General features: G+C 43.2%; 6 protein-coding genes across 8 annotated transcripts in view; 2 read left to right on the top strand and 4 right to left on the bottom strand.

The window, feature by feature from the left end:
- Nucleotides 1-12771, bottom strand: part of dpysl3 (dihydropyrimidinase like 3) — a 62382-nt gene extending 49611 nt beyond the window's left edge. Inside the window, exon 1 of the mRNA XM_080780901.1 lies at nucleotides 12557-12771. Within this exon, the coding sequence (XP_080637027.1) occupies nucleotides 12557-12604 (48 nt within the window). The 5' untranslated portion in view covers nucleotides 12605-12771. The remainder of the gene's footprint in view (nucleotides 1-12556) is intronic.
- A 21474-nt stretch (nucleotides 12772-34245) lies between these two features.
- Nucleotides 34246-35427, bottom strand: LOC308327513 (E3 ubiquitin-protein ligase rnf8-like; the record flags this gene model as incomplete). The annotated part of the gene is made up of 1 exon (XM_080781035.1): nucleotides 34246-35427. One exon carries the CDS (start codon nucleotides 35425-35427, stop codon nucleotides 34246-34248), a length of 1182 nt encoding a protein of 393 aa, XP_080637161.1.
- A 7945-nt stretch (nucleotides 35428-43372) lies between these two features.
- On the bottom strand, nucleotides 43373-91633 carry jakmip2 (janus kinase and microtubule interacting protein 2; the record flags this gene model as incomplete). Its single annotated transcript, XM_080779744.1, has 23 exons — nucleotides 91554-91633; nucleotides 72798-73049; nucleotides 71325-71579; nucleotides 70381-70623; nucleotides 69273-69488; nucleotides 67415-67513; nucleotides 66237-66383; nucleotides 62916-63056; nucleotides 62005-62061; nucleotides 61392-61514; nucleotides 60629-60757; nucleotides 59671-59754; nucleotides 59462-59524; nucleotides 58679-58777; nucleotides 48280-48381; nucleotides 47619-47672; nucleotides 47455-47520; nucleotides 47263-47331; nucleotides 46790-46867; nucleotides 46537-46587; nucleotides 44993-45145; nucleotides 44440-44505; nucleotides 43373-43423 (listed from the first exon to the last, which is right to left on the bottom strand). The coding sequence occupies exons 2-23, from the start codon at nucleotides 72924-72926 to the stop codon at nucleotides 43373-43375; spliced, it is 2475 nt and encodes an 824-aa protein (XP_080635870.1). The 5' UTR covers nucleotides 72927-73049; nucleotides 91554-91633.
- On the top strand, nucleotides 52242-54560 carry LOC308326738 (E3 ubiquitin-protein ligase TRIM21-like). Its single transcript, XM_080779745.1, has 2 exons — nucleotides 52242-52382; nucleotides 52628-54560. Exon 2 carries the CDS (start codon nucleotides 52630-52632, stop codon nucleotides 54274-54276), a length of 1647 nt encoding a protein of 548 aa, XP_080635871.1. The 5' UTR covers nucleotides 52242-52382; nucleotides 52628-52629; the 3' UTR covers nucleotides 54277-54560.
- Nucleotides 91634-93241: 1608 nt separating the features above from the next.
- LOC308326512 (prolyl 4-hydroxylase subunit alpha-2-like) lies at nucleotides 93242-129753 on the bottom strand. Of its 3 annotated transcripts, none has more exons than XM_080779418.1 (15): nucleotides 129615-129753; nucleotides 118826-118928; nucleotides 116238-116334; nucleotides 114204-114355; nucleotides 112205-112342; nucleotides 110518-110757; nucleotides 103916-104118; nucleotides 103328-103504; nucleotides 102131-102201; nucleotides 100499-100598; nucleotides 99655-99708; nucleotides 98425-98484; nucleotides 95566-95634; nucleotides 94508-94604; nucleotides 93242-93913 (listed from the first exon to the last, which is right to left on the bottom strand). In XM_080779418.1, exons 2-15 carry the CDS (start codon nucleotides 118908-118910, stop codon nucleotides 93843-93845), a joined length of 1614 nt encoding a protein of 537 aa, XP_080635544.1. In that variant the 5' UTR covers nucleotides 118911-118928; nucleotides 129615-129753; the 3' UTR covers nucleotides 93242-93842. The 3 variants fall into 3 exon arrangements, with proteins under 3 accessions (XP_080635544.1, XP_080635542.1, XP_080635543.1); XM_080779416.1 differs by lacking the exon at nucleotides 98425-98484 and adding an exon at nucleotides 98288-98353; XM_080779417.1 differs by lacking the exons at nucleotides 98425-98484; nucleotides 129615-129753 and adding exons at nucleotides 98288-98353; nucleotides 125532-125661.
- On the top strand, nucleotides 104489-106779 carry LOC308327044 (serine/threonine-protein phosphatase 2A regulatory subunit B'' subunit gamma-like; the record flags this gene model as incomplete). The annotated part of the gene is made up of 2 exons (XM_080780179.1): nucleotides 104489-104500; nucleotides 105403-106779. The coding sequence occupies 2 exons, from the start codon at nucleotides 104489-104491 to the stop codon at nucleotides 106777-106779; spliced, it is 1389 nt and encodes a 462-aa protein (XP_080636305.1).
- Nucleotides 129754-144179: the final 14426 nt, after the last annotated feature.

Genomic DNA, 144179 nt, shown 5'->3' with positions numbered 1-144179 from the left:
GTGTAGACTGAGGGTAAAAGAGTGCACCAGTATATAGAGACAACTCATGTCCGGTTTTCTAAGTAGGCCTCGATCTGCTCAGATAGATATAGTCTACTCTAAATGGATACATTTAGATTTTTTATTTATCCTTTGACAACAATACATCAAAGTGTCTCTAGTAGGCCATACACCTAAAAGAGTATGAATCACACGTAGGATACAGTAACATAATCATGTGCAGCGAGCACAGCTGCGTCTTTGGCTGCGAGCAGCTCTTCAACCATCCCTCTGATAACATGGTGTGATTGGGGCGTTGCCACGACGACACAGACACAGTCAGACGTTAGCGATGCTGCCACTGCACCGCAGACGGCCACTAGCAGGCCGTTGCTATGGGGACAGCTTAGCTGCATTGAGGGAGAGCCGGGGAGAAGGTTTGTCTGGCTGAATAGCTAGCTGGCTGGCTGGCTGGCTGGCTGGCTGGCTGGCTGACTGAGGGGCTGCTTAGTCTACTGACAGGCATGTGGCCTGCTTATACTGGCCTGCTGAGCAGAAATAAATGGTTACATGGCTAGCTGGGGTAGAGGCTTGGATGGTGAGTTGAGTGAGGTTTGGCTGAGTGGTTTAGGCAGCTGGCTGATATCCTGGCTGTAAGATCAGTTGGATGCATAAACAATCAAACCGCAGACAGTAACTGTTATAATTAAACTCCTGCTGACTGTACAGTACATCATACTGTAGCAGCTAATTATACCCAGCAAATTGCAGTAAGTGATTTTTCTTGTTAAATGATATAAAGCTCTAAGATCGGATAGTTATTTATGCTACAGCGTGTTCATTCAGTAACAAGAGTGTTTCCAGATCTTTAGTAATCAGAAGCAGGATATAAGAGTGAAAGTGATGACAAAATAGATTACTAGACATTATTGTAACTGGAACACTAAATAACACTAACTAATTGAAGCTTATCAGTTTATCAGCCATTTGTCAATACTCTCTTCTGAATTAAATGGGCAACAAAGCCATTTAGTTTGAACTATACAATATCATTTACACAACCTTTAACAGCACCATACCACAACAAGCATCTTATACTACTATTGTCTGCTTTTATATAAAGGTCTCACTTGATGCCAGAAGGAGCTGGTAATCTAATCCAGAGTTCCAGACACAGTTGTCTATCTCAAAAGCCACCGCTGCCCCAACACAAGGCCTGGGTGACTCAGTTCAACGATGAGCCAAAACCAAAATGAGTCCCATGAGCCATGGGGCCTCAAGAGGTGTTTTAGGACCATCATAATGCTAGTCTGGTCGATACACATTTATGCTTCATATAATGCTCTCACAAATGGGCAGTTTATAATTAACAAATAAGCATTTAGCAGATGCTCTTAGCCAGTACTTAAAGAAGTGCAAGGTTGAAATAAGCATCATGAACATTTTGTCAGGCTAATGTGCCCATGGGATTAGTGGCCAATGAGAACAGAGTAAACAACACTCCTGTCACACAACCCTTTGTCACGTACTAGTGTGGTGAGAGGACCCAAAAGCGGGACAGCCAGGCCGGTAGTGGTCAAAAGTTCAAAACCCATGGTTGGAAAAGGAAAGGAAAGGTACTATGTTTACCCAGGGTAACTGGACTAAGCTCAAAGAACTTGTTTACAGCCAGGCCCTGCTCATAGAACATTTCATGGTAGGGGTTCAATGCCTTGTTCAAGGGCACTTCAGCGGTGGTAATAACGTGCAGGTCCGGGGATACGAACTAGCGACCTTCCGATATCAAGACAGCTCCGCAAACCGGTCGGCCACCGTTGTCTCATTGTGAACAGAAGAGATTAACACAAACTAACATGACACCAAACAGTGATCCAACAGGGACTGAGGAATAAGACTAACATATACACATGAGGGCTAATTACACGAGATACACCTGGGGAAGACAAGAACGTAGAACCATGAAAACTAGAACATGAACATGAACAAAGAACTATAGGCAAGACTCAAGACGGGTACAGTCTGACTGACGGGTTGAGATGTTGAGGACTTGAGGTGCAGTCCGAAGAGGTCGGTTTCAGAGGTTGTCCATTACATTGGGCCACTTATTTGCATTTTCAAAGTTCAACCAAGCTTTTGTTCGTTTCAAAATAGATCCTTATCCTTATACACTGTTGATAAAGTTGTTAATTATCCAGTGTAATTCAACATTAAATCGTCGGTAAAAGTGCTTTAAACGCTTTAAGTGTACAGTATGGCAAATAATAAACGTGTCTGCCTAGGATGAAAGACAGTTAAGACACACAGACAGTGGAATCAGATGCCTATTTCAGGGCGATGGAATCTTTGAAAGAGAGCCTTCTTCTCCAAAACGAATGTCAGAATCGGTACATAGGCATTAGTAAGATCCATAACAGATGACCACGGGTTGGCTTTCACAGCAGGAATGAAATGGCAGTTTACACGTTCTACATGTTCCCATGAGCGCATCATGTGTGCAGTGATTTACTGTCCTCTGGGAGACCCCAGTCAGCGGGAGGGGTCTGCAGCCCCTCCCTTTGCACTTCACTGAGTCACTGCACTGTACTGCATGTGGTGATGTAAGACCAAGATGTGAGCTCACACACACACACACACACACACACACACACACACACACACACACGCACACCAACGCACACCAACGCACACGCACACACCAGACAACGCAACTACACAGATAACGTGTTGCGTTTGTGTTGTGTGAATGAATGAATGCACTGGTCCCTTGTATTGGTGTTATTCTGTGTTGTGTCTTGGTGCATGTCGTGTGGTGTGTGCGTGCATGGTGCATGTCGTGTGAGTGTGTAATGTGCATGTGGAAGTGAGACTGATGGAACGCTCCTTTCCAGCCTGCCACGCCCTGTAGCTCCACGGTACATTACAGCATCCAGCCCTCAGTGGTTGGACCACTGGTGGTGGTGACGGTACTGTAGGCATAGATCATCATCTTCTATGTTAAACCTCATTGGGTTACACTTCATTTCCTCCCAGACAGCTCCAAGTTACAGTATCACACACACCCTATAGTGCACTACGTACAGTGTTAAAAGACAAGCAGCTTAACCCATTTTGACCCGACGTCGATTCTACAAATGGCTTCTAAAATCACGACAGTTTTCTGAAAAAGCCCATGTTTCTACATCAGTGGTTCTCAAACATTTTCATGTCAAGGACCCCCAAAAATGTATGTACTGTAATTGGCCACCAACCCCCATCTGAAAATATGTTGTTCCAGTGACCCCCCCCAGAAGTAAAGATTTGAGTTAAAAACGTTTATATATTCAAAGGAATATATATTCAAAGATTTGCGCCACAATTTCACGATTTTTGAGTGGCGCAACCACTCCCTTACGGAGCTATGTGTGTGGGTGGGTGGCTGGCTGGGTATGAGCACGAAAACAACATGGTTGTTTTTCACCACCTGTGCGCAACCTAACGCACACACAAACACACACGCACATAACTGTATATATGATGCTTTCGGGTGTGCCAGTACAGTACAGTACAGTGACAGCACAGTACAATACAGTACAGGGACTGCCACACGGCAACTGTCATTTCTCAACCATTTCGGACGCGGGGTGGCACGCCGGAACCAGCCGGCTGGCTCCCTGGGCACGTTCCTGGGGGTCTGGAACTCCTGATAGCTAAAGTTTAACATAATGCTTAAAACACCAAAAGGGGTTCCCTTAAGACAAGCGGAATGCAACCTGATTGACCACTTCAACCTTCTCTTGATGTCCTACTACCCAAAATTTGAACCCGGGTCAACCATGCAAGTGCTGACATTTTATTTTACGACTGAGATCAACTTCTTAGACTTAAGGTCCTTGCAGACTGCTGCTGTTTTTCGGGGGGGGGGAAACAGTGGAAAAGTCATCAGGGACCGTTACTGAGGGGATTCGGGGGAAACATTGTCAGACTCTACAACTAGATATCAATTTCTCAATAGAAGACCATGGAGACCAAATAGAAATCACCAGCAATCAGTCATAGTTAGCACGTAACGTAACTATAACTTCTCAACATTGCTTACGGCCCGGGACATTAGATCTTTTTATGTATTCCATGGAAAAGAAACACCCTTGATATAGACAAAAAAAAACTGGGTGTTGTCCATGTACATGAAACAGAACAAACAGGCCAATAGAATACACAACACATGAATTATCATCTACGTGGCTAGAGGAGACGTGTGTCTCTGAGTACCTGAGGGGAGGCAAGCCCTTTCTCTTTCATTAGCCGTGAGGCTCAATAGGCTGGTCGATGGAGGGGGTCGTCTATATGGCCTGGCCCTGATGTACTGTGCTGCAGTAGAGGGTGTGCCCCTGCCCTGGTGCATGGGTCCCTTATGCTATACTGCAGTGCCATGCTAATAAGCCCTCACAGTGCACGTGCGCGTACACATCCCCCACTCCCCACCGCGCCATGAAAGAGAGCACAGTCACTGTAAAGATCAATAGCCTCCCATTACCATTGCAAATCAGTAAACCTTAGTCTGCTAAATGAAACATTACTTCCCCTTTGACTCACTGCAACTCATTACACGCATGTTTATCATTTTGCGTGGATTGGATTTGAGTCTTATTTGAATTATAAAATAATGTCATTAGGCACTGAAAAACAAATGTGTCAACTTGTCAAATAGTAGATGTATGCACTATGCAACTGTATTGATACAGTATAGAGCGTCACATTTCATTTTCATAGAAAAGTCTATGAGGAAAATGAACGGGAAATTATTTCCTGGGTGATCCTCGTAGGGGGCGGGACTGCGACGTTCTATCTCTATCATTGCTTTCAGACTTCATACCGCAATAACGTCAAATGCAATAATAAAAGTTGTCATGCAGTGTCTTTTCTAGGAATGTGTCAGAACTGCATTAAATGTTACTAATTTCCTCCACACCATGATATGTTTTATCCTTTCATAATATGCACATGACATCCTTCCATTTAGCTACTGTTAGTGGCACAGATACACACAATGTATCCAAACAACACAACAGTTTTAATTTCAAGGATTCCCAGTTTGATCAATTAGGCCATGGACCTCCATTTGATATGATTTCTATCTCTTGAGCCCCAATCTACACTGTAAAATCATCTGTGTTAATTGAACTCCAAATGAAACCATGGTTTCATGTGTACCCATGGCCATAACATATAAAGGGCCCATTTCGTTCCTAATTATCAATTAGTAGCTGGGGACCGTTGAGAACCATTATTCACTGTATCACCTTCTGTTTCATCATACCAGTTTCTATCAACATACACGTAACTCTTCATATTACTGTCGCTAGATGCATGCAAGCTACATTGCAAAGGTAATTCTTTCAACCAACACTGTGACCCCCTCATTATGATATTAAGAGTTTCACAGAGGCAGAAAAGGCTAGATGCAGTCATTATTGCAAGGCGGTTTTGGCTAAGAAAGGCATGTAAATGATGGCCAAAAGTTTAATCATAATGCTTAGTTAATTCCCGTTGGTTTCAACTGTAAACCAAACTCCCTCATTCGTGAAAGCAGTACATTCCTCTCTCTCTCTCAGTCCGTACACCATTATTACAGAGAAATTACTTTGTGGTTAGCAGCATGAAATATGCACCCTTTGTTACAACATTAATGTAACAAAGCAACACCCACAGGGTGACAATAATACATATACAGTACTGTAGTCTGACTGTACTCCGAATTTATATTATACCAGCCTAGTCACTTCGGCAGTGGCTTTGGTTTAGCGTTCTTTAAATGTTCTGCGGGCAGAACGTTTCGACGGCATTTGATGGAGGTTTGTGTGCAATGTGCATACGTCACATGATAGCAGTCCTAATCCCACAGATGTTTTTGGAAGGCACACCACTGCTCGGAGATGGCCAATTCAGACGTTATGACATCATACAGTAAATATTGCTGATGTGCAACCCATGAAAGATTTCCTCATTTGAACGTGTTCCAGCTTTTTTTTTTATGATTCTCCTTTAACCACTTGAACCTTGCAAAAACACTAGGAGATACTGCAGATAGACACTAGATAGAGACCATAGATAGAGTATGCTAAAGTACACCATAGTACTACAAAGTACACCATAGTACTACAAAGTATAAAACAGGAGATCCAGACAGCACAAACAACATTACCCATGTTGCCTCAGGCTGTCTGATGTGGGCATGGTTAAGTGCCATTACATCATCAGTGATCCTTCAGCTGGTCATTTGCTCTGACCTTCACTAGGAGTCTGGGACTAGGTCATCGACATTATAATGTCCTCGCCTGTCAATCATGGAAATGCTACACAGCACAGAAAGAGTAATAAAACCGTGAGATACAATTTAAGGCACCATTAGAGAATAAGCCACAAAGCTCAACATGCGAAGCACACAGGCTACAGTTGCCATGGATTTAAAAACTTAAAATAGAAAAAAGCTGAAGCATTAAAGCCACAATGGAGCAATAATATTGTTTTAAATGATCCAATGTCACTTGAGTGGGCCAATAGCGAAGCACTTGGCTGACGGCTATTGCTTTTGACAAGGAAAATGTATGGAAGACATTTGAAAATGTTTTCTCGTCATCTTGTCATCTCGTATATTAACACTTTATGGGAGTATCGATAACCATAGAGAGAGAAATCTGAGAGACATTGAAGAGTGGTCCAGTTTCCCTTGGGTTTGGCGACAAATGGTATTCAGTTAGCTCGTCGGCGTAGACAGGTCTTTGAAAGGCATGGCGGTTCATGGGAGAACATCTGTTAGTGCACATTTACATTCACAGTTTCAAACATATCGAGTCACAGGAGAGGAACAGGCCACACTCATTATTCCATCTCTTGAAAGAGGGATATTCAAGCATGGCAGATATCTTAAGGCTGACAAAGTTAATAGAGCATGCACATCCACTCTAGCCCAGGTGCTGGACAAATGGCAGTACAAGAGAAAGGAATAGAGTCCGCAACACTGGTAAGGAAAAACTCCACTGGTTTATTAATTCAACGTTTTCGATCACTGGGATCTCCTGAAGAAGATCCTTTGCCTTCTTCTTCGCCAGTGTTGCGGACTCTATTTCATTCTCAGATATCTTAACCCATTCTGGGCGGGAACCCATATTTGCGTTCTGTACAGTATGTACAGTATTCAAAAATGTAAACATTTTGATTCTGCTATATAAATATTTTAAGTTTTTCAGAAACCTTAGGTCAGGATTTAGAGACGTTTTTAAAATCGGCCTCCGGCCTAAATGGGTTCCCACACAAAACATGTGAAAACTGTCAGGAATATACTGCAAAACATAAACCAATGGTTTACTATGATGTACAGTATTCAGCCAGTGAAACAATGCAGAGACAGTGCTCTCCCAAAAATAACAGGATTTTAAGCAAATAAGTCAAATGCTTATGTTTGGGAGTCCTACAGTAAACATGTTTTGAGAGATGACACGCAACTTCTAAATTATGGGCATAGTCAAAGAATGTGGCCCTGAGGATTATTAAAACTCCTTGCTCTTCCGTGGTTAAATTATTTCCCCTTGTCTACTACTGATGGACAAAGTAATGCACAGTATAAGACATTCTTCCTGTCTGGACACAAGCAAATTGGCTAATGGTATTTTAGGCTGCGGTCTTGTGATAGAAGATTCAATTTAAACCAAAGGAAACGGGGAAATGGAAGGCAAAACATTGTCGACTCTAAAATAATTCTACATTGTAAGGCCTTTGTGTGTGTGTGTGTGTGTGTGTGTGTATCTGTTCACCACTGTTTAGCAAAGTGTGAGCACTGCGGCGAACATTTACTGTAACAGGCCACCACTGCCTATGATGAGAGGCATCATACCCGGAAGTTATCCGGGAACACCTACCGAGTGGCAAAAAACTACTTTCTGGCCTTGACATCTGATTGTATGACATGACATTAAACGACGTTAAACTCACTTTGCCACTAACTTTGCCACTCACTTTATGCATACGCATATGCATGCGCATACAGTGAAGAGGATCATTTCAGATGCCATGAGAACAGGATTGTCTGTAAATGCCAGCCAGTGATTCAATGAATATATCCATATCAATGTATGCATTCGATACGGATACATAACACAAAATCCCAGCACAAAGCTATTCTGCCAGAATATATAGCCCATTATTATTTGTTAGATAACCAAGTAAACAAAAAAGGTTTCAAGATAAAGACGTGTCATTTGGATTTATGGTGGTGAACTACCAAAAACCTGACCCTTCTAGAATCACAGGAATAGTATACCTTCTGTAGAACTTCTCCAATAATCATAGGCTCCTATTTCAGCCTATAGCACCAGCCTGATATCTGAAACCTATTCAGAGTTAATTGAAGACAGGATACTAAAACTATCAGTTCTGTCATGTACTTTATACAAAGGCACAGGAAACTGTCCCTGCACCACAATCAAAAAATAGACCACAGGATGTGCTGGGCTGCTGGTACAGTAGCAGGCTGATACACAGTGACATCTATCAGGATGAAGCAAGAAGCCTGATCGCAAACTGGAACACGAGCTATTCGGGGGGGGGGGGGGGGGGGGGGGGGGTCATGTCGCTCACTGGCTTAAACAAATAATGATACGAACAACCGTGTCCTGTGTTGCCTAATGTTGCAAAAACAGCAGTGCCAGAAACGAAACAAACATGCAGCCAGAAGCCAGTGACAGGATACGAGTTCTCCATTAGCTCCGAGAGAGAAAGGGAGGGAGGGAGAGTGGGGGAGAGAGAGAGAGAGAGAGAGAGAGATTTCTATGCATGGACAGTGGGCGTGAGGGCGGGGATGGCAAGGACACAGGGGAGGGAAAAGTGGAAGAGGAAAGTCATTCTGCATGCGCGCCAGTGCTTCTGCTTCAGCCCTGTTGCCTGGTGACCCCAAAATATTTACACTTTTCTCAAGAGCGCATGGGATTTTTTTTTTCCCTGGCTTTTTTTCCCCTCTCTTTTTCATTTCTTTCTTCTTTTCTTTTTTTTCTTTTTTTTTTACATGTTGGAAAAGTCAAAACAATGAGGCTTATCAATCTAAATCAGGCTCCAAATCAGATAGAATCACACAGATATAAATTGTGGTGTTTTAGGAATCTGGAGGCTCACACTGACGGGCTGAAGTGTCCTGGTCGCCTGGGCCCTGATTCGGGTCGGACTGCCGACACGTTCTCTCAAGTGGTCTGAGGAGAGAGTGTGTGTGTGTGTGTGTGTGTGTGTGTGTGTCTGAGGTTTAGGCTTTGTGTGTCTGAGTATGAGGGAATGTGTGTGTGTGTGTGTGTGTGTGTGTGTGTGTGTGTGTGTGCGTGTCTGAGGTTTAGGCTTTGTGTGTCTGAGTATGAGGGAATGTGTGTGTGTGTGTGTGTGTGTGTGTGTGCGTGTATCACATCATTTCCCCTGCAAGGAGACCTGAGACGCACGCGGGTGGTGTATTTTTTCCTGACATCAGTTCTGTATGCCGGTCACCATGGTGAGTCGCACGGCAACCTGTGGGTGGTCACACACACAGACACACACACACACACACACACACACACACACACACACACAGCGCTGTGCGTTGCGTTCTCAGTCAAGCCCCGCTTCCCCCCCCCCCACCACCACAGCCCGCGTGGGGCTGGCATGGACCCCCAGTTCTGTGGTGCGCCAACAGGGGGAGGAGGAGGAGGCGGGGGGTGGTTTGGTTTAGAGAGAGATCCACTCTCGGCCTCGCCTGCCGCTGCCCACAGATGCTCCTTCCAGCTGGAGAGGGATTATTGATGACATGCACCAGCATGCTACACACACAACACTGTGGCTACTGTTATAGCGAACGAAAGAAGGAAGGGAGGGAGGGGGGGGGGGGGGGGGGGGGTATATATACAGTATATAAAATAAATAAATAAAAAGCCAGAGAGCCACACCTTGGAGTCAGAGCCACCGTGGCAGCGAGCAGCAGACGTTGAGGAAACGGCTGGAATGGAACGGAACCGACCAGTGGCGGCGGGGCGAATACAGTATAGGAAAATTATTGAGCGCAGGCTAAGATGCTCGCCAGTCAATGTCCTCTCTCTAGTCTCTCGCCATGGCAACAGATGTGCTGCCCGGTATTCCCTATACCGCCAGGATATATACAGACAGTTCATGGTGATTTAGGTGCTGGAGGTGAATTTGTGGGGCGGGGTATACTGCAAATGGAACCAAATTCACATCCAGCGTTATATGTGTATAGCCGGTCAGTTCAATGGCTTAGGGCTATCTATCGGCTGTGTGCAGTCTTCTTTTATACACCGTGAAATCCTTGAGTAGGGTCCACTCATTTGCACACCCTCATAGTTAAATGAACACCAGGGGGGGGGGGGGTTTACAGTATATGTCACACATGTAGCACACGATCGCATGACAAGGCAGCTCAGTAATCTCTGGATATCTGCAAACCCCAGACCAGCACGACAAATCCCCCGAGGGTTTATTGTAGTCGACTTGGTGAGCGCGGAGATCGCGTTTCGGGCTCTGATCTGAATGCATCTTGTGGACGTGCATCAGCAAAAAAAAAAAAAAAAGACCCCGTTACACAGGATTATGTTTCTGCTGTGCGGCAGAAATTCTCAGAATGACAGAGAGTGGAGAGTCGTTGGGATACTGGATTGGAAAACGCAAGGACCATTTAAATCCAACGATTTAATCAGGGCAGTTGCCACGACGAGAGTAATATTTTATGATTTACTTTAATCTCCTGTTAACGGATAGGGAGCATCAGATGTAGGTCCAGAGGTATACGACAGACAAATAAAACCAGGGAGGGAACAGATATGTCAATGGACCTCAATTTCCATCCTTTCTCATTTAAAAACATTTAAAAAAAAACGTGGATGGAAAATATTGACCTGCAGTGCTTATTATAGGAACCCAGCATCTACTTTAAAACACTGTCCTGTCCTATTTTTGATCTACCACAGAAGCTTAGAGTGATGCTGCTCTAAGCTAAAACACCCCTGCAGGCCGGCTCTGTATTGGTCTCTCCCCCCAAAATCTAAAGAGCTGAGCAGAGACAAAGGGTGTCTCTCTTTCTCCTGGGGAGGAGAAACACACCCCTTTGCCTGTTTGGTTGCAGGCATGCAGCCTGTGCTGCAACAATGCACTCAATGGCCAGCATGTCTGTCTCTCTGTCTCTCTTTCTCTCTCTCCCTCTCACACACTACACTCTCTCTGACTCTCTCACACACACACACACACACACACACACACACACACACACACACACACACACACACACACACACGCGCGCACACAGTACTATAACCCCAACCTGAATGTTAACTCCCCATGTCTGTTTTAACGACCAAACAACCATTAACACCTGTCCTCACAAGTAGGCTATCGTTTACATTAGACGCGCGTGCGACACACACACACACACACACACACACACACACACACACACAGTGAGAGAGAGAGAGAGAGAGAGAGAGAGAGAGAGGGGGGGGGGGGCTGTAATGTTCTTGCGCATCGACACAAACCCACCCATCCGCGACAGACAGCTAGCGCGCTCACGCGCTGCTCTCCCTCCCTGAATCCAGCCCACAGACCCATCGCTATACTGCAACCGGCATGAATCTCAGTCAAAATGCGTTACGAATCTGCAGTGCTGCTGCTATAGTGATGATGATGCAGCGTTCCAGTCCAAGTGGCCTATCTAAAGGAGCGGCTTCATCACTCACAACTCATGACACATCATGGGCGTGGGGGAGTTTTTTTTTGCTCTGCAGCTCAGCCCCAACATGTAGCCTAGCGTGTAGTACGAGTAGATAGATCAGATTTAATAAGGCTTAGGCTAAACATGAAGGTCGGAGTGACTTTAGAACAAGAAGAGTAAGCACTATACGGTTTACTGTGGCGTGGCGTGGTGGATCAGGATCAGCATGTCATGTGACGTTAGGGTCTTGCTGTCACTTGCATGCGGGCAGACGGCAATAAGACCACACTGTGAAAAACTACGAGGCCAATTGTCATATAATGTGAGTTATTATTCTGATTAATTAATTAGGGCTACAATACAAGAGCTGGACTGCTATAACGTGAGGCACATTTTTTACAATCCATGGCCTCAGTGTCAAATCCTTATCCATTTAACCAAGTGGACCCTCTTAACTCTCATTGGCAGTCGTCACATGCGGAGTCAGTGCATGCATGGCAACGCACCTTAACAAAGGATGCCGGGTACCTTTAAGAAAACGCCTTGCCTTGTCTCCCATGCAGGCTGGCTGTCACTGTGGCAGCCAGACAGACACTATTTCACCATATTCTGCATGGTTTTTCCCCCACCGGCTGCCAAGTCCGACAATATTATGAACGAACACATTACCCCCCCCCCCCCCCCCAACTCTTTAATTTACGCTATAATCTATATCTACAGCAGCACCGTTGCACCAGGGCAGGCAGACAAGAGAACCTGTATGCAGTGGTTTTCCACAGACAGCTAGTGCAGACATCTAAGTTCTTCTGACAGACATGTAGGACACAGGAGCCAGCCAGTGAGGCATGAATACACTGTCGTACTCACTGTGATCTTCGGGATATTCTTTTTGCCTTGATAGGACATGTTCGACATGATCGCTGCCGCCTCTTAACCGACGCTTTATATGATGAAATAAAATAAAAATTAAAAGTGATATTCCCTTCTGGGTGGATGCTGCAGAGCGGGCCCTCGGCTGGATAGGAGAATCAGTGTGCTGGCTGTTGGGTGGTGGTGCGATGGAAAGTGCGTCTCGCAACGAAGCTGAAGCTAGGAGCGTCTACTGTCTGATCCACCGGCCCCTCCCTCAATAGGGTGCTCTGCTTCGATCTTTCCACGCGAGGGCGCAGTGCAGCAGCTGACCATTCTCTATGAGTCTGACTATGGGACAGCGCCCACACATCACACAGATTTATCTTTAGAGATACTTCTCACACGTTTTGCTGTACGTTCAAGTCATTGTGAAGCCAATACATTTATCTTCATACTAAACGTAGGCCTACATTCGTTTGGCCGGACCTGGTCGGTTTACATTGGATTGGTAATAATATTGTTCATGAATTGGTGGAGGACAAAGCTAGGGTCCTTCTGAGTAACAAGTTAACAACGCAGCCCAGCACAATGTTCTTAAATCAGACAACATGCATGATGATTATATATTTGTTTTTACGTCTGGATAGGTTCTTATATTCTTTATTTTGTTTTACTGAGAATGGGTTAGAAATAAGTTTAGGTTTAGGCATAGTTTTACTGAGGTTAAGGTGAGGAATAAGGTTAGGTTTAACCGTTTAAGCATAATTTACTTATAGGTTAATTTAGGAATACCAGGCTGCGCAGTTCCGCCGGCTGTGCGCCCGGGGCGAGTTGGTAAAAGGGCGAGTCGTCTGGTATTCGTCCAGGACAGGCTTCAGACGCGATAGACGCGCCTCCCCCCCAGAGACTTGGCTCAGATCTGAACCCATTTGATTTGGCGTTAGGAACCCGTTGCGACCGCATGCCCTTGCTGACGTCGACCCCAGGCACGGTTCGAACCCACAACCTACAACCACAACTAACACTATAGGAACAGTGTGTTGATACTATCACCATAATCAAATGACACTGTGTTCTGTCCCGTTAGGAATCTGTGTATGGATGGATGGATGTAACACTAATAGGCTAAATAAAATCTCATCACCCATGTGGCAGCTGCAATGTCACTTGTCTATCTTGTCAGTTATTGAATTGACCCGTAGGCCTGCCACTAGGAGGAAGGTGGTCTCCATGGCAACCGGGTTTATAGTAGGCTATAATCTAACTACTTAGAAAGGGATTCGCTCACATTGCCTCTGTTTAAACTTGCACAAGGAATAAAAAGTCAAAGTTGACCAGGCAACAAAAAATAAATAAAAGCTTTGTAATCTCTCTGAACAGATTAGTAGCTGTGGATTAAACCTGCATTTGCAAGCCATTTTACAATTTATCAAAACTATGCATAATAGTCTGTAGTATTGTAGACTATACACGGGATGCCCCCAATCTATATTAGTGTTAGTATTACATTTGACAAATTCATACCGAATCTACAAACTGAGCTACTGAAGTTACAATATGACAAACGTGTGTACGCCTGTACGGTATATGTAATCTACAGCTGGGGGGAATTTTGTGTATGGTTTGTTCTTTCATAAGTAGGCTATAATCCTAATAATCTGAAGGGAGAGTTCCTATAAATCTTTTGTGTCAGTGATCTGGCTAATTATTGTCTGGACTGCTCACTGTTGTTTTGATTAACTCAGGAGAGGTCTGGAGTAGCAGCTGTTAGCCCCTCTGTCCTCCCAGTACACACCCTACACATATAACCCTACACGCACGCACGCACCCACCCACCCACCCTCTATTGTCTGGCTCTCAGCCCCACTTCTCTACTCCCCCACACTATTCCATTAAATGCTCCCCCCCCCCCCCCACACACACACACACACGTCACTAGGTCCTGTTGAGTGTGCCGGTATAATGTACATGAGTACTCACTGATATATTTCTAAATCATACAGGCTAGACAGTCATAATATAAGATCAGATAAGATTATGGTAACTACGCTGTTAAGATAATATTATGTTTAAATAGTCAAGTTGTGTGTGTGTGTGTGTGTGTGTGTGTGTGTGTGTGTGTGTGTGTGTGTGTGTGTGTGCCCATACAACCGACAGACTTAACCACTCTCACTTTCATCATTGTTTTTAAATAGATCTTCACGTTCACAAGCTTTGTACAGTAGCTATTTTCACTACTTTAGTTTGACACGGTATAGGGCATTAATGTATACAGGAGAAAATGTTTACAGACTTTATGCCTGAGTTTCTACCCGACAGCAACGATATCTCAACCTGGTATTGATTAAACATTGATATGCGAGTGTTTCGTTGATACTTTACCCTCTTCTACTCCTGGCTACTAGCACCCAGCACCCGGCTGTCTGCTAGTGCTGACGTGTCCTTTCATGGCAGTATAAGACATTGAGACATTAGCCTTCCGAAGCATTCTCAGGCCCTAGAGAATGCATCAACAATGTGCTTGGTAATTTGGCGTACACGCTTCCTCAACACGTGAGCCACGCTAACCACCTGGACATTGACAGACGGGAGCATTCAGAGGTCTGTTAGACTATGCATGCGTAGTCTGGCACCTGTATTATTTGGCTATTATAGCCATAGTAACAGAATGATGGTGGTCTGTGTGTTTTGGTGGCCGTGGGATGTGGGTGGTCTCCGCATAAAGTGCCTGGTGTAGTACATGTACATGCTTGTTTGGGCAAACTTACAACCTGCATGTTTATGCATGGCTCTACATGTAATTGTATACTATACGCATGCACATTGCACAGTAAACATGCAGAGATAAGTTAATACTTTACTGCTTGCTTCTAGGTCAGCGTGTATGTGTGCGGGTGTGTGTGCGCGTCTGTGTGCGTGTGCGTGTGTGTAAATTCTGTAAAAGCCCCCATCCCATAAACAAACACCCTGACAGACAGAGGACAAAGAGACCGTTCCTCCCCTGGTCCTGTGGGCCTGCCTGCCATTCCTCATCAGACTCCATCATCTCATTACCAAACTCATGGTTTCTATGAGACGTGGTCCAAGTTTTAAACTAAGTAAGCTGTGCCACTTTACTCGCACAAATTATTCCATTCCATCATTAGGATACAATCCACACACAAACTACTGTGAGATATCATATGACCGACAGCTACAAAACTGACCTTCTGAACTGAATGGGCTCAAAGCATGTATTTGGAGTCCACAAACAACCCCCCACATGAGAAGATTCGTCAACAAAATGTAAACATTTTCGGAATAGATTTCCAGGGACCACCTGGAACCCCCCCCCCCCCCCCCCCCCCAAAGGATCCCTGGGGGTCCTCGTACCCCACTTTGACAACCAGTGGCTGCCTTCAAAGACCATACCAGTGGTCTGGCATGTTTAGCCCATTGCATATGACTCACAGTATATATATTTGACATTACTGCCGACCATTTTCCAAAACATGCTGCAGTTTGTTTGATTTTAGACTAAGCCATTGGATTCCGTTCATTTCAGTGCGGTAGGAATACCAACGTCGATGAGAACATAGGTATTCCCACGCACAAAATATCAAGGCATTTTAAAGTGCTGATTCATTTGTTAACAGTCACTGCATGGGGATAAGATTGATTTATGAACAAAGTTAGGACACGTTTTAATGACTTGAGGAAACAAACAAATATATCTACAAAATAAAGCCATTAAAGGGAAAACTTTTCATGATTTATGTGTGCTGTCGCTATATGACCAAAGCTGTGAACAGACAAGTGCATCTTGCTGGTATGGTCCTTTAAACATAGGGTATAGACGAAGTAATATTTTTGCGTTAAAACAAAAAGGTCTGTAACTCTTGAGTGTATATTATGGGTCCATTTATACACACTCAGTTATGGGGGTCCTTGAAATGAAAAAGTTCACCAAGAAAAACTTTGCTGATAGCACTAATGCTGACCTATGTCCATGCACGTCCAAGGGAAAGGAAACAACCATGACGTAAGTAGGCTACCCCTCGTCTGTGCTGTCAGTCTGATGTCCTCACGCCATGTTAGGTTCCTGATTCAAGCGACAAACACTCATAGCCTCACTGTCTCGCTGTCTGTTCCTGCTGAGTCAACCATCCCTTCTGGAGATGCACTTTTGCACTTTCATGCTCAGGCCACATGGGGGCTAGCTGCACGCCATGCTAGACATGTCCAAGGGACTATTATTATGTAATGGAGTTAAAGGGAAATGTTATTGAAGTTAAGGTCCCTTTGTTTGGGTTTTTTGGCACTTCCGGCACATCATGTATGTGACAAATGTTGTTTCTTACGTATTGCTTTCTTTTTCTTTTACCATATTGTTGTTATTATGTACACATGTGCAAATAAACTAAACTAAACTAAGGTAATAAAAAGGAGGCCACTTTCAGGGTAACTAAATTAGTTTATGTTTAGGACTCGTTAAGTCCATGCGACATATATAGCGTATGGATGTACCTTCACATCAAGCTGCAGCTCTACAGAAACAGTTTGTCTCCTGGTTGGCAAGGCTTACAATAACTTAGAACTATAGGCTTACTTACTTGGGTCTATAGTTAGGATCTTCACAGAAAACCACTCACAAACCGTTAACCCTGGATGACAGAGCGTTAAATGAAAATCATGGTTTCGAGTATCACCAGGGGTAAATTGTGAGGCCATTATCTTTAGCCACATGGGAAAACAGAATCGATGGGGTCAAAAAGTATGCCCCAAATATTATACCACTCAGTTTTAATTATGTATTGTGTGTTCCGTCTAGAGGCTGTGTCCTGACCCCTGAATATAATCGACTGAGTTCTCAGACAGGTACTACACTGCCATTGGCTATCACTATGTGAGAGAGAGAGAGAGAGAGAGAGAGAGAGAGAGGGAGAGAGAGAGAGAGAGAGTGAGAGAGAGAGAGCTAAAGAGAGCACATCTACAGGCGTGTTTCCTCTAGGTTTTCAGTTTGATCATTTCAGACTGAAGTTGACATGTTGTTGGAACATATCACTAAATTATGATGGTACGGGTAGGGGGGTGTTTGTGTATGTACTGTATGTTATGTTGACGACCTTGTAATCACTCTCACTTAGTCTAATAGCTTTTCTCCTCTCTGAGCAGAGAGGAGAAACTGCTTTGTGTGAGTGTGTGAGTGTGTGTGTGTGTGTGTGTGTGTGTGTGTGTGTGTGTGTGTGTGTGTGTGTGTGTGTGTGTGTGTGTGTGTGTGTGTGTGTGTGTAGTACAGTAGGGTGTGTAGGGTGTAAAACTCTTACGTCCGTAACTCTTTTCAGGATTCTAATTCAAAGGGAGCAGATCAACAAGCTCTGATCTACTTTTGATGCTTTTTCCACAAAAGCATCAACAAGTAGCAGATCCACAAACTCAAAAGGTTGTGTGTGACGCTAGGGCAGTGGTTGCGAACGCAGCGAGCACTTACTATGAGACCTAGCAGATCATGTCTGTCTGTCTGTCTGTTCCGCTATCCAAATATGGAGTGTGTTGCATCAGCAATCACTCAGCTCCATATATGGGCACAAAAGGGGCCAGGTCCACTCAGCTCCATATATGGGCACAAAAGGGGCACCATATAAGGAGTCCCCAAAGCAGCTATACGTCCAAAACCCAAATATGTACGAGCCGCGTTCGCTTCCCGCGTTTGCCCGTCTTACTCGTTTCTAAAGTGGGGTCCGGGGACCCCCAGGGGTCCTTGGGGGAGTTCCAGGGGGTCCCCAGCTAAATCATAGTTAGGAACCAAATGGACCCTTATGGGTCTGTAACTCAGAGTGTACAGAATGGAACCAAATGGACCCATACACTCTCAGAGTTAAATTAACTTTGATTTTACAATATATATTGGGGGTCTCAGAGATAGAAATACCATTAAATGGGGGTCTGTAGACTAATATGCATGTCAAACTGGGGGTCCTTGAAATTAAACGGGTTGAGAATCACTGCTTGAGCCGTCAAAATCTTCTCTTATGGGGGTCCCTGGCATATATTTTTCAAATGCGGGTCCGCAGGCTCATTAGTGTCAATTTGGGGGTCCTTGACATGAAAATGTTTGGGAACCACTGCTGTAAGTCTCAAGTATTAATCATTGAGTTTCAAGTAAATCCCAGATTACACATTTCTGCTATGTGTGGGAAAAAAATAGGGTCCTTGTACAGGCATGATGCAAGATCTGTGTTTTCCATCCGCCTGATTTTACTGTATTCTGTATTATTTTACTGTGTCTGCACATTTGTATCTATAGAGGGTATGCTTGACATCATCACCAAAGCTTTCTTTCTGGCCCTGACAGCCCATACATGCAAACAGAAAAGTCCTCTCTGATTGCATTAAACAACGTTAAAACAATATTAAACTCACTTTGCATGTTGCTTTGACACTCGATTTTCCACTCGATGTGCCATTCACTTTAAGCATGCGCATACACTATCCAGAACAAGTCTCTCTCGAGTCATCCACCTTCATCAGTCCAAATTCAACAAAATTGTGATGAGGTACACTAAAATCTAAGTCACATGACTCGTGACCCACCATAGAATTCCCATTAATTCAAAACATTTAGCACAAGATTTAATGCAATATATATTCATAGGAGATAAATAAAGAGAAGCGTGGCGGGGCAATAAGAATAAGTGAGAATGACTTGATGAGATCACCTATACAGATTCATAATATCTTGTAAGCAATGCACACGTTTGCATCCAAACAGTTTCAAAACATGTGTAGAACATGATGCAAACAATAATTAGTGAGGAACTACAGCAAGTGCCTAGTGACAGCTATAGTGTGCACAAGAAATCTGTACGGTTGTGCGGCTCGGGAGCTCTGGACTGACACACAGACGGACGGACAGACACTTATAGACAGCTTAGCCTCTTTCAGTGGAAAGAGACTTGAGTGCTCACTAGGGAATCCCAGTTGCAAAGCATTTATTAGACCTTTCTATCAGAGCTCTTCTTCATCAGCTCTAAAAAGCCTTTCGGACAACGGACATACAGACACTGAAATGTCTCAGGCTCAGAAACATCTTTGGGTACGTGTACAACTGTCCTAAGCATTCCTCCTACTGCACTCACAATGCACTGTAAGTAAAGGGCGCTAAAGCCGCTATCACTTTAACAGGGGCCTCAGATAGACAACATTTAGATCAGTATGTACATCTGATGAATGTACCAATGAACTCGCACCAAGCGTAGGATGCAGAAGGTGATTGCCGACCCCCCTCGCCCTGCCAGCTCTCTTTTTGCACCCGTAGCCTCAGGTAAAAGACTTCGGTCGCTAAAGTGCAATACCTCCTGCTTTAAGAACAGCACTTATCCCGAGGCTGTTCGCCTCCTGAATGCTGACCCTCGGCCTCTTTTCACTTGCACTTACAGCGTGAAGCTGCTTTGTAAGAACGATGAACTGTGAGGAATTGCTATTTATTTACCATGAACTGTAACGTTGCATTCTTCTCATTTATTGGTCTCTCTCTCTCTCTCTTTTAACGTTTTGCATTGTTCTTATTTATTGGTCTCTCTCATATGATGTTTGTACTCTTGTATCTTTTTCTACTGTCTGAATACGTGATGTGAATATGTGTCTATTTGTATGTCTGTTTTTAGAGCACTGAAACAAATTCCAATCAACTCTGTTGACATGCCAATAAAGTATTGAATCTTGAATAAAGCTGTCTATAACAAAGATCTCTTCGATAAGATCATTAACATTTGTTTTTGTTATTTAAATCATCACCATAGAGTGGATAGATATATACCTGCCCAATAGGTCCACAAATGACAACGCCACACAGTTTTTGACCATGTCAGCGTTTCAGTATTGAGTGAACAATTGTTTTACCTGTAGGGATTTAGAATGGGAAAAACATGAAAGGTGTGTGTAAATATATGGATCACCAAATCCAAAGTATATAGAGCTCATGACACTGTGCACGTGTCTGACTACACTTAAGTCATTTGACCCTCAGTGACTAATTCATTGAAGTCACTACATACATATCCAATATACCTCCCTTTGTAGTAAGAGGTTGTGGATCTTCCCTCTTCTAAGGGATACCTTCTCTTTTCCCACATTATTTTAATGACGCAACGGAGTGTCCCATTTTATTCAGGTGTATGGCCAGTGGGCTTGTGGGATTTGTTTTTGTCCTGATGCTGGCTCAGTGTTCACTGATACCTGTCTTTAGGGCCCAAATAATTTGTTCCCTCATAGAGGCCACACAAATGTCACATGGATGCTGCGATGGAAAAGGTCCATCACATCTCCTCGTCGCGGTGCTTAAACTCCAGTAGAAAGAATATGGAGATGGAGAAAAGAGCCTGCTTCTAGACTTACTCACCATTGGGTGAGAATTTCGCGGCCCTTACGGGCCACGAATCCTAGTTACGTTGCAGCGCACTATGGGAAGAAGGTAATTGCGGGAGTTGACTCCACATGTAGTAACGGATGGGTTATTAGTTATTTTTGCATCTGCCGCTTTAGATGACCTGAGATGACTGGGGGTCTAATACTTGGTCCCTATCCTTTTCCCCACTACACAAAATCTCTTCCCATGTTTTGGCCAAATGTTCACCTATTTTGTGGGGGAAAAACCTAAATAAAAGTTACAATGGGAAGAAGTATGATACACATAGTACATGCTGTAATGCCCTTGAGGCCATGCCTATGTGGGACAAACTAGCAGAGCCATAAACAATAAACACCCATATCAGTGAACACTGATCCAACTACAGTACAACAATAACAAATCCTGAACGCCCAGTGGCCATATACTGTATATGCTTCAATAAAATAGGCCATTCTGGTACGTCATTACTTGCGCAAGCAGAGTGTGCAAGTACTGCGATCGACTGTATGTATGTATGTATGTATGTATGCCAGCCTATAAGGGACCACCATTCTTGGTGACGTAATTAAGGTACGTTTCAAGGTTGGTATAAGGTCAATAATGGGTCTAGGACTCAGAGCAGCAGTCGTACAATGAACGGAGAATATAGGTCAAACGTCCGCTAAATCCGGTCCCCAAACGTCTCAATATTTGCCATCGACAATGAACGGAGAAATGACGTCAGAATTCCGCTAAATATGACGTAAATTAAACATCAAATACCATTGACATTGAAGGGAAAATGTACGTCATAATTATGTAAACGAGCAAATCAGCTAACCAATAACAGGCAACAGGCATTCTGATTGGCCAGTATGAGATGATACATGATGATGTATGATGATGATAAGAGCTGATAATTCACCTAAATATGAGTAAATTATACATCAAAACATTAAACGCCATTGACATTGAAGGGAAAACTTACTGTACGTCATATGTAAACCAAATCGGGCTAACCAATCACATGTTGGTGGGAGCGCTTGGCCAATAAGGGACCACCTTATGTACCTTATAATGTCCGTACGATGGCAAGAGCGCCCCTCATTTCACACTGGTGTGATTTTTTTGTATTACTTTACTTGAATTGATTGTGTCACCAACATGATGAACTCACTGCTCACTGTTTCCACAAAGACAAAGAGCAACCTGTCTGGGCAAATGTTTTATTTATTGTGGTATCAGCCTCTAAAATATAGGCTAATAAAATAAAACGTGTATAGCCAGCCAGCTATAGTCTTCTCATCTTTAAAAAAAAACGACTTTAGCTGATAAAAATTCTTATCAGAATTGAATTTAAATTAAACGCAATATCATATTTAGTAATTGATGAAGTGTCCAAAGTTAAAGACTATCGGTAGCCTATAGTCAACAGTATGTGTTCAATAATTGATATAGGCTATACTTATTATAGACATTTCACAATGTCAGACTATCAATTCAACAGCGCATCCGGATGCTCTTGGCACAATGATGCTGCACATTATAATCAGCCCAGGCTAAATATTGACATATAAAATGCATCAGCACCAACAGTTACAGAGTCTATGGCGTATTTCGTGTTGAATTCATTCCCCCTTGTGGAATTACTTTCAACAGAATTTGCGGGCGCGATGGATAATCTGAGTTCCCAGAAGTTTTCGCCAGCTCCCGCAATACAAACGGGAGGGGCGAGTCAACAGGAGTCGAGTCAGTCGACGCGACACATAACATGTGCACCAGTTAATATCTGCAGCCAATTGATGATGATGAACGATCATTTCAAACAAAGTTATATGGCTCACCTTCTCGTCTCCCAGATTCTGCAGAACCTCTTTGCCGCCAGAAGCTTTCACCTGCTCCTGGCTGTTTGCATTCGGGGAGCTCATCCTCGCCATCACCACCGGGCCACTTGACGGGCTGTCCTCTTCTTGGGCCGGGTCCCTGCGAGCGCTGCTCGGCGTGCGCGATCCCCGGCTCTGCTGCCCGACGCTCAGGGCATCGAAATCCAGGGTCTTATTGTCATAGGCTCCCTCGACGCTGGAAAACATGCCGCCGTATTTGCGCCTGGGCACCTGGTCGGCGGTGCCGGGTCGGGCGAGGTAAACCGGCAAGTCATCATGGTCCGCGGCGGCGGCGTCGCCCTGTCCCCTGTCCCAGTTCCGCGTGGTGCGTCCTGCCATTGTGGCGCTCTGGTGGTGATGGTGTGACACAGAGAAGTATAGAGTCCTGAAAGTGCTCTGCCGTGTCTGTGTGGAATAGCCTGGAGCTGCGGGAGGGGGAAGCGGAGTTGAGTTCAGAACCAGAGGTGGCACTATAGACTAGAGTCTAGACTATAGACAAGACAATAAGGCTATGCTGCGAGCACACACACATGGCCCTGTATCGGTCCTCGATGGCAGTTTGTTATCACCTTTATTACAAATTAAACTGAACTCCTTAATTGATTAAAAACAAAACAACTTTCAGTTGCACATATAGGCCGTGGAGTTGAAGCCTATGGGACTGAGCTCATGATTTGTGTTCATTTCAGACACGCGCAAACATATACGCACGTGCCGTGCGTGAGCGCGCACATTCTCACTACTGCTCTTTCACATAAGCTATAGGCCAATACGTGATCCATCTATATTTTAGTCATTTTGAAAATAGCCTTTGGTATAAAATTGGCCCATGGGAACCGCAACCGCTGGAGGCACGGCCATGCACGCCGGTCTTTGGCGCTGTCCTTTCAGCACCACTTCAAAGGCGTTCGATATCGACACCTGCGCTTTCCGTAAAGTAGGCCCTATTTATTAACAGTTTGCAGAATTACATACATTTCAAGCTGCACAACTCAATACAAAAACTGTTAACTGTGGACGACAACACCCTAAAGCATTACACTCGTTTACAATAGGGACCGGTCCACCATTTTCAATTCATCAGAACATTTAGAGACGTATACAAATATACACTTCTTTAGCCAAAAACAGGAAATAATCGTAAAAGGATCGGTAAAAAAAGGGGGGGGGGGGAACATATAAAGTGACGGGGAAAGGGGTGGGTGGGGGATTCAGATTTTACAGGGGCCTGCAGTTTCGAATTGCAGCCGTCCTTATAGGTGCCCTTTGAGAGCGGTTTTGAAGGAGTCAAGGGGCCTGTTTGCAGACAACCGCGACACCCCGAGTGATTACTTAAGCACAAATGAGACAGGATGGTGGGTGTCAGCAGCTGAGTGGAAGACAGCTTTCTGACACACCGCTTAGTGCTGAGGGCAGCACAGCAAGGGAAACCATTCACTCTGTTACAGTATATAGACATTAACAGACAGACAGTGATGATGTAATGTAACTGGGCCTACAGCCTACTATGCTGAAGTTAAGTAGGCCTATACAATTATTAGGTCCTTTGTACAGTATGCCTACTTTGGGCATACTTGAGTATTTCCATTTCAGGCTTATATCTATAAACACAATTATTAGACAGCATTACGTATTATAGGCTACAAAACATTAACCTGACTCTGCCAGACATAGCCCATGCCATAACTGATCAATTATAACTATAACTACCCAACTATACATTGAATTTGTATTCAATGTAAAACTCTTGACCCAGTGGTCTGAAAATTGAGGCCTATATTTGTTAAGAGTGTTATTTGGTTTCACCGTGAGGTGAAATACTTACTGGGAGCTTTCCTCTGCCAGTAACACCTTAGAAGTAACACCTGGCTGTTGAGACATCACAACTGTGTATGCGTGTGCAAGTGTGCGTGTGAGTGTCTGACATGAGGACAGTGACAGAGAAGGAGTCTCTCAAGGTCGCTGCGTGCACATTAGGATAAAACAATGTTCCACCGTCTCGGATGTCTCATCTTATCACTGAAATAAGGCTTGGCATGCTGTTCACGGGTAGGTCCAGCTTGTGTTGCACTGTGACCATACCAGACACTCATGCTTTATTTCCTGTTGTAACACAACTCCGGTCAGGCAACAAAGGTTCTATGTTGTTTTCAAATGACTATAGGCCTATTAAATAATTGCATTTATTTTTGAGGGGCACTATTAGAACGCATGGCTTTCCGAAATTACGTCATATGCCAGCCATGTCTATATGGACGTTTTTCAGAGCCTAATTATACATTTCCAGTCCCAGGCAAAGTCTATATGGACTTTATAAGGGCCGTGATTTTTGTACTTTTTCTGTTTTGCATGTGTCTATGGAGTTAACATTACTCTAATCTAATAGAAGTGCGGTTATAATATTCAAATAATCTTCCCCTGTGTATTTTTGGTTTCGTCCTGAAAGCTGAAAACCTTTGAGTCAAAAAGGCCCAATCTAAATAACACCATTTTAGTGACATTGTCAGGGTGCGATCAGAGGACCCAAAAGCAGTACGACCAAAAGGCAGGATTCACAGTTCAGGATGTTTATTAAACAATAAACTTAAACTTCCCATAACATGGGGCAGGCAAAACAAGTACACAGACACTGACACTCTGACATGAAATGACGATCCGACAAGGGACTGAACAAACTGGGGTATATAAATAAACAAGGACTAACTAGACACAGGTGAACTCAAAATACAATCAAACACAGGATAGGCAGGATAAACAGGATAAAGAGGACACAGGTGAAAACACTGACACATCACAAGGTAGGTGAGACAAGGTAGGGAACAGTAAAGGCAGACAGGAAACACTAGGGACCATACTACAAAATAAGAAACACAAAACCAACCGGGTAACAGAAAACCAAACAGAACAAGACATGGCAAAGTACTGAACATAAAACAACCACATAACCATTAAGGTCAAGCCACATAATATTAGTCCAGTAGTTTGGACCTAAGTTAATGCTCAAATACAAAGGCAGAGGAGCAAGGCGTGACAGACATCATAACCCTAGTAACCCCTACCATATTATCATACAACAGCTGTGGGCGAGGCTTAAGTTCAGGTGGGTGGTGCTAAGTATGTGGCCACATAAACATACTTTTAACACTTTCTGTACACCTTCCTCCTAGTAAAAATCACGGCACTCTATCTTTAATGTTTGTTTAGGGTAAATTGTGATGTAATTTGTAACACAAACAAGGAAGACAAGGTGAGGACGCAAATTCTGATTGGCCGTAATGAGATGATGTATGATGATAAGATTGCCCCTCACTTCACGGGTGTGATTTTTTTAAATTATACAGTAGGGAGGGTAGACAGTTCTTAACCCATTTTGACCTGGTAGGTAGCAGGTAAAGTTAACTTAAGTTGTGGCAAATCTGCAAAACAAATGCTTACCACTATAGCTTTCTTCACAGGTGTGTTCATAAAGGTGTCTACTATCACAGAAAGAAATATTCTAACCCAACTCCCTTGGGAAACTTTGTGACAGCTGCTGAAGGTTGGGGTACCATTATCAACCAATATAAGGCAAAACAAATTCATTCTTTAACTTTACAATGTGACATTCTGAATCCATTGCAAGCATTCGTTTTGCACAAAAAACACTCCTTTGCCTAAAAATGCCCATAGCCGTCATCACAAATGTGATGAGGTCAATGTGATGATTCATTAGCCTGATTATCAGACTGTAGCTGAGATGCAGTCAACTCAGAGAGTGCACGGGTGGGATCTTTGGGCTGGATCCAGGCTAATGATTCATCACATTGACCTCATCACTGATGAGGTCACATAGTTTGACATGTCACATGCTACTTAAAGTATAATGCAATTATTCGCCTTATATTGGTTGATAATGGTACCCCAACTTTCAGCAGCTATCACAAAGTTTCCCAAGGGAGTTGGGTTGGAACACATTTTTCTGTGATAGTAGCTAGACACCTTTATGAACACATCTGTTAAGAAAGCTAGAGGTAAGCATTTATTTTGCAGATTTGCCACAACTTAAGCTTTACCCAAATATGGGAACGATTCTACAAATGTCTTCTAAATCCTGACAGTTTTCTGAAAAACCCTATGTTTCTGTATCAGTGGTTCTCAAACATTTTCATGTCAAGCACCGCCAGAATTATATGTAATTGGCCACAATCTGAAAGAAAATATATTCCAAATTTGTGCCACATTTCCACGATAAAAAAAAATATAGCAGACCTACAAGCTTGTAGCATGGCACTCGGTGCCGCGCTATGAGCTTGAAGATCTGCTATCTTTCAATAGCTAAAGTATAACCCAATTCTTAGAACACCATCTTCACCCATGCAGCTGATGGCTGTGCAGATGCTTATGATGAGAACTCAGGTGGGAGTTGTTAAGTGGGTTAACTGTCTTGCTCAGAGACACTGTATCTCACAGATATATGTGCAGGCCAGGAGGCAAACCTATAATGACCTTCTGAATCAAGAAGGGATTATTAATTTACTCACAGGTCCAAGCAGCGAAATTGTTAGTGCATGTTCCGCATAGACTGATTACCAAACAGCCTCTCTACGGGTTTACGATTAAATATTCAATACTTTATTGCCAAAAACAGCTTTAGAAATTAGTTTTGGTGTGCTCAGATATAACAACAAACATAATACATACCATAAATGTCCACACATTACAGTATTGCAAGTGACAAATTAAAGTGCATGGGCTTACAGTAGCTTGCTTACAAGTTTATACAACTGGTGAAGCATTTAGAAAGTGTGCTGGAAGCAAGATGTCTTCTCATAATACTGCAGTCAATCTTTTATCCGAAGGGAGAAAACTCTTTTTGGCCCAAAGGGTGTCATACTATAATTTGAGGAACCATATCCACGATTCCACTAACAAGAAAGTCAGTTATTATTCAATCCCCCCCGACAAGCAATATTGAAATCGACCACCCTATCCTGTACTGTTTGTAACAGTGATACTGAATCCAACTCAACAAGACATACTGTACTGTACCGTACCGTACTGTCTGACCTGACACATGTGGAAAGCGAAAAAAAGGAGGACTGCCATTTAAGGTAGGGCAAGTGATATTCTAATCACAGTACCTATTTATCAGCTTAAATGTTGGTGTTCCATGCAGTTCTGTCTGCGCATTCCTTTGTGTCATCCTCACTTCCCATTTCACTTCTTGATGCTGCATGAATTCTCTTTCCTTGTTGGAGTTTGAGAGCATGCAGAGACCCATGTCACCGAGCAATCACCAGATAGAGCTCTTTAACACTTATTTTAACAAAGGGAAATTAATTACTTACATGCATCTTTTTTTTAAAGCCATTCCACAGCAGTATGGCGCTCACAACGATCCATCGACAGTCGTTCACTGATGGCAAGTCTGTCTTTTTTGTTGTTGCAGGAAATAAATTCAGTTAAATGTATACATTCAGGGGATAAAAGCTAGCTTTACTTCTCCAGTGACGGGATACAGGAACAACAAAGGTAAGCAGAGATACTCTCAGACCTCAGTACAAGAACAGATAATCAGACACAGACAAACCAGTTCACAGGGTTAAGCCCTGGGCTAACAGGCTAACAGGACACAGGTGGACACACTCAGCACAGGTTAACACATGACACAGACAAGGGGACGGCTAGAGAAAGCCAAGGGAGGGACACGTGATATGAAACAAAAGCACATGGTGGACCAAAACAATGAAGGCAGGACACAGCTGACAATCAGAATACTGCTGCTACTACTGGAAGGCAAAATAAAATCTCTAGGAAATATAACATTGCTGGAAGGGAAGGTATACTGTTCCAACCCTACATCAGGCTCTACAGCAGTGAAGGGTACTGTTCCAACCTGTAATCTATTTAGTATTGGTTAAAACCTAATGATTGGGGATCTGTATTTTCAGTCTGTTTGTTCAGTAACAGACTGTTTATTCAGTAACAGTCTCTTCGGGTCTTTAATAGGCTTAAAATACATGAATGTTTATGGATAATGCTGCTCGGGCAAAGCAAGAACTGTAAGAAATGTTGAAAGATGTACTGTATGGGTGATATTGGAAAGACAGCATTAAAAATAAAGTTGGATTTTGGTCCCCCGTGTCTAATTTCGGACTTAAAAAAAGCTGGATATTTGGTGCGTACGTCTGTCTATTTTCAGACACCACATGCTGAATATGCGACAGTGCTGAATATAGCACTGTCACAGATCTGTCACAGGTCCTTTGGATCACACGACATGTCAGGCCAGTGAGAACAAAATCCCTGTCACATGAATGTGATTAAAGCATCAAGGTTTCAAGAGATGCCCTTATCTTTTTAACATTATTGCGACTGTAGGTCGCAGATTACTAATGAAAACCTGCAAAGCCGGTCAGTGACTCCGTCACACCACCATATATGGTCGTCAGTCCGCCACGCCTCGTGATATGCTTCATACGTACGTACATACACGTTCATATGGCCGTCTCCATATATGAAGATCACGACACTTCAAACCCTGGATAGCCATACATGGATAAGACTGGATTATCGCCTAGATGTCACAGTATGTGGCTCTGTGTTGCCATACTGTGGCTGTGTGTGGGCGTCGGTTTTCCTCCCAGCTTCCAGCCTTGGCACACCTTGTCTGTGGTCACCTCATCGCACTCAATTGACACACCTTCCGGCCATCAACTCTTCAGCCCTGACAGTATTTATACCCTGGTCTTCACTCCACTCATCGTCAGATCATTGTTCAACCTTTCATGGTTATTTCCTAGTATCTGCTCCTGTGTTTCCTGCAAACTCAAGCTCTTCTCCTCTCCTCCAGAACCCAGCTCACCTATTCTACTGCCTGCTCGTCTGCCTGCTTCCTGCCTGGACTGCTTTCCTCATCCTCCATGTTTGTTTGCCATGCAACCTTCCACAATCTGCAATTCACCATATTGTGAATAAATATCAGAATTTTGCTCCTGTGTTTGGCTCTGCATTTGGGTTCAACTTTCTGCTACCGTGACACTAGATCTGCATACTGTATGGAGCCGGCCAGCAACTCTACATCTGACCTCAAACAATTAGATCGCCATGTATGGAGCTGACCTGTTCTGACATTCCATGTGTTGATCCTACCCCACCCGTCCTTCCTCTTCGAACTCATTCAAACTCGAGACGGGCCTGCCCCAAAGTTATTAGTGCAGCCGCGCCTGGCAACCGGCGAAAACTAGAGTTCTCAACAGGCCTACCTGGGCCCTCATCAAACCCTGTACACTCAAGACACTGCCCCCAAAGCCACCCTTAGATCTCCATATATGGAGCTGAGCTGTTCTGACATTCCATATGTTGATCTGACCTCATCAAGCCCTGTACACTCAAGACACGCTCCATATATGGCTAGACCTCATCAAACCCTCTACACTCAAGTCACTGCCCACACTGCCACCCTTAGATCTCCATATATGGAGCTGACCTGTTCTGACATTCCATATGTTGATCTGACCACATCAAACCCTGTACACTTAAGACACGCTCCATATATGGCCAGTACAGAATTCATTCCATATGTTGATCTGATCCCCCGTGTCAAAGCGCCAGCGCTCGCCCAGCAGTCTGCTGTCACCTAGGATGCGTGCACGCGACCACAGGTCGTCTTACTGGTTGTATAACTGTACCTCTGTACTTTTTGCAAACTGGTAATTCAATCAATCAATCAATCAATTTTAGTTTAGTAGTTAGTTATTCATGTTTTGAGTTAAGTAGTTATTCATGTTTTGAGTTTTGTAGTTATTCATGTTTTGAGTTCTGTAGTTAGTAATGAGAGGAGTTTTTGTATTTAGTAATGATATCTTTTGTAGTTTGGCATCTGGTATCAGAGCAGCTACTGTACACACACTTTGTGCACAAACCAGCATAAGCATAACACTGACTCATCTGGCAGTCAGTCAGAAACGTTATGCTATCTCACAGGATATTGCTCTCGCTTAATAAGCTTTTAGACCAACAACGACACTCAGTGCTGGAGAATGGAAGGATATTATCACCCATCCCATTATTAAAAATGGATGAAAGCGGAGGGGAGCCGGTGAAATTAATGCCCCATATAAGACAAGGGGTCTTGGCTTGAGTGCATGTTCGTTCAGGCAGGATAACATGCTGCCAGGCATTCACACATTCAGAACGGGAACCCCTTTTGGTGTGAGACTTATGTTATACTTTAGCTATTGAAAAACAGCAGATCTACAAGAAAGCTCATAGCTACGAGCTATTTTTGAAAATACACGAGTGCAATTCGTTGAATATATATTATTTCACAGCGAACGCTTTTAACTCAAATCTTTGCTTCTGGGGGAGTCCCTGGAACAACATATTTTCAGATGGGGCTCAGCAGCCAATTACATGTAATTTTTGGGGTCCTTGACATGAAATATTGAGCGCCACTGACATAGAAACATGGGTTTTTCAGAAGACATTTTTAAGATTTCGACATCAGGCCTGTAATGGGTTAACAAATTCACACCCAGCAACCTTCATGGATGTTGGCATGCAGAGCTGCAAGCCTTTAAATGCGTAAGTAGGTCGCAGCTCACTAGGCGTTTACTCAAATGCCAGGCGTCAAAAAGGCGTATGAATAATTGGCTGACAAAACAAATCACACTTGTGTGAAGTGAGGGGCGCTCTTATCATCATACATCATCACATGTAGTTAACGCCCCTCAAAAGAAGAAAAAGAAAGGAAGAAAAATACGCCCATATGAACATATACATTTGGCTTAACTAATCTGCTGTGGGGAAGAAACCTCTTAACTTTTTCAGGAAATGAAAATGATACATTTTTCAGGAAATTAAGAAAACCAAAGCAATACTGCCTCATCAAAGTTGGTGTTGTGAGTTTATATATTGTCAAGTACTTGCATGAGAGGGGAAGCGGTGGTGGAGTAAGCTGCTTTAGCAGACAGTTTGAGGGTCCAATGGAGTTAAGAGGTTTTGTCCAAAGCGTTTTTTTACTACTTTCCATTGGTTCAATATTTTTGAAACAACACACAGACGTAAAGGGTGTTCAATAGCACTGATTTATGCAAAAATCTAAAACCTCAAAAATGGAGTTAGGAGGTTTCCTCCCGACAGCAACGTTCAATACAGTCGATCATTGAAGGAGGTGAGTAAGTCACACAATGTATTGAATTAAATATTGTTTGTGTACATGACTGGACTCCAGCAAATGTGCATTTGATAATTTTGTACAAATAAAAAATAAATACGTTAGTTTAGAAAGCACATGTACTGTGGAGAACAATGAAGTGCATAGTAAACTCAGAGTGAAATAAACACTGAGGATTTGAGTGTGTGAGAGCAGGTCATTGATTAGGAGCAGACAGAGCAGCTGCATCCGTTCTGTGGACAGTTTGGCTGCTGGCCGTCTGTTGCTCAAACAAGGTTAGAGAGACGGTAATGATGTAGCATGAATGAATGATTCACAGATATGCACAATCACACAGAGGGCCACACACACACACACACACACACACACGCGTGGGCGCGTGCACACACATGCATGCTACAGTACATGCACTCTCAGATCTTTGTTGTGTTGTACACATGTGTATATGCAGCATGTATGTATACAGACGTGTGCTGAATATTCACTATGAATAAAGAGGGTTGAAAATATAATAATCTGCTTAATACCTAAAAGTTTTTTTAGCCCAAAGACGTCTGCTGGTAAAGCCCCTACTTTATACAGCATGCATGCATGAAGTGCCCCCTCCCAAAAATGGGATCATTTTGGCAATTTCCCCACCCGTGTTGTTATTTTGAAGGCGTTGCTCTGCAAGAGTCTATAACTGTGTGTGTGTGTGTGTGTGTGTGTGTGTGTGTGTGTGTGTGTGTGTGTGTGTGTGTGTGTGTGTGTGTGTCCGTCGCCGCAGCTAGTCATACAAACTGCTGGACAGATCAGCACCAAGGTTTGTGTGCACACATCGCTGCCAGTATAGGACACAGAAGTACCTAGACTATTTACCTATAGAATTAATATTTAATAACATAAATGTTGTTGTAATTGAAGTCAGGAGCCCTGAAACCTTGCCCACATTTGGTGTCATAGTTATACGTCTTAGATATGTCATAGATCAGGGGTTTTCAACTGAGTATGAACCAGGGACCACCACCCTGACTGAGAATCAACCTGGGGACCACCACCCTGACTGAGAATCAACCTGGGGACCATTTTTGTGTTGGTAGGGGGGATATGGTCATGGTGTGGGGGAAAGAAATTAACCTTCCATATTAAACTCATGTTGCTGTTCATTGTAACTTATTCTATGAGTAAGCAGACAGGCAATCCGGTACGGTTTCCCTTGAGATTCTAACTCACTTTTCTGTGGAAGTTCTTGACATCCGACTTCCCAGTAACTGACAACATCGATGCGTCATAATTTGTCACCAGATCATTTACTGCATTGTTTCTCAACTTTCTCTAACCCTAACCCAATACAATAAATTCCAATATGAATCTTCACTTTCCTACATTACTAAATGCATAGTCACTGAGGGACCACATGCAACACCTTCACGGACCACCTGTTGAAAACCCATGTCATAGATGATGACGTCATAGAAGACGTCACACTCACATGAGCCACATTGGAGCCTCATTGGTTTGTTTATTTGTTTGGCCTAACTTATCTTAACCTAATGAGACCTGAGGCCAATTCTACAATTTACCTTCTAAATCAGTAGTTCTCAAACTTTTTCGTCCCAAGGACACTCAAAATTATTATATATATTTGAATGCAGACCCCCAATTTGAAAATGTTTTGTGTCAGTGACCCTCAGGAGAAAGAAAATGTAGGCTAAATGATTAAGAAAACACTTAAAACAACCCGCAAATAGCAGATATATACAAGCTTGCAGCGTGGCACAAAGTGTTGCGCTCTGTGTGAGCTTGTACATCTGCAATTTGTGAGAACCACTGTTCTAAATCACACAGATGCTTTCCTGGTTTTAATGGTTTAATTGCCTTTTGTTCAATACGACCGAGACACGCAAACGACTGTAAAAGCAAAAAAAAAAAGAAAAGCCATTAACCTCTCACAATTTGAGCATTGGACCTCCACAGGCACGTACGTGCACACATAGACCTCAAAGGCCCTTTTACCCGTCTGTAAAACACAACTGCCCTTTCCAGACCACGGAATGCAGCATTTATACTATGGTGAAAGAAATGCAAATGCCACTCCTTGCCATGCCGTGGCAAGGAGTCTCCTGAACTTGAACGCAGCATTTTGCGTTGAACTAATTTGTTTCAAAATCTATGTCGCACACTGCATCTCCAGTAGATAAAAGAGTACTGGGTTTGCGCCCCTAAATAGCTGATCTACAAGCTCTCAACGCCTCGCAGCGCGACGCGTTGTGAGCTTGTAGATCTGGGGGGGGGATAAAACGGGACGAACGTCCACTTACTCATTCTCTTCCTCAGTATCACTACTCCTGTTGTAAATGATGCGGCGGCTCAGGACCATCCAGTAGTCATCGTCCTCATCAACCTCATGAGAATCGCTCTCATCAAATTCAAAATCCTCTTCAAAATCATAGTTCACATCATCATCATCATCAACATCGTCCGTATAACTACTGGACCCACTGGACTCGACGGAGGCGTGATTGTCCTCATCGGGGATCGCCGACACTTCCTCTGGTTTAGTGGCCTTCCTCTCCGAGACCAGGGCCTGGCGCCTGGCTCTCATGTCGATGCTGAGGTTCTCCGCCATGTGTTCAATGCAGTTGTCCAGTGCCAGGCAGCGGGTCTGAGACAGGACCGTCTGACGGCAGATGGGGCACTCGTCGCTTCGCTTGCGCCACTCCCCGATGCAGTGCGTGCAGAAGCTGTGGGCACAGTTCAGGGTGGCTGCCTCTATGAAGAGCTCTGTGCAAATGATGCACTGAAGTTCATTCTTCAGGACCTCCGTCACCTGGGTTGCTACTTCCACTTTCTGAGCTCGTGCTCTCTCCTTTGTCGTCTGCAGCTCCTTGTCTTTGGCCAGGAGAACCTCCTCGAAGCCTTGCTGAGAGAGGGCCCACTCTTCCATCATATTATTGTGCTCCTGCAAGGCGTCTTCAAGCAGTTCTTCCCGGTGTGTTTTCTCTGCCTCTATCTTTGTCCCCTGCCTCTCCAACGTCTCCACCGTGGTCCTGAGCATCTGCAGCAGCCTGAACTGCTCCTCTCTGAGCGGGTCGGCGCACGGCGGCTCTCCCTTCAGCGACGCTACCTGCCTCTGGGTGTCGTCGACCTGCTCCCGCAGCATCCGGACGTTTTGGCTGAACCTCTGCAACCTGTCCAAATCACAAGGATCGACGCAGCCTTCCGAACTGAAGTCTGCTCCGTGGAGATGTACGCTTGAGCGTGAGACGTGTGGTCGTTTTGATCCATCCGGCCTCGGTTGGTCCTCCAGCACAGGGCCCGACTGGGCAGGTGAATGGTCTGGGCTAGAACGTTGATAGTGCTTGGGCTCGGGTGAGGCGGAAGGCTCAGTTTCATCTGTAACGTAGCTGTATTTCCTTTTGCTCCTCAAACACCACACTCTTTCGTCACGGTTCTCGTCCCCTTCGGCCGCAGAAGAATCAGGCGCCTCGGCGTACATTTTACGTTACCAACTACAATACGAGAGACGGCTTATTGTTATAGAGTATATTTGCTATATTCAGTGAATTAAATACTACTAACATTACGTTGTGATGTCATGCCACGCCTTTTAAAGTTCCTAATTTATGTAGCCTATTATCATAAGATCAGACACACACACACACACAGAGAGACGGACAGATAACCGAGATTTTTGTTCCTGGACAAACCGCCTGTCCAACCTACTTTCCCCCTCTGCACAATACACCCTGGGGTCCTCGTGGACAGGGACGGCACGTTTGAAGTTGTTGGCTGGATAGTGCTCGACTTATGCTGGGGACAGACAGACAAACAGACAGACAGACAGACACACACAGAGATTCCATGCATTTAGATGGATTCTTTAATATTTGTCCTTGCAGGAATTCAATTAGCACCAAGCATATTATAGATAGGCTGATGATACCCATCGGGAATGCATTTCCCGTCAGTTAATGCAATATCCCATTACATTATACCCACCAGTGCCCTACCCGTTATCATACTCGAGGCCAGTCTATGACGTCAGTGCTATATTCTCCATATTATGGGGATTTGTCTTGCCCCTCACTTCACACGAGTGTGATTTTTAAACTTCTTACTGCACAATTACTTTCGTCCGTGGAACACTTTCCTGGATGAATGCTGATGTGCATAAATAAGCCCCAATCACTCACCACGTCAGACAGTGTGTAACTTCATAGCCTCAGAGAGGGATGGATGTGTCGGTGATACTAGCTGCTGAAAGAGGAGTGGACAGATAGTGGAGCTCGTCTTTGGCAGACATCCTTTGGCATACAGCACTGGTCCATGGGACACCTCTCCTACCTGTCCTTGTTTTTGTGTTCTGGAATTGGCAAAAACAACCAGGACTAAAGTGAAAAAGAAGACTTTATCCCGGATAAAAATGACAAATCTCCTATGATGTCCTCTGTACCTCACGCAAACAAAAAGCCCAACAGAATGAAAATCTTGGAAACCCCTCCAACATAAGTCAGGAAGAGGACAGGTAGGTCTTATGATTCTCATAATGCATCAGTCCAACTCTCTCAGACAATTATAAGGGCCTCAACGCATAAAATGTAAAATTAATGTTGTCCTTGGAGAATGTCCAGTGGACCATGTGTGCAGAGCACATCAGATGCTGTAATAACCAAATAAGAGACCTGAATGAGCTCTCACCCTGAGCAGACACAATGGGACTATGACAGCAGGAACAAACAGAGTAGGCCTGTCACAATTATTGCATACATTATTGGCTGATCGCAATTATCTCAGCTAATCACAATTGTTTCCCATAATAATCATTTCCATCCATCTGTATACACACAGCTGGATGAAATGAACAGAAATGTCATTAATCACAATTACTTGTATGACAAATTAATCAACAATGAACATAAATGTCATTAATCACAATTACTTGTATGTACAAATTAATCAACACAATTGTGTTCAACAGCAGAACAAAATGGTGGCTATATGCAGTGAATGACTTATTGAAACCCTTGTGTGAATCGTTGTGTATAGGTTGGTGTAGTCATCTTATTTTTGTGTATAGGTTGGTGTAGTCAGCTTATTTTTGTGTATAGGTTGGTGTAGTCAGCTTATTTAAGTAGACATGTCCCATGATTGTTTAGCTGAATTATTAGACTTACAAGTGAAATGTTCCTGCTCCGTCATGTGGGTGTCCTGACTCCTGGCACCAGGAGTCCCCCCATCTCTGCCCCGACCTGGACGAGGGCATCTGTGAGTTCCTGGACAGTTCGTAGTGGTACTTGCGTATGCTACTTGGTGGGATCGGATGCAACAATACATTATGGTGCTCAATTGGATTTAGGTCAGGGGGATGAGAGAGGGTAAGTCACTATAGCGACAATGTCTTCATCATCCATATAGGAACTGTCTACACATCCTGGCCAAAGGAGGCCAAGTATTGTTCTGCACCAGGAGACCCACTGCACCGGGAGACCCACTGCACCGGGAGACACACTGCACCGGGAGACCCACTGCACCGGGAGACCCACTGCACCGGGAGACCCACTGCACCAGGCGACCCACTGCACCAGGAGACCCACTGCACCGCCGTACAGTCTGTCAATACCTAACAGCACTGAGGGTACCGTTGGCTATGTCATGGAGGTCTGCATGTGCAACCCTCCACAGATATTATATGGCTCACGACGAGACCCACCACCAGAATGGTTACACTGGATGATGTTACAGGCACTCCAGGCTCTTTCATGCCTGTCACATGAGCTCAGTGTGAACCTGCTCTCACCTGTGACGAGAACGGGGCACCCATGCCAATTCTGGGTGTTCTGTGGCGAATGCCAGTCGAGCAGCACATGCTGGGCTGTGAGCACATGGACACTCACTACAGCACTGGTTCCCAAACTGAGTTTCCTATACTCAAAAAAAGAATTACATGAATTAAATACAAAATAAAAATATTTTTTTCAAAGTAATATCATGAATAAATAAAAGAAACATCTTCGATATTCCATAAATTAGAAAACGAATGTTTAAGAACTAGTGAAAATAGCCGATCTACAAGCTTGTAGAACGGCAATTCTTGTCTATTTTCACTAGTTTGGGTCACGTTTGATGCACATTTGTCCACACAAAACGTAATGTAAATTGTATTAAGCCTATAGGGCCATATGTAGGGGGTGTGTGACAATAACAATTATGGTTAAAAATCATTTTACATCGTATTTCACTCATTCTATTCAGGTGTGTAAAATATTTTTGATGACCCAAAATAATTTCGCGACCCCACCATCGGTGTCCCGAGACCCCGTGTGAGGTTCCGACCCCTACTTTGGGAACCAGTGCACTATAATAGAGGACGATGAGACCTTGGTCTGACAGTTTGGCCAGAAACATACACACCAATAGCCTGTTGGAGTTCATTTTGTCCTTGTTCCTCCTCCTCACACAGAGAGGCAGATACCGTTCCTGCTGCTGGGTTGCCAGGTTGGTGACCTCCTACACGGCATCAGTTTGCCTATATGAATGAAGTGTGGGTAAAATTAATGAAGGTAGTGAATGGAGCCCAGAGGCCTGAAATGAACTACCTTCAATTATGCAACTCTGAGATACACGCATACAAAAATACATGAAACAAACAACACTTTCGCATTCAAGATCAAAGGCCATGAACTTTTATTTTTTTTCAGCATTATTCCTTTTTTTCTTTTGTTCATTTAATAATATACACGAAAGTAGGAGGGGGTTAAATTCTTATTGGAAGACATAGGGTATAATATAACGATAAAAAAAGAAGGGGGGAAATAAACCAATCCTCTGTGAAATAAAAACGATATAGATCACATTATAATATATCAACCGCCTGAAAAAATAACCGTTAAAAACGGAACATACAAATTGACGAGGGGGAAAAAAGCGCATTTAAGGCAATTAGCTATAGATTAGCTGAGTTTGCACAAAAATAGTATCAATCATTCCCCTACATGAGATAAAGTGAGGGAGGGGCCATGTATAGCACTGTAGGTATAGACAGATGTAATGAGATGCCAGAGGCTACCCTAGCCCATTCTGGGCGGGAACCCCTTTTGGTGTTTTAAAGCATTATGTTATGCTTTAGCTGTTGAAAAATAGCAGACCTACAAGCTCATATAGCCGCGCTACGAGCTTGTAGGTCTGCTATTTTTGAAAAATCGTGAAAATGTGGCGCAAATCTTTGAATATATTCTTTCAGAGTGAACTTTTAACTCAAATCTTTGTTTCTGGGGGGGGGGGGGGGGGGTCCCTGGAACAACATATTTTCAGATGGGGGTCGGCAGCCAATTACATATACTTTTTTTGGGGTCCTTTGACATGAAATAGTTTGAGAACCACTGACATATAGAAACATAGGTTTTTCTGAAAACTGTCATGACCGAACTTGGGTGTAAATGGGCTAGACGAGTGAATGTTGCCAGGTTGGGGGATGGATGGGGTGGAGGTAATGGATACACTATAGCTCAGGTGGTGCACTGGGAACAAGCAGGGCCAGGTAGTTAATATTGCAGGAGTCGGGGCGCAGTTAGTCAGCTTGGGGAGTGAGCAGAGAAGTCAGCGCGGGTATAGTGTTACGCTATAACTTTCCTCTATTTTCATTTGGAAAAGGGGGTGCATGGAGTCCTTCGTTAAAGGGCCGTACAGGAAAGAGGGGTCAAACCAATCACCCCACCAGTGTGTGTGTGTGTGTGTGTGTGTGTGTGTGTGTGTGTGTGTGTGTGTTTGGAGAGGGGGGGTTCATAGCATTTAAAAAGTATTAGTAACAGTGAACTGTGGTTAGTAAAAAAGACGGGATGGGGAACTGGATAAGTTACATTGCACTGCTTTTAAGTTACAGCATTCTTGTCGACGGTGGGGAGGGTTTGAGAAAACTGAGGTTCCATATAAATTCCATTGTCTTCCCGTGTATTTTAGCCATCCGACAGTCAGCTCTTGAAAATAACCACTGTCTCGTAAACCATACTATTGCTGTACTGAAAGTCACCTGACTTGGATTATTGATTGCTGAAGTAGACCTAATTAGATTTGAATTTGAACAGACTTTCAACTACGTCTGACCAAGGTTGACCAAGAAGTTCAGTAGTTAGCGTGGACATATTTACAGATTTGTCAATAGATAGATTATCACATCAAATGTAAAAGGGGCAAGTGGAATATCAGTCAGAAAGAAAACCAACACCCTCTGCTGGTCAACCAGAGACACACATACTCCTTTAGCAGTAGAAAATGGAGACAAGGGACGGCACAAAAGGGGAAGGAGGACTGGCAAATATTCCATATTCAACGTTCATATTCCAAATATTCTTCCTGTCACAATCTTTAAGGAAATAAAGTTCATCTCTGCAGCCGTCACCACAATAAAACCCGAGCAATTCATATACCTTTTCGAGTTAATTTATAAACTGCCAGAAACTGTTCGAGCTGCGGGAGAGAATAGAGAGGTGTAACTATTCACAGAAAGAAGAGAAAGAGTGACTACTAACAGAGACACATGTACATATCAACAAATGTATATATATATAATATACACAGCAGTACAGATTCAGGGACCTGCGTGGAGAGTCTTGGGTATGCAGCGACTGACTGTGGGAAGGGCAGAACTGTAACGAAATAAAACAGAAACGAAGAGGGAAAAATATAAAACCAGAGATTCAAGTTTATTCGGTCTGCTGGTTCTTTGAGGGGGAAAAAAAACAAACAAACGCAAGAGGTTGTTTCACAAGCCCTGGATTCTTCTGTGTGGAAATGGAGATCACGTGGGCTTGCCTTACAGCATGGGAAATAAATCCTGCGTGGAAAATCCTTTTCTTCTCCATATTTGTTTCTTTCTCTCTCTTTCTCTGTTCCCTCTTATCAGGCGGAGACTCGCGTTACACCCACAGTCGTCCCCTATACAGTTATAAGAGAGCCAAAAAGTCTTTGCACAAAAGTCTTTGCACCGAGGGCTTGCCTGTATAGAGCGAGCTGAGGCCAGCAGAGGAGTGTCCAGTTTGATCTGACTTGAGGCCAGTCAGTCTATCCGTACTCAGAGGCCCAGAGTCTGCTTGCTGCAGGTTGCGATTGAGAGGACCGTTCTGTCAGGTTTGGAAAGAAACGAACAGGAGAAAAGGAGAGGGTGCGTGGTTCAGTGAGGTCAAGGAGTGTCTGTTTGTTGAGCTGTCTGTCTGTCTGATAGTGTATTGTTACCCTGCATGGCAGAGAAAACATCTCCTTGACTTTGCTTTGGTTTTGTCAACAGATTGTTTGCATACGTGTCGTGCATGTGGGTGTGAGTGCTGTGCGCCTGTGTGTCCTACACTACATGTGATTTGTGTGTGTGTGTGTGTGTGTGTGTGTGTGTGGGGGGTCCGTTTAGTCGACTCATCTTGACATGTTGCCAGTATCCACCTCTATGTGTATTTATTCCATTGTACTGATCTGTTCCGGTTCTTCTTCTTCCCAGCCGAGTGGGGAGAGTTTCCACGCTCCCCAGGACGGCATCCCGGAGTGTGTATAGAGAAAGACGCAGCCCCACACCCCTCACACCCAAACAAAAACGGGTCCAAATATGTTCTGGGACCGTCTGATGCCCTTTACAGACAAGAGGTGACCGTCAGGACACTTAGCAGCCACCGCTACAGTACGTATACACCATGTGCTCCACGATCTGCCAGAAAATAAATAACACTGCAGTCACAAACTATATCTCCAAGCTGCCACACCACCTGGACAAAGAGAAAGAGAGGGGCAGAGTTAAGGCTATGCGTATTTAGGTCCAAGCTGTGTGGACTGCCAAGCAAGCACTAACTGAAGCCCAGAATCATGTCAAAATGGGAATGTGCACGGCGGCACGCGCCTATGATTGTCAACAGAGATGTACAGTGTCTGCTACGAACACCTCGTTTCAAAGCCAGAGTTGAGCTATCGTGTGCTCATCCTCTCCTCTGATATTTGTCTCAGAATCCAATACAATATACGACAAAATAATAAGTATATGTTGAATTTGGCTTACAGTTAACAACTGTAAGCCATCATGTCCCCTTCTGACATTTGATCAAGCTGTTACTAATTAGCAGTAAACTCTACTACAGTATAAACTGTAAGCTTGACAGATTTTGACAACAGTATGTCTTCGACATTACAGTTACTTCACATTAACAACATACAGGTGGAGTTAAATTTGAATACTGGAGCCCTTTGGAAAGCCAAGTCTCATGTGATGGGATCTAGTATGTAGTAAGCCACAGGCTTAAATGAAAATGGCCCATGCAGGGAAAACACACTGAAGCTAACTTGACAACTACTGTCTAACATGCGTTCCAAGAGATGAGAGGGAACATAGATATGAGGAAAAATTAAAAATACAAGCTAATGGTGATAAGTTCATGTCAAAACTGGTCAACTTAAACTTTGGGCCCCGGAGAAAAACCTGTAGGGAAGAAATGAACTGTGTAGACATTGAAGATAATATGAGACAATGATGGAACGCCAAAAGACATGTGTGAAGAAAAAAGGGAAGGATGATGAGACATGTAGAATGGATAGAGAGATGACAACAGACAGACTATGGCATGGAACAGGACAAACATGAGTCAAATGCTATTTGAAAATCATCTTTTTTAGTTTGTTTAAGCTTGCAGAAAGTATCTGATCTGATGTGATCTGGGGCCTGTACAACAACGCCGGATTTGGGGGTTAGCAAGATAACTTTTCAGGTTTTAGTCCTAGATTTTACTTCTTGCACGAGTAGATTATGTTTGAGATGAGAGATCACGTAAAAAAAGCTTGTATTGTATTCAACCTGGGTTGACGTAACGACCTATTAAAAACGGGAAAGCGTCCGTTTTCTTTTAGATTTGCCATAGCACAAAATCATTTTAACTCCTTTATCCATATTTCATAAATGGCTATTGAAAAATAGCACATATGCAAGCTCACAGCATGTCACTTTGTGCTGCACTGTGAGCTTGTACATCTGCTATTTTTGAATATTATATTATATTATATTCTTCTCTTCTGGGGGTCCCTGGTACAACACGTTTTCAGATGGGGGTCTGCAGCCAAATACACATCAATTCGGGATTCCTTGGCATGAAACTGGCATTTGTAGAATGGACCTCAGGTCTTAACGGGTTAACGTGATTGTGGCTGTTGGCCTGTGAAGCCAGACAACTACAACATATCCTGGGTGTGTTAAACTTGTTTCATAGTACAGGCCTCTGATCTCATCTCATAATTATGTGATTGTCAATTCACAACCAATTTCATGTTATCGCAATGGTCTATAGAAACTCCCTATTACGCAATTGGATCAGGAGGTATTTCCAAACACTACTTGACCAAGGTCTGCTGATGAGGATGCTTTTGTTTGACTTCACGGCCCATGGGACTCACCTCGGCAACAGGACACACCACAGACTTCAAGGCCAAAGGATAAAGGCAAGAGAAAAGAACAAGAACAGAAACAAAAACTGGAGAGGGCAAGAGAAAGAGAAAGAGAGAGAGAGAGAGAGATAGAGATAGAGAATAATGAAAAGAGGGGAACAAAGAGGAAGAGATAGTGAGCCAATTAGGACGACACTCAAGACATGTTAGTAAAAAGCACAGAAAAAGACAGGTTAAAGTTATAGAGGAAGTGCCACAGCATCACAGATGGTCAAGAACAGACCGGTGCAATTTGGCAACGAATGGAAACGGCAAATCTGACATAATATAAAGGTAACTGTATCTCTGGCATTTCTTCAGGTAGCATTTGCAATTTTTGCCTCCTCCATACAGTTCCTAAGGAAGTAGCACTACCTTAACTGTCTTCGTGCTTGAATATTTTTTTTTTTGCGCATTAATAACTCTGAGCAAGCCCATAACTTTTTTATCTCATACAACATTTAAGTGTAACTTTCAAAAATAGAAAAAGAACACACCGCTCACACGGCATCAGACTTATAGCTGAGGTGCAGGAGCTGAGAATTATTAAACTGAACGAAACATTTTGAGTGTGCGGATGCTCTTTCCATTGAAGTTTAGTTTACATTAAAGTCATGGCTGTTTTCATTGAGGGTACAATGCACAGGTACAGTTGCCTCAAGGAAATTAGGGTCCCGGGTTTGAAACCGACTGATGCCATTCTCTGAGGAGTTCTCCACGTGGTACAGTCAAGGGGCCAGTGAGGCACTCCAACGTTGAAGCACTGGGCCCTAGTGGTAAGAGGAAGGACTGCAGGCGGACGGTCGCGGACCCGTGGATTAATGGTGAGGAAACCCCGTGCAGCTGGGCTTTAACATTGAGCGCTCGGTTGCACTTTTGGGCACATTTGGGCACCAAAATTTGGTGCCCAAATGCTGAATCGGCAAAAAAAGGCGGAAATAGACGGTCCTTCCGGGTGCTTCAAAACGCCACTGAGCAACTTCCACTGACATGAACAGCGGGGGGGGGGGGGTATAAGAAGTAAAGTATAAGATTAAAAAGATATATATATATTAAAAAATACCTTCTCCTCCAGGTCCTTGATCTGTCTTCGCTGGATGTCTGTCTTATCCTCCAGGTCACGGATTCTCTAAAACAGTCAGAGAGAAGCAAGGTGAGACAAGGTTCTAGCCCTGGGATTGGTCTAGGTTGCTGTGATTAATCAATTATCTTTTTTTTTGTTGCAATGTGTCTAAATAAAGTACCTAAGTCTCGGAGCTCTAGAAACTAGTGTGCGGATGTTCTTTCTCTTCCTTGAATGAACATTCCCTGAAGAAGGCCGAAAGGTCGAAACGTTGGATAATAATAAATATACAGCATCGTGGCTACGAGTGTGCGGCCTTTTTCTCATTTTTACGTCTTCCTTGATGTTTGCCTTGACGCCTGACATCCAGCACCTGGCCTATAGGCATTGAGATGTGCACAGAATCTCTTCTCTGTGCATGTGACAGAACACATTTATATACAGACACCCCCAAGACAGGCAGACACACGCACGCACACGCACACACACACACACACACACACACGCACACACACACACACACACACACACACACACACACATACACACACACCTGGTGTGCCTGGTGCAGTAGCTCCATCCTCTCTGCCAGGATCTGACAGTCATACTCTCTGCTCTTCCTCAGCATCTGTCTCCTCAGCTTCTCCACGGAGTTACGCAGCTCGTCCCTCTGCATCTCGTCCAGCGGCTCGCCGTATTTGATCACCTGACCGGCGGCGGCGTGGGGGGGAGGAGTTTAAAGGACATCTGGTGTTGCTTTGCTGTGCATATTATAATCCCCAAACTGACCCGAGATCAGATTCTAAAAAAATGTCCTCTACATCCTGACAGTTTTCTGAAAAAGCTATGTTTCCATGTCAGTCGCTCCTCGGTTTTTCAAAAATAGCAGACCTACAAGCTATGAGCTTGTAGATCTGCTATTTTTCAATAGCTAAAGCATAACGTAATGCTAACACCAAAAGGGGTTCCAGCCCAAAATGAGATAATCCCCAAACTACTCAAAAAGGGAGAGACAGCCAAGTCCATGCTCACGGTACAGGGTCAGGGTTTTCTTTCGCTTTTTTGTCTTTGTTTTTTTTCTTTCCTCCTTTTTTTTGTTTTCTATAAAAGAAATTTGTATTTCATATCATGTTTATGTAACAATTTATAATCTGTTCACATTAAAAAACCTATTTGACAAAAGGTACAGTCAGTGTTCAGACTTAACGCTAAAGGGAAAGGCAGATCGTAGATGTTTCCATCTTGGGGAAAATCGCATATTCACACTAGTCTAGTGACTATAGGGCCTACCAAAATCTCCCGGAGGGGGCGTTAACATATGTGTCACGTGGTAGCGGCCGCCATTTTCGCTGGCTTTTCTGGTTTGTTTACAGTCAGCGACCATCCGTGTGCGTTCTAATTTTTAAACACCAGAGGGAGTTCCACGAGCTCGTTCCTGGCGACAACACAGTGAGCCAACACCAGGATGGACAGAAAAAACGCCGGCCTCGACATACCTTACATACAAGGACAAGCTGAACTTTGATGAAAAGGAGCGTTAGTGGTGGTAGAAGATCGAAAGCATCCTCTGTCCAGTCAGTGTGTTCATAGGGGTCGAGACCGTCAATATCCTTGATTTTGTTGAGGTAACGCTCCTTTTCCTCAAAGTTCAGCTTGTCCTTGTATGTAAGGTATGTCGAGGCCGACGTTTTTTCTTTCCATCCTGGTGTTGGCTCACTGTGTTGTCGCCAGGAACGAGCTCGTGGAACTCCCTCTGGTGTTTAAAAATTAGAACGTACACGGATGGTCGCTGACTGTAAACAAACCAGAAAAGCCAGCGAAAATGGCGGCCGCTACCACGTGACACATATGTTAACGCCCCCTCCGGGAGATTTTGGTAGGCCCTATAGACACTATACTCCCATGGATCCTCAATCCACCTTTTACCCGCCAAGCAATGCACTTTTACCCGTGAAGTAAATCATACAAAATTGTATTTGTAGTCTTAAGTTATGACTGACATGATGATAGACATGATTCACAATTCTTTAAGCCGATTGAGCAGAATGAATATTTAAAACATTTTTTACAGGTGTAATAAAAAGGTGCTGTGATCACCTTGTCCTGCTGCAGTGCATTGTATAACGTGGCCTCTAGCTCCTGGATTTGCTGCGGAGCAAAGACAGGAACATAAGGTGTATCATTTCTGACCTCCGAAAACATATACAGTAGACACGTATGCACACAGACCCTCTCAAACATACATTACAATCATTAAAAGACACAGACACAGACAGACACACACACACACACACACACACACACACACACACACACACACACACACACGTCGTGTACACGTTTCTCTCACCATGTAGGCCTGGTCCAGGGACGATTTTCTGTAATCAAGCTCCTCTTCTAGATAGCCTTTCTGCTTACAGAACATCTCCTGTATCATCACCACATAAACACACACATTCAACTGAGCTGTCTGACATTCCACATTCCACTAGCAATGGAAAGTCTTACTCTATATGTCATATGTCATATAGACTTATATATCATTTATACAAAGCCACATTTTATAATTCAGATATTTGAAAAGAAGTCAATCTACAAGATCCTGTAGATCCCGATCCTGCTATTTCAGAGACATTTGGAAGAATCCTGAACAACTCTGAACACACACACTTACAAACGTATGCCTTTATTAAATACATGCCCCAAATCAGGACGCCAGGGTTAATATAGTTAATGGACTCTCTCACTACACTTGTCATGTCATGTATGCTTTCTAATTAAACATTTCGAGCGGTAGTCTCCACTAGATTTGTCTTAACTCACCATCTCTATCTCCAGGTCCATCATCTTCTGATGCAACGCTGCCTCTGTCCCCTCTATCTGTTGGATCCACTAGAGGGCGACGCACACAGCACATACCGTACAGAGGTCAGCCAGGGTGCTGGAGGCTTTTCAAAGTTCACCAAGTATTACCAATGGAAACAAACAGCCAGGCGGAACAGATTCAGTGCTTACCTTTTCAGCTAGCGACAGAACCGTGCTGGCCTGAATAATCGCCACTTGTTCCTCATTTCGTAAATTCTAAAGAAAGAGAGAGAATTTTTATTTTTATTTTGGCTATGTTAAACAAGGAAACACCTCTCTAGAACACTGTTTGGGTCATTATAAAGCTCGCTTACCCCGTTGTCGCCCAGGATATCTAGGAGTTTGATGAGGTCTGGTATGCACACATCCTGTGGAGGGTGATAAACTGCATTAAACCTCAGGCTCAAACATTTGCATTGTTCCTTTTAACCCATGTGGCTGATTCCACAAATGTCTAACAGTGTTCTGAAAATGGTTCCATATCAGTGGTTCTATATCAGTGGTTCTATATCAGTGGTTATCAGTGGTTCCATATCAGTGGTTCTATATCAGTGGTTCTATATCAGTGGTTCTATATCAGTGGTTCTATATCAGTGGTTCTCGGTCCTTTTCATGTCAAGGACCCCCACAGTGACACTCACTAGCCTGCGGACCCCATTAGATAATATTTATAATATAACATAAGAGAAGATTTGTACGGCTCTGGCAGTGGTTTTCATTTCAAGGACCCCCAGTTGGAGATGCATTAGAGGCTATGGACCCCCATTCAATGGCAATTCTATCTCTGGGACCCCCAATTATTATGTTAATTTAACTCTGAGAGTGGACAAATGGAATCAAATGGACCCTAACGTTTAGGGTCCAGAGTTACAGACCCATTTGGTTCCAAACTATCATTTCGCTGGGGACCCCCTGGAACTCCCTCAAGGACCCCTGGGGGTCCCCGGACCCAAAGTCCCGCTGTGTGTAGTGTACCTTGACTCCCTCCTTCATGCAGTAGATCTGTAGGGCGCTGACTCCTTCAGCGAAGGGATGCATCCTCAGGTGGTTGAAGGGAGGAGATCTCCTCTCTCGTTCCTACAGAGAGAAGAAGGATTGACGACGTGAGACGAGTGAGATTTTAGACACATCATTTATGGGGCAAAGACAAGAGGCTGTTAAGAGTTCTTCTGCGTATCAGGACCTTTCAAAATAAAGACATTGAAATGTATGCAGCATAATGTTATGCTTTATTTCATATGACTATAGAGCGTCGCAGTCCCGCCCCCTTTCAGAACGACGAGTGGCCCAGGAAATGATTCTCCGTTCATTTTCTCCATAGGCTTTTCAAAAAGTATTTATATAAAGACGGTTACGCCGCGGACAAAGCCAACTCGGATCGTGACAAATCATGACAATAATTACAATGTTTTGGGCCGATCAAATAATTAGTAAGAAGAAAAACAAAACAAATAGTGTTGTATCCTGCCTTTATTTTCTTCTTTCTAATTATTTGATCGGCACAAAATATTGTGTTTGTTGTCATGATTTTACTTCTTGAAAAGCCTATGGGGAAAATGAATGGAGAATCATAGTGTAGAGAGACAGGAAACCAAGGGCAGAGAGCGGAGGCACACGCGAGACAAGACTGGGGTCCCATTTGAACCTGGGTTCACACCACTCACCACCAGCGCAGCATTGTGCTCTGTGTGCACAAACACACTGAACCACCAGGCCAGCGCTGCCCTTCTTGAATTAATTATTGCACCACCGTGCATACTGCAGCGTTAAACTCCCTTGTGAGTGAGAGAGCGGCAGAGGGGCCTCTACTACTATTCTCCTCTGTAAACACTAGGGGGCAGGCCTATCCCTCGCCGGCTTGATTCAACATCTGCACTGCAGCAAGACAAGTGCAAAAAGTGCACTGTCAGCTGAATTCTTGCCTGGCTGACTGACTGACTGACTGACTGACAGTAGTCAGTACAGTAGCTGCCTGCCCGCCGGGCCTTTAGCGGCTGAACGCCTCACTCCGCTGTTGTTACAACAGTCACCACTGTTGTTTCAACAGTGGAGGGAGACTGCAATTATATAGTGGCCGTGATGGCCGAGCCTTTAGACTCTGAATTGTGGACCTGGACCAGTGTGTATACATAGAAACATGTTTTTGACTTGTCATTTACTTTTATGGATACAATTAAGGCGCATTATAAACCCTGTTTCTAAAAAGGCTATACACGCCTGCATGTTTTATAGTGCGTGTCTGCATGCGTTAGGCACGCGCACGCAAATGTGCGTGTCCCGCGAGTGAGGGAGAGAAAGAGAAGACAGAGATGGAGGAAACAATGGAGGGACTGAGACAGAGAGAACAAGAGAGACATACTTTGAGAGATGTGTGAGAGTGACAAGACCGAGAGAGGGAAAGTTTGATACTATGAGTTCAATGCTTAAAAGTTTTATAACCATCATTTCAATACTACAGAATATAGAAATTATTTTTGTCGTGTTTTTAATTTATTTAGATAGGAGAGTGGAGAGAGACAGGAAACAGATGGAAGACATGCGAGACATGGCGTCATTTGAACCGGGATCCTTGACTCCGTGACTCACACAACTGCTTTCTTTCTTCCAGGAAATAAAACGTCTGGGTTTCCGAGGCTACACAACTGGCTGCTTCATCAGACAAGACACCCCGCGGTTTTCATCTCATCTGTAAAGCCAATACATCCACTGAACCCTGCAAGACACCGAGGATCATCTCAGCCCATTAGACAGTAGACACGACCTAAAGCAAACACTTTTGGGAGAAGTGTGGTGCACTGGATGTCCTAGGATGGATGAGTGGGTAGAGAGAGGACGTCTGGGAATAGGACGGAATAGGACAGCCAGCCATGTGTCAGAAGTGTCCCACTTAACCCATAACTGCTCCCTGGGCACTGTTCAAAATAGTATCCCCACCACAGACTCCTAATAGTTAGGATGGGTAAAGGCAAAGGGTATGGAGTCTCCATTTCAAATGTACTCGACTAAAACACCCCTACCCACACACATCATCAACCATCTCTCTACCATCCTCCGGCCTACAAAAGGTGAAGCAAATCAGGGACTAATGAGGTGGCTCCACATACTATAGCAGGCGCCAAAGGACACTCGTTCGGCACGTGAATGGAATGTAGCATGCCACAGCGCACGACATTTAAAACAGTAGAATGTAGAATCCCAAAGAATTGCATGCTATGCTTAGTGCCGTGTTTTGGTAATTAATTCCCATGTTTGGCTACTTCAAAAAGATCAGCCATAATCCTGTTGATCCGTAATGGGAAATTGGGCCATTAAACTGGGTCATCACATCAGGTTGCCCTGAACTGTGGGTAGTTTTGGCTCGAGTAATTGTGTCCAACTCAATGTTATGCTGTTAGGCTAGCATTAGTAGCTAAGAAGTGACACCGATTTCTTGGCTGACTTACTAAATAGCCAACGCCTAGAGTAAAATGTCTTCTATAAAGATGCCTTCCTGGTCGTCTCCCCAAAGAGGTTTTCCAGGCACGTCCAGGTGTGGAGAGGCCACAGGGCAGACCGAGTGACAGGTGGAGGGATTACAGGTCTATCTCCACGCCGCCCCAGGGAACCCCAGGATGCCCCGGTCAGAGCTGGCTAATGTGGAAGGTATGAGGTCCCCTGCTCGAACTACCACCTCCACCATCCGACAAACCTCGCACACACTAGCGTCTCTTGTTATAGCTGTCTATTATGACATGACTTGACCTTTGACTCTTTTGACCCAAAAAGTTTACCACTTTCAACCTGGTGTCCAATTCTATTTTGTTGACATTTATCAAAATGTTATTTTAAATAGCAAATACAGCCAATGTACGGTACTGTACATGACAGACAGGAGGACAGATTTTGATAGTTACACTGTCACACATGCATGCAAGAACACGCACACGCACACACACACACACACACACACACACACACACACACACACACACACACACACACACACACACACACACACACACACACACACACACACACACACACACACACACACACACACACACACACACACACACACACACACACACACAGGGATGTCACCCACACCCACCCACACCAGGGCTGTCACCCACACCAGGGCTGTCAATATTGGAGTGTCAGAATTCAGGGGTAGCCACGCCCCCTTCAAGCCACACCCCCAGCACCCTCACACAACATATAAAATACAGGCAAGACTTTGAAAGTAAAATCTATTTGAAAGAAGTCTGATTTAATAATTTTTTGATTTTCTCCAGTTTATCCCTTAAAATTGTGTTTTCTTATTGTTAAATTACATTTTTGTTTGTGTTCCTGTTGCAATACTTCGATTTTTAGATTTATAATTGGCCTATAATTTGTTTTAAGACTAGGTTTAGTGTTTAAGTTTACCATAACTTTTAGGTTTTTATAGGTTAGGGTTAATTCACCCCATGGCTCCTCATGGTGAAACTAGCCAGTGGCAGGTTCATGAGTCATGACTAGCCTGTGGCTTCCTGTGAGGTTATAGGTTTAGTAGTGTAGGGTTATATTTGGTCTATTTTTTTTAAACTAGCCTATATATGTTTTGGTTATTTGAGTTTCCTCTATTTTTGTAGGAGCTCACTCAAGCATAAAGCCTCTTCTTCTAGGTTACATTTACATTTCAAGGTGTCTCTGTCATGTTGTCCTCCTTGTTTAATTTTGGAGTGTTGACAGCCCTGACACACACACGCGCACACGCACACGCACTGCACGCACACACACACACACACACACACACACACACACACACACACACACACACACACACACACACACACACACACACACACACACACACACACAAGGAAATGCAGGATGTGTTTCACCCCTCCCGAGGAGGGAGCAAGGGAAGGACAAAGAGACAAAGGACTGAGAATTGTGGCTGTGCAGGGTTAACAGCTACACGGAGGAGTTTTTCCAGTCTGTGTTTTTCAGTGATGCAGTGATGCATGAAAGTACTGTTATTGAAGGGCACAGTGGCACACGACCGCTACAAAACGTTCATTTGACAGGACTTTTGCAGAAATACTGAGAAAAAGGTGAGTACAACCGATTATTATTATTCATTATCACCAGAGAGAAGGTTTAAAGGGATATTAATCATTAATCCCATATGTACGTATCGCCAATCGAATCTGGTTAAGAATGACATGTTTCTATTAAGTTCAGTAATCTGTCAACATATTGTGCTCTATTCCAATACGATCCAAATCACCTGGATTGGATTGGATTGGATCATTAAAGAGCAACATTTGATTATTTCACTCTTATTCTCTGTGTGTAGAAATGGCTTCTGCCAGCAGCCTCCTGTCCGAAGAGCAGTTCCTGTGTTCCGTCTGTCTGGACGTGTTCACTGATCCAATCACCACTCCATGTGGACACAACTACTGCAAAGCCTGCATCACACATTACTGGGATACCAACGGTGTGTGCCAGTGTCCACTGTGTCAACGAGTCTTCCATGAGAGACCGGGTGCTTTTGTCAACACATTCATTTCTGAGATGGTTGATCAGTTCAGGAAGTCAAAGCAGGTGAAAATACCGAAAATACCGAAAATACCTAAACCTGCTAAACCGGATGAGGTGTCATGTGACGTCTGCACTGAGATCAAGCTGAAGGCTGTGAAGTCTTGCCTGGGGTGTCTGACCTCCTACTGCGAGACTCACCTGGAGCCTCATCAGAGAGCCACGGCGTTAAGGCGACACAAACTGATCGACCCCGTAGCGAACCTGGAAGACATTATGTGTAAGAAACACGACAGGCCTCTGGAGCTGTTCTGTGAGACTGACCACACGTGTGTCTGTCAGTTCTGCACCGAGTTAGGCCACAAGTCACACCAAATTGTTCCTCTGAAAGAGGCATACGAAGGAAAGAAGGCTGAGCTGGGAAAAACAGAGGCTGAAGTTCAGCAGATGATCCAGGAGAGACAATTGAAGATTCGGGAGGTCCTGTGCTCAGTAGAGCTCAGCAAGAAAGATGCAGACAGAGAGAGAGCAGACAGTGTGCAGGTGTTCACATCTCTGATTAGCTCTATTGAGAGAAGCCAGGCTGAGCTCATTGATGTGATTGAGAAGAAGCAGAAAATAGCAGAGAAACAGGCCGATGGTTTTATTAAAGAGCTGGAATGGGAAATCACCGAGTTAAAGAAGAGAAGCTCTGAGCTGAAGCAGCTCACGCACACCGAAGACCACCTCCGGTTCCTCCAGAACTTCACAATCATCAATACTCCTTCACCCAGCAAGGACTGGACAAAGGTCAATGTCCCTCAGTCATTGTATGTGGGGACCGTGAGGACGGCTGTGGCTCGGTTGGCTAAGACACTTAGCAAAGAGATGGAAACGTTGTGTGATGCAGAGCTAAAGAGGATCCAGCAATATGCAGTGGATGTCACTCTGGACCCTAATACGGCAAAGTCTAAACTCATCCTGTCTAAGGATGGAAAACAAGTGTACTGCGGAGATACAAAGCAGAACCTCCGAGACGACACGGAGAGATTCTCTCGGTCTACCTGTGTGTTAGGAAAACAAGGCTTCTCCTCAGGAAGATTTTACTATGAGGTTCAGGTTACAGGGAAGACTGTGTGGGATATCGGAGTGGCTAGAGAGTCCATCAACAGGAAACTGAAAATCCAATTGTGCCCCAAAGAAGGTTACTGGACTATATGGTTGAGGAATGGAAATGAGTACAAGGCCCTTACTAGCCCCTCCTCTGCCCTCCTCCACCTACGAGAGAGGCTTCAGACAGTGGGAGTGTTTGTGGATTACGAGGAGGGTCTGGTCTCCTTTTATGACGTGGAGACCAGGGTTCATCTCTATTCTTTCACTGGCTGCAACTTCACTGAGAAACTCTATCCATACTTTGGTCCAGGTAACAACCAAGGTGGTAAAAACTCTGCTCCTCTGATCATCTGTCCTATCAATCACACAGATTAGACTAATCCTACATGAAAAAGGGTTCATTGACAGGTCTACTTTCAGTCAACTGTCATTAAATATCCAGACATTCGGTTGTGCCTATAACAGATGCAATCTATTGAAACACAAGAACTTAATCTTAAAAACGTCAAACACTCCATTAAGGCAAGCATGTACATTAAACTTGTATTCCCTGTCTGAGACTGTTGAGAGACTTGTTTGAGTTTCTTAAAATGTTTGGCATTCGTTAATTACTCTCTTGGCTGCATATAGAAGATGAAAAATGTGACTCGTCAAAATGTGCCTGCGCATTCCTTAAATTGTTACCGGCAAAGATGAAAAGAATTTAAAGAATGACACTCATTTAACTTTTTTTCTAAGAATGTAGCCTAGTACTGTATGTACATGTATGTACATTTTGTTTCAACGTATACACACTTTTTGTTACATCTGGGCCAAATGACCTTACTGGGAAATATTTGTTCAACATTACACCATGCATGGTCTAGTTTAACCCTTTCAGCATATAGTTCTTCATAATTATGAGAAATAGCAAAAAAATAGCTAATCTATAAGATAGTTTGAGCTCAATCATTCTGAAATTCTTCTTGATATCTTTTCGTAAATATTAAAATGTTTGATCTGAAATCCATGCGTAGTATTGGTAAAGTACAGTATTATATATTGTGATGTTCCTGATGTACAGGTGTGTAGGGAAACTGTAGTGTGGAAGTTTGACTGATGTACTGCCCATGACAGTCACATCTAACCAGCAGCAAAATACTACATCCCTCTTCACCTTATTTGGAGAACGACACAGACTGGGTGGGGTACACACAGCACCAGTGGGAGAAAGTGTCACTCTTGTGAACCCATTATTTGCACAGCCGATAAACATGAAAGTTAAGCACCATCAAACTAGAGGCCTCTAGGTTAACAATACATTATATTTAGGTTATGAGTTTCGCAAATATAAACAATAGTTTAGATTTGTGAGAGTAACCAGAGTCAGTGCAGTGCTGCGGCACAAAGCACCCAAAACAAAGGTTTTAAGGTTTAATTAAGTGCTGAGCCTGTACAACAAAAGGCAGAAAAAGTCATGAATCCATGTGTAATATACTTTTGTCTTTAAATCCCTTATGTTATTCATAATTAATTCATGCATGTTATCATGCATTCCTATTTATGTGCTAGCATCTGCTCAACAATTCATGACTCTTCTTTTGCACAAAAAACGTCGTTTAATCATCACTCTGTGACTGCAAGCTGGTCACCATGCAAGATGGTGAGGCTGAAGTGGAGCTGGTCAGCTAAAAATCCAGACACACTGCCTATAAAATACTTGGCTGGACACACAGGGCCCACCATCCACGCTGGGATCTGGCCAACAACTCCTTATCTGTTGCTGTCTCACTTCCCTTCTCAACAAAACACAGTTTATATTTACAGGAGGGGACACACGTGAACCGAGAAAGAGAAAAAGGGGTGTATTCAGGAAGAGATCCAGGTGAACAACAACTACACAAGCATGAAGTGGAGAGTGCTCTTCCATTCTGACCTGAGATCAGATTCTAAAAATGTCGTCTACATCCTGACAGTTTTCTGAAAAATGTCAGTCGTTCTTCAATTTTTCAAAAATAGCAGGTCTACATATGAGCTTGTAGATCTGCTATTTTTCAATGGCTAAACCCATATGGAAAAAAAATTACTAAATTTGTATATGTTTTACATGAAACTTGTAGTTAATATATATGACAGTCAAAGCAGATATAAGATCCATAGTATTTTTTTGTAAAGTGAAACTTATATAATTTTGTCATTTATATGAACTATATAAAACAGTCAAAGCACATATAAGATCCATAGTATTTTTTTGTAAAGTGAAACTTATATAATTTTGTCATTTATAGGAACTATATAAAACAGTCAAAGCACATATAAGAGCCATAATACGTTTTTGTAAAGTGAAACTTATATAATTTTGTCATTTATAGGAACTATATAAAACAGTCAAAGCACATATAAGAGCCATAATACGTTTTTGTAAAGTGAAACTTATATAATTTTGTCATTTATAGGAACTATATATAACAGTCAAAGCACATATAAGAGCCATAGTAAGTTTTTGTAAAGTGAAACCTATATAATTTTGTAACTTATAAGACCTATATGTGACGGTAAATCCACATACAATATTATTAGTAAATTAGTATAAATTGAAATACATATGAACTTATAAATAATTACTGCAGTAAATCCACATACAAAATCCTTAGTAATTGTGTGTTGTCAAACTTGTAGAGTTGGGCAAACATCAGTGAAACCAAAATCTGATAGGATATTGTATAGAAACCATACAATACAGGCCATGTATGTCACAGAGACATCCAAATTAAACAAAACCTAATCTTACAATGAAATAACATGAGATGACAAAATAATGAGTTGTATTCCCTTTTACATTTTATGACTCCTACATTATTTAAGATCCCCCCACCCAGTGCCCCCCCCCCACCCAGTGTCCTCCCCAGCCAGTGACCCCCCAGTGTGACACCCCCCACCCAGTGCCCCCCAGCCAGTGTCCCCCCAGTGTGATGCCCCCCCCCCAGCCAGTGTCCTCCCCAGCCAGTGTCCCCCCAGTGTGACACAAGCCCCCAGTGTCCTCCCCAGCCAGTGTCCCCCCTGCAGTGTGACACAAGCCCCCAGTGCCCCCCCAACCAGTGCCCCCCCAGCCAGTGTCACCACCATTGTCCCCCCATGTACCTCCCAATGCATTTTATTTTATACTGCTATGGTAACTTATAAGAATCTTCTAAAAAAAACAAAAAACATAAAGAGAGCATATCAAACACTTCACATATGTCAGGATGTGTCTGGGTAGCTCAGTCGGTAGAGCTCTCGCCTTAAGACCACAAGTTTGTGGGTTCGATCCTGGGCACTGGCAACTCAGCGTATGAGTAGCACAGCTTGGGTGAGGCAAGTGATGCGGGAAAAATTGGGAGTTGATGGTATAGTAGGTGTGGTGCTCTATCTCAGCAACCATCTCCCAGGGGTCTATAGCGCATATGTTTTTTATACCTATCATACACTTCACATATAAAAACTTATATATAGTCATAGATAAAACATATGTTTTTTTTATAACTATAAGGTATAATGTATTGGCTGACATATAACAATGTTATAAAAATCATATAAAAGAAGCATACTTTTCTTGTAAATTAAATGGTTACAAACTATAAAATACATACTATAATGGTATTTTTTTTATATATGGAAAGGATATATCTCATATAATTTAAAACTACAAACATTGTATGGAACATGTAAGGAAAATACAGTTTGCCATGTACTTACCTCATAGATCACATACATGTTGTTTACTTGATTCATACATGATTCACTTTATTGTCTTATATGAGGATTGTATGAAAGGTGCCACTTTCAAGAGTTCACATATAAAATCTAGTATGTACTTTACATGACATACATGTAAATGACATACATAAAAAATGTAAATACTTACTATTGGAGGCAACAGGACAACATATATGTTTCTTCTACTTTTTTTTCCATATGGGAAGCACAACATAATGCTAACACCAAAAGGGGTTAGCATTATACATCACCAGTGCCACACAGAGTGGCACTGGTGATGTACTGAAGGGCATTCTCTGACCTTAACATCTTCTTTGCCTGACTGACTTGGAGCTGAAAGTAATACTGTCCTTGCTCCCCAATTGAACGAGTCCAGAGAGTCAAGAAGATAGCCTCTGCATTCTCCAGTGCAATGTCCAGAGAGTCTGCAATAACTAGTAATGCAATAACTATATTTTACTCCGATTAGTTACTAGGAAAACACAAGGTACTAACTCTCCATTTATTATGGGAACTTTCCTGGTAAATATACTTGATTTCCATCTACGTTCCTGGAAAGGGGCGGCGGTGGCTCAGGGGTAGAGTGCCTGGATGGGAACCGCAAGGTTGCCAGTTCGAACCCGGGCTCCCCCAGAGTTACTGTCGAAGTGTCCTTGAGCAAGACACTGAACCCCTAATTGCTCCCGATGTGCTAGTTGGTGCCTTGCATGGTTTCCGCTGCCATCGGTGTATGAATGGGTGAATGTAATGCACAATCTATGTAAAGCGCCTTGGATAAAGGCGCTATATAAATGCACCATTTACCATGTTAGGTGTACTACAGTATATTAAAGCAAAAAAGGCACAGGAGGCCGTGGTTTACAGTAATTTTACAGCTAAGTGATGTTCTATCTGGTGAATCATGCCATTTTGAAGCATGATTTGCAGAAACGTGCAATGACCAACGTTTCTCTTTGGCCATAATGGTTGACATCATTTTGCAGCGAGTGGAATGGATGTTTAAACTTGGGTTAGGCACCTGTTAAATATGCTTTGGTCTCACCTCTAGTTCCAGTATCCTGAACTCCAACAGTTCATTCTGGTCTTTGGAGTCCTGAAGCTCCTGTTGCAGACGATTAGACTCCCCGTCCAACTTATCCACCTGGACATAGCAGAGAGAATGGAACGAGTTATTCTCTACCAGTTACTATTTATAGAATGACTAGTTGTTATTCAGGTTTCACTTGTCACCATGTCATTCCTATGCTTTATTTATACTCCATCATATGACACTGTGTGTGAGTGTAAATCCTGCTTTATAGTAGCTAATGAATATTAAGTCATATTTGATTAACTATAGGTAGTGATTCGTTTCTGTAACAATAGCGTTTTACAGGGTGGGGTTGTTAGCCCTACGCCTAACCTAAAAGGGGCAGTGATAGATACTGTATGAGATATCAATTTGAATTTTTACTAGACATTTATTTGAGATACTGTGAATTTAAAAATACTTTAAAACAGCTGTAACTCTTACATGTTGAGGTTTTAATGGTCAATGCGAACCTGTTGATAGACTCAAAAGGTAGTGATGTCATTTGTTTCTTTTCTTTTCTTTTCACTACTAGAACTTGTGATAGCTACCATTCTCAGCTGTGTACTGTCTGTCTGGTAAGGTTTCCATAACAGCATGCATTCGTATCAGATTATTTGACTGAAATAACCCAACGGATAAACAGCGATAAATTGTGTGGGTACTTACTTAGTGCACACACACAATGACGATCATGAAAAGTAGACTCTAGTAATAATACAGTATCTCAGTGACTGTCGTAAAGTTGAGGCCAACCTTTTCTAGGAGCTCCTGATTCCTTCGCATGAAGAGCTGCTTCTCTTCCACCCACCTGGAGTCCTGAGAAAAGGCAGAAACACGAATAATATTAAAAAGGCAATGAGTAATGTAAAATATATATTTTAATTTGTGCCATTGTACGTCAAACAGCACGGCAAGTGACACCATCGTCCTGCGGTGTATGCATTAGGCTTTAAGCTCTCTACCTGTCCTTTGAAGGCCAGTTCCTTCTCCAGGTCTTCTATTTTGGCCTTGTACCTGAGAACATCAGCGTGAAGCTGCTCCTGAGCCTAAAAAAAAAAAGAGAATCACACCCGTGTGAAGTATGGGGCGCTCTTATCATTATACATCATCATACATCATCTCATGAACAACTGAGTTTATGTGATTGGTCAGCTGATTTTCTCGTCTACATATGACGTAAACTTTCCCTTCATTGTCGATTTAATGTTTGTGTTGCCACAAATTTACGTGTGGGGACAAAAGCTGTATATATAGGAGGGGCTAGCGCAAACACTGGTCAACACAGACACATACTGGATACAGAGTAGTACAACAAACCCAAGACAAACTTCTATTAGCTACCGGTATAGAGCGAAATAATTACAAAGAAGAAAAACAACAAAAAAGTGTTTTTTTCTACTTTCTAATTCTTTGTTTGGCCCGAAAAATTGTGTTTGTTGTCATTATTTGTCACGACAAGAGTTGGCTTCGTACGACGCTTAAAAGGGCTTTAAATTTAAAAAATTAAGAAATGCCTATGGGAAAAATGCATTGGGATTCATTTCCTGGGCCACTCGTTGTTCTGAAAGGGGGAGGGACTGCGACGCTCTATTCATCATAGTCAGTGCCAGCATGGCCACAGGCTATGCTAAGGATTAAGTGGCAGGAGGGGTTAGAGATCAATAGTAAAATTAATTTAAATTGTGAGCTCTTTTTGAACACCGACTTGGTTCACAGAGTTTCTACTGACTCTTATCGGCATATTCCTCAAATCAGCGGCCTCGGCTATAATTGCATTGATACGGACAACCTCAGAGACAGTGGAAGTAAACCTTAAAACCTTCCTGCCTAGGAGTAGGAACATTGATATTTCTACCACAGCGTACATGTCGGCGATGTTTTGTTTTGGTTGCCATGGTATTGTACAGTACAGTACAGTACCTTGGCTTCCATCTCGGCATCCAGTATGCCTCCTTTCTGCTCCTGCAGGAGTGCGTAGGCTCTCTGTAAGGCCTGGTACTCTCTGGTCAGCTGACGGAAACGCAGCTCCGACTCCTCATTGGCCAGGCCCTGGAGAAGATACAATAATAGGAGTCAGGGACTCAATAATCATTTGTGTGTGTGGGGGAAGAACAAACAAAAAAAAATAAAGTTTGTTCACAAACTGCGAGTCAGCGCTGTGCTTATATCTTCCCTGAAGTCTGAGGACATTTTGTGCTTCCTAAACTGGCTACAAAGTGTTTTCAATTTAGTTTTTGATGCGTTATCAAGGTTACTGTACTGTATATATCAGCATAGTACCACCCTTGGACATTCAGTGAGAGAGAGAGAGAGAGAGAGAGAGAGAGAGAGAGAGAGAGAGAGAGAGAGCTAACATCTCAAAACAAATGTTTTTGCCGTAATTCTTTCTCACTCTTCTCACTTTTGAAAACTCATTATGGCATAAAAAAATCACACCTGTGTGCACTGAGTGGTGCAATCCCCCCCCCCCTCTCTCATTAGCAGGCAGCAGGCACATCACTATCTCTCTGTGTTTCTGGCGCCCCCTACTGGTACTAATAAGTCACATACTCATGCTCATGGCGGCCACTGATACATAGGTATGCACGGACATTGCTGGTTGTAGGAGTGGTTGCACCACTCAAAAACTGGAGAAAACCTACCAACTTTTTAAAGCATAATACATCTGAAGATTGGTTCTCACCTCATCCAGGTCTTCATCAGGGGTGGCAGGTGTTCGATCCATCCTGAACGATGCTACCGAGGATGACTCCGAGTCCATGGACTCCTCATCATAGCCGAAGAAGGTGTCTACTACGATGTGCCTCTGTGGAAGAGATGGTAAATGGTCTCTACTGTCTAAGGCTAAAGTGGAGGTTTTGCAATTGGCTATATTATTTAACTGGTTTTGAGGTAGTTGCTCTGTAATATTTCCTAAACTGTTTCAGCTAGTATTTTGCTGTTCACCACTGCTTCTGAGAAACACCCATTGACATTTTACAATGGCAGCAATCCCTGTAATTATATTATAATTGAATTAAATGACAAATACAGTATACAGTACTACTATACTGTAGTGAGTCTGTTTTAAATAATTATTTATGATGCGTAATACTGTATAGATAAGTAAAGTGCAACAACAGCTGTAAAAGTGTTCTCATTGATATCTCAGGTGAAGATGAAAATTGTTTTCCTGACACCTGGATGTCAGAGAAGTTAAAATAGTATACTCTGATGTTTTATAAGTTAGGTACAAATGTCAGAGAAGTTAAAATAGTATACTCTGATGTTTTATAAGTTATAAAACGTTTTACTACCTTTATTGGCCTGGAGCTTCTTTTATGTCTCTTCTTCCTTAGAAGTTTTTCTCTATCCTGGAAGTCATGGGGGAAAAAAAACAACAAAAGTAAATCAGCTTTTGATGGCTATAGTGTTCTTTTTGTAGAGTTGCTCAGAGACAGTCCCAAGACCAAAACCCTTAATATCTCCCCCGGGAGATACAAGTGAGATTCCCCTTTAGGTTAGTGGTTACGATGTTTGTCATCAGTGTCTGTCTGACATGGTTTATCAGAAAACGTGTTAGGATTTTAGAAGACATTTTTAGAATCGGCCTCAGGTCTTATGGGTCAAGTTCCCTCCTGAAAGAATGAGGCAACTGGATTGGAGGACCCCAGAGATAGAAATGCCATTAAATGGGGGTCCGTAGACTAATGCATGTCAAGCTGGGAGGGGTCCTTGAAATTAAACGGTTTGAGAATCACCGCCGTGAAAATCTTCTCTTATGGGGGTCCCTGGCATATCTCTTCAAATGGGGGTCTGTGGGCTAATTAGTGTCAATTTGGAAAACATGAAAACGTTTGGGAACCACTGCAGTAGTGTGAAGTTGCCCGAACGGCCAAGGCTCCAAGAACAGTCAGAAATTGTAGTTAAGGGCGTTTATTTTCCCCAAACTCCTCCACCAAAATCCAGTACAGATTCAACAGTGTGAAACCAGGAAAATAACAATAATAATAATACTGAGAAATGAAATGAAATGCCACCAGCAGTGCAGGAGAGACAATTAGCAAACAATCAGTGAATACAGTTTAGTTTAAAACATTAGTCCTTGCATGTTATAGAAAGCAGTTTCATGTGTCTTTGTATATAGGGCACGGGTTGCCCCGTGACAAGTAGGTTACTAAAATGTCTTGTAACGCACACATTCATTCATGTCTAATATAGAACTTACTCTCGTCAGCTCGTCGATCATGTTCTGTTGTTCGAGGACCTGCAGCTTGAGGAAGGCTATCTCCTGGTCATCGTGGGCCTGGTCCAAGTCATTCAGAGACTTCAGCTTCTTCAGCGGTGGGTGGGAGCTGATCTTCTCCTTCTGCAGAGGACACAGTTCACACACAACTTTCAACCCGGTGTTCACATTAATAGGCCGTGTCATTCCAGATGGAAAATGTTTGGAATTTTCAAAAATGTCCAGAAAGTTTAAAAAAAGAAATGTCCCAGACATTTTCAAAACTTTCCAGAAATGTCTATGTTAAGGAAATGTTAAGGACACAACTCTCTACACCCCCCCCCCCCACACACACACACACACACCCACACACACACAATCATATTATTGACCAACCCTCCGTTGATCACCCTGACAGTCCACTGAGTGTGCATTTTGTACAGGACTGTAGCGGCAGCAACCTGTCTTCTGTGGCTAAGGCTAGGGATGGAGAGTGTTGTACTGCCATTAACGAAGGGTTCTCTCAGGACAATACAGCTGTCGCATTGATGAAAGGTTTCTCTCTGACTAAGGTGGGGAATTGCTGCAAACAGACCAACTGTGGAAACAAGGGAAGTCTCGAGTGTGAGAGGTACCTTTGTGCGTAGTGACGCAGACTGATAAATGACTGAGAAATGGACTCTGGTTGGGGTTAAATGGGTAACTGCTGTGTGGTTGAATCTTTGTTTAATACAGTGATTCTCAACATGGGGTCTGGGGACCCCCAAGGGTCATTGAGGGGGTTCCAGAAGGTCCCCATCTAAATCATTGATAGTTATGAACCAAATGGGCACAGAAGCTTTCCTCTGGTTTTAATGGATTAAGATCAAGACTATAATCAAGATTAAGATATCACTTTATGAATATCTGACTGATACATTCTCATTATATTCCATGTATATTTGATATCCGTTACTTGATATGCTGAATAAGACACTGCAGAACACTGTGACGCACTTCTATAATCTATATGTGTTATTTGTTTTGATATTTGATATGTGGATATCTAAATAGATGCAGAACACTGTATAGCCTACTGTATAGCATTCATATTCTGTGGCAAAAATAGTTTCTGATGGCCTTGGCCGTGGCTCAGCGGTCCAGGCACCTTGGCTGGTAATCCAGTCCGGCAGTCTGCCGCTGGTTCGACTCCCGATCCCGACGGCCTTTACTGCATGTCTGCCCCCCCATCTCTCTCCCCATTTCCTGTCAGCCTATACTGTCTGTCCCTCTATAAAATCTATAAAATAAAGGCGAAAGTAAAAAACAAAACAAAAACAGTAACAAAATAGTTCCTGATGTTCCTGATCCATTTGAAATATGTAGACTGACACAGGACAGCTGACCCAGATACCTTTTGTATCTGTCAGGAGTAGAAATGTGATGTAAGCCATCATTTTGTCATGTCACATTCACATTTTCCATTTTGCTATGCCACAGTAAAGAACATCTAATATTGTCTTCCGTGTTGACAACAATTTGACCCAAACAGGAGAGAAGTGCACAATCCTCTTACCTTTCACAGACGTCATTTGTTCACTAGGCTTAATTCGACTGCATGTGCGTCAAATCTACAACCAAGGGCACGACATGAGGTCTTAAAAAGCATCCTGGGGGCTGAGGCTCAACGCTCTGTAATGTGGCTTTGTCTTTGTTTGGCGTTTATGAGCTTGTGACTTTTGCCACGTGCTCTTCACCTTTAGATCCGCCCTCTTTTTGCTGATTTTAATTTTAATCCAGAGAGGATTTGGTAGGTCAGAGCATCTTTTCCACGGACGATTTATTGTGCATACTGCAATGAATGAACCAGGGGTGCCCACACTTCTTTTTTACTTGAGAGCTACTTTCAAAATGACCGGCTCAACAAGACCTCAGACCCACCAAAGAATATATTATCCCATTGTTGAAAATAGTTTAGCGGCGCTGGCGTTACATATAAGACGAACAGGAATGGGAAATAGAGGGGGGTCTACTGGTAGATCACGATCTACGTTTTTGGCACCCCGGGGTCAATGAAAAGACTCGTTCATTCATTCACTCACTCACTTATCAGTACACAATATTTTTTTTAATCATTTTGATAATGGCGGGGCTTATGAATGTATCTGTACATATGGTATACTGTATGTCAAATACAATAAAATGCTGAAACCTGTGAGCTTCTTAATAGCTATGGGATGGCTTCTTCTCACTACAGCCAGACCGATAGGGAATTACCGTAATGGCCGATTTTGTCAACATCTGTATCGGCAACTACACAGCTGATGTACACAGATTTTTGTATCCACTTTAAAACCCGATGTCATAGAATGTTAAAAGGTTTTAGTTTTTTTCTTCTCAAGAATTGCCGATCTGCAAGCTCACAATGCGTCGGGTTGTGATGCGTTGAGAGCTGCTGTATTGAATATAATACGGTACGACAAATTGTAAAAAATTGTATTTCTTACATTTAATTTTGTTACACGTAATATCTTCCATTAATATGTTGGATTCATTTAACCACTTAAACCGTCAATACTTTGACAATTCACCTTCAGCAAAGCCCCACCCTCTACCACTTAGACACTCCCACTTGGACACTTTCCAGCCGGGCTCATTCATTCAAATGTAAATATCATGGATTTTACTCATTATCCCATTCTGACCTGAGATCAGATTCATACGAGGTTTCCACTGGACACACACTGGTCTGATTAACCCATTCTGACCTGAGATCAGATTCTAAAAATGTCAGTCGTTCTTTGATTTTTCAAAAATAGCAGACCTACAAGCTCGTAGCGCGCCACTCGGTGGCGCGCTATGAGCTTGTAGATCTGCTATTTTTCAATAGCTAAAGCATAACATGATGCTAATACCAAAATGGGTTCCCGTTCAGAATGGGTTAAACACTGGTTCATTTTTTGGAACCAGACCTTCAAAATGTCTTCCAAATCCATCAACAAGGCCTGCCGTATGCACTTGGAAAAATATGTGTGTGACATTTCTTTTTTTAAAACAATGTTTTATCATATAGGAAAACTATTGGTGGAGAGGTTTGTCTAACCCATGTTATGCTTATCTGTGATTGGACCATAGCAGTTTGGGGAGGGGCTTAGCTATAGGTCAATTGGCTCTGTACTTGGCCTGGTCCTTTTTACCAAACCTCTTGACTGAAAATAGACAATGTTCCCCCCACAATAGGGATGCTATGTCACACTGTAACTCTAGAACCACGAGCCTCCACTGGACGACGGAGGGTGAGCTACAGTATTAAGGAGCAATGAGGAATGAACGTCTCCCACTAACCATCTCCAGGTTCTCCCTGGCCAGACCCTTGAGCTTCTCCTCCAGCCTCTGCATCGTCTGGGTCAAGTCGTCGTTCCTCTTACTCATCAGCTTGTTCTTGTCCAGCATCGGCTTGCACTGCTTCTCCGACTCCCGCGCCCGCTTCAGCTGGGGGGTAGAGAGAGAGAGCAGGAGAGAGAGAGAGAGAGAGAGAGAGAGAGAGAGAGAGAGAGAGAGAGAGAGAGAGAGAGAGAGAGAGAGAGAGAGAGGGAAAAGCAGGATCGATGCATTGTTGACTTTTAAAATGTCAAGGCATCCACACAGGCACACACAGAGACAAAGATAGCAGTAAAACAAAAACATAATAATAATGATGTTTCATCAAACTTGAGCACTTTTATAGGCACTCAAAGATGCTTTATGATACATGATGTGTGTAAACCACTCCCCGCTGCCGTCTTGTTTGATATGATTTAGGCTACAGACCCCCCCATTAGATATGATTTGTATTCTCTGGGACCACAATCTACCCCAATGTTAATTTACGTCTCTCTGTGTTACAAGGGTAAGGGTCCATTTGGGTCCTAACAAACTATAAATAATATGAATTGATCATTTGTAAATGTAGCTGGAATTGCATCAAGGATCCCTGGGGGGTCTCAGCACCAGTTGTTGAGAAGAGAGCTAGTGCTACAATAACTCAGAGTTCCATGACATGCTCATGATCACAAATAAGGAGGTCATAACAGTGGTAACAAGACAACTCACCCCGTTTCTGTTTTCCTCCCGGAATTTTCCCCAGTGAGGGGTGGGAGAGGCTGGAGTAGCAGACGGCTGGACTTTGAATTTCTCTAATTACAAACTTTCATGACAGCAGACAGCCTAAGTACAAATATAATTGATGAAAAGCTACTACAGTGAAGTCTGTTCACAGAAGTTGTGGGGATTATCTGACGAGGTACCATTTGAGTGGGCAAAACCTTACATATACTAAATAATACTAAATTGTTTATAGGGTCAATATAAGTAAAATAATATAGCCTTTCCACAGGAGTAACTTTTTATATTTTTCCAAAAAGAATACAAACATCCAATAGCATAATATTACAAAGTTATCACCCTCACTGGTGACAATTCCGGGAGGAAAAATGGGCAAGCACGGGGGTGAGTTGTCAATGTCCAGTATTCCATAGCAGTACCAGTTCATTTCTTTCATCCACCAGCAGTGAGTTGCGGTCCTCTAGTTTGCGTATGGTGGCGTTCAGGTCTGCTATCCGTCTCTGGTTTCTCCTCATGTCCTGAAGGCAAAGCGTGACAGGTTGAAAGAGCAAAGGGTTACGCACCGTCACAATCACAATTGGTTTAGTTTGGTTTATTTATTTAGCATGTAGTACAAAAAAACAGACAATAACATATCAAAGAACAAAAATACAATGCAAGGAAGGGAAGAAGCCACCTGGCTTATTTGGAATCCTTTCCCGAAGGAAGAGGTCATTGGTTTAAACAGATTAAAAGTTCATAAAGAACAATAAAAAAAGTCTTCAAGTTGGCTGTGCCGTAAAGAAATAAAAACACAGACTGCACAAAAAACGGAAATAAACAATACAACAACAAACACACAAAAGAAAATATAACGCATCAAAGTAAAACATCTACAGAGAGGAAGAAATAAGATATTTCTTTAGATGTTTTTTGAATATTGGCAAGGATAATGAGGATTTAAGTGAAGCATCTAATAGGGAGTTCCATAGATGAGGGCGTGCTCGGTGCGTGCTCTTTTCCAGGTCAAATAAGCCTAACTTCCTACATCCTATTAAGCCTAACTTCCTACCTCATATTAAAATACACGCAGCACTCTAAATCCATGACGACTTATCGTGTTGTTTGATGACTATACTATCACGCCATTTACATCAACTTTGCACTTTCCAAGTCGATCTGGATAAGAGCACCTTCTAAATACCAACATTTTACACTCAACTAAGATTTACATAATCCAACGTAATGGAACAGAATGTGGGGGCGTAGAGTCCATTGAAAAGCCCTTTCAGCCAGGCATCACTATTTTGGTCGTTATTAAATATAGGCTAATGCATTGCGAAGCCTTGTGAGCTTGCAGATTGGCTATAATCAACCTATAATTTTAGAAGTTCTGTCATGGACATTTTCTGTCCTCGGAATATCTCCTCATGCAGTGCCTGCAGAAATTGATCTGCTTTCGCACACGGGCATTGACCATTATCTTATGCACGGTGTCTCAAAGCCCTTTTTCACTTTACCAAATTGTACGCTGTTTATTACAGTTTTTGTGAAATGATTTGGTTTAGAAACAAGAAGGGAATAACTGAGCAGGTTTTTCCTCGTGTGTGTTTGTCAGTGTGCACATACTGTACCGACTCGTTCATATAGTGTATGAAGATGTATTCCTGACTCTCTACACAATGTGTAAAATTGTGATGTTTTAGTATTCTCCTTGCCTGTTCTGTATACATGCTGCCAACCAGGAAAATAAATCACAGATTGAGGTTTTAATTGAAATGGCTGAAACTGGTCGTGGCGACTGAGAACTTGAATCCATGTTAACCCGTTTTGGTGTTAGCATCATGTTATGCTTTAGCTATTGAAAAATAGCAGACCTACAAGCTCATAGCGCGCCACCGAGTGGCGCGCTACGAGCTTGTAGGTCTGCTATTTTTGAAAAAGAATATTTGACATAGAAACGTAGCTTTTTCAGAAAACTGTCAGGATGTAGAAGACATTTGTAGAATCTGATCTCAGGTCAGAATGGGTTAATTCCTGACTCTCTCTCCATTCCCTGATGAAGGCTTAACCGCCGAAACGTTGGATTAATGTGTCTTAACCTGCTGCGTTCTAATAAAGCATTGGCACTCTTGCTATTGCCGTGTGTGGCTCCACTTTCTTGTTTATTTCAAGATTCCCTCCCTGCAGTTCTCTCCCATGGGCCGGGCACCACCGCTATAAGAACTTTGGCGTGCGTTAGCATCTTTCTGCACAACTCCTGACTCTCTCTCTCTCTCTCTCTCTCTCTATACCTACCGGACTGCCACAGTGCTCGGCTCCGTCCCCTGCTCCGGCCCGCCCAGGGATCTCTCGCTTGGGGCTCCCCAGGCCGCACTCGGCCTCCTTCACCAGGAACAGCTGCTCGTCCAGCGCCTCCTTCTGCAGCTGCAGCTTCTGGAGGAACCCCGCCGTGTTCTCCAGCTCCTTCTCCAGAGAGAAGATGGTGCGATCTTTAGACTTGATCTCGTCCACCTTTGGAAGAAAGGGCAAGAGAGTATAAAGGGTGGAGGGTTGTGTATAACGTTGGGAGACGAGTTGCACTTTTTGTGCGGGATTGTATTCTGTACACGTCAAAGGTTATTCAGGTGTGTGTAGACAGCCTTCGGCCTCTAGATGTGGCGCTAAACTCCAAATCTAGTTGTGTTTCCCTGACTCACATGCACAAGGCAGCATGCAGTTTGCAGCGTCGTAGCAAGGCGGCTGCGTCCATGTTTCTCTGAAGAGGAAAATGAAAAACTACCTTCCCTAACAAAAACGGAAGCACCAGGGATAATGGGCAGCGTTAAATGGGCCGAATTACAAAATCCAACGGCGTTTTCAAGCGAGTAGGAAAAATCACACCCGTGTGAACTGAGTGGTGCAACTCCCCTCCCCCCTCCTCTCTCTCTCTATCTCTCTCTCTCTCTCTCGCTCTCTCTCATTAGCAGGCAACAGTGCAGCACGTGCAGCACTATCTCTCTCTCTCTGTTTCTGGCACAACAGCGCCCCCTACTGGTACTAATAGTCATACTGGTGCTCATTAACACATACAACACATAGGTGAACACGGACATTGCTGTTCCTTGGGAGTGGTTGCACCACTCAAAAAGACAGATCAACAAAATACTCAAGATATATTCAGAATCTGATCTCAGGTCAAAATGGGTCAAAAGTTCTGAGATAGTTTGTACGTGCGAAGGCAAAAATAAACACAATACAAATCAACACAAATCAAATGAAGTACAATCAATGAAGCGCCTGCTTTGCATATAGGAGCAGACAATGCCACTGTCCCGTCTCTCGTGTGATGCCCAGAGGCACGGCTACACACACACACACACACACACACACACACACACACACACACACAGTCACCGTAACGTACCAGCCTACGGATGTCCTTCTCGCAGTCCCACTTGATCTTGGAGATCTGCTCCTGGTGCTGCTGGTGCTCCACCCGCAGGTCGCCCGCCTTCATCTTGTCGGACTGGATCATGGTGCTGAGCGCCTCGTCCGTCTGCTTCTTGGTGCTCTTCATCTCCTGGATCTCCTGGAGGAGCCGCACGCGCTCCACGTCGAAGAACCGCCGCGCGTCCTCCTTGGCCTCCAGCGTCAGCGACGTGCGTATCTGTGGCGGGACGTAACGACGGCGACGGGTCACGAGATACGACGCGACCGCGTTAGCATTTAGCGTGCTTTAACACGCTATGATAGATTAAAAGGTTCGCTCGGTTTGCGTTCGACTGACGTGTCGTTGCTGTCGGGCGGAAATCTTGCGTCTCCAAACTTTTTATGTGATTTCGTCATTTAATGTCCCACTTCATCATACGAGAGTGTCGCGCAAAAGTAGTGAAAATAGCCGACCTACACGCGTGAGTTTGTAGATCATCTTATTTTCACAATTTCTGAAACATCTGGTTCCATTTCCTGAAAAGTAACAGTTTTGGACACGGACAAGGGTTCCACCCAACAGCAGCCATATGCTAAAGCGTAACTAAAATGGCATTATATGCCACAAAAAGATGTCATATCTTTGCCGTCCGACACTATAGAGACTTCCATTTACTGTTAAAAAAAAAAGTACATGAAATGTCACACGTCATCGACTTCAGTCAACTATGTAGTAGGGAGGAAGAAACCTAGGCAGCGACAAAGTTCTTCATAATAAATAATGAAGATACTGTAAGAATAGATAAGATACTGTAGAAATCGTGTCATTCATCAACCTGTGCCCTCTTCCCCCAGCGGCAGGCACACACACACACACACACACACACACACACACACACACACACACACACACACACACACACACGCGCGCGCGCGTACCTTCTCCCCGCTGCCGTCTCGCATGGCGCTCAGTGCCGCCTTGAGCCGCTGGTTCTCCTGGTCTTTGATCTTGGCGTGGCGCGCCAGCTCCAGCTCGTGCTGCCTCCCCAGGCTCTCCCTGAGGGCCTGGAGCTCCTTCTGCTTCTCCTCGTGCCACTTGGCGCGCTGCTCCGTCAGCGTCGCCGTGTGGCGGTGCTGCTCCTGCTCCCGGACGCGCTTCACCTCCTGCACCTTGTCGCGCTCCAGCTTGTTCACCTTCAGGAAGGAAGGAGAAGAAAACCTTTGGGATTTTAGTGTTTATTTACTAGTAGTCATTTTACATTCTTTGTATAATTCTTCTGGGGAAAATCACAATAAAAAAAAATCCCCCCCTTTATTTAACCCATTCTGACCTGAGATCAGATTCTAAAAATGTCTTCTACATCCTGACGGTTTTCTGAAAAAGCTATGTTTCTATGTCAGTCGTTCTGACAGTCGATCTGCTATTTTTAAATAGCTAAAGCATAACGTAATGCTAACACCAAAAGGGGTGCCCGCCCAAAATGGGTTGATAACTATTCTATTATTCCAAAACCTTATACCGGTAGTTGAATGACACGGTTGAGCAAATTAATAAAGGACCATGCCACACTAGCATGTAGCTGCTTGTACCTGTATGAGTAGTGACATAAACGCACGCACGTGCGCGCGCACACACACGCACACACACAGACTGTCTGGACAGAACGTTACATCTGCTCTCCCCCGTGTAGTGATACAGCTTCTTCAGTTTATACCACAGCATGGCAAGCAGCAGCATGGCTGTATGATTCTGTAAAGCTCTGAAATATAGACCTTTCTAATTCAAGAATCCTGCAGTCATCTGTCCCCTGCAACCTAGTCTCGCGTTGCCAGACTGTTGCCTCTCTCAAATTCTTCCGCCATACAGTCTGGAGAAGGAAAACCCTGATCAGGAGTAAGCCATAAAGCAGAAGTGAAGCCTCCTCCCCACTTCCGTTTCCGCTTTGCAGTCGCACAAATGTATCTTAATATAAATTAAAATCATCTAAGCATGGCTTGCAATAGCAGAATGAAAACGTTGAGACTCTATATAGCATTCGGAGATTTTAGAATCGTTGCCTGGGCTACGTGAGACCACCTGCAACCAAACATGTCACAACAACCAGACCATACTGGTCTGGCAAATGGGCAATGATGTGACTTTTGTGACGATATCTGCAATTTCTTTTTCAATCTGGTGTCCATATTCTTGTGCATACATGTGCATAGGTGAAAATGCATAGGTGAAAATGTGTTCAAACATATTCTAAAATAGCAGAACTACAAGCTTGTAGATGGTGAACTTATGCATTTCCGGTTATAAATTTCTTACTTTAATCAAATCAAAGTAAATGGATTTACAAAACATCTCCACAATCGGGATGAGACCCAAACATCTGCCATCGGTCGGGGCTCTCTCCCTGTCGCACATACCTTGCATTTTTCTTGGTGCAGCTCGATCTGAATGTCAGTCAGCTTAGACCTGAGATCTTCGTTGGCTGCCTGGAGGGCAGAGATAAGCGCCTCGGGCTTCTCGCCCTTCGTGCGCCCCTTCTTGGCCATTGGATCAAACACTAGAGGACCCCCTCCTCCGATGCTTTCATTGAGACTTCACAGAAACGTTCCGAGGCCCTCCTGAAGTTTCCAGTTCCTCCTCTTCCTCATTCTCCTATTGGATGTCGGGGGCTGTGGTTGGGGAGAGATAGGGACACAGACAGTGAGAAAAGGCACCAGTAGGGAGGCAGGGTTGCATACAAGCACACTGGTCCTCAAAGTGGGGTGCGACGTGACGACCACCAGGGGTCCTCGAAGGGGTTCCAGTGGATGTCCAGCAAAAATGAGGAGCAGTTTGAAAATAGCAGATCACACTGACACATTGTGAGCTGCTGGATCTGCTATTTCCGAAACATTTTGACAATAATGTTGACAATCTTATGGGTCACTCACTGGCATAATCTTTTCAAATGGGGGACGTCCACAGCCAAATGTATGCACATGAATTCGGTGGTCCTTGACATGAACATGTCTGTGTGTAGAAGGAAGAGTCAAGTAGCAGGAGACATCGATTCATTATACTGTATGTGACACAAACTGTCTGCTTTCCCCCACTGAATAAAACCCACCTCCGCAAATACCCCGGTTCAATTCCAGACTGCGGCGCCACCGCCAGTGCTTCAGGTATAGGGCTGTCGCTGTCAATTCCCCCTGTAGTGATTTATGGTGGCTCAACAGCGAAATATGACTGAAGTTAGTGTTATATGTGACATGAAACGTTTGGTAACAAATGTTTTAAATGAAAAGATCTTCTCTTAAAATTGTACTATATCTTCAACCCCTTCAAGACAATGGTTAAGGTCTAGGGGCGCTGGCGGTGGCTCAGGGGTAGAGTGGCTGGATGGTAACTGACAAGGTTGCCAGTTTGAACCCGGACTACCCGAGAGTGTCCTTGAGCACGACACTGCACCCCTAATTGCTCCTGATGTGCAGGTTTACTGCCTTGCATGGTTTCCGCCGGCATCGGCGTATGAATGTGTGTGTGTGTGAATGGGTGAATGTAATGCACAATCTACGTGAAGCGCCTTGGATAAAGGCGCTATATCAATTCACCATTCACCATTTAGTACATTCCGAGTTCATTTCAGGAAGTCTGTTTACTTAGCAGCAGAAGAAGCGCATTACTATTCGCCGCCAGCATCACAAGTGAAAGTACTTATTGACTGAGCGAAGAGCTCGATCGTTAAGTGGAGCTGAAGTGTCTTTGTTCCCAAATACTCCACTCTGGCTGATTGGAGACTTTAACATCGAGCTACAGCTACTCCCTTTCTATCTATGTGTGTGACCAGAGTTCAAATGGCTGGGGGGGGGGGGGGGGGGGGGGGGGGATCATTGGAGGATCCATGCCTCTGATTCAGGTCTGATTTTCTTTTTTTAAATCACCAGTGGATATATGGTTTATCCCCGTTTCTGGTCAGACTGTAATTAAATACATGCACTTCCTTTCGGGGAAAGTGGTTATGAAAATGCTCACCCTTCTGTTTTTGTTTTGTTCATTTGTCCCCATGACCCCAATTGTGCTAACGAACTGTCTGACTGCACCTTGTGCCGTTTACATTTCTGTCTAATAAAGTATATTCAATAAAAATAAAGGTGTGAAGCAACTGAAAGAGATCTGTGTGAATAAGCTCCCCTGGTGAATGATCCTTCCACCTCTCCTATAGCTGTGTAGCCACAAAATGCAGCTAGTATATTTAATATTATTTATGTGGTCAGTTCACTTGCTTAGCAATGGATCACAATTAGGGGTGCAACAGTTAATGGAACTGTTCAATTTAATCGATTATTAAAAAGTATCAAATGTAATAAAATCGTCATTTGCAAAAAAAATAGCACATCTACAAGCTGAACAACACCTGGCAATGTGACACGTTGTGAGCTTGTAGAATCACACATGTGTGAAGTGAGGGGTGCTCTTATCATCATACGCCATCTCATTCCGGCCAATCACAATTTGCGTCCTGACTTTTGTCTTCAATGTTTGTGTTTACGTACGCAATGTTTGTGTTAGGACAAACACTCAAAACTGGCCATTCATTGTCAATGGCCTTCAAGGTTTGTGTTTACACAAACCCTCAAAGCTAGACATTGGAGGGGCCTCAAAATAGGGCATAAGTGGATAAATTAGACTTATAATATTAGATTCATAAATAGAATAATAGCTAAGAAAATAATCAATCGCAGTGGCAGTGCTAAAAGATAATCACCAGGCCTGAAAGACTACAGACAGCTCTCTCACTGGGTTGTTATAAATGTGTGTGTCTGTGTGTGTGTGTGTGTGTGTGTGTGTGTGTGTGTGTGTGTGTGTGTGTGTGTGTGTGTGCGCGCGCGCGTGCGTGCGTGCGTATTTACATTTACACACTGAGAATTATAGGAGTCATAGCAATATTACCGTCATCGTCTTTACTGTATCAGGGGAAACACAGGCCTACACTTTGTATGTATATGAAGAACATATTTCTATGCATAGACATGCAAATACATTGATTCATTGTACACGTGTGCATGTATGTAATGTATGTACTGTAATATGGACATACATACATACTTAAAGTGCATACATATATTCATTGTATACAATTGTTGCTGTCGGGAGGAAACCTACTAACTCCATTTCAGAGGTTGTTTTTTTGTCTTTTTGCATAAATCAGTGCTATTGAACACCCTTTACATATGTGTATTGTTTAGAAATTGAACCAATGGAAAAGTACATGTAGTAAAAAACGCTTTGGACAAAACCTCTTAACTCCATTGGACCCTCAAACTGTCTGCTAAAGCAACCACCTCTTCCCCTCTCATGCAAGTAATTGACAACATATAAAGTCACAATACCAACTTTCAAAATATAATTATAATCAATTTTTATATAATATATAATTATATAATAATTTCCTGAAAAATGTACATTTAGGTGGTGAGATATTATACCAGTGGTTCCCAAAAATCTGACAAAAGCTGAGACCTTCAGATGCGCGCACACACGCACGCACACACACACACACACACACACACACACACACACACACACACACACACACACACACACACACACACACACACACACACACACCTGTGCTTTTGTTTTAAAACGTGTTAACCACTTTAAGCCCTATACACTTCTCATACAACAAAACGTTGTACTGCCTCCAAACAGACAAACAAGGCCTATCATGGGGTTCCTTTCCTTAATTCGACTCTGCCACCACCACCCGAAGCCTCCTGACGGGGGGGCCATCACTGCTAAGGGAATATTATACAGTATGCTCCCAGGATCTGTGAGTTCTATAAGAAAGATGATGCGGTCGACTGAGCGCACCACAGGGAGCTCCATGCAGGACGCACGCGAGAGCAGGTGTTTGAGCGGAGCTAAAAAAGGTTGTGAAGGACAGACCCCACCCTAGCAACCAAACCAACCAAGCCTCAAGTAAGGCTGGCCAACGTTGAAGCCACGCTGTATAAGTGTACGGATACGGACATACGTTCTGTAAATCTGATACTAAATGACCTCCTCCCGACATCATGGCATTATCACGGACAGTTTCTCTAATATCTCTATATGCACTTTTCATCCTAAAGTGCAATGGGACCTCCCTCTGTTCGTGCAGACCGAAACATGGAAAGCACGCGTGTATACTAAACGAGATCCTTGAAGAAGTTCGGGCGCTTAACGTAACGTTTGATCTCTCAAGACAAGTCCGTCGGTGGGAGGATTCCGTGAGTGGAATACAATCAGAATGCTTTAATTCACCATCACAGTCCAACACATTTTACATGGATCTTGTCTTACGGAGAAATACCAACAACATCAACGCTAACACAGAACCTATACTGTTCCTTAAGAATAACTCCTGTAGGGTGGATATAGGGCCAACCTGGTGGTGCCTGTGGCTTTGGGTGGTGTCGGGGAGGTGGTGGGTGACCTGAACGGAGAGCACGAGTGAGACAAGGAGGGCCTCTCTGCCAATCAGCACCATCGACTAATCTGATTGGAGCAGGACCAAAGAGGTCGATTGAGTTGATAGTGATATGGAATGGCGGGTTCCCACTAGGTCTCAGTAAAACCTTTGTTTCGTTTCACTGAACTAACATTCACAATCGCTTAATTTTCATAGTTTTCTCTTCTGTGGTCTCTAATCATGTCTTTGATTATCAAGTTTTGAATCATGTTGTAGATTCTTTTTTTTATATACGGCAATCATGTCTACTGGAAATCTTGTTATAAAGTCTTTATTCTATGCTTTATACTGTGCTAAAATAAAAATCTAAAAATCTAAAAAGAAAATCTAAACATTTGGGGGAAGCCGTATTGAAGAGGTGGACTTTGAGAGCGGTTTTGAGGCACAAAGCAGACTTCATTTGTCTGCAGTGCAACATTCAGTCTCTAGGTACTTTTGGACAGAATGACAGACAATCTGGCAGATGTTGTCGAGGTAGAGTATAAGTGTATCCAGCAGTTTCACAGTTGAATTATTGATGAGACAGAGGGATCCTTCACAAGCTAATAATCTCATCAACCATCTCATCTCCTTGTTCTCACTCGTTCCAGGTTGGAAGGGAAGGTCGTAGTAAAATAGAGTCTGCTTTGGAAAATATTATCTGGCATGAAACTGCATGAATTAGTGCTGTCCATAATACATTTAGTTGCATCCTGCTCGTATGCAACACACACAATGCACTGCTTCTCTGTTTTTATCATTTAAGTTTGAGCCAATAAAAAAACATGTGATTAGTATGCGATTAATCGTGCGATTAACTACACAAATCATGCAATTAATCGCAATATAAAAAATGTAATCGTTGGACAGCACTATATTTAGAATGTAAAATGTAAGATTATAATTGTCTGTTCCCTTACAACAGCTGCCACTCTACAATCATATTAGGGGATCTTGGTAAAGACTGGAAAAATGTGTATTGAACGCAACATCACAACTAATGATAATGAATTCATAATGCACCGTGAACCCATGTGCACACTGCTAGTACATTAGCCTCTCTGGCTAAACAATAGCCTAGTGATCTACAGTTAGATAAGATTATAAATGAGAATACACAGACAATCAGAGACAATTATTGATTTACTCATCCATGTTGATCTGTGCCTTACAGACTAGCAAAGTCTGGCTTATACTTATTACTAGTATAATGGAAGTTTTCTGCGTTTTTGCATTTCATAATAGAATGAACCTAATTGTACATAAACTTGTACAGTTATTTATTTTGCATTTGTTTATAGCAGTGAAACTGGACAATGCACGTGTAGAGTTACAAGCTAAGCCGATACCAGGCAGAGAGAGAATGACCATGCTGCATCCTTTCTTTCTGTATCTCTCCTCATACATACAGTACACAGACAAACGCGCACACACATGCGCGCACACACAGTCGCAGCCACACAACACACACACACACACACACACACACACACACACACACACACACACACACACACACACACACACACCCCTGAGAGTCTGTACCCCTAGCTGTTATTAATCCAAATGGAGCCACATAGCGGATGTATGGCTGTAAAAGGCTTGGGGGTCTGGGTTCTGGGCTCGTATGGCACTGCACGATAGGGAAAGCTCATTACTGAGGGAAGGGGAAAGGGACTAAATGTACGCAAAGCGTGCCGAGATCACAGGAACGAACAGAGCAGACATTTGAGCCTGTTTTCAAGCATGAACCGTCGTGCCATTTTTAGTTTCAATCCCAAGTTGCAGCAACAGTTAAGCCTATCACAAGCTAACATAAACTACATTTGTGTAACAGTATATATCGCCTATATCACGATTCACGATGTTGGAATACATTACACAGCATTGTAGTCCATTTAACCGGCCCACATGTGCGTTCCTCTGCCACGTGCATGCGCAGAGCAGACAGCATTACATTCACAGAAAACCGCACACTGATACAGTAGAACCGCAGAATTCTCAATCAATTGTTAACGGTTTTAAGGTGTGATTCATCGATTAACGCTAAAACTTTAACATCGAAAAAAGTAAACAGTATGCCATCTTGAGAGTGAGAATGTGAGCCGAAACTACTCCCAATTTTCTCCATTCATGATCACTGCATACAATAGAAGGCCTATAACTTTGATCACTCCATGTATCCATATTACACAACAGGTCGTTTCGAGGAAGCAATCCGATTGGTTGAAACAGCTTCTAGCCTTGAACCAGCGCAAAGGACGAACACCTAATCAAAACAAGGACTTCAGCTGTGTTCTTCTCCCAGAGCACAGCAGACTATAGGCTAGCTAGTTTCTTGGGACATTTGTGGTCGTAGTGACTACATCTGTCATTAAAAAAAAAAAAGGTGATTATCTTAGTTGTACAATTGCAATATTACACTCGAGGGTGTGCTTTATCGTCATTAATGCACGCCTGCGGTGCCGTGGGAACTCGTTCCGAAAGGTATCGCAGAAGTGAAAGATAAAGAATAAAGAACACCCTCTCGTGTAATATGGCTTAATTATGCCCCAGTGAGTAGATTACATGGGCTCCATCGGTTCTTCGGCCACTTATTTATCACATTACATTACACTGTGCATGGGAGTGTGCTGCTATGAGTGGGATTAAAATGAGAGAAGAGAATTTATAATTTGCAAGAACGGCAATTTTCCTTATAGCCATGATGTTCATATGGACTCCTGTACCCAAGAGAACAGGCTAATTACAGGGTATTTTACAGTACCTTTCAATATAATGCAACATAGTAGTTGGCAGAATGCCTGAAAGAGCATCAGACAGCACACGCCATGTCGGGGCACACGCACACGCACACGCACACGCACACGCGCGCACACACACACACACACACACACACACACACACACACACACCTACAGTATTTTGTGCTCAGTAAATCACCCAAACCCAACATGGTTATTCGTATTCAGCACTTCTTATTGAACACACTGTGGAGCAGTTTTTAATATTTAAACACAGTTTAGAGCACCGTTCTGCTGTTGTTCTGAAAGGAGGGTTTGCCTAGCACCCGGTCCTTAACCATTTTCAACCTACCGGTATACAAACTCAAGCTAAACAGCTAAAATAGTACATCTACAAGCTCACCGATATCCGATCCGATATCCGATCTCCGATCTATTATACAGAGGACCACAGTGGAACCAAGCCTAGGCCCTAGGCGTAGGGGCTTGGCCCAAAGCCTGTTAATAAAGTATTCAATCAATCAATAAATAGCCTATACTCTCTCGAATGAGATGAGATGAGTGATTTGGCTTTTGTTCTCTAGACTAGAGGTACTAGACACCGTGAAAACCGATTAAATAATCGGTATTATTTTTGATATATGGCATTTCTTTTTTATAATAAAACATGCTTGATGCCTATTTGATCAATCAAAAAGCCTGTTATCTATAGAATAATCACAAAGATATAATATAAGTCCACCTCCATCCTTCACCAAAAACAACCAACCCTACCATCACTGCTAATAATGCTGTAGCCTGAATAATGCTGTATAGATGAACTGAATCTGAGAGTGGAAGTGTAAATCTGACTAATGTCCTTTGTTATTGTTATTGTTATTTGGAAGGCAATGGGAAATAATCCTGTGTTAGTGTTTTCTGAGAATATAATACAGCCGCGGACACATCTCACTGGGATTATTATCTGACGCACCGGATGTATCCACAGAGGCTGCGTGACAGCGGCCGGGCAACCTAAATCCGTTTTGTTTGTTGCATATTATGGTGGCTGCACTTTCATTGTCACAATGACAATTATTTATTTCAGCAGGTTTAGGTACAAAGGTTAACCCATTTTGACCCGAGATCAGATTCTAAAAATGCCTTTTACATCCTAAAAGCTTTCTGAAAAAGCTATGTTTCTATGTCAGTCGTTCTTCGATTTTTCAAAAATAGCAGACCTACAAGAGCTTGTAGATCTGCTATTTTCCAATAGCTAAATTATAACATAATGTTTAAAACATTATGTTAAACAACACAAAATGGGTGAATCAGAACATCAGAACCAAAATGTGAACCCAGAAGTATATGCAAAGACGTCAAGTTAGTTTGAAACGGCTCTTTCAATATCACAAGAAAGATGGCAGAGGTATTCCTCCTGTCAATTCAATGAAAGCAGCACAAGGCATTATAAAATGCCAGGGGTCTCACACAGACAGAGTGCTACTTAACCTGCTTCTACTGTACAAAGGGAGTGAACATCAATCTTCAAATTACCTCTTACAAACATCAATAAAGAGAGAAATAAGGCAAAGAGCGAGCAGGAGAAGCAGCCTACTTGAAGAAATCACAGAAGAAAGCAACTGAACCCTTAGAACAGCTTCTGGCACAAGAAGAAACAGCATACAGTAGCGCTATCTGAAATGAGGATCATTCCCTAAGAAACCTTACAGGGAAAAGAGTTATGTTCCTTGTCTTGAATTTTGGGTCATGCAAAATCAGTAGCAGTTTGCTGCTCCAAGAATCAGCTAGCCGGGTTCAAGCAAAGGGCATACATTGACAATCACACGTCATTTGTTTTCGTCATCATCCCATTTTTAAGTATATAATTTTAACCCTATAATAAATATGACAACAATGACAACCGTGGCAATCAATTACTTTCGAGTGCATTCAAGTAATTCCCTGAGCTACACAGAACGCACGTTACAGGAACAATAGCAATGGACACTTCATCATTTTGGCAATAGCAGACAAAGAGACAATCTTTTTTAGCTTAAGGCCCAAACCACACCAGCTGCAACTCCTTGCAACTACTCGCAACTCCTTGCAACAGAACAGACCATACCAATGCAACTCCTTGCAACAGAACAAACCATACCAATGCAACTCCTTGCAACAGAACAAACCATACCAATGCAACTCCTTGCAACAGAACAAACCATACCAATGCAACTCCTTGCAACAGAACAAACCATACCAATGCAACTCCTTGCAACAGAACAAACCATACCAATGCAACTCCTTGCAACAGAACAAACCATACCAATGCAACTCCTTGCAACAGAACAAACCATACCAATGCAACTCCTTGCAACTGCCATTGTGTGGTGTGGTTGTGGTTAGGGCTTAAAGATTAAAGGCGTATATGTGACCAGACAGGTCATAGTTCAATTCCCAGCAAAATGGTTGCAAAATGAGGGCACCAAAGTAATACTTTCCCTCAGCTCACACAATTACTTCCAAACTGCTCTTAAACAAGGCATGTCAACATCACCTGTTCCTCAATAAGCTCTCAAGTTGGTCAAACTGTAAGCCAGTGGATTTCATCCCTTTTCAGGACCATGTTCTGCATTTGAGCCACGGACCTCCATTTGATGAGCTTCTCAGACCAAAGACTTGGAATATTTTGTTATCGTCGGATGGGATTTTGTCCACACTTCCATGCTATATGTATTGATGATGGGGAACAGCACCACCAGTCCGACTACGGTACGTGTCCGACGTGAGCATCGGAATGGCAGTGCTTCGGAATAGCTGGCTTCGGAAAACCGGTGTGTGTAACCGTATTGATGTGGTACCATAGGAGAGATAACAGGCAAACGTTGATCAAAATCACAATTCTTCCACATTCTCTAATTGTGTAGATGTCTTGTAAATTAAGTATAGTGCATGTGTCTAACAATAATTTTACTGTTGAGAGCGTAACACTCTCATGAGTTAAAGATCTATAAGGGACCATTTTGGTTACTGACTCTCCATCATTTGGGAGCCACCTCGAACACGCTCAAGGACCACTGGACGTCCCCGGATGTAAGTGGACAAGGATTGCACAAGACAGGGACAGTGGTGCAGAAACTCTTTGCATGGGTGAATAAAGAAAAAACGTAACAAACATACAATAAGCTAATTAAATTAATCATGGTTTAACGTACATACATGTTATAATATACAGTAGCTAATGTATTGGCTGACAGAGCAGCATGGACTAATAAGAGAGAACAGCTTAACAGACAGAGAGTAAGAAAGGGGATAATCTCCCTGACCACCGTCAGGGAGTTGAATGGTCCATATCCTCTGTGTGTGTGGTGTGCATGTGTATGCAGTGTGTCTCTTAGTGTGTGTGTGTGTGTGTGTGTGTGTGTGTGTGTAGCACATTAACCACCACATCACAAAGCACACTGGCACCATGACCCACTTCTCGGCTCCACTGAGACAGACAGATCCAGCCGCGTTGCAGCTGGACCGTCCAGACCGATTCCGGGAAGATGCCAGCCCACTGAGCCGAGACATGGAACTGGAATGTCAGTCAGCCGGCTTCTCTGACCAGCCAACTGGACCTAATGGAAAACTACCGATTGGCAGTGATGATGGCATTGGCAGGCACTGAGGACTAAGGAAGTGGTGCATGATGGCTTATTGATGTTTAATGGCACGGTTATTTATAAGAAGAAAATGCTATTTACTTGGTCTGCTGGTGTACTGTAAGGTTGTGTGTGTGTGTGTGTGTGTGTGTGTGTGTGTGTGTGTGTGTGTGTGTGTGTGTGTGTGTGTGTGTTTGTGTGCGTGCGTGTGTGCATGTGTGCGTAATGATAATCACATTTTGTGTACACTTGCCAGAAATGTTAAACAAGGCACAAATGTCAATGCAAATTATGTCACAGTGTGATCCTTCAACACCATACATTACTAGAAAGGACCATATAAAGATTCATAGTGAAGTGCAACTCTGACTTGATGCCCTGGCCGAAGTGGCTGTGGCTGAGGAGCACATACTGGACTGTATGTGCTTGGGCTGCAGCACTGGCACTGATATCTACTACAGTATCTATCTATCTATGCAATATTTTCAATTTCACATGTAAAGCAGGAATTTGATTTTCAGAGCTTCTGACAGACCATCATTCGAGGAATCATATACATTCCCACACTATCACCACCAGTAAAAAAATATATATACAGTATATATAACAACGAAATTAGCCCTTTGCCTAAACCCCACCCCAAAAGCGATTGTCCAATGCCAATTCAATATAGTTTAGCAACCGTTGTTGCTATGCTGGGCAAGCTTTCGTCACCTCATATATGAGCTGTCAGTGTGTCAATGTTATTTTGCATGGCTGTGTTGTTGAACACATACTAGTTGGTTTAACCTATAAAATCTAAAGAATCAAGTTTCTGGTGCTCGTAAGTAACTACAAACCCCACCCTGGACCACAGGTGAGTGGGTTTGTTTCCCGCCTTGGTAGCTCGAATACTGGAGGTCTGTAATAATAACACATCATTTCCAATATGTCTTCCCATCTCCAACCATAAACAATAGCAGTAGAACACCACAGACAACAACCAAACCCTGTCTGTCAAAGAGTTGATTTCAAAACACTACTGTTGCACTGCACTGAATTGCACTGAATTGTTTAGGGCCAAAATACATTTCTGAACTTGTGCTACATCATGAACTATCCAGGCCTCTCAGCTCATCTGAGACATGCTGCTTTCTGAACCTGGAATCAGAAATAAATGCCAAGCATTCAGTTTGTATGCACTATCAGGTACAAAGTCCCTGTGAACGGCATGTCTGCTAAAACTCTCAGTTCTTATAAATCAAAGCTGAAGTCATTTCTGTTTATCACTTCCTTTAACTGAGGTTGTTTGTATTGTCTTCTGCACTGTTCTTTTATTCTCTTATTATTAAGTGGTGCAACCACTTCATTAAGTAGCTTTGTGTGTGCCTGCCTGGCCGGCTGGCTGTGTCTGAGCACGAAAATAGCATTTGGTTGGTTTTTAAAACCAAGTGTCACTGTTGTGCAGCCTAACACACACATACATATTAACTGTATATATGATGATTTAAGGTGTATCAGTACAGTACAGTACAGTACAGTACAGTACAGTAGAGGGACCCCCACACGGTAACTCTGTCATTTCTCAACCGTTTCGGACGAGTGGAGGCTCGCCGGAACCAGGCCAGCACCCTGGGCGCGTTCCTGTGGGTCTGGAAGTTCCGGGGACCCTCCGGGGACCCCCACACGGAGTTGCACCACTTACTTCACATGGGTGTGATTATTTTTTTTCACACATCACTTATTTCTTTATTGTATTTAAATGTACTTTTATAATGTGTTTCTTACTTTCTCTACACTCGCTTTTATGTAAAGCATTTTGAATTGCACTTTGAATTGCCTTGATTAAATGTGATTTAATGTGTGCTTTGCCTTTCGTTTGTCTTGCCTCGACAAGCCAGGCAGTGATTAGATATCCAAGTGCTTCACACTGCATGCTCACCACTGTCTACTTAATACTTTTATAAGACACAACTTAAATTGCTGGACTGTTTTCAAATGACACTCTTATAGTTACATAAGATCAGTCTTACGACCTTCACTCCTAAGAGCAACTTAATTCTAATAAATCTGGTTGTGACTCTTTGTTTGATGCCATTATTATACAGACTGCTTAAGTAAAGCACCACCAAGGTCCACCACCCTCAATGTTTTCATCTGGTATCATGTCTGCTGCCTTGCTATAGGCCAAGAAAACACATCACTGATTCACTACCAATCCAGCTTGGTTTAAATTGGGATTTATTGTGCTGTAACTGGGATTATTATTATACAAATACTATACATTAATTATATTATTATTATTATTATTGGATGCCATAAGCATAAAATAACTATTTCCATAGTAGACGTCTGTAATATTAATTTGCCTATACCTTCTTTAGGCCTACATCTTTTCTAAGCAAGCAAGCTAAAACAGACTTACTTTTAAATTTTTATCCCACGATTTTGTAACCCATTTTTCCACCCGTGTCAATCATCAGATCCTGGGCTCTACACACCCTCCACCAACCTAGTCCCCATATATGGGGGACAAGGGGAGAGCAACGGACTTGAACTCATGCTTCCTTCATGCCTGAGTGTCCAAGTTGCTCCTGCTAAAACAGACTTATACAGCTTACTACTAGCTTACTTTCCATTGGACAAAGGGATGGCACCATTATTGACAGAGACAGTTGTGAGTTGAATGTTACATTTTTCAAGATTAGCAGTCTCAGATGGAGTGCATCACAGCGGTTGGTATAGGCTAGTCCAGGGGTGCCCTGAAGGTAGATCGTGATCTACCAGTAGATCACTAAAGGCTGTGCATGTGCAGGTAGATCACATGACATGGCCCTAAATAATGTTGCACAAATACAATGTATCAGCACGTTTCCTTAACACAGGCAGGTACAAACATGTTAGCCAAACAAATACAGTGTCTGTATTAAATCCTCCCCAAAACGTGTACAAATCATATCATACTATAATTCAGTCAATGTCTGTGTGTCTGTCTGTCACTGTGACTGCCGTAGCTCCTCACTGCCTGCACCAATCACTCCCACTTTTCACACAGGCATTGACCATAATAATATCGAGGGCGTAACGAAGCCAGGGCGCAGTACCCCCCGCGGCCACAAGGGGGGGGGGGGTACTGCGCCCGTCTCACAACGGGTAAGGGCTAGTGTCTCTAATTGTAAGAACATGCATAAAAGATAACATCAAAAGTCTTTTCACTCTTACCAACGATGCTATCAAAGACCTAAATGTCAAACGAAGAGAGCAGAAAAAGCATGTCCTTATCTGGGCTTGGTACTGATCAGCTCTGCACTAATTAAACTGGCCTGCTGTCACAAAGAGCACAAACTAGCCACACCTGTATAAGAGCTTTGATCCTAATGATCAGAATGTCATGGTGACATTATCAATTAAGACACTATTAAGGGGGTGCTAATTGCTAAATAACAAAATAAAATACTGACTGACTGAAGGCAGCACACAGGTAGTCTCCATACATGGGGATATTCGACTAGGACGTCAGGCTACGCTACAGTATACATATCCGACCGACTAGCACGTTGGGTTATATGACATATGACATGTCTAGTATGACAATTCCTATATTTGGTCTGGGTTGACCTAGTGCTGATATCAGATAGATATGGTAGAACCCATATATGGATTGATCTGACTGGCTGGATCACAGGGCTGGATGTATTCAATTTGACAGTGTTCGATGCTGAGAGACCATGGATGAGTCATAGGGCTAGATTTTGAAGGTGCGTTTTACCTATTACAGTAATATGAGCTGGGGGCGTGAGGTATGTCATATTGCAATTTTAAGCATGTTAAGAAGCGCTTTCGACACCCCGTGGAGTGCGCAAAACGGCCTTGAATTAGTCATGGGAGTGTTTAAGGCGTGTTTGAGAGTTACCCAATCAACATGTCCGTACTATTTTCTTTACCAGTCAGCTGATGTCACATACGGAATGCGCACTTTGGGGATCGTTATTATTACATTTCTTCAGGCTGGCACCATAGAAGACATGACATATATGACTTTGTCACATTTGGGTTAATTATTCCTATTGCACTGCATGCTGTCACCTTCATGCCTCAAAATAAGTTGTTTCTATTGAGAAACACCAGTAAAATTATATTTTAATTTAAATTATAATTATATTATATTTGAAATGAGTAATGAGTTGAATGCCTGGTGCGTATGCCCGTGATGCGGTATGGTCCCGTGATGGTATGGTCTTCGCTCGTAGCATTTTATTGAAGAAGACTTGAATCAAGTGTGATACAGCGTATGAAAGCAAACTTCCCAAGGATTATGCATATGTTTTTGTTTTTTTTTAAGGTTGAGAAATGAAAGAATTATGGCCGTTTCTAATCTCAACATTCCCAATAAAATGACGCAATAAAAAGACGCTGTTGCCATGTCTCAGAGAAACAAGTAAATAGGTCTATAAAAATAATCCCAAAATAAGCGCATATAACAGGGGTCTGTAACCTATTTTAAATGAAGTGCCATGTTTTTATTTTCTAGATATTGAGTCTGCCATATCCAGATTAATTTTAATGACACCACATTAAAATAAAAAACATATTTTGATTGTCCACAAATATAAAGTTCTTACATCTTTTTAAATATTTTCTTGCACATTGTTATAATGATCATTATATATCCGCCTGCAGTCAGAGTTCATAGTTTTAATGAATGAATGTGATGCATTGTGAGCTGGTAGATCTGCTATTTTCAAAATGTAATTACATTTTTGTATTAGCCGTCCTTAGTTGGGCAAATGCATTCATCTGGGGATGCCTGACATGGGAATGTGCTGTGTGAGGATCACTGGTTTAAACAACATTAGGAGAGAAACCTTTAGAAACAAGAAAAGCAACCACAACTACCAATATTTACAAGCAACTTTACAGAAAAAGAAGCCGCTTATAATAAACAGACTTGGCAACACTCCAGCAGCGTCCCAGAGCCGCTCAAGTGTAAAATCAAACAGTGCTTTTATCTGCTTTTGCGTTTATGAGGTGCCTAGACCCACGTCTAATCGTTATGCGCAGGTCAAGGGGCTTAATAGCAAATTGCGCAAAGCGAAAATAATTAACATATGGACACTCCCACAATGCTAAAATATTCAGCAACGTCGTATTCCATATGTGTGTGCGTTCAACACGGGACGATAAGGCTTTCATAATACGATTGTGCGCAGAGCGAGGCCAATTTATGTATTACCACATGGTAAAACGCACCTTCAAAATCCAGCCCATGATGCCTTGCTACTGTATCCAGGGGAAACTTGGATTAACTAATCCAGGATTTAGGCCAAAACCAGGCTTTTTCAATCCAGGTCTTTACAGCCTGGTTTATTCCGTTCCACTAAAGCCAAGCGAGGCTCAGAATTGGCGGATTTGGCGAGCCGGGATCAGCAAGCCTGGCTGAATAGATAGAGATAGCCTGGCTTTTTGTCTCTAGACCCCTTCTGTGGAACACATATTTAATACTGATCCTTCTTCTTCATGGGGTATTATGGCAGTTTGCATCCTTAATAGTTGCATTACTGCCCCCTTCTGTATATCTCAGTATCTTTACTAATCTATTCAAGACTTACTGATACGAGGACTTAGGCTTCATCCACACCTACATAAACGTAGCGTTTTCGTTTTTTTAAATCTCTGTCCATACGACACGTTCTTTTAAATCTCTCTGTCCAATGACCAATGGCAAGACCCATGCAAAACTCCGTTTACATTGTCCACACGGGAACACACAGGCAGAGTTTAAAAAAAATACACTGTGGCAGGAGTTTTCCAAAAGATGCGTTTATATGGACCAAAAACGCCCAAAACGCATATAAAAACCTACGTTTATCCGTTTACCCGGATACGTGTGGACAAGGCTTTAAGCTTCTAAAATAAATACTGCTGCTGTAATTAAAGAGAGAACATACTCTCAATAGTGGATAGACTGAATGATTAACTACCCCAAAAATATAGTTTACATTTTACCACTACTATTAACTTAAAACAGAATTCTTAATATTGTAAGCATGATGATATTGTCGCATTGTGATATTTGGCCATAACTGCGTCCTCTGAGGGAGCTACCTTTGGGGAAGGGGGTTGTTGTCCAGACAGGGGCCAGACTGGTGAACTGTGGGTCATGGGTTCAATAGTGGGTGAAACGTCACAATGGTAATATGTTGTAAAACAATTAGTAATGGTATCCAAAGCATTAGTTTCCATGGTAACTAATGTAGCATCACTTTCATGAAACCGAATCAAGCCTCAACATATCCAGGTTAACTGGTTAAATTAATCTGGCAAGATTAACCATCTTTCATGAAACCGGTTAATCGCTGATCCAGGATATTTAAGCCAGGATATGTGTTAAATCCCGGCTTAATCTCTAATCCAAGTTTCGTGAAACAGGCCCCAGGACCTTCCCAAAACAAGACAGTGTTAAGAATAAGATCAGCATGTTGTTGATGCATTTTCCCTAAACATATTATGGCCTATATATTATTAATAATGACCACAACACACAGACGTCTGCGCTTTCTCAAAGTGGGGTTCGGGGACCTCCAGGGGTTCCTTGAAGGGGTTCCCCAGCAACATTTGTTAAAATAGCATCACTTTGTTTTATAACAAAGTGATGGTAATTCGGTTAAACAAAAACAAAATAGACAATCTACAAGCTCACAACGCGATGCATTGTGAGCTTGCCTTGTACTGTATCTTTTTCATCTTGAAAAGATTTGACACATTTAGACATTTCGTGATTTTATTTTAACACAAATCTTGTCATATGGGGTTCCCTGGCACAACAACCTTTCAGATGGGGGTCCGTGGCCAAATGCAGGCCAAATTGGAGGTCCTCGACATAAAAAAGCAGGCTCTGTTGTGATATCTTGCCTCCATCTTGCATTACAATCAGGAGCAGGGCTGGACTGGAGCAGACGTATACTGTATTGCTCTGCTGGTGTGTGGAGGAGTGTGTGTGTGGAAACGGGAAAGGATTGCATTTGGCATTCGATCTATAAACTATTAACTCATAGAGATTATTAACCATACAGTGCAGATCGAAAAACCAATGGCATCGCAAATAATGCCCCCTGGCCTAGCAGGCATGGCGTGCGGGGAAACTGGGCCAGCGTGGAGACCCCTATATGGCAGATGTAGGCCTAAATGAGCAATGTACAGACATAATCAATGTGGGCTAGTGGGTGTTATGAGTAATATGTTGGCCTCTCTCTCTCTCTCTCACACACACACACACACACACACACACACACACACACACACACCATTAGAGCTTTATTCTACCCTATAGCCTTGGATCAAGAGTAAGACTATATCATGATAGATGTCGATGATTGAGTCTGACTAAAAGTCGATAAAATACATGATGATATAGTCTTGACTCTTGATCCAAGGCTAATTCTATCCTATAGCTCTGGTCCATAGCATGAGTCCTTATGGACCAGAGCTAATTCCATCCCTACAGTGAATCACTGCCACGGTTTAACACAGGCCTAAGAAATAAGCTAGATCAACACAGCCTACACAGGCATGAGGCATCTACTGTAGTCTGCATGTTATAGAAAGCAATGCAGCAGCCAGCAGGCTGCTATATACCCTCAGGCACAGTGCATCAACAACTGGGGAACCTGTGCACATTCTGCAATCTGCACATAAGTGCTGTGCAGAACGTGCACGCCACAAAGGGAACGGAGTTATGGGACGGTATACACGGAGACCACAGACCAGTCAATGTCAACGCATCCGTGCACATCCACGCACCGTTTAAAATGGACCCCCTGGAGGACAAGCCCAGTTATCCCACAGACAGACGGCAAGCAGCGGGCGGACGGAAGCAGCAGCATCCTTCCTCCACGGACGGACCTCGTCATCTTTGACGGTCTCTCTATAGAGTGCCCGATGCGTAGCGAACGCGCAGGCCAACATCAGCCGCTTACAGTAGTTCTGGCAGACAGACATGCTATATAGCTGATGCTACACACGCCCATGTTAAGCATGCCAATAAGTAGGCTATTTACGTTATCTTTTATGCGATGACAATGGCAATATGCAAGTTGCAACGTTGTCAACACAGGCGTAATGAAATCAGTAAAGAGGCCCCCGCTAGCCTGCTACATAATGTCGCTTCTTCTTCTTCCATCCCTTCGTGAGCTCATCAACCTGACAAAACGAAAAGGCCCACGGATCCTCCTCCTCTCCCCCCCCCCCCCCCCCCCCCCCCCCCTTCTTCTCTTTCAGAATCTCAACCGAGTCCCGACAAAACGCAATTGATACGATATTAACAAACAAGGATTATAGCGTAAACCTGGCGCTTACCGTGTAATCGATTGCAGCGTCCGGGTGTCTAATATGAGCAGAAGCGTCGTGTCCATGGCATGGTGTATTTTCTTTCCCCCCCCCTCTCACTCAGTCCGACCGGCAGGACCTCAGCATCAGCAGCCGTACAATGAAGCAGTGATGAGGGCTGATGACGCTGCCAGACCCCGCCCTCCTTCATTGGAAGAGCCTGTGTTCGTTTATGGTTTAAAGCCGCAATCCGGCATGTGTTTTAATCATAGACTGTAAAAGGTTTTAATGAAGGAAGTGTTACTTTAACCATTGGGTATGTACAGTATATGTTAATGCAATATTATATTGGGCAACAATATAATATTGATCAAACATTAATCAAACTGATCGATTCTAAAAAAAAAAAAAAAAAAAAAAGTGTGGTTCCTGCTTCCTGTAGGCAACAACACACTATTGTTCTTATATAGGTCAGAGAACTTTTGTGTCGCCTAAAAGTCAATCTGAGAACCCATCGTCAAAACATCATAAGGAAAAACAGCACCCTCTTTTCCTTTGAATTTGATGCAAAGCAACAGTCTGTCTCAAGAGAATATACCTAAACCCGTTTTTTTCCTTGACCTTTTTTGTTCATTGAGTTCAATGTTTTTTGTAACATTTTCTGTAATCCCAAAAGTCAATTTTCTGATCAAATCAGCTCAGATCTGTGAACAAATATAGGATCCAATCATCCACCGCCTGTTTTCGACCGGCGCCCGCCCCTCTAGAGCAGAGATCACGCAGGCTGGGCCTGCAGGTTAAACCACACTTAGTAGATAATCAATAGTAGGATATAGTCAATTAGTAGTTTAATAATATCGATCACTATTTTGGGCATGAATATGAACAGTTTAAACAAATTCCCCAAACTTTCAAATATGGTTGAAATAGCAGATTTACAAGCACATAGTCTCGCATATCCATACAACGAAGCATTCAAAAAAATAATTGTGACAGTCACAGACCTGAGGCGAAGCTCACATTGAGTTTGACCATCGCCATGTTCTGGAAGAGGGGCAGACCACGAAACACCTGGCACCGGGCCGTGACCTGGATGGATGCAGATGTGAAGGCCAGATCCAGATGTGGCCACACATGGGGACAGCTGGAGAAAATGGCCCAGGACCGGGATGTCCTGGAGAGCTCTTGTTCGTGGCCTATATGCCCAAAGTTGGGCTATAGGCGCAAGTGAAGCCCAACACACACCGGGTACGCAGCGACGCGGCAAATGGAACAGTGGCGTATCGGAGCGTCAGGCGAGGTGTCGGCGTGCGTCGGACGCCGCCGGTGTGGGATAGGTTCATTGAAAATAACGGAGGCGGCTGATTTGACGCGCGGCGTTTGCAGGCGGTGTGTGTTGGGCTTAAGTATGTTGGGGGGGGGGGGGTCTATTTCATTTTCATTGTTCGGATTAGATGACATTTTTGGATATGGAATTGTCCTATATTAAATATATGTAAGTGATTTGACTAAATAGGCTACACATGTACATGTACTAAACACTTCCATTATTGAGAGGATCTGATGTACATTTTCTATTAGAAGATTCAATTATGAAATAGCGGTCTGGATGTTTGACAAACCTTCAAAGATATCAAAATAATTATGAGCAGTAAGAGAATATATTCTGGATATTTACAAAAAAGACCAATAAGAAATTGTGGAGACTTAAGACAAAATTGGCAACATTAAAATACTTTTAATAATACATGTATCCTCATTTGCCATCATCATCATCAATAATTTAAACGTACTATAAATAAAATAAATTGATGAATTTGGATCAAATGTTTCAATGGTAGACTGGTAGTCAGTATAAAAACAAAAAGAGACAAACAGAACATTTTGAGCTTAAGACAAGACACAGTAATGACTCATTTATCACAATAGAAATTTCAGTACAAAGTATCTCCAATAATTCCTTGTCCTCTCTTTGGCGATGAAAAAAAATAAAAGTACAAAATGTACTACTTAAATTTCACTTGCTTCAAATAAAATGAGACAGAACCAGACATTCACCAGTGCCATAAACTAGGCAAATTCTTACTTCATCTCATGACCATAATGATACCTGAATTTACCTCTGGGGATCAGGTATAACTTTACCTTATCTTGTATTATCTTTAGCACAACTGTAAATGCTAAGGCACAGGTCATAGTTTGATCACAGTTTGCGCTCATGCTTCTCTCATGCCAGAGTGTGTGCTGTGCGAAGTAGACATGTATGAGTGTAAGGCATTACTGGTTGATAGTATGTGAGTGCGTTCCAGGAGGCCAATATCAGTCAACTTCTGTCAGCCCACAGGGTCTCAAGAACTCCTGTCCTCTCTCGTGAATCCACTTGTTTGACACTGACAGAGCAGAAGAAAAAGATTAGAATCAGAAAGAAGAAATAAAGAAATAAAGAAAAAGAAAGGAAACTTTGCTGATTTGTACCTAAATCTCATTCTTGTGAGGCTTTTTCTGTGACTCACTGTCAGGTTGTACCAGAGACTTAATGTAGTATGCGCCTTAACCAGCGCACCGCCACTATTCTGATGCAAGTAAGATTATACACAGGTAAACAGTATTACACATTTTATATATTATACTACGAGCCAGTCCTGCAAACCTTAGATGTCATTCGTATAGCCAATCAGGACGGAATATGAAAAATCACACCCGTGTGAAGTGAGGGGTGCTCTTCTCATCATGACGTCAAATAGACACCGTGCCTATTTGCTCGGACACTACGACGTAACATTCTCCATTCATTGTCAATGGGAAGTTAACACAATCCCCGCTGGGATTAATTAAAGAATTAATACTATATGCCAGGATAAAATCTGAAGGAGTAATATAAAAAAAGAAAAGTGTTTTACATAACTTAAAGTTAAATCTCGGGCCAGTGATCTAAATTGAGCTTGAAGTTCAGACTTCTTCAATGAATGTTACGTTTGACTCACCCCATTTGCTCCCGACTAGCACAGGACAGGCTGCGTGTCTGGTTCTGTAATCTCCCTCACCACTCTTGAACAGATTGTACCAGAACACTGCAGTCCCCTGTGGAGAGAACGACACAGACAAACACACTAAACACATGAGAAAAGCCCAACATGGGCCAGGTCCAATATACGATATGGATGAGAGCACCATGTGTATAGAAACTGGGATTTCACACTGTGCTCGAAATACGTGAGCATCAGAATGATATAAAAAGATGGGCTTAAGGTGGTTGCACACGTTTTTCGGAGAAACGCAGCTAAAAATCTGAAAAACGCGCCCGGTGTGCAGGGACCATTACTGATTCGCTCTTCCTCAGACCGTGGCTTGGTCGGCTCGAACATTACCGATGAGGTAACTATACATTTGGGGAGCATTCATTTGGTGTGTGAACTCTTTATTAAATTCTTATACGGTCACTCACCAGCAGCCTGCCTATAGTTGGTTTTAGATGTGAGTGTTTGTTCTCTTTTCCAGCTTGATTTCCTACTCCTTGAAACCTCAAAAAACTGCTGAAGTTAGTGGGACGGGCTGAAACTATTTTCTCCAGAAGAGATCAACTCTGCGGTCCTTATTGTGGGCATGTCATTATACAGTGGGTGAAGATTTTAAATGTCACAAATACAGAGAATACAAGCTAGGCATCAGATATGTTTTGCTATTCTTTAAACGATTAAGTACAGTACAATACAGTATAGGGCTTACGTGAGTCAAGATACGCGAGTCAAGATTATTATTATAAGAGAGAAGGATTCACACACACACACACACACACACACACACACACACACACACACACACACACACACACACACACACACACACACACACACACACACACACACACACACACACACACACACACACACACACACACACACACACACACACACACACACACACACACACACACACACACACACACACACACACACACACACACACACACACACACACACACACACACACACACACACACACACACACACACACACACACACACACACACACACACACACACCTTTCTAGGCGTGATGGAAGCTCCAAAGTCAGGAAACACTGTGGCCCCGCCTGCCTCGACGTCACTCATCTGTTATGTGAAGGACCACACATCTATTAGGTCACAGAACTTCACAAGACCTCCATGTGGTCTTAGAACATAGCCTGGTTAATAAACCACGGCTGATTCGGTCTGGTTTATTAACCAGGCTACTTAGAACATGCCATGTCTAGCCCATTTAGACCAGAGTTAAAAACATTCACTCTGAAAGAATATATATGTTCAAAGATTTGCGCCACATTTTTACGATTTCTCAAAAATAGCAGACCTACAAGCTCAGCTTGTAGATCTGCTATTTTTCAATAGCTACATTTTTACATAATGTTTAAAACACCAAAAGGGGTTCCCGCCCAAAATGGGCTAGCTTGGGACAATACACATTTGATTCCATTTGGTATATAGATATGTTCAGATTCAAATAAATCAAGGACACATTATGAACACATCACGTGTTCATAATAAATAAAGATTAAACTTTAGCATTATTATGTGAAGAGTGACGCAAATGTGTGTCATTTCCAACCGAGACATACACGACACATTAATCAGTTATAGAATTAATCAGTCAATGAAAACCAAGGGGAGAAAATGACATTCAAATGCCAACCCAATAATGTAATATTAATAACTACATTATGCAAAACAAGTTATTTTATTGGTTCAGAAATTGGCAGTTATACAATAAATAAATAAATAGAAAAAGCCATATTGCGCTCTATGTTACTGGCATCTCTAAATGGTGTTCAAACAATAGTGTTCTTCACCATTAGCAGTAAACATTTACATAAAGTGTAGATAGATAGAAATAGAAAGATTGTGTGCACAGAGACTTGTGATATTACTGAACTAAATTAAATAAACTACAATAAAGTTGAGTGGAAAGAAAACGTATTCACAAGATCTATGATCGACGTACATGCGGCGGACTACCGTTTATAATCTAGAATGTCTTATAAAATGCCAGTAGATTGTATCTGTGACTTTGTGCTATCATCGTACAGCACATTGTAGCACAGTACTTATGTGAATGCGAATCATGAATGTCAACCATAGGTAAATCTGCCTTATCCTCGTCTCTTTCTTGTGCTCGGCACATTATATGCACACAAATGCGACGTCTTGATTTGGTGGTTGATCTTGCACTTTCTACTTCAATGCTACACATAATTGGTTGAGCTAGGGAATACGTCGGCTCCATAAAGACTCTCCACAATATGTATGCTGGAACTGAATGACAAAAAAAAGTTAATTGGAATTTTAACGCATTACACTTCAGTAGCTGTGTCCACCATTACAACCTGTGATGCTACGTTATATATATAGATAAACCATAGGAGATAGCATAGTACTGTATGTCAATCAATCCAAGTCCACAATTGAACCAGAGTTTATGCCAATGCAATTACACACTGTGGAGTGGTGAACACCAGCGGGGCCATATGTATGAAGGGTGTATGCATAAAAATGATGCAAAGATCGACATGCATGAAACCTGACTCGTCTGAAGGGGGTATACAAGGAATTAACAGGGAGTACTTCAGCAACAGGAATTGTGAGGAGTGGGTGATGGCTGGTGTCATAACTAAATTGTACTCAGAGCTAGGTGACATGACAAGTTTGTTATATGTTCTGTTTTTGTGTTTCTCTTTTTTTTTTACTCAGTATTCCCATGTGGTTATGCTACAGTTTCATTTTAGGAATAGCAAGTACTATGGGGGGACAGGGGGGGGTCTTGGCCGTCTGTCCTACAAATGCCCCTGTCAAAGAGATTACATAATTAACAATATCCAATCAAATGTCATAGCAACATTTTAACGTTTGCTAATTTACTGTCAATTTACATATAGGACATCTTTATTTTTCTGCCGATGCAAACAATTATGAAGGACTGTGCTGATACACTTCTCCCAAAAAAACATCCGACACCTGTGTGGTCCAGGTTAGCGTCCATGAGCTGGTCCAGTGGAGAGTGGTTCAGTCGGATAACTCACAAATAGATTTAACCAATATTTATTATAGAATGAGAATACATATAATATTTTATCTTGGCGTTCGGCTCCGCTACATTTTTCTCCCTGCTCGCCACAATTAAACATAAAGAGCATGGGAGATAGATAAAATACAATAAAATAAATGGGGAACATAAATAACAGAGCCCACCGGCGGTGCTGGGAGCAAACAACCAGGAACCATATGCAGAAGGAAGGCAGGAAGAAGCATGCAGTCTAGTGAGCTTAAATACGCCACCCAATTGGTCAGCTGACTGACTCACATCAGCGATTGACAAGTGGGTCTTGCACACACTGAACACACCCACATAGTAATGCAGCATATTAACCCCTTGAGTATAGTATGCATGCGTCCATGAGCACAGCATGAAACCCCTCGGGTATATCTGACTGAACTAACTCCGCAAGCTACGTAACATTTATGTTTGCATGTGCTTAATTCCACAGTGATGCCTTTGCCATGACATAATTTACGATGAACAACAGGTGCACACTGCATGTCTTTTCATACATTATGACAAAAATGCTGTCTGTCTGTATGGAGAAGCACAGAACAATGTGTATGCATCCATTTAAGGTGGATGCTGGGCATACTTTCATACATATGGCCCCAGTGCGTGCAGCAAGCCATCTCACAAATCCAGGTAATAGCGACTCGACGCGCATATACTTACGTAGTTCAAAAAAGTGGCGACACGATTTCCAGTGCCTAATCTTTTGAAAGCATCAGGCTCATCTTTCTATGAAGATAAAATTCATAGAGTAAAAACACAGGAGGACGCTCCTCGCTCACACACACACACATACTTACATAAGTGAGGAAGGTAGCAAGCCTATTTCCATCGACCTTGAGGATGCTGTCAAAAGGACGCTGCAACAGACGTTTTCCACATTAACCCATGACTGCAAAGACTCACATTAGGAGCCCACCACTAAGGGTGCTATCTAAAGATATCATTATCAATGCATGGCAGAAATAGATTCTTTATTTATTTTAGTTTACGTCTTAAAATGATCACTTAACAATTACCGGTAACTAAAAATAATTTAGTGTTGAATAATCAATCATCCAGCCAGCTGGTACTTTGGACATGAATCTCAAACAGCCAATGACTGAAGTTCACAAGAAGAAAACAACAGCCAGATTAGTGCATTAACAGAGGGACAACCAAAAGAACTAAGAGCATGCCAGAGCACGGTCAAGTTGGAAAGATTGCCTTGCTCGAAAACTTACCTCACTCATTTGTCATTTTGAAAACGACCAATGGCACTGATTTATAGTAGCCAATACACACACACATGTATAGCAGTGATGGGAGTAAGTAACGCATTACAAGTAACCCATTATGTAATAATATTATCTTCATGACTAACCAAGCAATATAATGCATTACTTTTAATTATAAAGCTATGTATGTAGCTATGTAATATTAAAGTTACAATGTTCAGTAATATAATGTTTAACAAATACCGTTTAATAAATACGGACAATAATCCATAAAATGCATTTATAGGCACGTTTTAGATTTTTAAGCTTCTAATTCAGTTCTACCATTTGATGTCTAGACTTGTATTTAACTTTTCAAAATACATACCCTGAACCGATAGAGGGCGCTGCAGCTTCTAAGTTTGTGTTTCATCATTTTGACCATGTAATGTTATTGGTAGAATACACTTTGTTCCCGTTCGTTTGGTGTGCTAAATGTGTTACTTTGAGACACGTTTAGCTGTGCCACATTACATAAGCCAATGTGGAGAAGATACTGGAGCAACTATTGAGACACTACTCTAGATATTTCACCAACATTTGGAGTTACATCATGGCAAATGTATAACTATACAACCAAAACCACTACCAAAGCTAAATAATATACATTTCCCAACACTGATATACACTGTGAACACACACTTGTGTGCACACACAGATATACACACGTATGGAAGCAAGGGCACACACAGACACACATATGCACAAAATAATGCACACACGCATGCTCGCTCACAGGCCGTCACGTAGTACACGCTCACACACTGCACTTACCCTGGAGAAGTCAAAATGTGGCTCATACTGTCCTCCAACTCCGTAATTAGCAACCTGATCAGACACACACACACACACACACACACATAGTTACAGATCTCATTCATCACATTATCAGTAGTGTTGCACTATATTATGGTGACAAACAATTAGTAGATGCATACTGCTGCAAATTGTAGCCTACTGTAAGTTTTACAAAACATTATTTGTCATCATTGTTTTTATATACATTTTGCTTCAATTATTACAATGCCTATTAAGTATGCTAAAGACAGGCCCGGACGGCTGGCGTAGCCGTCTGGGCACCTTACAATTGAGGCATTTAGCAGGCGCTCTTAGTCCAGAGCGATTTACATTAAGGCTACATTAAGCCGCGGCTGGTAATCCAGTCTGGCAGTGTGCCGCGGGGTTCGACTACCGATGCCGACGGCCTTTACCACGCGTCATAATCTTAATAATAATGTAAGAATTTAATGTTTCAAAAATCTCTAAGAATAAATCACTCAATACCAATGGACGCGAGTCTACTGTGATACTGTGATGTGAACGAGAGTTTAACTGTCATAAAGTATACATAATTTCCATTGTCCTGCATAATGCAAGCTTGAGTGAGTGTATACTGTTGTGGATACCAGGGTTTTTTCAGGCCAAGCTGAGGAAATAGATGGAACAGGTACACCCACACTATATATTGAATACAATTGTGTGGCAGATTTCATAGACAGCCCGACAGCACTATTATCATAAATATGTTGTCCGTTTGTTTACACATCTATTCTAATATGTATGTTGAAAAATAGCCGATAACAGTAACCTCGGCAGTATCTACTGTGATGTATTGTACCTGTAATAACTCAGCAGTCTCTACTGTAAGGCCTGTGATGTCTTGTATCCTCTGGTTAACTCTTTGTATCACAGGGTCATCCTCAGCTTCCAACCACGCACTGGTATCGCACGCACACGCACACACACACACACACACACACACACACACACACACACACACACACACACACACACACACACACACAATTCAGGTTCAATTTAGTTCTTGCCACCTTTAAATGTCATCCCCAATAATAATACCTACAAAGACAAAAATAACCCTAACCCACATCCTCCAAATTTTGCTACTGAGCCAAACTGCAGAAGCAGCACAACCATAGAGAGTATAACTCACTCCAAAGACTTTATTCAAAACAGCAGGTTCTGCGGTCTTCTTCAGGTGATCCCCAAAAAACAAATACATTAGCAGAAAATGAATATGATATAGGATACAAGAGGCACGTCCCACTGGGAGGAGACCCCGGGGCAGACCAAGGCGCAGTTGGAGGGAATACATCGACTCACTGGCGTCTCGGGATCCCCCAGGAGGAAGTCACTTATGTTGCCCTGGAGAGGGAAGTCTGGAACACTCTGGGCAAGCTGTTGCCCCTGCGACCAGACTACGGATAAGCGGTTGAAGATGGATGGATGGATGGATACAAGATCAATCTACTACATGATAACTGAATAACAATAACTGAATTAAAATGTTGCTTTTACGAGGCTCGAAGTCATTACCCAGGTGTACCATATTGTAATTGTGCCGTCTGTGTGACTAACCAGAGAATGGATCAGCAGATTGTCATGACAATGGTGGGCATAAGTCGCTATAGCCTGGAAACTAGTCAAATCCGCCAGTACAAAAGAAAAAAAAAACTCACTGCTCCCAAAGTTGTATGGCACCAATCAGGGCCAAGTATGCAAATATGGGGTGGACTTATCAGCATTTCTTAATCCGCCCCTTGGAAATGCAGGTTCCACAGAGAGATTCCATGTCTACAGTATTATTAGTCTGGCCATGTGGTATAGGCTGCACCAATGAAATAACTCACTTTTGGGTGGAAAAGACCAAAGTCGAGGCCAAAACCACAAATGGATTCCAATTCAACTTTGTGGGGAATTATCAGTAAGTTGTCCTGAAGAGATATCAAGGTCATATCAAACCATACCTCAGGAATGGAGAGACAGAGATGTTGGTACAGGCATGGTTTGCACCTCCAGGTGTGTTTTCAATTAATTAAGTATGTCTCTTATGAACACTACAGACAAGTACACTCTTGACTGCAGCCATTCATTAGTAAATATTTCCCAGCATATAGTGTGTTCTATCTAAGCCACTCAGTTGAAGGTAAATTTGTCCATGTTTTTCTACTTATGCGTGACAGAAGGATCAACATCGCTCAACGAGGAGTGGCTGGTGGCTCAGTCAGTTAGTGCACAGAGTCGGACCATAATGATCCTTGTGAGTTAGAGTTTGAATCCGACTGCTGTCATGTCTCGCATGTCTCTGACATTCCTCGCTCTACACTCCAATTAAGCAAAAATGATGTCTGAAAGAAAGAAAGAAAGAAACAAACAAACAAAGAAACAAACACACACACAGGGTTTGTGACCATGGCAATTCACAGTTCACCTAAATTAATAATAATACCTTTTTGAAACTCTGTAGGGGGCTGTTGTCAGAACTCCTGTTTTGGGGTCTCGAACAGTGGCTCTGGAAAGCTTGAATGAGACAATAATCATTACATTTCAATTGAGTTTAAATGCTGATAAGTACACATATATCACACTAAAACAGTGCTTCTCAACCTTTTTCATTTGAAGGACCCCCTGTTTGTTATGTATTAGGCAGGCCCCCATTTGATACGATGGTTATATCTGGTACCTCACTCTACACAGCCTACACTGTTCTGTTCCATTTGTCCACTCTCGGGAGTATACAGACAGATTTCAAACTATCGCACGTTGTAGCTGGGTACCATCTAAAAGTTACATCTACCGTAGAACCTCTCTCCACCCCACCATATAAGGTTCAGCCTGGCAGTCAGAAAGTGATATGAGGTCACAGGGTGTTCCTTCAGTCCCATCTCTGCCCCTACAAGCTGCACATTCCCTACATTTACAGTGTGTGTATCAAATATTTGGCCGAGAAATGTTAAATCACTCAACAAGTCAACTAAGCTGTGAACGTGCTCTTGTCCCGTCTTGTTTGCAAATCCGCCCGTTGGGAGTCTGAGAGCAGGAGTGTGTGTGTGTGTGTGTGTGTGTGTGTGTGTGTGTGTGTGTGTGTGTGTGTGTATATGTATATATGTGTGTGTGTGTGTGTGTGTGTGTGTGTGTGTGTGTGTGTGTGCGCGCGCGCGCGCGAATGCACTTCCTACTGCATACATTTCTGTTTTCTAACAGTTCCGACAAATATTGCCTTTCCTGTTGTGGAATTGTGTTTTTTGTGCATAGTTGCATGACATTTTGTTCCAAGAAAAACAAAGAAAGGGAAGAAGACAGAGGAGGAGGGGGGGGGGTAAGGAGATCAAGGCAGGAAAAATGAAAGGCAGTTTGAGCGCTTTTACACACAAAACGTACGGGTAAAGGGTTTTCTTCTGTGTGGGTCTTAACCAATTTTGGGCCGGGAACCCTTTTTCGGTTATGATATACTTTGATATACAGACCTAGCAGACCTAGCAGACCTAGAAGCTCATAGCGCGCCACCGAGTGGCGCGCTATGAGCTTGTAGGTCTGCTATTTAAAAAAAAAAAAAAAAATCTTTCAGAGCAAAAATGGGTTTATAAATACATATGTAAACGACCATGACTTGTTCTCTCTCTCTCTCTCTCTCTCTCTCTCTCACCTTGGGCTTGGCCAGCTCCTTGATCCTCTCGATCTCCTGGTGAGTCATGGCCTCCAGGTAGCGGACGATGCGAGGGCTGTCCCACTCGTCCTCCTCCTTCACGGGCCGCAGCAGCAGACGGGGGTTCCGGTTGCCGTCCTGGTAGCGGCAGTGCAGGCGGCTGCGCCGGGCCGTGGTCTGGTGGTGGGGGGGGGGGGGAGACGTTTTGTGAGCCTGTAGATCTGCTATTTAGCTCTATTATTATTTAACATTTTTTGAATGCCTATAAATGACATGCATATAATGGATATCGATTACTAAAAACTGTTTTTATTTAAATCAATTGATTTTTTTCCCCCCTTCAAATTAGTTTCGAGTAACTGTTGCAACCCTGCAGGGAGGGTGGCCCTTAGAGTATATATTAATAGAGACAGCACCGGATTTCTCCTCCCATCCACTTGCATTAAGTTGCTCAAAAGCGCATGAGGCGATTTCACTCCTCCTTCCGGGTATGGAACAGAGTGCATTCTGGGATGGATTGGGGCCAAACACATGAACGCGCCGGTTGCCCACCCCCGCTCTAAGGGGTGGCCCTTTCCCACGGCTCACCATTTGGAGCCCTTCCCCCCTGCAGAGGGCCTCGTAGGCCTCTCTCTCGGGGAGGTGGTCTCTGGGTCGGGCGTAGGTGTCCAGCTGGATGGGCTCCTCGGAGGCCGGTTCCTCGGCCTGGTTCTGGTCCAGCTCCGTCCGCTGCTTGAACAGCAGCTTCTCAAAGTAGCGCAGGTTGCTTCCGGCCCGCTCGTGGCTGGAGTCTGGAAAGGGTCAGGGTTTCAAGGGGGCGTTTAATGTTAGCATGTTCACACAAACAAAACCTTAATGACATACCGTAAAACAGAAAAAGGTAAAATAGTAGTACTAGTTATTTGTTATTACTTGCACGAGCAGAGCGGCGCAAGTACTGTTCTCGGCTGCGTATGTCGGTGTCACCCTCGGCCAATCAGGGATTGTGGATTTTTGGTGGTCCCCTCGGGCCAATCAGGGATTGTGTATTGTGCATTGTGTATTGTTGGTGTTATCGCTCGGCCAATCAGAGCGCAAGTTGGGAGCTTGCTGCATAATGTCGGTGGCCTCATCCGCCAATTGGATTGGCTCCATAATGTTGGTGGCGTCGCTCACGTAACCATGTATGTTTATGTAAAAAGGGTGGTTCCGAGGGACAACACCGACATACGTGGATGACTTAACCAATTTGAGTTTCAAACACATATATATAGGAAACTTAAAATATTTAGAACCCATTGTAGTGGTGAGAGATAAGTTGCGTGCTCTGCTCGCGCACAAGTACGCCATTCATGGCCGACTTGTGTGCGAAGCGCAAGTTGGAAGCTCGACAGAGTGCATTTCTAGTTACTTTTAGTTTTGAGGGGAGCTAGCCCCTCCTATGTCCAGCTTTATGTGCACAAACTTTGTCCTATACACAAACATTGTATTCCCATTGACAACACAAACATTGATATACGTGAGGCTTATAAATACAGTAGGTAGTCAAGAACCACCAAACTGTCCGATATGCCCAGAATATACAGTAGTATGGCCATATATGGATCGATGACATCAGGGATGTCAGTCACCTGCAAGCTAGTTCAGGCAGATACACTCGAGAGGTTTAGACGCATGTGCAGCACTATGTAGGTAATGTATGTGACGTAGCAAGCAGCTGAACAAATCAGCGGCTATTTAAGACCATTCATTGTAGCTCCTCTTAAGTGTCAGTGCTTCTGAGCGTCGTTTGCTCCCAACCACCATCCCAGCACCGCCAGTAGGCTCTGCTTTCACTAAAGCTTCCATTTCCCCCCCGGAGGGGTTGTTATGCATAATATACTGTACATCTCCCTGCTTGTAAATGGTGAGATGATAAGGTGCTGAACAGGAAGTAATTGCAGAGCCTGAACGCCAGCAAGGATTAAATGTAATATTCACACATTTATTTATATACATTTCATGTATCCGACTGAAATTACCTTAAAAAGGGTGAAAAGGCAGATACAGTTCTCCATCTATGGGCATTTTTACACAATACATTTTTTTATGAAAAGTTAACGTATGATAAACAAGATCAACTGCCCAACTGGTGGTCGAATGTTTTAAAAATGAGATTAGCCAACTCCAAGAAAGACGAGAGAAGCGGAGAGGAGAAAGAAGCAGAAGAGAGAGACTCGTTCATCCTGAACTCTGAACGGAGGGGAGGAAGCATCGGAGACAGCAGCTCTTACAAGAGCATCCCTCGCTTCTATTGCAGGTTGCCAGCAGAGGATGAGATTGTACTGCGGAAGCTGAGAGAGGAGTCAAGAACTCTGTCACTGCGGAGGAAGCGTGGAGAGATGCTGGACAACGAGGAGCTTCAGAACCTGTGGTCCCTGATGGATAAGCATCAGGCGCCTCCGCTGACCGGAGAGAAAGCCATGATCGGCTATGAGGCCTTCCTGGAAGTGGAGGAGCAGGCCGGGCCCAAATGCAAACAGTTCTTCACGGCCAAAGTCTATGCCAAGCTGTTCCACGGTGACCCTCGCGGCCGAATCTCCGTCATGCAGTTCTTCACCTATGTCATGAGGAAAGTGTGGTTGCACAAGATCAGGATATGTCTGAGTTTGTATGATGAGGCAGGACAGGGCTACCTCAGAGAATCTGACTTAGAGAACTATATCCTAGAGCTGATCCCCACTCTGCCGCAGTTGGATGGTCTGGAGAAGTCTTTCTACTCTTTCTATGTCTGCTCCGCCGTCCGCAAGTTCTTTTTCTTCCTGGATCCCCTCCGCACAGGGAAAATCAGGATCCTGGACGTCTTGTCCTGTGGCTTTCTGGATGATCTTTTTGAGCTGAGAGACAAGGAACTGTCCAAAGAGAATCAAGACTCCAACTGGTTCTCAGCCCCTTCAGCTCTCAGAGTCTATGGTCAGTATCTGAACCTAGATAACAACCGCAACGGCATGTTGAGCAAAGAGGAGCTGTCTCGCTACGGGACCGGCACTCTCACCCCAGTCTTCCTGGACAGAGTGTTCCAGGAATGCCTCACCCACGACGGGGAAATGGACTACAAGACGTATCTAGACTTCATCCTGGCGTTGGAGAACAGGAAGGAGCCCGCGGCGCTGCGCTACGTCTTCAGACTGCTGGACGTGGAGAACCGGGGATACCTCAATGCTTTCTCTCTCAACTACTTCTTCAGGGCCATCCAGGAACAAATGAAGATCCGCGGAGAGGAGCCCGTCGTCTCCTTCCAAGATGTCAAGGATGAGATCTTTGACATGGTGAAGCCCGAGGACCGATTCAAGATCACCCTCCAGGACCTGGTGAACAGTCGCCAGGGTGACACGGTCTGCGGCATGCTCATCGACGTCGACGGCTTCTGGGCCTATGAGAACAGAGAGGTGCTGGTCACCTGTGACAGCGACGGCAACGTTAACCCATTCTGACCTGAGATCGGATTCATACGAGGTTTCCACTGGACACACACTGGTCTGATTAACCCATTCTGACCCGAGATCAGATTCTAAAAATGTCAGTCGCTCTTCGATTTTTCAAAAATAGCAGACCTACAAGCTCGTAGCGCGCCACTCGGTGGCGCGCTATGAGCTTGTAGATCTGTGGTGTCTCGCTGAGGGACCGCGTGCCACCTGAGCACCTCCCTGGAGAGAGAGAGAGAGCAGGGGAGGCGGAGTGGAGCACAACAGGCTGGGCTGCATCATAGGGGGCAGGTACTACCACCATTACCTGCTGGAGGGCTTCAGATGAGCCAGAAGGACATCTTGTAAGGCATAGGCCGTCAGATGAGGGCTTCAGATGAGTGCTCCCAGCCAAACAGTATAAGAAGCCTTCATCTCCCCACACTCGCTCTTGACTCTCTCCGGGGCCGGATGGCACACGGTCTGACGGTAAGCGATCACCCACTCCCTCACGAATATTGTACAGTACAAATATGTTAGACTGACTATATATTTCTCACCTCCTAGGACCATTATTGAGAGCCGGGTCACCGTTGGGCTCGGGTGGAAGGAGGCTGGCAACTATATTGGCTTGGAGGATATAGAGGAAAAAGGAAGGAAACCTAAGACTGTGATACAAAGCCCAGAGCGGCTGTCCTAGGCTCACACGCACCAGAAGTGCTACCGTTATCGAATGCTGAACTTTTGAGTTGAACCTAAGTTGATTATTATTATTTTTCCTGTGAATATCATTTGGTTTTCAATAAACGAGTGCCACACTCTGGGCTCAAACCTGTTCCCTGCCTGGCTGTCTCTTGGCGTTGGTTGCAATCCTCACAATACACAAAAGTACAGTAACTATATCGAATTTTATGTCAAGCTTGGGGAGAGAAGACAGAACACTGTATATATAAGTCTGTCTGAGTTATAATATTTTGAAAATAATATTTTGAAATGTACGGTAATAACAAACACGCTGTAATTGTGTTCATGGCGTTATGAACACTGGGCACTTTGTGTGCATGGCAGGAAAATAAAATAATCAATCATTAAATCAAAAATATGGGCATAAAAGGGACACAGACTGACGGGTACAACCGGTACCGTGACAATACGTATTGCTTAAGAGGCAGGGGGCATGAACTCCCAACGATTTGTTACAGAGTAGACTGGTTGCCTCTATAGGCCTGACAGCGCGCTGCGTGTTCGAGTCCCGTTCATGACAACCTTCGCTGCGTGTCTCTCCCTCTTTCCTGTCTATCTTCACTTGATGCTATCAATAAAGGCAGAAAAGCCAAAAGGAGAAAAAAAAGTGGTGGTTAGTTCTGTAACTCAAAGCTAATGTTAAAGGGAGAGCGCAGAGTGCAGTGTCATAAAATTTTACACTGCACTCAAGTTTCTTCAACTTGGTTTTTGAGGGGCGCTAGCCCCTCCTATGCCCAGCTTTGTGTGTCGGTGTGTACCCCATATAGCGATGATTTGATTGGCTGAGGACTTAAAAAGTGAGGACGCCAAAAGTGATTGGCTGGAATGTGAGGATGATGTATGATGATGTGGTAATAAGAGCGCCGCTCACTTTGGACGATCTATGGACATTATAAATGTGCATATGGGACCCTAGGTCTGAAACTATTAAAAAAGTAAACATGTGAAATATGCATCAGTTGTTTTCTCTGTTGGGGGTAAGCAAAACAATGCTATTAACTGATGGAAAAATAATGCCCTCTTCTGGTCATGGAACAGAACAGGCCTGACAAAGGAAATACAAAGTGGTACCCAGTCATTTTTCACCTGTTAACAAAGCTGCCTCTAGTACTAAAATTGCTGGAACCACAAACGCACTCAGTGTATGTCAACTCCTTAAGTAATGCCAGTCCTACTATCACCTGGCCAGACCAGTGAGACAGTTACACCCACAATCAGAAACATCAAAAACAAAAGAAAATAACATAGGGTTGCATGGTTACTGTTGTTTATACTAAAGCTTCAATTACCCAAGGAATGTTCACAGATTATAACTTCTTTTCTTTTAATCCCCCCCAGCAAAACTCAACAAGGTACAGACAGTTTGGGGCGTCAACTACAAGCCGCCAAGATCACACCTGGGAGCTGCGAGCTGCCCAGTACGGACACGGGCCTTCCCTTTAAACACTTCCCTTCATGGGCACTTTTACTGCCACAATTAAATGTTAGGGGATGGAAAGGGAGACTAAACAATGACCCACCTTTACAACTATAATGATACACTGTAAATGTGTCCAAATTATCCAAACAATTGCTTTAAAAGCAGTCTTTTCCTTTTTTTTTTTACAACTTAAGTAAACAGGACAGGTGGTGGTAGCTCAAAGCAAGTGGAAGTGGAAACTCCTCGGTCCGTTTAACTTGACTAGTACTTGTAGGCGGTGATTCATTGTAAACGGGGACGCCACAGCCATGTAAAGACGGCCTATGCCTTACAAGATGTCCTTCTGTTGCTGTGACTAAAATAGCAGCCAGAAGCCACAGGCACTTTCCCTGGATGGGCTACACCCTGCCACTCTGGCAAACCAAACACACACACACACACACACACACACACACACACACACACACACACACACACACACACACACGGCTGCAGTGGCAAAAAGGAAGTGACAGCGTGAAAGGAAAAGAGAGATGGAAGGGAGACCAAAAAATGAGGAAGTCCAACCACATACTATGGGTTGGTGACAAGCATGCAAGCTTCATTCCTCTAAGACTAATTTACACAGATCTGCGGTTTTCACTGCACAACAGCAAGAAATGAAGGCCTAAGGCTATAGGCTAAAACATCAATAAGCAACATTTGGGACCCCAGGGTTAATGTGGTTAAATGTTTGAGGTTAGTACAATAGTACATAATACTTATATTGATTTGTCCTTCTTTATTAATTATTTATTACAATGTACCTTTTTTCCCCCCCTTTTTTTTGCTGCCAGACCGACAGAACCTATAGTGTTTTCAACAGTGGGCTGAAATTGTAAAAGAATAAGAAAACAATATAGAGTATATAACTGATAAGTAGATGAAAAATAAATACATTATTATTATTAACAACAACAATATATCAGAAAAGAAAAGAATGAAGAAACAAAAGAGAAAGGAGTGGGGGAGAGGAAGAAGGAATGGACTCAACGCATCACAGTTCAATTCATGTATTATTCCTTCATATATCAAGTATAATGTTTAAAGGTGCGTTCAGACTTGGATGGTTAGAGCAGCACGACTGCATACAAAGTCAATGCAAAGACCAGAAGTTGCGCGAACGGGCGCGGCGCAACCTGCCGTGGCACAAACGGGGCGAACCGACTAACCGAGTGAATATATATATATATATATATATATATATATATATATATATATATATATATTCAGGTCTAAACGCAGCTTTGGTGCTGACATTTCACTGCCATCTGTGCCAATGGAATGTGGTGAATGTGGTCAACATGTAGTGTACACCTGTCTGGATGACTGCACAGAAAACTAACTTCTGTCCATGACAGGAGGTTGGGATAAAAATAAGAAAGAGGCGGGGGGAAAAAAGAGAAAGAGAGATAGCAAGAACGAAGGAGAGAGGAGACTGGGGTCCTATCCCCGAGAGGCAGAGCTTGTAAAGAGTTGACGAGTGAGTGCCAACAGACAGCAGTCAAATAACAACACTGCAATCAGAAACAAAGTGGGAAGGCCGCAGACTGTCTGTCCCTTACCTATGGCCACGAGGCGGCGGGTGAGCTCTATGGCCCTGGTCAGGTCCTCCATCTGGTAGACGGAGTAGCTGAGGTAGTCCAGCGTGTCGGCCTTGGTCGCCGTGCCCTCCTCCCCCTCGTCGAGCTGCCGCAGCGCCTGTTGGAACCACAGCACCGCGTGGTAGTAGTCGCCGTCGTTGTACGCAATCCGGCCCATGTCGAAGCAGTCGTCCGCCGTCAGAGTGACGTTGGAGTGGACGCCTGTGGGCGGCCAGAGACAAAACTCTAAGACTCGACTCTATTTGTGTACTCGTCAAGGCTTATTGGTCACACATGCGGCCACGGATGTGTCAAGAGTGTGACGTTTGTGTTTCACATTATACATAATGGCCTAAAATCTTGGGTGCACCCAAATGAAAAGGTTTACACACACCAGTGCAACCAAACAGAAATCTGGAGCCTACATTCTCAAAACGATTTATAGGTCCACATTTAACAGTAAACTAAATTACACGGCCTGTCCTTTGACTCGCAAAGGAAAAAAATACCTTTAGCAGAAAACGATAAGGAAAAACCTCAGAAAAGGAATCAAAGGATCACAAAAAAGCTCAAGCTCTCAATGCCTTTGTGGTTTTTAGCTTCCCCTTTTCTCCCAATTTAGTCATTTCATGCTAGTTCCCAAATATCTCCACAGCCTCTTATACACATGCAAAACACATGTTCTGTGTTCCGTCTGTGTTTGATGGCCGCCTAAATGCTTTTCCAATGGGAGTCACATGGTTTGACCAAACATTTGTGTTTGATGGCTGTGTTCTGCCCATCAAACTAAAATTGGTTTGGTCAAACCATGTGACTCCCATTGGAAATTAATTGAGGTGACACGCGCGGACACGCACGGGCATGGAATATGGGGTGTGATGATGTGCGTGATGTATGGATAAAATGTGTAGGAGTAATCTACAGAAATGTGTTTGGCAAGTCAGCCTCATGGTGGCGTTATAACAGGCCGTTATGGAAGAATTGAGGCAGAGGTTCGTCGTTGGCATCCAGGGAGTGTGTGTGCACAGTGTGGCATCGGCCGGGCCAACAGTGCCAGAGGTTAGCTGTAGCTGTACACGGACGGACGGACGGACGGACGGACGGACACACACGGACGGAGTACAAAACATACTAACTCCGACTGCCCATGCCTTCGGCTGGTGGAGACAAACAAAGTCGAAGGTTTTTGCAACGATATCGCACTTTTGTTGCAGCTACAGAACAATACAAGCTTGTTTGAGGCTTGAATGACTTTTACACCATTCAAACTTTCTGTATCACTTTACAATCATTGGCCATTCCTGAAGCAAGTAAGCAGGTGTGTGTGTGTGTGTGTGTGTGTGTGTGTGTGTGTGTGTGTGTGTGTGTGTGTGTGTGAGAGAGAGACACATGGAAAAACACAGCTCCACCCCCCCTGGTTTGAAACAAGTCACCGTTTTGTTGGCCAGCATGAGTTGGAGGAGAAAAAATAAAATAAAATAAAAAAGCTGACATTTTGTTCGCTCTACTTGTGGGCAGGTTAGGATTTGTAGAAATAATACAGTAGAGTATGTCAATATGTCATTCACACTTGTTCTCTCGCACGCGCGCGAGAGCACACACACACACACACACACACACACACACACACACACAGGACAGTGTCCGTGGCAGACACCCAGGGACATACCTGGCAGCTTTCCCTTGGAGAAGCTCTCAGAGTCCAGTTTGTACGTGTCCTGGAGTCGCATGAGTGCCTTGGCTGCACCCTTCTCGTCCTCCTCGTCTGGGAGGTACTGCTTGTGTGCAGACATGTTGGAGATAAAACCTGGAGGGACACAAGTAGAGAAAGACATTTTTTAATAAAGTACTACTTAAGCTATGACTTAATTTGCTTACAAGAAAGAAAGAAAGAAATCAAACTAGAAAAAGTGCCCCTCTGGGCACAGGTCTCCACCAGGATAATAGCGTTTCTGATGTTTGGACAAAATGTGCAGGATTAATATAAACATTTTGTCCCAATAATCTGTCGTCTGGCAATAAGAATATAATAATAATAATAATAATAATAATAATAATAATAATAAAACTTTATTTGTATAGCACCTTTCATGACATGAAATGCAGCTCAAAGTGCTTTACAGAAAAATGGAGAATAAAAGAAAAGCAAGGCAACAACATTAAGAACAAGCAGTAATGCAATACAGTGAGGACATGAATAACAAAAATAAAAAATAAAAGATAAAATATAACACATAACAGTGCATTCATAATGTTTAGTACTAGTGAATACACTGTGTACACAGTTGTACACAGATCAGTGCAGTTATAGGTGAAAACATGAATTGGCCTGTTATAGCGCCACCATGAGGCCGATTTGAAGATTGCGTGAAAAAGTGCCATTTATTCCTCTGCCTAGTGGGAATGTGCGTGCATAATTTCACGGAAATTCCACACTGTGTGGAAGATTTGGCAACTGATACGGAACTTGTGTGCACATGTATAGGACTACAAACACAGATGGACAATGATTTGACTTAGAAACACTTCCTTTCAAATGCACTGTATCCCTACCACGCACACACACACACACACACACACACACACACACACACAGACGCGTTTTTGAGCGGTGCCTAACCGCTCCATTACGTAGCTGTATGTATGTATGTATGCCCGAGCACGGAAAGCTGCCAACACGGTAACTCTGTCATTTCTCAACCGTTTCGGACGCTGGAAGGCTCGCCAGAACCGGGCCACCCGCCATGTTAAACTGATGTTAGCTGATTTGTGTGATTATATCTGCACATTTCTTACTAATGATGAGGCAATCCAGTACTCCCTCCTGAGATTCGAATTTTCCCTTTTCTGTGGAATTCCTTGACCTCACACTTCCCAGTAACTGACAACATTGACGCATCATCTTATTTTATCAGGTCATTTAGTGTACTGCTTCTCAAGTATAGTCAAAACAAGTTCCACAGCTGTTTTCGCCATGCAACATCATCCTACAAGGAAGGCAGTATAACCCATTCTGGAAGGGAACCCCTTGTGGTGTTTTAACTAAGCATTATGTTATACTTTAGCTATTTAAAAATAGCAGATCTACAAGCTCATATATTTTATCCCACACCCAGGTCCCAATTGCCTAAACTGTATGATCCTGGGTGCTACTCTCCGTCTGTCAACTGCATGTTTTTGTGAGTGTACCTACCCTAGGGGACAAACTCCACACAGAAAGCCCTTTCGCCGACCCCACCTAGGGATTGGTGCGGCGGCCATTCAGCGCCGATGACACGGAGGAGAGAACACCTCCCCCCAGCGGGAATCAAACCCAGGACCTACAGACTGTGCCACATGTGGCCATACAAAACATTTCTTAACCATAAAAATAACCTGTTCCCTCATGGGGACCCCGAAAGAGGTCAACAGAAACAGAGGGGTTTTAACTATTAAAAAGGCCCCTTTCGAAACAAAGAGTTACATATTGTATGAAAAACATTGCATACCGGTAAAACTAATTTCAAACAGAAAAACCCCAGCAAAGCGGTCTGATGGTGACCAGTCCAGGGGACACAATAATTCAGATCTGGAAAGTGGGGCCAGCCCGTTTAGTGTTTTACAAGTGATTACGTTTTAAAATCAATTCCACCGTAAATGGGTGACAGGTTAAGTCCTGTTTTCCATACCGTCAGAAGGGTCCTGGAGTACCAGGGTCTCCAGTTCAGTCCACTCCGTGTTGAGTCTCTTCATCAGCTTGTATGCGTTGACAGGATGTCCCAGGAAACCCTCTGGGTCTGAAGTGGACACTTTGGTCAGGGTGTCCAGTCTGTTGGCCCATCTGAGAGAGAGGACATGACTTTATATTAGTTTGGTCAGGGTGTCCAGTCTGTTGGCCCAACTGAGAGAGAGGACATGACTTTATATTCGTTGTCTGAGCTCATAATGACTGAATATAGTTTTTTTTTTTAGGAATTCCACAATATAATGTAGGCCTACTTGCTCAATTATTAGGGAAAACCAAATAATCAACAGCAACTACAAACATACTTAAAAAGGGGGAGAGGCCAGGAAAGAGAAGCTAAAGAAATGAAGCAGGACATTCATTACTTTCAGGTGCATTATTATGCGTGATAACCATACCGATTCCCTCGTAGCTGTGACTTAATACCTCTATTAAAACAGTTCAAGAGCCATAAACGACAAGACGTCTAATTGCCAATTATGGACCGGATGCCACGGACGACAAGAAGTGCTCCCTCATTTTTATTTTTATTATTTTTAATCCATATCTAATCTGGTGTACAGGTGATGACATGCAAATTACATGCATAATATAATTACAATTTATTTCTTTTTTTATAATTGGAGAATTGGCACCCAAAGCCTAAACTGGTGACCACTAAAGACACTCATTGACAGAAGGACTGATAGTATCTTTGATAGGAGAAAAAAAGCCCAACTTTTCCATTTCTAATCTTTCCGTTTCATTAACACAAGGCTGCTGTAATTTATACCTCATACTTTAAATGCTTAATATGAGGTATAAAATACAGCAGCCTTGTGTTCATAAAACAGAAAGATTGGGTATTGGGTAAGACTGACATTATGTATCTTTCAGGACCTTTCACTGCTTTGTCTCAAACATTACTCAATGGCTCTGGTCTCAGCCACCGCAGCGGATATTTTGACATTCCGTATTTATTTATTTTTTATGTTACCACTACTGTTGGAGCAGCCATAAACTACACAGGTTCATCTCGATGTTCTGGACATCTTTGTAATGTTAGTGTTAGTAAAAAAGCAGGTAAAAGAGTAAAGTTTGAGGCAAACTAACATCAGTCACTCTGCCGTTCACTGTAGTGGAAGAGATGCGCCTGGTGAGGGTTTAAACCCCGCAGCTACGTCGAGTCCGCCTACAGGAAATACGTATAGGCTGCGACCATGAAACCGCTACGGAATTGGTCTATAGACAAAGACTACAAGGCAAACAATATTCAATTACAATTAAATTGTGATCTCGTCTTTCTGGAAACATTTGTCCACTGCTTTGCTGTGGTTCTTAGTTATGAAAAACATATGCATTTGTAAAAATGTATTTTTAGTTATAGTTATTCTATTTATAGTGACTCATAGGAATAGACTATGTGATAACCGGGTATAGTCTGGTGACCACCGGAGAGACGGGTGAGCAGTATGTGTTAGCGCCCCAGCCTGTGTCCTCCGTGAGGAGGAAGCTCAATAAACCTCGGTGAGGCCTTTAGGAGGGCCATTATAATCCACCACTCCTGAATCAAGTGCCTGGTGACTGTGTGTGTGCGTGTAGGTAGGTAGGATTGGCTGTCAATCAAACAGCCGGTATATTGTGTATTGGTTGGTTGGTTAGTTAATTGGTCCAGTTGTATTGGTTGGTTGGTTGGTTGGTCGTTGGTGTATTGTGTATTGGTTGGTTGGTTGGTCTATTGTCCTGTTTGTCCAATAATAGTTTAAATGCATTTCTGTTAAGTTTATTTTAGTTGCATAGTAGTTCTATTATAGTTATTACAGTTGTTTGCACTGGTGCACCTAACCTTTTCATACGGGTGCATACATAGACCTACCTGTACTAAATGTAAGGTGCACTGGTGCAAACCAATGAAACATTTTAGTTACACTGGACAGATTTTTGCGTGGAGCCCAGGTTCCGAGTACAGAGAGACTCTCTTAGGGCGTTTGTACAGTACCTCTTGACGGCAGCCAGCTTGGTCTCCTCAGCTTTGATGTACTCCTTCAGAGACTTAACGAGCTCTTTCTCTGTGTAGATCAGATCTGTCATCTGGCCTGAGAGAGGGAGAAACAGTGACAGAGGGAGAAATGAGTACGGTGCGACCAACTTGACACTGAAGACACTGAAGAACTCATGCACCTAAAAAAAAAAGGTAATGTGTTCTGGTTTGTTAATCTATACTTTTTGATAGAATCAGTGATATGAAATAATTTAAAGACAAAATATGTCGAGTATTGTTTGTATCATGTATGTACGGATCCCAAAACCACATTGGGATTTCTGCACAATTTAAGTTGCTCTGCATTAAAGCATTAGTTGAAAGCTGCATGTTGTTTTATAGTGTTCATAATCCAACAAGTGAGAGAATTAATTGACCGCCATAGTTCTGAGAGAATGCTTCATGTGGCAGTGGCTCATTCCTTTGGTACCATCATGGCCCGTAAAATGGATTTATGGGTATGAACATTTCCATACCAAAGATTCTCTTTGAGTAACAGCGTTCTGTTCTAAACCTCTTTGTACTGGGCTGTATAGTATTTATTTATTTTTATTTAAATTTTATCCCATGATTTTTGAACCCATTTTTTCAACCAGTGTCAATTATCTAATGTAATCCTGGGCGCTACACTTCCTCTGCCAACCTGGGGGGCATGAGGAGTCCAAGCTGCTTCTTTTCACCTGACAGGGGAGGGTTTCCCCGGCCGGACGTAGCGTGTGGAAGGAACACGTTATTCCGACCAGTTCCTTTCCCCTCCATCAGGTGCCCCGGCTGGCCAGGGGGAGGCAGTTTAGAGACCAGGATTACTGCATGTATTTTGTGAGAGTACCTACCCTAGAACGGTTTCTAAATAAATAACTCACGCCACATGCTGCGTCTCTGCGTCACGATTTTGTAACCCATATTTCACCCCCGTGTCAATTATATAATGTGATCCTGGGCTCTACACACCCTCTGCCAACCTGGGGAGAGCAACGGACTTGAACTCATGCTTCCTTCATGCATGAGTGTCCAAGTTGCTCCTTTACACCTGACAGGGGATTCCCTGTTTGGACGTAGCCCGTGGAAGGAACACGTTATTACAACCAGTTCCTTTCCCCTCCATCAGGCACCCCGGCTGGCCAGGGGGAGGTAGTTTAGAGACCAGGATTACTGCATGTTTTTTGTGAGGGTACCTACCCTAGGGGACACGGGGAGAACATGCAAACTCCACACAGAAAGGCCCTTTCGCCAACCCCGCCTCGGGTATGGGCACTGATGACGCGGTAGGAGAGAACACGCCCCCCCAGCACCAACAGCGTCCCCAGCGGGAATCGAACCCAGGACCTTCTAGCTGTGAGGTGGCAGCACTACCGTGCCCCAAGACTGTATAGTATTTCACTGTGAGGACATAGTCTGGAGCCTTTGAAGCGAGTAGGTTACTGCTGACGCAGTAGTGGTGTAAACAATGCCATGGAAACACGGTGGTCACCACGGAGAAAGCACAATCACACACATAGGAGGCCTTAAGTATGTTTCACCAGTTTCAATTGAAACGGGCCTCCACCCTCAGGGGGGGGGGGGGGGGGGGGGGGACTCCACCCTCAGGGGGGGGGGGCTCCACCCTCAGGGGGGGGGGGGGGGGGGGGGACTCCACCCTCAGGGGGGCTCCAAGCTCCAACTGAACGTCAGGCGTCAGTCAACCCCTGCCACTCTCTCGCTCACTCACTGCCTTGCTCTCTCCCACAATGTTAATGGTAATGTTAAACCTATTTTATGTTAATAACCTGGTAAAATGTGCGGCATTGAGAGGTAAAGGGGAGACACTTTAATTGTAAAGGGACGACAGGATGAGGAGAGGTGTTGCTGTTGCTAATTGTCGAGAGTAATGGCTGCGTGTAATATGGAACAGTCAAACTATTTGTATCAATACGGCTATATCAACAAAATAATTATGTCATAGGTATATGGGGGCCTCATATTTGATCTTGAAACGGGCCTCCAGATTCCTAAGGCCGCCCTTGATCACACAGCACTGTGTTCTTTTACACACAGTGCCGTAGTCAAACACAATGCTTTTATAGCGATAGTGTCAGCCAACAGGAGGCAGGCTGCTGAGGCTAGTGTGATACTTGTTCTAAAAGAAACGTTTGTGCAACTGGATAGCGTTGGTTCCACAGCAGGACTTATTAAGATATTAGATATAAAGTAAGCATAAAATGCAATGAAACTTGTTATGATGGTGCTCTACAAATACGTAATATTTCTTCTGTGACGGCTACAGAGAGAAGACAGCTTGTATGAGAACTTGGCTAAGGGAGCCAAGTTCACATTCTACAGGGATTCTTTGGTTTTGAAAAGTCCAGACAGGTCCTCCCTCTGAAACCTCAGTCTGGTCAACAAAAGACAGTAGTGCATTCTTAAATTCAGACTTCTCCTATGATATAAATATCCTTTTTGTGTCCACACATTCTGCACAGAACTGGCCATTCAGTAGTACTATACGATTTGGGTTTAAACAGGCCAACTGGCATTATCCATTATCCTACACACTGAGAGAGGCCTACCTATGGAGGTGAAGACCTCTGCCTGTACAGTCCAGCTGCAGCAGCAGAGCACAGCCCAGGAGATGAGAGACAAGCACCTCCTCATTCTGCTTCCTGTGATCACCTGTAATTAGACACAGCCACATGAGGGTGATGAGGCCACAAACAAAGCGACAAAGGACAATGCTCCGGACAATGCTCCTTGCATAGCCAGCATTCATCCTTCATATTGCCCGTGGCAGATTAAGTCTGGCCCCTCTCAATTGTGGGGGGACTTCACAGCCGAAGTGGTGACGAGCCAACCAGATTTGTCTGGAATCAGGCTATAACCAATCAGAAATTAAATGCATTTTTAAGTGTTAACATTAAAGGACCACTTCACCACTTTTCAACCTGGTCCTCACAAATAATCATGAAAAAAATGGCGCAATTTTTTTCTACCGAGTCTGTGTCTCATAGGAGGGCTGTGGGCAGTTCAGAAACCGTCTTCCAGTGACATCATCGATGGGGAATACAAGCTAATAGATACTGCAGGGTTACTAGTCCTGAAAATGGAAGCCATATCATTCTCACGATAATGAAAATCTAAACATTTTTGTAAAAAGATCTTGTTTAAAAAGAATCTGCCTAATGATGTCACTGGAAGACAGTTTCTAAACTGCAGACAGCCCTCCTATGAGACACAGGACAGAAATCGTGCCATTTTATCATGATTATTAGTGAGGACCTATTATGAAGATAGGTTGAAAAGTGGTGGTGAAGTGGTCCTTTAAAAAGTAGGAGTTATTTAAAATAACTCATTCTGATTATTTTTATTTTATTATTTGCAGCATTTATGTTAATATTTCCAATAGTAACATTGAGAGAGAGAGAGAGAGAGAGAGAGAGAGAGAGAGAGAGAGAGAGAGAGAGAACATGCAGCAAAGAGCCTCAGATTGTATGGCCGTTGTAAGTCGTTGTTGACGGAAATTGTTCCATATTCTGGTCGTATGACTTTTGATGCACACTTTATTTAGTCTAGCAGGCTATACTGCTCACATATACTGCATCTTCAATCATACAACCACACTTACAAATACCAAACAGGCAAGCTTCTGGATGATGATGCATTTCCTCGCGGAATTAACAGACATTGTAAAGACGTGGGCATGCCGTTTCATAGTTTCCACTGAGCTCCGTCTAAATGGGTCATTAGTGGACTGAGACACTTTGTCTCAATAACATCAAGGCGTTGATTGTTACAGAAAAAGAACAAAGAGGGGACAAATGCACTGAGGGAGTCACAAACTAGTCTGTCAACGTTATCCAGTTTAATGAGCACCACTGTGGGATGTGCACCGTCACTGTGCATGCTTCATACTGTCACAAGCTCCTGTGGTGGTATTTGTATGTCATGTCATTGTCCCGTCCTTCCTTCCTTCCTTCTACACTGTAAAGTGTAAAGCTCTTTCAACCTGGTGAATCCTTCCCCTCTCTTCTCTCTTTCTTCGGAAATCCTTTTGGACCAAAAGGCCTGACTGCACCTTGTGCTGTTGGCATTTTTATATTGTCTAATAAAATAGTCAATCATTATTTTACATTATAATTATTGTGATATTATAAGACAAAATGTATCTCTATTGATCCTTTGACTAAACTAAAGGTCAGATCCGATTCACAATGATGCGTCATCAATCTTGGTTTATTTTTTACTTATACAGCATTTATTTTTATTTTTTTGAGGAAGCACAAACATGTTTATGTGGCAACACACAGACAGATATTAATTGGGATTTGGGAGTGCTGTCCAGTGTTCCCTGATTCAATGCAGCATTTATTAGAGCCATCAGAACTGTCAAGAGTCCAATACACATGTTGCCACGTTGCCTGGGCCAGCCCTCGGTTTCTTAAATCATTTTTTTCTAGTGTGAAAAAGATACTGGCTACATAAATAATGGATTTTCACAATGACAAGAGCTCCATAAATAGCAGACAAGACAGAGCTCCATAAATAGCGGACAGACAGTGAAATCATCACATGGCAGCTATCCAACACTCTTGGACCACTAGCTGGGATCCATCTGTTGTTCCTCATATCTGTTATTTAAGATGAATTGAAGCAGCGGCTGCATCGTTTTCGTTTTGCTTCCACAAAACCTCAGTTCACCTTCTGCAGAAGAATGAAAGGATCTGACAACGGTTCTCAAGCGCAACTTCGCAGATTCCTTTCCTGAATCCTATTGTACTAGTAGTAGCCTATGTAAAACAAGAGCTTTTTTTTACCTTGTTTTATGTAGGCTGGCATTGATTTTCCAGCACCATTAAGAGAAGAGTGTTATTTTTTTTTCTTTAATGACTGGGGGGGACGGGGGGACACACACGACACACTACACCACTAGTTCTCAAATTGGGGTCCCCAGGGATTCTTGAAGGGGTTACAGGGGTCCCCCAGCATAACTGATTAATATATAACCAAAATCAGTTTAACTATTATTGTATACTTTGGCTATTCAAAAATAGCAGATCTACAAGTATTTGATTGATGGAACAATCACTAAGCATATAATCAATAGCCATGTTAACTACCGTAGATTTCACTAGGATATCCTTGTATCCATGCCTGAGGGAAAAGGGGAGAAATCGTTGTGGATTTAGGTGTGAAACAGGCTAGCATTCCTTGACTTTCACTACAGTGTCTCTAAATCCAACTATGTTTTACCGCATCATTCCTCAATGATTGCTGCTTACTGTTGCTCGTCTTTCTTAAGCACACACGACAACACGCACACATCACCAAACATCTGTTATTACGTTAATGATACAGTCACAAGGCTTTGCTCGAGTTGGGAAAGAATAAGATATGATTTATGCGACAGCTGCTGACAAAACATTACCTGACTTTCTATAAACCAAAAACGTACTGCGATACGTTTGTGCTATTACGAGAATGGGAACCTCTCCAAGGAATCCACTTAGTAGGTTCTGACAATACATGTTATTTGCTAACGATCTGTTAAGGGAACATGCGAGACACAGCGATAGGCTTCCAAGAGGCAGATATCCATCATGGGTCATAGTGTAATCTGTGTCCACAGGGAGGGGCGGAGGATGAGATAGAGACAGTTGTGGTAAACATTACAAGTAGAGTCCAACACGTATCCCCATCTCCATCCTGTGTGGCCTGTCAGAACAGAATGGAGCCGAAAGGAATGCATTAATGAAATGGGACAGAATGGAACGGTATGAAAAAATAGCAGATCTTCGCTATTTCGTCAGACCACAAAGTATTATGTAATGTAGGGCTTACAGTAAGTGGTTAAATATTAAACATACGAATATTAGTTGCGGTGGAGCGTTCCTTCATTTATATTAGTTTCCTTAGAGGCGAGACTATGTCCTCCCTGACCCCAAGTTCAACAGTTGAATGCCTACCCCCAAGTTCAACAGTTGAATGCCTACTTGCGTGTGTAATATGTGCGCTCGTAATGTTTTCCAGTTTGACTTGGTGCAGAATAAAATGTATCACCGTTCTCCGATTTCACACAGCAGCATTGTGGAGAGGACCAGACTACTACTAACCCAAATAGCCTTTACCTACAGCGGCATGTGGATGTTAAATGGCTTACAAGTTATAGAAAGTCAGTGTGAATTCAAACCTTTCCATGGCATACATACCAAGACCTACCAACCAAAACCCTAAAGCCTACTTTTTTCTTTCTTTTTGGAGATTATTTTTTCTTTGGTCTTATCCCGTAATAAGGATGACAATGGAAACAAGCCTTTAGACTATTTGTGCTTTTATCCTTTTGAATAAATGTTCAATAAAGTGCTCCATCATTTAAAACTAGCATTTCCTCTGACTCTCACATTCCTATATATTTTATTTTTGTATCATTTACAACAACAAATATCACATATCTTGCAGAGTCTTCAAGATGTCAAGCAGGCATGGTCTTACTGTACAATGTAGTCAGACCATGCCTGCTTGAATCTGGCACACTTGTGACTTGCACATGGACTGGATGTACGTACAGTAGACTGAATTAGACAGGTGCCTGTGAAAGATAACTGTTGTGAGACTCATTCATCGTTGTCATACTCATTGTTTAACCCATTTAGACCTGACGTCGAAGATTTAAAAATGTATTTTTTCTGAAAAACCTCATGTTTCTATATCAGTGTGGTTCTCAATATGTCAAGGACCCCAAAAATTATATGTGATATGCCGCCGACCCCCATCTGAAAATATGTTGTTCCAGGGACCCCCCAGAAGCAAAGATTTTAGTTAAAATTTGAAACTCTGAAAGAATATATATATATATATATTCAAAGATTTGAGGCACATTTTCACGATTTTTCAAAAAAAAAAGCAGACCTACAAGCTCATAGTGCGGCACTCATGCCACGCTATGAGCTTGTAGATCTGTTATTTTCCAATAGCTAAAGTATAACATAATGCTTGAAACACCAAAATGGATTAAAGACTCTACATAGTACATATCCATATTATACTGTATACCTGGTATCAGTCAGGCTCTGTATCTTACACGGTGGATGGATATGCTCTACTACAGTACTGCCCAATTCAAGTTCTTTCCCTGTCACACAGCCAGGCCAGTGGAATTAGTTTCAGCACTGATGAACAATGCGCCACATGCAATAGGACACAGATGGGAGTACATGGGAGTACAAGTGAAAAGACACACAATGGACAGCACTATGCAAATGGGTAAACGCAACCATTCATCTTGAATTAATTAAGGAAGGCCAAACCTCTCTCCCGTGGACATTAGTGAACCATATCATGTAGCATTAACAATAAAGCTACTGCCAAGATTGTTGTTGCAGGCTCTCTTCTAGCATTAGATTACATTCCTGGATTTCACAACCATTTCCGACGTCCTGATGCTTGCCTGGCACCGCACATCCATGACCAATACAGCAGACGGCTAATGATGACTAATTACAAAACATTTCTCAGTGTGTGCCACCGCATCGCCCGTTAATTTTTTCCAGCTCTCCAATAAAACAGATCACAACCTTTCCTATAAAAGTGAATCCAGGCCCAGTGTTTTTGCAGTTGACTTTTCCTACTCTCTATAATTAAGTCTTCTGTCTGCCCATCTCGTGCCTTGTAGACCAGACCCAAATTAACGACATGGATGGGATGGGACAGCAGAAAACCAACCTACCCTATATTACTCCCTGGCTTTGACCATACTGCCAGGACCCACGGTTAGCGGTAACGGTTTATATTAAGCATTAAGCCCACGTTTTCACAGGAAATGATTACTCAGCGGGTTTAATCTCCACCAGCTGCGCTGGCCGGTTGCCTGTTGCTCGGTTCGGCTGGACCCAGTCGACAGGGGCTAACCCGGAGGGACAGAGGTCAAAAGACTCGGTCAGTGCCATCCCATTAAGTTGTTAAAAACGTGAGCATGTAGGTTATACAGTACAGTGCATTCAAAAACAGAATGTTATGCTAAATCTAAGTCTGGGGTAATTGGGAACTCAAATAAACCGTTTGTTAGTCCACAGTTTTGGAAGTGGATGTAGCGCTAAATCTGATAATTTGCAGTGCTTGTTATTCTACCCGTTTGACCGTGATTTCATAGTCATACTGTAACACAAACTCTGACACACCTACAGTACACATAGCCCTAGGCTACAAAGCCTGTTGGAACATTTTTTCCCCCTGCACAGTTCATGTGTGTCATAAGCAGGTTGACTTATGTTCTCAATATGTAAATCATTTATTTTAAATACCTTGAGGCATAAGTAATTGTGAGGCAATAGAACGGTTTCTTTTTTTCCCCCTAAATGTTTTATCCCACGATTTTGTAACCCATATTTCACCCCCGTGTCAATTATATATTAATGTGATCCTGGGCTCTACACACCCTCTGCCAACCTGGGGAGAGCAACGGACTTGAACTCATGCTTCCTTCATGCATGAGTGTCCAAGCTGCTCCTTTACACCTGACAGGGGATGGGGGATTCCCTGTTTGGACGTAGCGCGTGGAAGGAACACGTTATTACAACCAGTTCCTTTCCCCTCCATCAGGTGCCCCGGCTGGCCAGGGGGAGGCAGTTTAGAGACCAGGATTACTGCATGTTTTACCCTAGAACGGTTTCTAAATAAATAACTCACCCCACATGCTGCGTCTCTTCAAAAGTCATTAATATAAGATTGGAGAGGTCATATCTGATTAGAAAAATATGACCCATTTGCAGACTGATAGCCTAAGAAGCCACATGGCAAAAATGCTACTGCAAAGTCAGCAATGTCTTCATTTTCAATGAGCGAGACAATCTCCCTTATTTAGGCTATTAACTGACTCCCTGTGTGAATTAACAATAACCCTTCATTCACTGTTTTAATGACGATAGTTATTTTAGTCACAGTAACATGATGGGGCACAATGTTGCTGGAAGGCAGTGGAAGCTATACCCTAGTAGTGAACGCTCTTTAACCATGACAGCATATCCTATATTACTTGAAAGCAATGATGCACTTTATGCACAAGTTACTTTACTTGTAATTCTGTATTGCCCATTAAAACGCTGATAAACTACATAGATGCACCTTTTACATTGTTTCATGTACACTGTATGTATGTTTGAAATGGATGAAATGTAGCATCTTTACGTTCCATTTGGTTGTAATGTTCATGAATATGCTTGTCCCATCGAAATAAATGAATAAAGTAAAGTAAAGTTAACCTGACCATTAAGATTTTATATTTACTTAAACCCCTGTGCTGAGGCCCAGGCGGTGGCGTAACCGTCTGGGCACCGCAGGTTCGACTCCCGAGCCCGACACGGCCTTTACTGCATGTCTTCCCCCATCTCTCCCGTTTCCTGTCAGCCTACTGTCTGTCCCTTCAAAAAACCAATAAAAGGCATAAGCCGCAAAGAAATATCTTTAAAAAAAGACCCTGTGCTGTGATGATTGTCTACCAGTTCACAGGTAAAACTATGAAAACACACTTGTGTGCACTGTGGGCGTATTGCTTCATGATTTAATCCCCCTCCCCCACCCCCACCACCTCTGGGGTCCTGTACCTTCACTGAAGTTCACTCTCTCTGCTCCAACAGCATTTTTAACATATTTTGGCTGGGTATCCGGAGAACTTGCCAGTTTACCAACTCGCCGCGATTTAGTGCATTTTAGTTTTACTTCAACTTCATTTAAATTGCAATGAATTGAGAGAGAGAGGATAGTTGTTTAGAGACACTAGAGAAAGTAGGAATGCTAAAAGTCTAAACACCATGCCTGACTCTACATTCCCAGAGAGAAACATACAGTGATAAGCCTTAGTATGGATTAGGAATGGGGTTCATAATTTTTAACATAATGTTCCTAAAACAACATCAGACACGAGAGGAGAGAACGCAACTGAATTTTGAAACTAAACCAAGAGTGTTTTTTTTTGCAGGTATGCAATAACAAAAATTAAAGGGACATTACAGACATTAAGACAATGAATACCTACAGTATATAGTACACCATGGACACTAAAATGTGACAGATAGTATGAATATCATTGCATGAACGCTAGCGGTCAATGAAAAGCTGTATAGCTGACCATAGGAACTGGAGTTCCTAATGGTGTGTAAAATGTGTGTAAATCTTTGTATTTTATATATTTATTTTTTGAATAAGCGAAGATTTTAACTCAAATCTTTGCTTCTTCGGGTCTCTGTCTGGAACAAAACATTTTGAGAAGAGATGGGGGGTCGGAGGCCAGCTTTTGGGGGTCCTAGACATGGAAATGATTGAGAACCACTGATAAAGCAACACAAGTGTTTCATAAAACTGCTTGGCATTTAGAAGACATCTGTAGAATTGGCTTCAGGTCTGCTAGGGGGTAGTTTTGACTTTTGACGTGGCAGGCAGATTGAGGTTGCATCACTGGCTGTCTGTCATCTTGCACAGAGCTGCTAGCCATGCTTCACCTCAGCATGTCTTAAAGACATCAATAACCACAGGGTGTGGGTATTTAGTTATTGCAGGCCATTCTTTAACATGAGGAGAGACAGACAGGCCAGGTCTCTGGTTCGTAACACACATGCCTTAGCTTACACAAGCATGTGCATGCGTCACATGCACACAAACTACTGGTGGTGCACATGTACTGTAATATGTACTGTATATGTGCAACACATATGCTGCACAGACAAGACCATCAAAGGCTGTGAAAACGGGAACATTTTTATAGCCACACCAAAAAGAAAGAATTGATAAACATGACCAAATTTAGCTTTATTTGAAATTCTGCAACGTATACCCTAGTGGATAATGTAGATAGAAAAGGGAGAGGGATTTACATTTATTTACATGTAGTGGGCTCCAAAAGACAGAAAATGTGTTATTCTGAGAACACCTGCCATGTATGTTCCCTCAAGTCACGGCAGAGAACGTCTGCCCAGTAGAATCCTGATCACTGCAGAGAACATCTGCCCAGTAGAATCCTGATCACTGCAGAGAACATCTGCCCAGTAGAATCCTGATCACTGCAGAGAACATCTGCCCAGTAGAATCCTGATCACTGCAGAGAACATCTGCTCAGAATCCTGATCACTGCAGAGAACATCTGCCCAGTAGAATCCTGATCACTGCAGAGAACATCTGCTCAGAATCCTGATCACTGCAGAGAACATCTGCCCAGTAGAATCCTGAACACTGCAGAGAACATCTGCCCAGTAGAATCCTGAACACTGCAGAGAACATCTGCCCAGTAGAATCCTGATCACTGCAGAGAACATCTGCTCAGAATCCTGATCACTGCAGAGAACATCTGCTCAGAATCCTGATCACTACTGATAAAACATGCCAGTCCAATCCCTTCTGAGAAAAGAAAACCTGTCACCTGCCCTGACGTCCAATCACTGCTGAGAACAGTACCTTCCCTGACGTCTAGCATCGTCCCCAGCCTTTACTCGTCCCCGACATCCAACCAATGCTCAGAACACCTGCTGCAACCTATCACTGGTGATTGGAAATGCCTCCAAGGCTCCGATACGATACAGGCTAGAATGCTGGATCGGGGATGGGTGAGAAGTGAAAGCTCTATTATGCAATGTGCACTGATCCAGTCAGTGCACATGATTTCAGTTTCACCCAGTTGGTGGCTGCTCTGCTAATGTGCACTCAAGAGTGCTGTTGCTGTTGGGGGTTACAATCAGGGGGGCAGTCAAACAGATATTTTGTGAAGCCACTGAGGAAATGGATTTCCTGAAAGTTCATATAATGGTCTGTTGTGGCGCTGTCATTGGGCCCAAAAAAACCCATATCCCCATAGAAGTCCATGTATTTGGGCCCAACTTCACCGTCCTAGACTGTATTACCTTAATAAACATGGTCATGAATACTTTCTGCTTCCAGTCACTAGTTTAAAGTCTCATTTCTAATGTCATAATATTCTTTTTGGAAAATGATGGTCCCATTTATTAAAAAAATTACCATAAAGTCGCGTATGTTCTGAGGGGCGTGGCTACCGTTACAGTCTATGATCGGGATTCCCCACCCACTCGAGTCAAAATAAAAACCAACTAAGAAGAAGGGGGGAAGTCCCGCCTCGTTGTCTGGGCCAGCCAATGGGCCAGCTGGGCCCAAACGGATCTAGAAAGATGGCGATGTACAATTCAAGGACTGACAGGCTTCATTTTACGTTCACGTTAGACCCGGGGAACGCTTTGTCCATATTTTTTACAGTCTATGGTTACAATATGTGTCTTGCTCAGGGACACTTCGGCACGCACACAGTGTAGGCTATGGGTGAGCCAGGTGGCAAGGCAAACCCAAACCAGTGACTTTGTTTTGGTTATCAGACAGACACTGGCCTCTCACTCTATACACACACACTAAAAGCTATGGCCATGCATGCACCCCAACTGTTTACTGCAGATGAATGCTCTTAAGAATTCTGTCTTTCTTTGTATATGCTTCTATGACACCAAGTATCAATAAAGCCTTTGAAAATATGTGTTCCACTCCACAGTAAATATCAGAAGGAATGAGTATGCCTCATGACTTATTCCTTTTAAAACACTAAATGCAATTAGGTATTAATTAAGTCTAAAGGAAAAAAGTATGAATGAATGAATCTTGTAAAAGTATTACTACACCATATAGATAAGATAAGCGTTTTCAAAATGTTATAAATGCCAAGAAACAACACCGAGACGAGGGTCTAGTAGTCTAGAGTAGATTAATCAGAGTACACATCTGCTCAATTTATCCCCATCTGGAGGACTACAATAGCTCTCACGGTGACGTCAGCCCAAGACGGACGCTTCTAGAAGTACTGGAACTAGGACTTTCTCTAGAACCTACTGACTGGAGACGAAATCACTGGAAACGCAGGAGTAGCTGGTCTGGTCAATGATTCTCAGCAGAAAATAGACTTTTTATGTCATATTTCGCTGTAGGAACAATGCTAAATGATATAGTCAGTAGTAGTCGCACCGTTACAAAAGTTCACTCATGCACTTTCAAAACTTTCCCTTTTCGCGGCGTTACAATATCACCAATCTATACCTGAACGATACGTTGCAACAAGCGATCGAGCAATAATATGAAATCATAATGACGGGAGCACCGCTAGACTACAGAATCTCGTGTTTACCGTTTATTTTCCACAATAAAGCCATAATAATCTACATCAAAGTAATCAACACCTCAGCTATACCTACAATATGTAGTGGACCTTGTTGATATTGACAACCTTTCCAGCATGTTTTCACGACAACAGCTCAGTCAGCATGCATGCATGTGGCCACTTCTGACGTTATACTGTTAAATGGTGCCATGACAGTCCAGACTTACCTTTATTTTCTTGTTTCAGAACGATTAACTTCACACCTAAACGCTGTCCAAAAATATAGTCGACTCCTTGGGGTTAAAGGAATAGAAGACACGCTCCTCAGTCTCCCCCTGCCACGTACAGAACCTCCTCTTATGTTAGTCAGTCGCCAGTCGAGAATAAATAACCCAGTTCGTCTAATAGATGCGCAGCAACATTCCTTAGCTGCCTACTGCACCAATCATCCTGGAAAAATATGGACATTGTTGGACATTCTTTTGGTATATTGTAGGTCTTTACCAATAGTTACAAAATATAGGCTACGTATTTTGGCTATAGCCATACAAAAAATGTCAGCTGCCCTATATTTGCTGCTGTAACTTTGGCTGCTAGAAAACCAAGAAAAACAGCACTGTTGTGACTAAAGTAGTTCATTGGACGAAGCCCTTGCCCCGTGAGTATAGGGTAGGTGGACTTACAGCCACGGTGTACAGACAGAGCATGGTGAATGCATTAGATGAAAAGTTCAAATATTTTATGCAGCCGTTTATAGTAACTACGGTAATACTATTCATGCTTCCCTGCACGTTTACATTTTGGTCCAAGAAGGCTGGATGGGCTGGAGTCAGTGGAGTGAGTCAGTGGAGTGAGTCAGTGGAGTGAGTGAGTGAGTGAGTGAGTGAGTGAGTCAGTGGAGTGAGTGAGTGAGTGAGTGAGTGAGTGAGTGAGTGGAGTGGAGTGAGTGAGTGAGTGAGTGAGTGAGTGAGAGAGTGAGTGTGTGTGTGTGTGTGTGTGTGTGTGTGTGTGTGTGTGTGTGTGTGTGTGTGTGTGTGTGTGTGTGTGTGCGGTGCTGTGCGTGTGGTAGTGGCAGTGCTGTATGTTGTGGATGTGCAACAGTGCAACCTACACCAGCAGGAGGAAACAGCTTTAGGCTAAATACATTTACAGTTATTCTATACCAGATTTACCAGTGTTTATGTTTTTATGTGGAGTGGAGTGTGTGTGTGTGTGTGTGTGTGTGTGCGTGTGTGTGTGTGTGCGTGCGTGTGTGTGTGTGCGTCCGTTGAAAAAGCAAGGGATGTCCTCACACTGAATTGTAGCTCCCAGGAAAATTCTTTTGATTACAACATTTCGACCAGCTGTGGTCTTCATCAGGTATCTTACCAGCTGATCTCCGGCAGGTGCCACATTTTGCATGCACACTCCCTGGATGCCAAAGATGAACCTCTGCCCCAAATCTTCCAGAACGGCCTGATATAGCGCCACCAGGTGGCCGACTTTTGAAAAACAAAATTTTTGATATTACTTAAGTAATCCCGCAAATCGTTACACACTGTCTATAGTCATGTGTTATATTCTTGTGTCATATTCCATCCTAATTGGCTGGATTGGCCCGTTTTGAACAAAATCATGAACGCAGCGTGCAATTTACGTGACTATCAGCGTAGAAGAGGCATATCTATTTGGATTTATGGTTACAGGATTTCTGCTGATTGGGCTGTGCATTGGTGTACCGAAGAATTGGAAAAATGGCAACGCTGAACGGAGCCCCTATGCTGCCTGCCATGGCCGAGCTGGGCAGGGCACTTGGGGAGATGCATCAGAAGATGGACACGATCTTGGAACAGGCCAGCGCACTGCAGATGCATCAGAAGACGGACACGATCTTGGAACAGGTCAGCTCCCCGAGAGCCATGACGGACAGAGACAGAGAGCCATAACGGACATAGAGGAGAAATAGCCATATTGCTATCCCTCGCTCTAAACATGAATCTGGATTCCCCCCAATTGACAATCTCCACAGGAAGAGACAGCGCAAGAAAGGATCCTCTGCCCAAATAATAAAGAACCTTGATCTTTCACAGACTTTCCTACTAGGCTGAGGAATATATCCCACCCTTTTCACATTGGCCTGAAAGAGGTCACCAACAGGTGTATTGGTGTAAAACACATTTTTGGAAAGAAATGCCTCAAATCATCCAATTGCCACCCAAGGTGTATAAGAAGAAATGGCACCCTTTTCACATTGGCCTATTATAGCGCCACCAGGACTAGGAGGCCACAACCTGACGTGGCCTGGTGGAGGGAGACCTGTGCCCTGAGGGGGCAAAAAGACCAAATAGCCAAAAAAGAAGAAGAAAACAGGGCTCATCCTCCTACTGTGTGGTGTGCGTGTGTGCGTGCGTGTGTGTGCGTGTGCGTAGTGGGGGGGGGGGGGGGGATTGCAATATGTATTTATTTGTCTCACGTGTTGTACTGTGACATCACCTGTTATTTTCATTTTGTTGTGTGGACATACTGTACAAGACAGACAATGGGGAAAGCTTTTCAGGGAATCTGGCCGAAGCGGCCGACGCATGGGTGGAGCTTCATTTCCATCCACCAGCTGTCTAAAAACCCGGAAGAGACCTCCTTGGGCCGCACATGGAAGTTCAGGTCTGCTTACGGCTAGTCTAGGTGAGCTTAAATGAACTAACTCTGCAAGCTACATATCATTACATTTATTTTCTGTATTTTAAAAATACAGAAAATATGTATTTTCTGTATTTTACAATTTATTTAGTAAAATAGTTGCCCATCTCTGACAACGGGAGGGCCATGCATTCCCAATGGGCATCGTTCCCGAAAGGCATCAGACTGGTATCTGTACTGTACAGTCATTAAGTCGGAAAACACAGGTGTACCACATTCCTGACATACCACGCAGGTGATCCATGCTGCATGCTGGTTCTCCCCTTGCAACTGACCCCCACGCACACGCACACACACACACACACACACACACACACACACACACACACACACACACACACACACACACACACACACACACACACACACACACACACACACACACACACAAGAAACCGCTGGGGCTACAGTTATGCATAGAGCCCATTGCTGGCTGCTCATCAGCGGCTTCTCACTGCTCCTAATAGTTAGGATGGGTAAAATGCAGAGGACACATTTCCCCAAGGGGATCAATGCAATATTATAACTACTATAGCTGATCCTTTGGGAGGGTTAAAATGTCTAAGCGTAACAATATTGGTGGTTGAATGTTGTATGTATACCGCAGGTTATCTAGAAGCACCCTTTCCTGGCTGTCCCCCATCGTCCTTGGATACAACGGTAACAGGTTGTATTATATGCAGAGCGGACTTCTAACAGGTAGCCTCCATTTCTTCTTGGACTGAAGGACAGGTTACAAAAGGGACAATAGGGGGGGGGGGGAAACAAGTGCAAACTATTTTCTGATAGGCTATGAAGCAATTTGAAGGCTATGTTGCACAGGTCTGTCCTGCAAGGCTGCAACTGCAGTATGAATGGGGTCAGTTGAAAAACAAATTTAAGAGTAGATCAACACTTAATGATTTAAACTAAAGCCTTCACGAGGCGCAAGAATATGAAAGAGTCACAGTGGAACTGTGAGTGCATGTGCATAACAACCTCACAAACGGGCAGAAAAACAGCTTCTTTCCAGGAGCTGTATCCAAAGCATAGACTGTAAAAATTATGGACAAAGCGTTCCCCGGGTCTAACATGAACGTAAAATGAAGCCTGTCAGTCCTTGAATTGTAAATCGCCATCTTTCTAGATCCGTTTTGGCCCAGCTGGCCATTGGCTGGCCCAGACAACGAGGCGGGACTTCCCCCCTTCTTCTTAGTTGGTTTTTATTTTGACTCGAGTGTGTGGGGAATCCCGATCATAGACTGTAACGGTAGCAACTTTATGGTCATTTTTTAAATAAATGGGAGCATAATTTTACAAAAAGAATATTATGACATTAGAAATGAGACTTTAAACTAGTGACTGGAAGCAGAAAGTATTCATGACCATGTTTATTAAGGTAATACAGTCTAGGTGAAGTTGGGCCCAAATACATGGACTTCTATCTATGGGGCTATGGGTTTTTTTGGGCCCAATGACAGCGCCACAACAGGCCATTATATGAACTTTCAGGAAATCCCGATTTCCTTAGTGGCTTCACAAAATATCTGTCTGACTGCCCCCCTGATCCAAAGACAGAAAAGACACTCTAGTCTATAGGTGTCAGTGTTGGCCCACTTACTAATGCACATACCAGCTTCACACGTTACGTCTACTTGCCAGCCCATAGTAGCCTGGTGAAACCACTCCCCCTGCTGGAAAAACTCAATACTGCCGCAATCTGGCGAAGTCAGGTTAAACCCATAGAGCCCCATTGTGAACCTGGACATTTTGAGTAGCCTAAAGTTTTATGTTGGTCCCGACTCCCCAGCATTTTAGAAACTACCGGGTGCTAACTTGCATACGTTGGGCAATTTTCATAATAGGGAGTTACATGTGACCATACTATTACTAACCGTCGACCGATATAAGGCAAAAGAAAATCAAAATGTCCTTTAAATAAATCAAAACCCTACTAACTACTAGAGTAAGAGCAAACAACACAACACAAAATAATCATCCTAAAAATGTGACTATCAGGAATATCTGCGCAAAAGAATAAAACCGTAAACTAACATTATTCATATAATTGCGCATGATAGGACAGCTTACTTCTAAATAAAAGTGACAATTTGAGTTTCATAAAGATACGGATTTATCCGGCTCAAATATCCTCTCCGGCTCTCGCTTTCCCCGTACGGTTATGGCTAAAATTGTATCCTCCAAATCCAAACCATATTATGATTCTATTCATCCCCTGGCTGTAAAGACACTGGCAACAAGTTTAACATACTCTATGGTTTAACCAAGGTATTTCCGCGCTCCAGATACAGACAGCCGAGGACATGTTTTCTAGAACCCCGTTTCACTCTCGTGGAGGAGAGGCGAGGCGAGGGGAAACAGGCACAGCACAGTCGAGGTCCCTGGTTGTTGAATGTCCAAACCAAACCAGTGTGTTTGTTGTGTGTGTGTTTTAGTCCAAGAGAGAAATGACAGGGAACATATCCACAAGACAAGCCGTGCGCTAGCGCTGCTGTAGCCTACTTAAATCAACCAAAACGCAATGCAGGCAACCGGCCGGGGGACGCGAGTAGGCCTACATAAACACAAACTACGGCGAAGAGGAGGAAGAGCCCAGACAGACAGACAGACAGACAGATTTCTATTTGTGCTCATAAAATTGTTGTACTTACATGGTTTGGTCAACAGATGTCGCTCCTTGTTTGTTTCACAGAAGTGGTTGTTTGGTTCAAAGCTTGAATGTGATGATGTGGTACAATATGCTACCTCATCTTGCTTTCTAACAAAGTAGATGATTTATCAGAAAATAGGCTATAACTAAGATAACGTTATGGCAAGCCCTCTTTCCCGCAAATACTGCCAAATAAAATAAAATAAAAAGCAGAATAACAAATTCAATCATACATTTTGTCTTGTTGACACAACAGGGCGTCTCTGTTTCTAGGTAAACCCGAAAGGTATTTTGCTTACCACGCTATGGCCTTCAAATAAAAACATGCCAACAGGTATACTTTTCTCACACCTGAATGGGTGTGTGTGTGTGTGTGTGTGTGTGTGTGTGTGTGTGTGTGTGTGATTTGGTAATTACATGTAGAGGACTGAATGTCTGGCATGTCACAGATCAAGACGCACAGAAACCATTTAGGAACGTTGGGGGGGGGAAATGACGTGATATATTATGGAATGTGTCATCTAGTTCATTACTGTTGGTGGCATGTGAAGCGTTTACGCTTAATTTACGGGCTCACGATACATTGCCTTGAGAACTTGTAGATCGGCTATTTTTCTGTGCACGCGACACCGGCATTATGATGGCGTATAGCCAGGGATTCCACCAGACCAGTTCAGTCTAGGCACACCATGGATACTAAATTCGTCAACACCAAGACTATAAACTTCAGAAAAACACAGCACAATGGCAGTTAGTTTTTACATCATGCATGAGGACACCGACCCATCATCAAACACCCGATAGCCTCATGGGAGAGTGCACACTGGGACTGAACAAATTAATCATTAGCCTATCGCTATTTCGATATTTGGCACAAATATTGAGGTATGATGTTTTGTTCATATTGCACATGTGCAGCCCCAGGCCCATGCATTACCCTCCAGTAACACTGACTGTTTTTCTCCTGCACAGAACCCTGAGCCTAAATCTGACTTACAACAGTGAGTTACCTTGTTGTGGCAAATGTGTCCCAGCTGAGCATAAGAGCCGCTCTGTGTGTGTGTGTGTGTGTGTGTGTGTGTGTGTGTGTGTGTGTGTGTGTGTGTGTGTGTGTGTGTGTGTGTGTGTGTGTGTGTGTGTGCGCGTGTGTGTGTGTGTGTGTGCGTGCGTGTGTCACTAAGAGCAAGATGACTGTATAAGCGCACTGTTTATCCACGTCAGACAATCAGGGGTCCAAAGTGTACCCTTACGGATCTGTAACTCTGAAAGTCCCAGAGAGCAGAAGAACATTGTATCAAATGGGAGTGTGTGGCCTCTAATGCATATCAAAGCGGGGGTCCTTGAAATGGAAACGGTTGAGAGGCACGGCTATAAGCGCACATGAAGCAGCATCCCTTCCTTTTCTCTCCACCCAGTCATTTAGCTGAGGTTAACGTCTTCCAGATGTGGCCAGTGTTTCCATACGTCAAGGCTATACTCAGCTGCTGGCCATACGCTGCGAGGTTATGAGGTCAAAGATGCTCCGTGTCGCTCTGAAGAGACCATCTAGCAAAGATCGCACGCACGCACGCACGTCGCACGCACGCGCACGCACACACACACACACACACACACACACACACACACACAGACACACAGTTTGGGGTTTCAATGTCTTTAATCAAACTTCATCAGCAGAGCTTGACATTTCTGGTCTGTGTAATATTGACTACAGTCTGCTTCCGTAACATAGACACAGGAAACACAGTGTCTGTATGGTACATTCGTCCAAATGCCAAGTAATTAGATAGAGGCAAAGAAAATACAAAGCAGACACGATTCCTGTGTGTGTGTGTGTGTGTGTGTGTGTGTGTGTGTGTGTGTGTGTGTGTGCACACGTGCATATGTGCATGTGTGGGTGCTGGCGTGCGTGAGCATGGCCTGACCCACTAAACAAAGTAAACACATCTTCAACCTCCAAGATCATAATTCGTTTTTGTTTTTTTCATCAATCTAATAAACAGCACCTACAACTGTAACAATGAAATGTATGCTTTTCTACCAGATATGATTTTGTTTTTGTTTTAACTGAAACAGTGGGCCCATATATATTCTGTGTTGTGTGTGTGTGTGTGTGTGTGACGTGTGCGTGCGTGCAAATGTTGAGAGTTAGAGAGAGAATCATAGGCACTTTCTTGTTCAGTTTCTGCAGTAAGCTACAACGCGAGGCTGCATCATTGAGATCTTTCAAGCTTGTAGAATATGATTTCAGTAGTATCTACCCAGGCTAGTTTAACTTATGGATTCAAATAATGCATCTAATCTGCAGAACTGTGATTCATGTGGTCTGTCTATAGCCAACCTGCGTATGTCTGAGAGATGACAACAAAGAGGGCTCTGTGTCTGAGTGTGTGTGTGTGTGTGTGTGTGTGTGTGTGTGTGTGTGTGTGTGTGTGTGTGTGTGTGTGTGTGTGTGTGTGCGTGTGCGTGCGTGTGACTGTGTGTGACTGTGTGTGTGCGATTGTGTACTGTCTTGCATTACTAGTTGAAGTCCAGATGTCCACAAGAAGGATTTGAGTAATAGACATTGTGAGGAATGAGTATCATCATAGGTTTAGGGGTTGGTTTTGGAGCTATGCCTGGTTTAATACTTGTTTGCGCACCAAAAACAACAGATCTACAAGTTCACAATGGGTTGCAGTGTGGCGCCATGTGCACTCATAGCTGAATGGGTAGAGAGGCTGCCTGGGAAACAGAACTGGGACCTTCTGTTTGATCCCCAGCCCCAGCAATGTGTCCCGAGGATGAAGGCACCCAACGAACCCCTATCTGCCTCCCCTCCACCCTGCGCTCAATTCAAAGGCGCTTTATTGGCATGAGAAAAACGTATGTTTGCGTTGCCAAAGTAAGTGTCAATTGTCAAAAACATCATAAAACAATTTAAGAAACAAACTGGGTAAAGTATACAGTTGGCGGGGGTACAGGTACACTACAGCATTGTGTAAACAGAGCTATACAGTATATGTCACATTGGAACTTGGAATAACTGGCTCACTGAGCACTGTGAGCAGTGAGCAGTTATCAGTTGGGTGAAGCTGGAGTGCGCGTGCGTGCGTGCGTGCGTGCGTGTGTGTGTGTCCACCCTAATGACGCCAGTACCAGTGACTCAGGACTGGCTGTTGTTCACAAGCCTCGGGTCGGGTTACATGAGCCATCCGTCAGCAGCGATAAAAATGGGCTCCCTCAGGACACAAGTGACAAAGCAGTGTTCACACCAGGCCGGGGTCAAATTGTATTTACAGATAATCCCTGGGCTTTGTTTTCAGCTGCTTGAAGTGCCACATGGGTGTGGCTGACTGTCACTGAGACAATACAATGAGTAAAGACAATACAATGAGTATCAGAATGTTTGGACAATCAACAAGGAAAGTATTTCGGCGAGAGGCAACTTGGTGGTCACTGTTTGGATTGTCCTGATTGAGTATAGACCAGTGCATGGTTCCCACACGGTGTGCAGAGCAGAGGCATTTACTCACTGCTGTGCCATGAGACAAGCCCAGGTGTGCCTTGGGATTTTGTGTCAACCACCTTGTAGATAGACTATTTTTTGAATAGCTGCAAAATTTAAAAAAAATAGTTCACTATATCAATACAGATACCAATTTTATTCACATTTCTTTCTTCTTTTCTTTTTTCTTTTTTTTGGGACTTTGAACCTGGCCATGCCATTATAGGCTAAATCTTTCATTCAAATGTATTATATTTTTAACACTCAGCTACAGTATATGTTGCTTGCTAGAAGGCCAGTATTGCTTGTTAGAAGGCCTGGCCCTTTAAGCTGACTGGATTGTATGGCACTTTGTGAATGGGAGTTCAGGGTTCGACTCTCGGCCACAGTCTTGTTGACCCTTGATACTGTATTTTACAACCCATGGCACTTTGTGGTGGGATGGTACTGGGTAAGGGAAAATAACTGATCTACAAGCTCACAATGTGTTGTATTACAGGTGTGAGGAGAAAGAAATATAGAGTCCGCAACACTGGTAAGGGAAAACTCTGCAGCTCCACTGGTTTATTAATTCAACGTTTTGATCACTGGGAACTTCTTCAGGAATCAGGTGTGCCCATTGGTGTGCCTTGGGCACAAACAGTTTGAAAACCACTGGAGGGGGCCCCACCCATCAAGCGATCCATGTCGAGAGAAGAAAAAAAACAACAAAAACAGCAGTTGCCATGAAGTTACAGTATTTTCAAATGTGATTTGTCTTTCTGTCATCTGGGGTAAATCTCTGACCGCAACAAAAAACAAAAGCAAAAGTCTGTGCAGTGGAGGGACAATGGAGACACAAATCACACAATCAGAATGGATCGTCTCTGACTAATCCATTCTTGGCATTTCTGTGGCCTAATTTATCTCGAGACATGCCAATCACATTCTCTCCCTCTCATCTTCTCGCTCTTCTTAGCTTCTACCAAGTGTGTTCATGTAAATAGTAAATACACGTGTTTGCAAGGAAGTGTATCTTGTTTGCACACCGCTCACTTGACTAACGACCGCTGTCACCGGGGCATTCTCTGACCATTCACGGTATCGCTGAATTATGACTCCACTAATATTGACACAGGCCTTTTCTTTCTGTAAGAGCATGCAGACTGAGAGCAACAGATGCACGAAACAGGTCGCTATACTTATCGCAAGTTGTGAAATACTGTGGTGGTGAAGGACGAGAGGGACTGCACTCAGTCACGAGGCAGACGGCCGGGTCATACCCAGGGTCGTCCTCTGGGGGTGTGTTATATCCTAAACAATTCTCAGAGGGTTGTGTGTAGAGCAGAGAGACCCTACCCTCACACGCTACACCAAAGCACGTGGACATGTTTTCAGAGAGAGAAATAATGCACCCTAGAGCAGGATTCACATTTGTCATCGCTATGACATTGATGACATTTGCAAATATGTAACAGCTCCCAAAGTCCTCCTGGAAATGTGCGATGCCGCCGAGACTAATGACGGTGAATTAGTAGCCTACAAATGAGCCTTCTTCAAAGGTGCATTTTTCACATCCCTCTCTGCTCAGTTCAGCAAACACACCTTTTAGACTCATAAATACTGTCCCCGAGGTGCTTTACAGCGCAAACAAGACAGGATTAGTCTTACGTGGAGGCGTCTTACAACAAGAACATGATATTAAAAAACATGACCCGGGAGCTTCCATCTCAAGAGGCCTCCTATTTGGGTCCAGAAGAAGACCATACCATATGGGGTCTGGAAACCACCTCCCCAGCCCCCACCTGGGAGTCCCATAGCAGTTCCCACGGCTACAAAAAGACGTGAATGAGAAAGACAGACTGACAGACATGGACAGCTACAGTACAGTATACAGTAAAGTGCTTATATTCCATATGTCACAGTCCGGTTCACATGTAGTGTCCCGAGCGGTTAGGAGGTTGAGATGGACTCCCCATGCATGCCTCGGGGCGTGCTTGCATTTCTTATTGAGATATTATTTGCCACGGGGAATGATTAAGTGAGTTATGTTCATTTAATAATGTATTTCATGTGTGTATATTATTGGGGGCGAAACCATGACGTAGGGCCGTAGGCGTAGCTGCAGGGAGTGCACCCCCCTTTTGAATTGGTTTGGTACTTTGAGTGCTTGACAGCCACAAACACAAAGGAGTGTTCCTGTCATTAGCAGTTGTCATATTTATTAGTTCATTACATCATATTGCCCAGGGGGCTTGGCAGTTTACTCTGAGCAACATGAGTCGACTGGTTTCTAATTGAGTATTAATGCAACTCTGACAGAAACTTTCTGATGTCAAGTAGTGGCACTTTTTTTAAACTTTCAGAGTTCAAATGAACACCCAGGATTTCTCTATGCGCCATTGCACATACAGCATTTACATACAAGCCCACACAAAACCCCCACAAGTTTTGGGCAGGTCCATGATTGTCCAATTTCATTTAATGGGCCCAAATGGATTAAGTAAAATGTACTCTGACAATTTCACTGAGGGGTCCTCTGTTCTTGTTTGGAAAGGGGTGGTTGACCAGTAAGCGCTGTGAGCATTAGAATAACACGCTGCTTTGGACATGTGGTCAAACAATCATAGAGCCTCAGACGATGGAAACCCTTCAAAGAGGAGAAGCAGAGCCCCAGGTCTTCTTCCAGTGTCTCACACTAAATCCTATTTATTTGACCACTCGGCATCAATGAAACCAAACCATGCATCTCAAAAACACGGGCTGATTAAGGAAGTGAGGCCATGCAACTCACTGAGAGAGCACTGCACAGTCAAATGGATGGGTGGATGGAGTGTGTGAATGGGTAAATGTAATGCACAATGTATGTAAAGCGCTTTGGATAAAAGTCCTATAAATGCACCATTATTTTACAACTATTTTTTATCATTTCTCTACAGTTAGCTGTCCAAAGACATGCCCACGGTGACAAAAGCAGTAGCTGAGAACTGCAACTGCAAAGTAATGTCGAGCCTTGGCGTTCCTGTAATTGAATTTCCTTTTCAAGGTACATAGGGAGCAGTGATTCAATTTCACATTCACATGTAGAGCCATGTGTTACAGCTCACAAACAGGGTGAGCTGGCTGGTGTAATGGGCCCACAGTGACCCAATGTTCAAATACTTCATTTTGTAACCACTTTAACCCTGGCATCCCTAGGTGACAATATTCAAAGATATGTGGTAGCTGGGCTTTAGACTTTGGTGGTTATAAATAGTTCTAGACTATAGTGCCTTCATCCAAAGCTCCTTACAATGTGTGTTGACATTTACATTTACACTTTCGCACACCTTTTCACAAACAGCCACTCTACCTTCTGAGCCACAGCAGCCACTTATCGTTGCTGTTGGGTGGAAACCTCCCACGTCCAAAACTGTTACATTTGGACATACTGTAGGCTCTACAAGCTCTCAACGTGTCGCATCGGCATCACCATGCGTTGTGAGCTTGTATATCTGCTGGTTTTGCCACTGTTGTGCGACAGTCTTGCATGGCAAAGTAAAGTAGGGCATTAACTTAAGAAAAAACATAAAAGGTGGAAATACGAGGTTTCTGACAGACGGCAACATTATCCGCCAGTGTGTACACTACAGTAGCTTCATACTAGAACGGTTTGTGACTAACCTGTTTGCTTGCAAGTCCTTTATAGTTCAAATTTGACTTGCCTTAACTTGACTCAAGGCAAATCGGAGATAGTACTCTCTACTGATACCCAGGAAAACCTGTTGTGAGACCTACAGTAGTGAAATGAGCTCCCAACTCAACTCACCCCTTGTACACAGTAGGAACTCAAGTACAAAGGAGTAACCAAGACATTCAATGACATGCATCTTTTCCGGTTCTCACCAGAGCAACTCATGTTGCTACTGTATGATTAGGTGATGTAATGGTGATGTATGCTAAACAAACACAGACAAAACAAACATTAACCTGTCTTTATTGTTAATGGCCTTTAATGTTTGTGTTAGCGACTAAACAAACATTAAACTCTGTCCATTGTCAATGGCGTTTTTAATGTTTGTTTAACTAAAAACAAACATTGAACCTGTACTGTATATAGGAGGGGCTCAAAAATACAATCTCTGAACCGGCTTTTGAGGTCACCTCAGGGCCCTTTTATAATCTTCCTGACTTTATTTTTGTTTTACATAGTTGGAAGTGAAAGAAGTGTGGTTCCATCTTCTTTGTCATCATTGGTTAATTGATGACTCATTAAAACAAAAGTTCAGCCGTGTTTATATTAGAACTTGTATGAATGTATGAATGAAGCTCAGGTAGCTATTCTGTGCATTGAGTCCAAGTACTGTATGTCAGTCAATCTCTGCATTATGGCTGGTATGAGGGCTGGTTGATCACTTCCAACCTGCATGGTGTCCCTATGTTGGTCATGTCATTCTAGGCAAAAATGTAAAAATAAAAATAGAATTTGTCAAAGATTTCTAACAAGAAATTCATACAACCCCCCTCGTTTATAGATATATAGGGCTTAAACTGTTAACAGGGAAGGAAGGCACCGGTCTGGAAGTCATTATGCAAAGAAGGTAAAGCATTCTCTCTCCTCTAAAGTCTCCCTAAAGCCACTAAAGTCTCTCTGTTCCCGGAAGGCTGTAAACAGAGGTCCTGGACGCATTCCTGCACTCGACAAGGATGCCTTGGTAAGGGTTCAGCTACCTTTGTCCAAACACGAATGAAGAGAAGCGAAACAATAGAATACACATGGGCACATAACGCAAACATCAAATGGACACACTCACACTCTCCCACGAATATATTTTCTTTCTCTCTTGAAAAAAAGAAAAGGGAAAAACCCAAAGTCACTTAAAGCACCAGATATACTCACATGCATACACTCTTCTTTTCCAAAGCTTCAATGGGCCCATCTGTAATTGAACATGTCAGCGCACAGCTGGAAACAGACATCATATTGAGATGATGAGAGAATGAGGAGTGCATAACAGAATACATATCAAGAATATTACATTAACATAACCTACAAAACGCAAACTACAATAACAATATGTGTAATCACATTCTTTCTTTCCCCCTGGGGGTCTCCAGTCGATGAAGTATGGGTTTAAGTGGTGAAATGAACCGCATGTTCGTGTACACACACAAAGTCACACGTGTATGTATGCCACTTAGATGTTTTCATCAGAATGGGGGACATGTTGTTAGTGCTTGGCACACCTAGTGACTGCACCTTTCATATCCATGAATGGTGCCACTTGAAGCCCAGCGATCCCTACTCTCTCTGGGGCTAGAATTGGGCAGAAACAGCAGAAGCTCACAATGCGTCGCATTTGAGTGTTTAGAGATATGAGTTGGGACACCCAAGTTAAAACCAGGACAATCCCGGACGGCCCGGACGGGTCATACCAGGACATCTGGTAATCTTTTCAGCGAAACATTTTGGTTCTCATTTTGCTCTCTTGCTGTGAAAGCTTTCCCATTAAATCCATGAACATCTTGTCGTAATTGATTGCTTCACTCTTTCCCCCATTCGACGTTTTGTGGCCCCCTGTTTGTGACGGACATGTTGTTGACACATTTCAGGACCTGTATATCTGAGCGGAACATGTAACGAGCAGCACCATCTCAGCTGAGGTTTAGTAGAAATGACTTCTCTGGAGCAAGCTGACGAAGTCAGGTAAACAGGCCTGAAACGAAGGGAAACAAAAACCAGAGACCAGGCCATTTCCTGTAGATGTGCGTGCGTGTGTGCGTGCGTTTGTATGCTCGTGTGTGTGTGTATACCTTTTGGCAGAGCCTTGTGTGTATTTTTCCCCCCAAAATACTATTTGACATTCCTGAAGAGGGCTAGACCAAAGGACATTGGGTATTTAGAGAGGATTGGGGGGGATGTTCAGGGGGTCGGCCTTCCATGAGGTTATGTTGACCATAGTTGATTGTGCCAGTGGTGGAAAAAACAGTAGTACATTTACTTATATTGTACATTTATTC

This window comes from Protomyctophum bolini (genome assembly GCF_963924005.1).
Source record: "Protomyctophum bolini genome assembly, chromosome: 13".
In the NCBI taxonomy this organism is placed as follows: Eukaryota; Metazoa; Chordata; class Actinopteri; order Myctophiformes; family Myctophidae; genus Protomyctophum; species Protomyctophum bolini.
Note: the sequence above shows the minus strand (reverse complement) of the source record. Positions and strands in the feature narration are given on the sequence as shown.

Coding starts and splice junctions, on each gene's coding strand:
- LOC308326738 (XM_080779745.1), top strand. CDS start 52,630: ATGGCTTCTGCCAGCAGCCTCCTGTCCGAAGAGCAGTTCCTGTGTTCC.
- LOC308326512 (XM_080779416.1), bottom strand. CDS start 118,910: ATGAGGAGGTGCTTGTCTCTCATCTCCTGGGCTGTGCTCTGCTGCTGC. Junction 102,202..103,327: donor AGGAGCTGGCCAAGCCCAAG/GTGAGAGAGAGA, acceptor GTCTCATTCAAG/CTTTCCAGAGCCACTGTTCG. Junction 95,635..98,287: donor TCGCCACTTTTTTGAACTAC/GTAAGTATATGC, acceptor TTCACATAACAG/ATGAGTGACGTCGAGGCAGG.